The sequence below is a fragment of the Sceloporus occidentalis genome, unplaced genomic scaffold, assembly GCF_023333645.1.
Source record: "Sceloporus occidentalis isolate IW3139 unplaced genomic scaffold, rSceOcc1.0.p SCAF_14, whole genome shotgun sequence".
NCBI lineage: Eukaryota > Metazoa > Chordata > Lepidosauria > Squamata > Phrynosomatidae > Sceloporus > Sceloporus occidentalis.
In genome coordinates this window covers 14695834-14840012 of record NW_028316994.1, presented here as the reverse complement: position 1 = coordinate 14840012, position 144179 = coordinate 14695834, and the positions used below count along the sequence as shown (strand labels likewise).

General features: G+C 41.4%; 1 protein-coding gene, 2 long non-coding RNA genes and 3 gene segments (V, D, J or C); 1 reads left to right on the top strand and 5 right to left on the bottom strand.

The window, feature by feature from the left end:
* Window positions 1–3544: 3544 nt before the first annotated feature.
* Window positions 3545–9160, top strand: LOC149304185 (uncharacterized). Its single transcript, XR_016271944.1, has 3 exons — window positions 3545–3637; window positions 7932–8076; window positions 9086–9160. It is a non-coding gene; the product is annotated as an uncharacterized LOC149304185 (long non-coding RNA).
* A 26286-nt stretch (window positions 9161–35446) lies between these two features.
* Window positions 35447–41120, bottom strand: LOC149304184 (Ig gamma-2C chain C region-like). The segment is given in 4 exon segments: window positions 35447–35903; window positions 36744–37058; window positions 38212–38538; window positions 40476–41120. Coding segments are annotated over 4 exon segments (1338 nt in total).
* A 20817-nt stretch (window positions 41121–61937) lies between these two features.
* On the bottom strand, window positions 61938–129335 carry LOC149304180 (Ig gamma chain C region-like). The segment is given in 5 exon segments: window positions 61938–62404; window positions 63714–64043; window positions 66386–66718; window positions 67963–68262; window positions 129296–129335. Coding segments are annotated over 5 exon segments (1326 nt in total).
* Window positions 84518–128698, bottom strand: LOC149304181 (uncharacterized). The gene is made up of 14 exons (XM_089479941.1): window positions 128659–128698; window positions 101661–101969; window positions 100088–100414; window positions 99027–99350; window positions 98106–98426; window positions 95193–95495; window positions 93488–93814; window positions 92792–93121; window positions 92130–92465; window positions 90964–91272; window positions 90119–90436; window positions 88545–88859; window positions 86557–86726; window positions 84518–85347 (listed from the first exon to the last, which is right to left on the bottom strand). Exons 1-14 carry the CDS (start codon window positions 128675–128677, stop codon window positions 85339–85341), a joined length of 3717 nt encoding a protein of 1238 aa, XP_089336067.1. The 5' UTR covers window positions 128678–128698; the 3' UTR covers window positions 84518–85338.
* On the bottom strand, window positions 107540–108886 carry LOC149304183 (uncharacterized). Its single transcript, XR_016271951.1, has 2 exons — window positions 108800–108886; window positions 107540–108018 (listed from the first exon to the last, which is right to left on the bottom strand). It is a non-coding gene; the product is annotated as an uncharacterized LOC149304183 (long non-coding RNA).
* Window positions 113552–128017, bottom strand: LOC149304182 (Ig mu chain C region secreted form-like). The segment is given in 5 exon segments: window positions 113552–114170; window positions 115045–115389; window positions 116796–117128; window positions 118078–118389; window positions 127974–128017. Coding segments are annotated over 5 exon segments (1404 nt in total).
* Window positions 129336–144179: the final 14844 nt, after the last annotated feature.

Genomic DNA, 144179 nt, shown 5'->3' with positions numbered 1-144179 from the left:
TAGGAGCTACATTTCTATACTGCTTCATACTGAACTAAGCAGTCTCTAAGTGGTTTACAATGTGTACGCTAATTGCCCCCAACAAGCTGGATATTCATTTTAGCAACGTCAGAAGGATGCCAGGCTGAGTTGACCCTGTGCCCTTGGCTGGAATTTAACTCATAACCTTGTGGCTGTGAGTGAGTGGCTGCAGTGGCATCCCTGCCTCTGGTGACACCTGGTATGGGGGGGCTTCTGCTTCTTGGGGGTGAGGCTTCGGCAAGGAGGTGGGGACAGGCTCATCCAGGCCAAGTGCGCAGCCCTTGCACCTCCTTGCCATAGCCTTGTTGTCATTTATGGAGGACGGAACTGCGGCAAGGAGGTGCGGGGCAGGGGGTGCGTACCTGGGCTGGCTCCTTTTCCTGGACATGTCCTTCATGTCAGCCTCCTGTCCTGGAAGAGTCCCAAAAGGTCATCCATTTTGAGCAGGACTAAGAACCAGGAATTTATGCTTGTATGAGTGTGTTTAGCTTTCCATTGGTCACATACTCCATTTTGTGGTGTCGTCTCTTCCTTTGCAATTAGGACACCTCTGGTCACCCTGCCCGGGTGAAAGGATAGTCCAGCCACCAAGGACCCGCCCGAACCCTGTTTATTGGCAGGTATTTTGCTGGTCGAGAATATTATTTCTATGACTGGCAAGTCCACAGCCAGATCAGCTGGGTTTCTGCTCAAAAACCCAGCTGCATACTCTCCTCATTGTTACCAGAAATCTCCCTGGGAGCTGAACTCTAAACTATATGGAAGATTGGAAATCACTGGGCTAACAGAAAATAAAAGAGAGACAAAAAAATGGGTGGGACTTCCCACATGATAATGAAATAGCTCTTTGGTTTTAGGAAAACTCTTGTGAAACTTCCCCCCCCACAACAATTATAAGTCCAGGTGGAAAAAAATTAAACAAGATCTTGTGAAATGGTCTAAATTAAATCTATCATTTTCTGGAAGAATGGCTGCAGTCAAAATGTCAGTGCTACCAAAACTCAGTTATCTTTTCACTAATATCCCAATCATCTCAAATCTAAAAATATTAGAATGGAATAAAGAAATAAGGATGTTAGTTTGGGTGGGAAAGAAACCACGTGTAAAATAGAAGGCCCTGATTGATACGCGTGTAAATGGTGGCTGTAATTTACCAGAGCTTCAGTTATACTTTCAAGCTAACTGTTTAATTTGGGTGAAAGACTGGATATATCTGAACGGCAAGTTGATTGCTTTGGAGGGATTTAACATCCGTTTCGGCTGGCTCACATACCTACGGTATGAAAAGCACAAAATTAACAGAGATTTTGAGCATCACTTTATTCGGAAAGCCATTTGGACTTCCTGGTTGAAAGTCTAGGAAAATTCCTGAATGGCTCTCTCCTCATGAGGCGTTCTTTAATAGAACACAGATCTCCAAATGGCAAAGGTATGAGGACTTATTAATAAAAAAATAATATGAACAATTACAGTTTGAAAACGATAGAAGAAATAAAGCCTATGGGGATACAAAAACACTGGTTTCTTTACTATCACCTCTCAAATAGGTTCAGATTGGATGCAGAACTTGAAAGCTTCGAATCTGAGAAAAACTATCTAGACAACACACTATTAAAAGAGAAACAGAAATTAACATCTAAATTATATAAAAATGGACTCCGGCTAAGATTGCTAAAATTCATAGAGGAAAGAATAATCTTTGCTGGAAAAGTTTGAAAGCAAAAGGAACATGGTATCATGTCTGATGAGAGTGTCCTAAGATAAAGAAATTTTGGAATCGAATCCATTCGGTAATAACTAAAATCATTGGAGTGAAGTTTGAAAAACATCTAGAGATCTATCTCTTAAATATGACAAACAAACTTCCAAAGACAAGAGAAACTCTTCCTTGGCTTAAAATTCTCTACATGACTACAGCTGGAAGGTTACCTCTGGCTCAATATTGGAAATTAAGCACGATTCCAACTACAGATGAGTGGTTTTTAAAACTTTATGATATGATAGAAATGGAGCATTTCATAAACATTATTCACGGAAAAGAGGAGGAAAAAACGAAATGGAATGGGAGACGTTAAAGATTTTTTTCTGGTAAACAATGGAAATAATTAGAATAGAGTGAAGTTAGGAATGTATACTTATAAGCAAGCTCTATTTTACAATAAGAATAATAGGGATGTGTAAATTAATAAAGTGATAAATATACTGAAGTTATCTAGATATATCAAATATATAGGGAAACAATGCAAAACGGCCGTAATAAACACATAAGACGAATGTTACACGAAAGAAGTATACCTATTTAATTTGGAACAAGAACAATAACGATAACTGAAGAAGGTTTTTGAAATTCAATTTATTTCAAATAGTTAATGATTATGGATTGACCGTTAGATTACATACAATTGGGTAGACACAGACGGTTGAATACCATACATTAGTTGACATGAAGATGTTTGTAACTGTTTGTTTTTATGCACAATAAAATTTAATTTAAAAAAAGGAAAGAAAACTCTTGTGAACCTTTTTTTGAAGACATTGTAAGAGAGTAACTGAGATACAACTCATGAGGTTAACAATCACTCTCTTACAAGTAAACCATAAACATTTCCCTCCCTGCAATATTTTAACTTTAAGACTTTGCTCCACATGTGAGTAAGTCTTTTCCCAATATCCGTATGCATAAATACAATGTCTGAAAATTATTACATTTAGTCCTTGAAACTTGCACATGCTGCATCATCAAATGTATCTTGAAGGTATTTCTGAAAGTAAGCCCAATATTTAATCAATTTACTATTTACTATTTGATGGAAGCTTTCCCTTTGTATACTGATAATGACAAATAAGGCTATGCTTCTGAATATTAAATGCATTAAAGTACTTAAATAATCCAACAATTAAATAAATAAGCAATCCAGAGTGAGTTTTGGGATGTTATTAGATCTATTTTGGACACATTTTGTTCTGGCACAACTTCCTGCAACATTGAGCTGTAAGTTAATGTAATGTTTGAGGTTCCTCTCCTTTTGGATTGTTCTGGCTTCTATGGTTCCTCTCTGTTTCACTGCAATCCTGATATAGATTGGGGCAAATGTCCCCAGCAAAAGGAAATTACTGCAAGCTATTTTTGTTGCAATGCAAAGTTTCAGGAGGTGGTGCACTATTGACCAGGGAACTCAGCCCCATTAGCTTTACCATACATAAAATCCAAGTGGAGTAGAAAACTGCTAGAAGGATTGTTGAGATGGAGCCACAAAGCTACTTGCATTTTTGGATTCTGTTTTGGTCTGTGGGTATATAGTGAGGTGGGCTGGTGTGATTCCCCCAAAGTTCTTGACTTCTAGGACTCATTACTATTGGTTATGCTGCCTAGGGCTTGTGGGAATTGTAGTCCAACAATAGCTGAAGACCACACAATTCCCACCCCTGTATTGCCAAAGGTCACCAGGCAGCAACTTGGTTCAGAACCTTGGCTAGTTCTTTCAAAGTTTGAACTCTGAGTAGATTCACTAACTAACTGACATTCGAGCCACTCTCCTTTCCACTCACCCAGTCATCACAACAACCCTGTGAAGCAGGTGAGAACGAGTCAGAGTGACTAAACCAAAGTTATCTGGTAAGTGCAGTGGCAGAGTATTATTTTTATTTATTTATTTATTTCATTTATATCCTGCCTTTCTCCTTGCAGGGAACCAAGGCGGCTCATAGATAAAACCTTTAAAATTCAAACAAACAATATATATATATATATATATATATATATATATATATATATATAAACATACATACACACAACATAAAATACACACAATATAAAACATAATATAAAATCACATAAAATATTGCTGTTGTTAGCTGCCCTTGAGCTGGTTCCAACTCATGGCAACCCTGTAGATGAGACATTTCCAATCATCCCTCTCCTCCATTGCCTTGCCCAGATACTGAAATCCTTTGCCTGTAAACCCCCTGATTGAGTCTATTCATCTAGTTTGTGGTCTTCCTCTCTTTCTTCTCCCTTCTACCTTTCCTAGCATTATTGGTTTTTCCAGTGATCCATGCCTTCTCATGATGTGGCCAAAGTACAACAGTCTCAACTTGATCATATTTGCTTCCAAGGAGAGCCCTGGTCTGGTCTGTTCAAGAACCCATTTGTTTGTCTTCTTGGCTGTCCATGGGATCCTAAATACTCTTCTCCAGCACCACATTTCAAAGGAGTTGATCTTCTTTCTGTCTGCTTCCTTCACTTTCCAGCCCTTGCATCCGTACATGGTACTTAGGAACACAATGGCCTGAACGATTCTGACTTTAGTGCTCAGTTGTATGTCTTTGCTCTTCAGTATCTTTTCCAGTTTTTTCATAGCTGCCCTTCCCATTCCTAAGTCATTTTCTTATTTCTTGACTGCAGTCTCCATTCTTGTCAAGGTTTGATCCTAGTGATGGGAATTCTTTCCCTATTTCAATTTCCTTGTTGTCTAGATTGGATTTGTGTATTTCTTCTGTCATCATTATTTTTGTTTTTTTTATGTTCAGCATCAGACCTGCCTTTGCACTTCCATCTTTGGCCTTCCTTATTAACTGTTGAAAAACAGACTAAAAACCAACCTGCTTCATAAAACTACCCTGCTATGTGTTATATACAGAAAGCCTGCTGGCATAAAAACATTTTTGTCTTGCTGGTGAAAGGCCAGCAGGGAGAGGGCCTGCCTAGCCTCCCAAGGAAAAGCCTTCTAGAGGGTGGGAGCAGCCACCAAGAAGGCCCTGTCTTGTGTCCTCATAGGGCGACCCTGTGAGCTTGGCAGGACTGAGAGAAAGCCTTCTCCTGCAGATCCTAGGGCTCTTGCAGGTTCATATGGGGAGATACAGGGGTTGCCTAACTCTACAGCAATGGTTCTCAACCTTCCTAATGCTGCGACCCTTTAATATAGTTCTTTATGTTGTGGTGACTCCCAGCCATAAAATTATTTTCATAGCTACATGCAAATATGTGTTTTCCGATGGTCTTAGGTGAGCCCTGTGAAAGGGTCGTTCGACCCCCAAAGGGGTCCTGACCCACAGGTTGGGAACCACTGCTCTACAGGCTAATACGGCTATATTTTTGAATTCTATTTAGGACCCTATCGCATGGGGTTAAAAGCCTAGTTTACCTTTCCCAAATTCAGTCCTAATTCGGGAGGCAGCCAGGTGTTATCACAAAGGAATTGCCGCCAAATGGTCACCTCGGTCCATCCCAGATGCAGCCCAGGCCCTGTAAGCTGCTTTGGCAGCCATTTTTAGAAGTTGGAAGGCAGCAATTCCTTTGCAATAACACCTGGCTGCCTTCCGAATTAGGACTGAATTCGGGAAAGGTAAGCCAGGCTTTTAACCCCATGTGATAGTGTTCTTCGTTTGAGTTGAGGATGATGCAGTTCTCAACATAACCACCCGATGGCAGCAGATGATTAGAAACACAAAATCCCTCAAGTTCCTACAGTGCAGCAATTCTTCCTATTTTGCATGATAGATGGGAAAGGAGGCAATAAAAGCGTATAGACATCTTGTGTGCTCAGCATGTCCACAGGAGGGCATCAGAGGATCAAGGAAAAAGTGTGGCTCTTTCAGGTTGGAATAGGATCAGGTGATTTGCAGAGAAAGGAATGAAGAGAATGTAATGTAGTACTGTCTGAAGGTGCACAGGTTGCATCTTAGGACACTCTGTTTAGATAGAGGTGGGAAATGTAACAGAATTAGGATTTTAATTGGATATTTAGATCTTGAGCCACTGAGATGAGCTGGGAGTTACTCAGAAATCCCAATGAGTTCACTGGGGACATTTACCTTCTCTAGGTAAATCTGTAGATGATTATAGCCTGAAACATTCTAAGAGGTCACTGAAATGAATGCATTTCTTTATGACCATCTTATTTTTTCCAATGAAATATTTCTTTGCTAACTGTGTGGTGTGTCACTAGAGGAGTGTGGGATATGTGGACTGCACTAGGTGACATCATAAGGGGTTAGATATGGACGGCCTGTAACCCAGCACAGATTTGCTGCAGATTCCCCATGCGATGATCTCCTTGGAGTGTGGCAGAGTCTCCTTCTTTGGTGGTTTCCAAACAGAGTCTGGATGTCCATCTGTTGGGAGTGCTGTGATTGTGTCTTCCTGAATGGCAGGGGGTTGGACTGGATGGCCCTTGGGGTCTCTTCCAACTCTATGATTCTATGATCAAAAAGAGAATGGGCCACAAGATGTGCAGAAATATTGGTTTACAATGGCACGAGGCATTATGTCCTTATGATTTTTGTCTCCAGGTGGTATGTATACTACAAACTTCTGTCACTTCATGTTCAGATCCTTCTGTAGAATCCCAGGGCTTGTGTTTGAGGAATGGTGTTGAACCTTGTCTCTTAGAAGCTCCCAGCCCCTTTGAGATTCCTGGGATTTTCTGACCACAAAGGATGGCTGGTAATGGTGTTTGAGTCTGTTTTTCGTGGTGATGGGGGAGTATGTCCTCAGGGAGAGAATCACAACAGTTGCATTTACCTGGGGTCAACCAAATCCTTTCCAGATGTATTTTAATCAGAACAAACTCTTGGCTAGCTTTTAACTTTTACACAAAGACAGCAAAAATAAAGGAGAATCCTTTCTGCATTATAAAAAGAACATACTGGAATCTCAAAAAAAGAAAGCCCCTTGGTTATCCTCTGCCCTCCCTCCGTCCCTCAAAGCTCTCCCTACCTCTATTCACAGTGGACCAAGGCTCTGGTTTGTATATGGGAGCCTCAACCCCATCCCCCTCTAAACCCCTTGAAACCCCGACTTTGATGGGAAAGACTGACAACCAAAGCTTTGCCAGCAGGGTAGATAACTGAGAAATGTGTAATGTGTGCAACATTTCCAGAAGAGATGAAGCAGCACCAACAAGAAAGAAGTCATGGAAAGAACCACTCAGGTTCAAGTAGGAAGGGAAAAGAAGGATGTCAAAAGAGGAGGGAAGGGAGGTGGACTTACCTGGGCTATCATGGAAAGACGTCCATAAGGAGACAAAACATTGCAGACTGGATAGTGGGATATAATGTGAATGCTTTGTGGAGCTCTGGATGTGTTTATATCCAAAGTTCTAGAAGACCTTTGGTAAGACATAAGGTATGTGTCAGCTAATTCTTATAACCTTATCAAGATAATCCGGGAAGAATCTGGTTCATTAAAATCATAGGGTGCTCCCAGAAACTCAGGGGTAATTTCAGTACATAAGCCATCATGTTCAGTTAACAAAATGCCTTCCAACTTGGTATGTTGCATTTAAGATTTTCTGTACTGATGGCTTGCATCTGTCGAAGGACACATAATTAAAAGATGCATTGATTCAGCCAGGGGTGGATAATATTTTCTTTCTGGATATTATTGAACCTCAACTCCCAAATTTTATTTTGGAGTATTTCAGGTTTCAGAATTCTGGATAAGGGATATTTATTTATTTATTTCATTTTTATGCTGCGTTTCTCCTGAAAAGAGACCCACAGTGGCTCACAAAATAAAAAGGATAGGCAATCTGTACATACAACCATACTTCAAGTTAACAAAGCTTCTGACTGTGAATCTCCTTTTTAAAATCCTTTAATCCATACCATTTCCCATCTTCCCATCATTCTCTGTATAACTAATTTTTAAAATAGTTTTTTATAGCACTGTGAGGATGGAGAAAGAGGCTTGGGAAACATAGGCTTTTGGAGTTGGGTTGCAGCAGCATGTCTGCTTTAAATAATACAAAAGAAAAGAAAAGAAAAGAAAAGAAAAGAAAAGAAAAGAAAAGAAAAGAAAAGAAAAGAAAGGCACTGTTAAAGAATGCAATTCTGCTCTGTAAAGAGCCATGTAAATTTATGGTGCTATACAAACAAAACGATAATAATAATATCTTTCCTTCCTGTAGCTATGTGTGACAACAGACAAGGTGAAGAGCAGTTGGATCCAGAATCCCATTCTGAGCATGTTTGCACAGGAAAATAGAGAGAAAGGGGGGAGCTGATAAACCTTCCTCACCAACTACCTCTAGCAAGTTAAAAAGCTATAAATCTGTAAGTTTAGCCAGCAAAATGGAAATCATAAGAAAAGTGAAGGCTGGGGAAAGAAAAAGTCATCCCGGGCTGCATTATTCAAGTGAAGGTTTAAAATGTTTTTGTTTATTCAAGCCAGGCTTACTTGATTGGGTTGTTTTATTTCAAGGGTGCATATTGTTAGTTTTGAACAAAAGGTTTGCTGAAACATGCTGAACTGTTCTTTTTTTGGTGGTGATTTCGGAACTTATTCCGACATATCACCAGCCTTGATGGCTTTAGAAAGGCTATCAAGACGGATCTCTTCCGACAGGCCTTCCTTGAATAGCTCACTCAGATACTCGCTGATACGGACCCCTTATCCAAGATGCCCATCTTCCTGTCTCCGTTTGTTTTAATGATTTAAATTGTGTTTACTGTTATGTGGGAATTATTACATGTAGGCGAGATATCGGAGAGGCGAGATATAAATATATTATTATTATTATTATTATTATTATTTCTGTGTTATTTCCACCTCTGTTGTTCTTACCCTGTTTTTCCCACTTCTGGTACCAACTTTTTGATTAAAGAGGTACTGTACAGGAACACATCTACTTTGTAACCTGGTACCAAGTCCTTGAATTTCTAGTTGTTTTAATTCGTTACTGTTATTTTCTTGTTATTATTCCAGTTATATGTTGTTCTTTAATTAGTTGGTACTCCTTGTCTGTTTTGAAGGTTTCCTGTTTTTAAGCTATATTTTCAATGACACATTTTCTATAAACATATATAAAGCTTAATAATAATAATAATAATATTGTAGGAACACCTGGTCAGTGTTTTCGTGGCAATTAATTTAATTACTCACTTGTGTCAGCAGAAGCCTGCCTGAGATTTTCCAGAATCAGCCTCTTTTGGACTATCTTGGGGATGTTGTACTGGCCAGCTGATAAGTGCTCCTAGTTCCACCCAAAGCCTTCCAGAACACTATATAAATAGACAGAGTGTGCCACAGAGGACTCACATTCAATCTCCCCATCTATTCCAGAATGCTTTGCCTCCTTATGGGACTCCTTGCCCTTGGGGCCAGCTTGCCAGGGACTTCTTCTCGGGATGTTCCAGGTGAGTCCACCTCTCTTCTCTTCCTTTTTCACTCCTTTCTTTCCCTCTCCTGTCTGAACCTCAGTGGTCCTCTTCACAACTGCTTTCTTTTTAATGCTGCTTAATCTATCCTCCTGGAGATTTTTTTTTTACACATTACAGATTTCACAATTATCTCACCTTCTGACTGCAGCCCATCTTTGCTATCAAAGGCCTTTCAAGGTATATAGGTTGAGGGTCCCCCATACTTGTGTTACTGCTGGAGCTTTATTTCATTGTAAATATGTGTTGGAGGGAGTGTTTGGAATAGGGAAGGGCAGAAGAAAATCATAGAGGGTTTTTTTTTTGGGGGGGATTATGCACATACTTTGCATAATGTAGAAAATATTAAATTTAATTTGTATGCCACCTTTCTCCCAGGAGGGACCCAAGAGGGCTCACAGATTAAATAAAAACATTTTAAAAATCTCAATAAAATTCAAAACAATTAAAATAATCTACATAGCCTCTGAGAAGGCTCTCTCTCGAATCCTTAGCAGGAGAGCCTGTGATCTTGGTGGGACCAAGGGAAAGTCTTCTCCTGAAGGTCTTAGGGCTCTGGTTGGTTTGTATGGGGAGATGCGATCTCTCAAATAGTCTGGATCTAAGCTGTGTAGGGCTTTGAATTGTGCCCAGAAATGAACCAGTAGCCAGTGAAGATGTTTCAACAAGGGAGTTATATGCTCCTTACAACTGGCCCCGGTGAGCATTCTAGTTGTGGTGTTTTGCACCCACTGCAGATACTGAACAGTTTCCAAAGGCATCCCCATGTAGAGTGCATTACAGTAGTCCAAGAGGGATGTAATCGAGGCATGTGTCACCATATCGAGGCAAGGTATAAGGTGTTGGTTATTACCTTTAGAGCCCTACATGGCTTGGGTCCAGACTACTTGCAGGAACACCTTCTTCTATACAATCCACCCCGCACTCTTAGGTCCTCTGGGAAGAACCTATTACAACCAAAAAAGACCAGACTCTCTACGGTGACCCAGAGGGCCTTCTTGCCGGCCGCTCCCAGGCTCTGGAACGACCTGCTGGATGAGATCCACCATATTATCAGAAGCCTTCAAAAAGGCCATTAAGATGGATCTCTTCCGGCAGGCCTTTCCAGACTAGCCTTGTCCAGTTTCCCTCCCTTTGCTAGTTGTCTCTGCTTTTCTTCCCTGAGATAATATACCTCACTCCCCCCCCAAATAGGAACTGTATTGAAATTCATCTTTATTTTAACCCAGTTTGTATTAGGAATCTCTTGTAACTTCTCTCACTGTTTAATCCTTTTTAACGGGTCTTTTTTTTTTTGTGCTCAATTGTTATATGACTGGCAGGAGGGTAGGGAAATGGCATTTTTAAATCTGGATTGCAATTTTTAACTGTCTTGTGTTTTCAATATCTGCTGTAATCTATCTTGATTCCCATCGAGAAAAGCGCAATAGAAATAAATTATTATTATTATTATTATTATTATTATTATTATTATTATTATCTGACATCTCAAGAAATGGCACAGCTGGTGTACTAGTTTCAATTGTGCAAATGCACTCCTGGCCACTGCTGAAACCTGGGCATCCCGGCTCAGAGTTGGGTCCAGAAAAATGCCCACACTGTGAGGCTGAGATTTCAGGGGGAATGTAACTCCATCTAACACAGGCAAAGTCCCTATTCCAGTGATGGCAAACATTTTAGAGACTGAGTGCCCAAACTGCAACCCCAAAACCCACTTATTTATCGCAGAGTGCCACGTCCCTCTGACTTTCTAGTAACAAACTCTGGCAAATTCTGTGCTGAGGTGATGGCATGTGTGGCCACTTGTGGCACTTGTGGCACTCGTGCCATAGGTTCGCCACCATGATCTGCCTTATGACTGACCAGGACTAGGAAAGAAAACAAAATAGTGGCTAGCTTGCAAGAAAACACTAAGCTATAGTTGCAGGGTGGGGGAAGTAAAGATCCAGGTTAGTAGTAATTAAATTAGTATTTACATAAATATTATCAAGCTAAACTGATGTAGCTAAAATACAGTTCAGTTGTCTGAAATCAGATAAATTTAAACTCTTTAACTTTTTAAATTAAGTATACGTTCAGGTCCTTTTCGTTGCTGTACTTCCTTCCATAGTTTTCAGGCCTAGAAAAGAGGACAGAACAGAATGAAACAGATCCACCCAGAAGCAAAAAAAGAAAGTGAAACCTTTTTTCTTCTCTTGTGAACTTGCATTGGCATTTGGCAAGTTCAGTTTGTAACCAAGGGCTTGCTTGTCCTCACTTAGTGTGCAGAAATTGGAATAATCTGATGCTGTACATAGTTTTAAGAAGTGATTTGGAGAATATATGAATACCTTGTCCGAAGTATTTTATTCATCAAGCTGAAATAAAACATTCCATAATCATTTTTTTCTCCTTTTTCTGTTTTTTCATTTTTTTCGGGGGGAAATTTGAATAACTTTTGTCTCTTCTCTCTTTCTTCTTTTTCAAAAGGCCAAAGCAACACCCCCCAGGTTTACGTCTACCCTCCTCACCCAGATCAGATGCGTCTTGACCTAGAAGACTTGACCCTCACCTGCCTGATTGAAGGTTTGGACCCAGACCTATTTGAAGGTGTCAGCTGGCTGCAAAATAGCAAAGCCATGTCCGAAGGCAATTATGTCAACACTCCAGTCGTGAAGGACAGTAATGGAGAAACACACTTCATGTACAGCAAGTTGAACATCAAAACAACTGACTGGCTTGCAAGAGAAGAATTCACCTGCATGGTTGTTAGTAGGAATGTCATCCAGGACAGTGTGAAGAAATCCCAGGAAGAAAAGTAAAGGCAAGCCTTATCCCAGATTGTCCCTCCCTTAACCTTCCTCCAGATTCTACTCTACCTTGTCAAATCAAGCCTTTCTGCAGATGTGTATTTGGGCTCTGGGTGAATAAAAAAGGGAAATAACTGGCAGATATGCTACCTTGTGGCCTTTTCTTGGTGATCTGTGTTAGAATGAAGAGGGAGTACATAGATCTATAGAACCTTAGAGCTGGAAGGTACTACAAGGACCATCTAATCCAACCCCCTGCCATGTGGTAATAAACAACTAGAGCACCCCAGAAAGATGTTCCTCCAGTCTCTAAGGTCCAAAACACACTGCAGAAATAATCCAGTTTGAAACCCTGGCTCCATGTTAGGGAATCCTGGGAGTTGTAGTTTACAGCTCTTCTGTGTATTGCTTCCATTGTTTTTTTAAATTTCACCTTGTTGTGTATTATATTTTTGTGCCGATTGAAGAGCATACCCATTCTTGGTTTAAATGTCCCTTTAATTTCCCTGATCTTACAGAATAGGTCTCTTGTTCTTTCTATTTTGTTGTCAGTTTCTATTTGTCTGCATTGATTATAGTAATTCTCTTTATCCTTGTGCACTAACTGTTGAACAGTTGCAGGCTAGGTTCTTGTTCTGTTCCTTTCTCCTTTTTCTTTTGCTTCTCTTCTTTCCTTTATAGTTTGGAGCATTTTGTCTGTCATCCATTGTTTCTTCTCTTTCTTTTTTGCCACAGTTAGTGTCATCTTGCATTCCTTTTTTGTTGTGTCCCTGGCCTTTGTCCATAGTTCTTCAAGTTCCCGGTCTATTAGTGCAAATCTATTTTTCAGTTTCTCTATCAATTCTGCTGGGATGTTGTTCAGCATGATGATCGATTTTGTCTTCTGCTTCAGCTTTATTCTTATTTTTGATATTAGTAGTTCACGGTCTGGGTGCCACAGTTTGCATCTGGTCTTGTTTTTGTGTGTGAATTTTGTTTTTTGTTTTGCTTCTCCATCTTCTGTTTCCAGTTATGTAGTCCATCTGATTTTTATATTGGCCATCTGGTGATGTCCATGTACACATTCTTTTTTCTTGTCATATGAAGGAAGTGTTTGCAACGAATAGATTGTTGACCTCACAAAACTCTTATCAGTTGTTCTCCCTGAATCTTTTGCATGTTTTAAACTATATTGTATTAATTTGTAAGCTATCCTTAGTTCCTATTTTGTGAAAAAGTCGAGTATAAACCAAGATAAGAGAATGAGGAGGAGGAGGAGGAGGAGGAGGAGGAGGAATCAGGTCAAGAGAGAGTGAATGAACCAAGATCACTTCTTGAGTGCAGTATTCCCACCTTGTTTTTCCAAGTGCCCATCCAAACTTTTAAAGCCCTAGGCTAATTTAGCTCTTTATAACTGAGTATGTTGCTTGGAAGAAATCACTTCATCCTCATCCTCCTAGAAGACTTTAACTGGCTGCCTGCCTCCAAATATTGGGTGAAAATAAAATTGCCTTGATTTTCAGAACCTGCAGTGCTCAATATATCCACTTGAGGGCAGCAAAAGATTAAGAAAAAGTGGAGCCATCCCAAAATGCCTGAAGAGAAGCAGATGATTTGCAAAGGAAGAAATAATGAGAATGTATGGTAGTGTTGTTTGCGAGTACAAACAACACCCTTCCAAAAAATCAGGCAGGATGGCACTGAAAATAGTTTAATGAAGTGAAGATTATAATTTTATATCCAGGCCTGCAGCCATTGAGGAGGAGATAGAGTCAGCCCTTCATATCCATGGATCCTTCATCCATGGATTCAAGCACCATTTGAAAATATTCACAAATAAATAAATAAATAAATTCCAAAATGCAAACCTTGATTATGACATTTAACACAAGGGACACCATTTTTACTATCCATTGTATTTAATGGGACTTGAACATCCATGGATTTTGGTATCCATGGTGTGTGTGTGTGTGTGTCTGTGTGTGCTGGAACCAAACCCCAGCAGATACCAAGGGACCACTGTACAAATACTGTAAATCTGGACTGAATTCAGAATGGTTCAGTTCTTAGTACCGACATCAGATGGTAGCAAACGATTAGACGTATAAAATCCAGCACCTTCCAGGTTGCATACAGAGGGGCAGTTCAAGGCTGCATCCACATTGGAGAAATACCCAGTTTGGCACCACTTTAATTTGTGGTCTGGCTCAAGGCTATGGAATTCTGGGAGTTGGAGTTTGTTGTGGGGTCCAGAGCGGAGCTCTGCTCCGCTCTGGACCCACAACAAACTCCAACTCCCAGAATTCCATAGTCTTGAGCTGGGACAGTTAAAGTGGTGCTAAACCAGGTTATTTCTACAGTGTGGATGCAGCCCTGGTCTCCAGGATCTGCTGTATCACACTATAGTTTCTCTTCATTGTGTTTGACTTTGTGTGTCCACATGAGGGCAGCAGAGGACTAGGAAAATAAACAGTGAGCGCTAGTTTAGTGAGGACGCCCAAGGAAGAGAAATCAGTGATGAAAGTATACATGGAAGGGAGTTGCTTTAAAGCAGTGGTTCCCATCCTTTCTGTGCCCCTTGTCCCAAGACAATACTTGATTAATGTTTGCAACCTTTGCAAAACTAATATCACAATTGAAGATGAAGAAGTCTAATTTCTAATTTTAAACTGCAAATACTGAAGGTAAATAAATTGAATTTTTTAAAAAATGCTTTTAACTCAGTGCATGAAATGCCAATCTAAGGCCTCATCCCCACTACCTTTTAAACTGGATTGCACATTGGTTTGAACTGGTTCAAATGACCCTGGTTCCCACTTAAACCGAATCACTGAAGTGATTCCAAGAGGGGAGGCCATGCAAGTGTGAACCAGATGCGGATCGGAATCGATTTAAATTTACCTTTCGGCCGGCTGGAGCAAGTCCATTTTGAATCAACTCCTGCATGAATGTGAACCCCAAGTGGATTATTTTAGAAGGAAAAAAATGTGATTGGCGCAAATAGTGGGAACCATGCTCTGCTGTCAAATCAATCCATTGATTCAGATCGCACACCCATTTATCTGTAAGTGGAAATGAGGCCTAAATTGAGCAAATATATTCTAATTTATTCAGAAAAAAATGGTAAACAGTTGTAAATCTATGCAACAGAGCCACCTAATACATCACTGGCGGAATGCTGAGTTGCGACTCAAAGACACAAATCACTCTTTGTCGCGCCCCCTAAAATTCCATCTCGCACCCTCTGGGGGTTTGGGCACTCCAGGTTGGGATCTCCTGCTTGAAAGGGTTGTTTGACTATGTATCATTTGGAGTTTATCATATGACTGAAATTGGAAGTATAATCCAGTGTCATCCTGAATGCAATCATGCGTATTCACGTTATTGTGTGAAAGGGTACCACACGCGATCGTTGGCAGTCCGAACGCACTCCAAACTCAATCACTCATCAATCCACAGTTATGTAAATTTGGTGAACTAGCGAAGTCACCAACCCTATTCCTAGGCAACTTTGCACTCAGTGCACTGTTGTTTGGTGTGATGTGCATGTCTCCTTTGATCCTGGTCCCCCCCCCGAATCCCGAAGGGGGGGTTTCCCATGAAGCCACCCTGCAGTTCCGCTTCAATTTTGCTTCCACTTGTCCTTCAGCATTGCTGAGGGGGGGCTGCTGCCTGCTAATGAAGAGGCATGGACCCAGAGCTATTGGATAACCATTATATTCACGTTTTAACGTGACAAGAGTGAATATATGCTCTTTTTAACATGAATAGAGCATGAATAGAGCATGTTCTTTCAACCATTCTTCCCGCCCCTCTTTTGTAAATTGTGGGGTTCCTTGGTTCCTCTCTCTCCCTGCCTAAATATGCTATGCTCTAGGCATCTGGAGTCTCACTGAACATGCGCAAGGGGGCCAATTCGCAACTAAGAACCCACTGATGTGATGGCTTACTTCGCACAGAATGTGGGTCGCGTTCGGGGAGGCCATTACAGTGAATTTAAGGTGTGATAAGTAATCACGTAATTGCGTGAATTTTCGGATTGACCTCACTATCTTCTCTTTCAGAATTGAGAGCCTCCTGTGCGGTGTGATATCCTCCATTTGTATTGCTTTCTAAATGAATAACATACTCTATGACAATTTGAGTACCAATGTCGAACAGCATGATGATGATGATGATGATTACGATGATGATGATGATGATGTGATCATGCAGTTATTGGTCCATTATCTCAATCTCCAACAGACAGAAAAGCTAATTATGGAAAGTGCTGATGACCCAGAGGTTCTTAAAATCTTGCCGCCTCCAATCACTGGATGCACGGTTTATCTAGTGAGTTATACCTTCTTATGATATGTCCAAAGTATGATAGTCTCAGTATAATCATCTTGGCTTCTAGGGAGAGTTCAGGCTTGATTTTCTCTATGCCATTTATTTGTCTTTTTCAGCAGCCCATAGGACTCTTCTCCAGAGTCAAAGCTATCATGGGGATTCTCTGAAGATGCCAGCCACAGCTGCTGGCGAAATGTCAGGAATAGTCTCTTCAAGAACATGGCCCCATAGCCCAAAAAACCCACAAAAACCTATCATGGGGTTTTCTTGGCAAGATTTATACAGATGGGGCTTGCCTTTGCTTTTCTATGAGCTGAGAGAATGTGATGTGCTCAAGTGGATTTCTATAGCTGAAGAGTCATAGTCCAATGCTCAAACCACTACTAATACATCTATTTTGATTTCTTCATGCTTGCAGTTGTCAAGATGGCCACCTGAGGGCAGCAGATGCTTAGAAACCTGCCATTCAGCCCTTTGAAATTTAGTATGGAGGGACAAGATATTGAGATATTCAGTCAATATGCCTAATCCAGTGCCATGGAGCCCATAAATCTCTGTGGTTTTGGGGAGATCCAAGAGGCTGGAATGGAGGAGTTGTAGGTCTCAGACTGAAGCTGACTGAAGACTTTCTGTTGTGTCTATGATGAGATGAGGCTGGCAATAAGTCCTTCTTTGCCCATTCTGTTTTTCCAACCTCAAGTTGCAACTCAGCGGAGTTATTCCAAGTTTTGGGGAGTCTGCTGAGATTCCATATTGAGAAATGGATCCATGCCAACATGTGTGAGCTTAATCCTTGCCCATTTGGGGCTGATAAAATCCTGAAGAGGAGGATTGACTGGCTGGGTCCAAGAGGTGGTACCTGCCTCACTCTCTCAGGGGAAGGTGCCTGCTGCCTTGGAGGAGGCTGAAGAAGACCTAGCTAGACCCAGGAGAAGGTGACAGTTGTGGCCACATTTCTCACATCTCTGTTTTGGACAAGTTGCTCAAGCATCTGGGCACCTTTAAATGTTCTTTCAGGGAACTGATTATTTAGAGCCATTGCAGTCTGCTTTCAGTATGCAAACAAAAACCCATCAGTGATACCTTTATTGGCCAACTGAAATTCACAATATACTTGTTGAAAGCTTTCGTGGGATGCTGTGACTTAGTGGTTAAAACGCCAGTTCTGATGATCAGAAGATCAGAAGGTTGGTAATTCAAGGCCCAAGTGCTGCATATTGGGGTGAGCTCCTGTCACTAGTCCCAGCTTCTGCCAGCCTAGCAGTTTGAAAGAATGCAAACGCAAGTAGATAGACAGGAGCCACTTCTCAGTGGGAAGGTAACAGCATTCTGTGCAGTTATGCTGGCCACATGAGCACCAGAGCAGTCCTTGGACAACGCTGGCTCTTTGGTTTTGAAATGGAGATAAGCACCGCCCCCTACAGTTGGTTACGACTAGACATTCATGTCAAGGGACTACCTTTACCTTTACCCTTTAAGGAGTTTATCACAAAGCAAAGTGCCCAAATCCCATGCATAAACAGGATTTAAATCCCGGGAAAATCCTGCAAAAGCATATTGTTTTTACCCACATCAGGTTCACTGAGCATTAATGTGATGTTAACTTGTGCAGAAAGTGGGCAAAAGCATGCTGTTTTTTACCGAAAGTAAAAAGTGGTGCGGTTTTGCAACTTTTTGCACAGGTTAATGTCATGTTAATATTCAATGTGCTCAATGTCATCTGAAAACAATCCCGCTTTTGTGGGATTTTCCTGGATTTAAACCCTGTTTTTGCAAGGGATTTGGCTGCTGCCCTCCATGTGATAACTCCAAAGAGAGTGCAGTACTCATGATGTCCACCAGAGAGCAGCAGAGGATTAGGAAAGACTCAACCGAGTTCAAGTTATTTGGGGAGAGGCAAGAAACTTGAAGATAAATGAGGAAAATAAAAAGATAATTAGTGTTTTCAATGATCATATTTTGTTTCTCTCTATTTCTTTCTCTTTGTCTCTCTCTGTCTCATCCCCAACACACTCTGGGTGTAGAACAGGATGATGGTGATAATGGTGAAGGTGATAATAAGCAATGACAATGCTTTAATAAGGAGAACAATAATAATGGTTAATAGCACTTCGTCCTGGTAAGGAAAAAAAAAATTCTGGTGTCATGTACGTTTAAATAGGATCAAGACCCCTATCATTTTGGGATTGTACAAGGCAATGAAATCTGGTTTAAGATTTTAAGTGGCTGCCTTATTCAACATGGCCACATGAGGACAGTAGAGGATTGAGAAAGACTACCAATATTCCAGAAAAGGATTATTCTCTTGTGGTTTGTGAGAATGCCTAAATACTCTAAAGGCATACGATCCCATTTCATCTTGGAAACAAAGAAGGATCAGGCCAGGTTAGAACTTGGATGGGAGACTGCCAATGAATACCTAGTTCTGCAGATTATATTTCAGAGGAAGAAAGTGGTAAAACCACCTCTGAGTATTCCCTGTATAAGAAAACACAATGAAAGATTCATAGGGTTGCTGTAAGTGAACAAGTGAATTGAAGCTACACACATACAACACACACTTGTGAGCAGAAATGTCCCTTAATATGCAGAAAGGTGGAAGAAGTCTTTAGGAGGTAAAGATTTGGAGAGACCAAGCCTGTGGAAGAGAATCGAAGGTAGGAGAATGCCTGATCCTCACTGGGTTGGCCCAGGCTAGCCCTGACCAGTGGAACTAGTAGCCCCCATGTCAGTGGGCACTGAGTTTATTGTAGCTTTTGCCTACACTGTGAAGGAATTATCCAAGACTCGGAGAGGCAAGGTTCAGCACCTTGGACATCTCCTTTAAAGTATGCAGTAAACCTCAGAGAAGATTCGTTCCCTCCCTGTTGACATCAGGGCCATTAATCACCAATGATGGCTCTGTTTCCTCCTCTATCATCGCAACACCCCATAAAGTAAAATCATAGAATCATAGAGTTGGAAGAGACCCCAAGGGCCATGCAGGAACTCTCAATCAAAGCATCCCCGACAGATGGGCCATCTAGCCTCTGTTTAAAGACCTCCGGGGAAGGAGACTCCACTACACTCTGAGGGAGTTTGGTCCACTTACTGTCAAGAGGATCCTCCTAAAGTTGAGGTGGAATCTCTTTTCCTGTAGCTTGCATCCATTGTTCCATGTTCTAGCCTCTGGAGCAGCAGAAAACAAGCTTGCTCCCTCCTCAATATGACATCCATACAGATATTTAAACAGGGCTATCATATAATCTCTTTTCTCCAGGCTAAACATCCCCAGCTCCCTAAGTCTTTCCTCATAAGGTATGGTTTTCAGATCCTTCAGCATTTTGGTGGCCCTCCTTTGGATACGCTCCGGTTTCTCAACATCCTTTTTGAATTGTGGTGCCCAGAACTGGACCCAGTATTCCAGGTGGGGTCTGACCACAGCAGAATAGAGCGGCACTATGACTTCCCTTGATCTAGACACTATACATCTATTGATGCAGCCTAGAATCACATCGGCCTTTTTAGCTGCTGCATCACTCTGTTGACCACTGTTGTTGTAGATCAGACCAAAAGAGTGACTCGACCAAGGCTACTCAGTACATGTCATGGTGAAGTGGGGTGAAGTCTCACTCCCATGTTCTAACTAGTGGACTACACTAGCTCTTCTCCCCTGGGCATGGTTGCTTGAAAGACCCACTCCATCCTCAACTAGTATTGTAATTGTATTGTTTCATCAAGCATCAAGGCCAAAGAAATCTGGCTTGATTTTCCAAAGCTGCAGTGCTCAATATGTCCACATGGGGGCAGTAGAAGACTAGGAAAGAAAGTTCTACATTGAACAGAGGTTTGCAGAGGAAGGAATGAAAAGAATGACATCAATATGGGAAAGCAGAGCAGGTTGCAATGGGGGCTATCCCCCCTCCACTTTGCAAGCTCTTTCACTTGCTTTAACCAACCTTTTATATCCAATCCCCCCCTCCCCCCATTGCTCCTTGGGAGAGAGAAAAAAACCTATATGAGGTCTGGGGCTGATACAACCCTTCCTATTTGTTGAGGGCATGTCAAAGGACAAGAAGGTTTTCAGGTCTAGGAGATTCAAAATGACTCCTGATTCTTTCCTCCTGATTCCTTGCAGCCCTTTGAAAAAGACATAGAGCCTTCTATTATTCAGGCCAGGAACTCTCTGACAGTTCACCTCTTTCCACCTAGTATAGCCCTAGAGAGAGATATCCATAAATATGCTATCTCCAAAATTTCTTTTGGACCCCTATGTACTGGAGTGTGGCATAGTACTTTGAGTGTTAGACTATGACTCTGGAGACCAGCGTTTTATTCCCAGCTTGGTGGTGAAATACACTGGGTGACCTTGGGTAAGTAACATGCTCTCAGCCTCAGGGAAAGGCAATGGCAAACCTCCTCTGAAGAAACCTTGCCAAGAAAACCCAATGATAGGCTCACTTTAGGCAAAGTAACTTGAAGGCAAAAATGACTTGAAGGAACACAACAAAACAACAAACTGGAGATCACGTATAGAAATATCAGTCAGTTGTGTCCTGGTCAAGAAGAGAACAGAGCCCTGTTGCTCACAGTGGCTGCTGTCTGGTAAATCAGGACTGGGGGAATTTTACAGTCCCTACATATTCCCCATACAGAGGGTTTTTGAATATGAATCAGTTGTAAATGTGTAACTTTAGGTTATGCATTTGTAACTACAACCAAGAATTCCAACCCATGAGTTTTCTCTCTAACTGGAGTGAGGTCCAGGCTCTGGGAGAAGCAGATGCAAAATTGTGAAGTCAAAGGTTCTCATGGCCGGCATCCATATTTTTTGTGGGCTTTTCAGGCTATGAGGCAAGTCTTCTAGAACACAGCCTCATAGTCCAAAAAAAGACAAAAAGCAATAGATGCAAAATTATTGGTGCTGGATTTTAATGTTGTGGCAATTCTTAACATGTCCACATGAGGGCAGCAGAGGATTAGGGACCTGTTTGAGAAGTTCAAAAACTGCTGGGGAGAGGCATGTCATTTGCAGAGAAATCAATGAAGCAAACACCAACAACTTCCTCTGAGTGAAAGTCTAACCACCTCAAATTCCTCAGCCATGGGAAGCATGAAGTCCTGATTCATTTAGATGTATTTTATGCTCTCTGATCCAACCAGCAGAAATTTCAGCTTTCTTGTTTTTTGCTGCTTCCTATACATTGGCCAGCAGGTGGCATTAAAAAAGGCATATTGTTTTAGACCTCACTGTTCTAAATTTGCTGAGAAGTGAAAAGCAGGGCACACACTTTCATTCCCACCAACTGTATTACACCATTTTACAATTTCAATAAAATTCTTCATGTCACCCAGTACTTAAAGGCTCCCCAAAATGACAAATCCCACAATTCCATAGGATGGAGCCATGGCAGTTCAAGGGAGATCCACCCGCTATAATTGTGTCGTGTGGATGTACCCTTGATTGTTGACAAAATTTTATGTGAACTCAGGGGCATAAAACACAGAACGCAGAAGAAACCAGACAGCTGCACAAACTCAGTAGAGCTGTCTTAAGAAGATATTCAACTATTTTCTAGCATTTACAACTTTGTACTGAGTTATTTCCTAACACTGATAATTTCACATGTTGGTAGAGTTCAGAGACACAGCTGTGTTAGCCTGATAGATCAGTCTGCACCTTGCAGCACCTTTGAGTTCTAGCATTACAACTTCTTTCTCTCTTTCATTCTCAGGAGTTTATCACATGCAGGCAAATTGCTTAAATCCCATGCAGAAACAGGATTTAAAAGTCTGAAAAACAACCTGCAAAATCAGGTTGTTTTTCAGACGTGTTTGTGTAAAGGAGAAATAATGCAAAAATAGCCAGAATGAAAAGTTGCCCAAACCCACTCCTTTTTACTTTCAGAAGTTCTCAAAACTAAAAAGGAGTGGGTTTTGGTGACTTTCCATTCGGGTTTATTTCTCTTTCACTCAAATGTTGCCTGAAAACAACCCGCATGTGCATTTTTTCCCTACTTTCTGTTCAAGTTAACTCCAAATGTCATGTGAAAAACAACCCGCTTTTTCACTTTAAATTAGTTTCTGCCTCCTTGTGATGAACTCCTCAAAGGTGCTACAAGGTCCCTTTGCATGCTAACCTCACAAGTTGTGACTGTTGTTCTGTGCTGTTCAATTTGGTGTTGCATTATGGCAAGGCATTGAAGGAGAGATCTCCAACAGCCCTGCTCAGGTCTTGTAAATCCAGGGTTGTGGCTTCCTTAAATCACAGAATAAGTTAGGAAAAAGGCCCCCTTTTCTAGAATGATTGCCATTATCCTGGAAAAAAATGATTGCAGAGCAGAGATAGGAATCATGTGAGCCTCAAGATGTTGGACTGGAATGTCTATGATTCCTGGCTAGCTGGGGATTCTGGGAATTGAAATCCATAGGCACCTGAAGGGTAGAATGATTCCCATTCCCAAGGAGCCCTGGTGGCACAGTGGTTAAATGCCTGTACTGCAGCCATTCACTCAAGACCACAAGGTTGCGAGTTCAAGACGAGCAAAAGGGCCCAAGCTCGACTCAGGCTTGCATCCTTCCAAGGAGGGAGCTAAAATGAGTACCCAGACTGTTGGGGGCTAATTAGCTTACTTGCAAAATTAGCTTACTTGCTGTTCACCGCTATGATCTTTGGAATAGCGGTATATAAATAAAACAAATTATTATTATTATTATCCCCGATGGGAGAGAGGTCTGCAGAGAGAGTTTGTGGCAAGGATAGGAGGAACCTTCCGTTGGTTTCCAAATATTGGTCTCCTAGATGTTTTCATCACCAGCTTCCAGAATTCTTGACAATTGTCCAAGTTGGCTGGGGCTTCTGGGAGTTGAAGTCAAAACCCCCTGGAGGACCAGAGTTTGGGAGCCATTGAGTTAAACTTAATCAGGGTTGGGAGTTGAAAAGAGAAAAAGAGAAAGGGTGGGTTGACCTTTTTTTCTTTTCACGTTGTTTTTTTTAACCACTAATAAATGCTAGTAGTACATCGCCTAACATAAACCAGCTTTTGCATTTCTTGAATTTTGAAAAGCATAAACGTTCTTTTAGAACTGCATGTGTTTTGTCTTGCTCGGGGAAAAAAAGGCTTGATTACGTCACAGAACAAGAGTGCATCTAGGCTGCCAAAATAATGCCATTTGACACCCCTTTAAGTGCTTTAGCTTCATCCTATGGAATGCTGGGATTTTAAGTTTTACAAAGCCTTTCGCCTTTTTAGTCAAAGAGTGCTGGTGCCTCATCACACAGCTACAGTGACTGCTGTCACAATGTAGAATTTATGCAGCTTGACACTGCTTTAACTTCCATCACTATAGAATTCTAGGATTTGTAGTTTGGTGAGAGATTTAGCCTTCCTCATCAGAGAGCTTTGGTGCCCCACTAAACTACAAATTCCAGGATTCCATAGCATTGTGCCATGGTAGTTAAAGTGATGTCAAACTTTTTTATTTCTGCAGTGTGGTTGCAGCCAGGGTCAAGAAAGAGATGGAACTGCTGCTACTTCAGGTCTATTACAATCCCTTTCTTGAGTCGTCTGCTTGTGGATGTGGTGTAATGCTGTGTGACTGTGCTGTGTGGGTGTTATCTTGCTGGTACCACAACAAGCAATGATGCAATGTGAGGAAGAATACAATGCACAGCCCCCAAATGGCATGTCACTTCATGCATTCTATTAAACTCTACAGAACAGGAGAGGCTGAAACAGAGGTGTCTCTCTCATGCTCTGGTTATTTGGGACATCAGATCTCAATAACCTTAGCCATAGCCAACATAGCGGCCAGGGTTTGTGGGAATAGAGCATGGTGTAGTGGTCTGCGTGTTGGACTATGACTCTGGAGACCAGAGTTTGAATCCCTGCTGAACCATGAAACACACTGGGTGACCCTGGGCAAGCCACACTCTCTCAGCCTCAGAGGATGGCAATGGCAAACCTCCTCTGAACAAAGCTTGTCAAGAAAATCCTGTGAAAGGTTCACCTTAGAATTGCCATAAGTCAGAAATCTTGAAGGCACACAACAACAACAAAATGGTGATCTTGGGGCGGGCGGGCGGGGGGGGGGGGTTTGAGCCAGAAGCGGTTCCTTAATTATTGGTTCATGTGCTTTACTCAGTAGTAAGTGTAGAATACCAGCTGATGTTTTAAAACAGAGGATAGATGGCCCCTTTGTAGGGGAGCTTTAGTGGTGGATTTCTGCCCTGGCAGAAGGTTGGACTATAGTGATTCCCAAACTTTAGTCCTTTAGTTGTTTTGGAATTCAGCTCCCAAAATCCATAACCAATTTGGCCAACAGTCAGGAATCCTGGGTGCTGAAGTTCAAAATTTCTGTAAGACTAATCTTTGGAAACCAATGGACTAGGTAGTCCTTGGGATTTCTTCCATGATTCTATGGAGTCAGTCAAGAGCAGGTATGGTCAGGTTGGTAGGAAGGTGAACAATTATTGTTATGTTGGAGACAGAAGAGTCCAAAAAAAGGTCACAAATGAATATTTGACAGAGCAAAAGCTTCTCCCATATATTCAGAGTTTGCAAATGTCACTCTAAAGGGAATTTTGAGGGATGCAGTATATCTGTGAAGGGGGTGCTTTGTCATCCAAGCGAGTGGGACCTTTTTGAGTGCTGTACCCAGAAGGCTTTGCTGCTTTGTGCGCCACTTGCTTTGCGCTGCATGGATGCCCTTGTCATGCAAATGCCCCTTCTCATACCTTGGAAATGTTGATCACACACTCTGCCCACCTGGTCTCCACCTAGTCTCTGGTTTTTGCTCACACCCTCAGAGTTTCTCACTTTGAGATATTTATAGACTTGGGTCGGTGGAGCTAGAAACTGAGATGTGCAAAGAATAGTAACTGAAAAACATGCAGCAAGATAGTTCCTGAGAACAGCTGCTGGCTTCTTGTGTGTGTGATCAACATTTCCAAGGTATGAGAAGGGGCATCTCATTTTCCTCTGTGGACCATGCTTGGTCCTCTTCCTTCTCCATACATCTAAAATCACAGTGCACTCTATTTCCACGACTTATCTGTTTTGTAAGCTTATCCCATTCCCATAAGCTTATCTTGGGCCCAGTCTAAATATCCAGAAGAATGACTTTTGAGGAAGGTGAGGTGGATCTAATGGACGGAATTAGACTGCACTTCAGTGATATATTTTTTTAAATGTACCACATTGCTGAATACTCAGTGGTAAGTCAAAAATTGCTCCACTCATGTGTTAGTTGTGGGGAATTTACTCATATGGAAGAGCAGACAGATATACTATCTATTCCACCACCACCACCCCAAAGATGAAAGCACACACTTTATTCTACAACCCCGTCATGCTGAAGATATAGATTCAAACACACTCTGAACCAATTCTGCCAAGAAACCCCCATGATATGGAGCCTTATGGTAACTTATAGAGCTTTAGGGTAAGCATAAGTCTGAACTAACTTGAAGGCACACAACTATCATAGGTTCAACTATCTCCTTGGCTGTTGAAACATTATGTTTACTCCTTACAATAATATAATTTATGAAATTTATGAAAATGATAGTGGTGGTGACAGGAATGTAAGTAGGGGTGGTGGTGCAAGGATTATGGACTGCACATGGCAACACATCAGAGGGGATGAACACTTGGTGGAGCGTCCATTCCAACATTCCCAGGGCATCTCCCTCCTGGCAACTCTTTCTGTGTCTGGTGGGTCTGGTGGCCAGTGAGAAAGTGAGATACTTCTCTTTCCTGCTCACCCAGCAGCTCCACCAGACCTGGAAAAGGCTATTGGATAGAAGCAGCAGCTCATCCCCATTATAATAGAGGTAGCTTGGCTGGCAGAGGGTGTGCATGGCTGGGTTGTGTGCCAGGCAGCCTGCCAGTAACAGCATGGGTTACCACACTGGGATGACAACAAATCTAGTGATGCCACTGAGTAATGGCTGGACTTGTCATCTTTCAGCACCCTACTTTCCAGAATCACATAACTCTATCCCTTGGGGCAGCTGGCAGGATTTTAAGATGTGTTTCAATGTCATATCATAGTCATGTTGTGGTTACATGTTGGGTGCAGGTTTTGGGCCAATAATTATTTACCCACCCATAAATGACTCAACTAAAGAACCTAAGAGAAACCATGGCGAATCAGACTGAAGACCATCCTACGCTTGCATTTTTTTCATACAGTGACCAACCTGTTGCCTATGATGATAGCTCTCAAAATTTGGTCCTCTAGATATTTGAGACTTCAGCTCCTAACAGATATGCTGTCTAGGAATTCTGAGAGCTGAAGTCCAAAACACCTGGAGGACCAAGATATGATAACTGTGCTCTATGGGATGTTCATAAGCAGTGCCTGAGTGCAGAATCAACCATTTCTCAATCTCAAAAAAAAGGAGACTTGGTTTTCATTTGTGTATGTGTTTATTATTGTCCACTAAAACCAGTAATGAGCACAAAATATGGAACTATTAATAAGGCAGTCATGAGGAGGAGGAGGAGAATGAAGCGGAAGAGAAGCAGAAGCAGAAGGAGAAGGAAGTAGTTGGGGGAAGACTTGAGTCAGTTGTCGGTCATTATGTTCCAATAGACAGGGGGACTAGATGTTTTCAAGCAGATGCTGGAAGATGGCCTCTTGGGTTGCTTTAGTGGTGGATTCTTGCACTGGCATGGGGTTGGACTGCATGGCCATCAGTGTTTCTTCCAACTCTATGATTCTAGGGTAGTTTCCCAATGCTGCATACAATGGAAACTTGATAGTGGCAGGAATGGTGGAGTGGAGAGAAGTCAGATCGGTAGGTACAATCAATTCATTTATCTGTTTTTAAAAAATATTTGCACCTTGCCCTGCATCACATGTTTCTAAGGTGATTAACCATAACAAATATTTAAATCTGCAACATGAGCATTAAGTTTAAAGGATAATATAATAAAAAACACAAACCAAGGGAGGTAAGAACAGAAGTAAAAGCAGAATGACAACAACAACAACAACAACAACAACAACAGCATCAAAATAATTCATCTTTGCAGGTTCAAGAGGATAATATTGTCTTCTTCACTTTGTGCCCCAAGCCAGTGAAACAGGAGTCCAAGGGAATTGTACAACTAGGGTAGCAGCACTGGAAAGGCCCCTTTTGTATCTGCCACATGATTTTTCTCTGAGTTATTAGAACAAGGCTTCTGGTACAGATCTTGGAGAATAAGGGGTTGGGTTTGGGTAGGAGCTTGCATAGCAAATGCATGGTGAATTGGGAAAGGAGATGCACGGGAGGCCAGAAGCTCAGAGAAGAGGGAAAGTGTGCTGGAAATAAGGTCAGAGGTAGTACACTTGGCTGATTTCTCCAGATCTAGTGGTATGTGTGTGTGCACCATCCATTCTTAATAGAACCACAGGCTCAATGAGAAAAGTGGGTGCTTCTGAAGCTTGGTGGAAACCAGTTCAGTTAAGAACCTTTTTGAAGGAACTGTTTTTCTTGAAGGCAGTTTTTCAGCTGATGTCAACAACTGATGAGCCCTAGTCAGGCTGTGGCATGTTTGGGCTGATGGATTCTGGGGCTGTGAGCACCTCATCACTTATTATAAAATAGACCAGAGTGCACTGGAAGAGAGAGGCATAAGGAACAGATGACCCCTTACTGAGGGAAAGGCCTGGGATATCCATACCAGAGCAGACCATGTAGCTCTGAGTAGTGACTTCCTCTGAAAATAGAGAATGAAGTTCTTAGGAAAAAGTCTGCTACGCTGTAAGAGGGATTACATTCCTATATTCTGGTCTTGCAGGTTGTTCTTTCAGGTGCATCACTGCAGAAAAAAGCCATTTGACCTTTTGGAGAGAAAACAAAGAGCAGGATAGCCATGAAACAGAACCGAGAGCAGGACAAACATCTGCTCGCAACACTGCCTTATCTTTTTGGGCCTAAATGTGTAAATCTATGTATCACATTCCTTATCCTTCTTTCTTCAAATCTCACTCTGTGTCTGACCAAACTACCAACCAGCTAACCAACTGTTGAATACTCCCATTTCATTCCATTGATCTGATTTTTAATGGAACATCTTGCTGAAACTTTTACCGTAGCAAATATTAAATAATAAATATTACAAACAACTAATCAGTTATTTCTTTAGCTTTTCTCACTGTTCTGCTCCTGACCAGTTTTTGCTTTCTCCCAAATGTTAGGATGGAAGTACTCTCCTGTCTCACACACCTTGAATAGTGTCACAGTGAGAGCCACTGCAGTGGAGTGGCTTGAGTATTTGCCTCTGTAGATCACGGTTCAGATCCCTGATCAGCCATGGAAACCCATTTTGGGCAACCTTGGGCAAGTCACACTTCCTCAGCCCCAGAGGAAAGCAACAACAACCCACCTCTGATGAAATCTTGCCAAGAAAACCCCACGATAGGTTTGCCTTAGGGCTTTCATAAGTCAGACATGACTTTGAAGGCATACATCAACAACAACAACAACAACAACAACAACAACAACAACAACAACAGCGTTGCCTCCTTTCCCACTCACCTTGAACAGTGTCACTGTAGCACTATAGCACACACTGAGGAGGAAGAGAACAAAGAAAACAAAGATGGTGGCCCATAGACTTTCTAGATCTTCTTCTGTCTCATCTCTATAATCCATTTGTAGTATTGTCATTCCTGGTGGAGGGAGGAAATAAAGAGATGTTACTTCCAGTGTCCACAGATACAAAATATCCTAATGAACCAGGCTATTCACCTGGAAATATCTCTACCTATTTCCTCATAAAGTCATTTCCCATAAAGCCGGTTGGCATTTATTAGGAATTATCAGAACTCCAGCAAAGCACTGGCAACTTTTCAAGATCCAAGGATTTCCCAAGAAAATCTACCTAGCTCAATCCAATACTATTCAAAGTGGTGGACCCTGGACCAGTCCCAAACCCCGAGCCATTGACTGCCAGTCCCTGGTATCTTTTCAGGAACAAATGAAACAATCGTACCCACTAGATACAAATATAGTGCCAGTCTCTGACACATTGACACAAATTAATTGCCAGTCCCTCAGATCAGATAGCCTGAGAAGCCGTGCTCTAGACCACCACTAATGATGACCTTTCTACAGTGCATCAGGGGACTTGGTGAAAAGTAGTCTGCAGTGATGCTACGAAAGTTTGCTTGTCCACATTCTCTTCATGGCAAAGTCTACCCTATAGTGGACAATGATGTCATGGGAATGACTGATGGAGTAATTCTGCAGAAATCTTGAAATACTTGGATAGTGAAAATGTTGTAACTCTGTGCATATCTACATGGACTATTAAAACCAGTTTTCCCTGCCTTTGTATTGCCCTATCCAGATGACATAGGGTCAAAGCCCTGATTCAGATGCATTCTGTCTTCACATGGGAGGGCCTGCACCAAATTTGGTTACCCCTGCCTTAATTTGGCTTTAAAAAACCCTATCCTTTGCTCTGGATTTTCAAGGAAAATCCAGAGCACTCTGGAGCAGTGCTGGGCAGCTATTTGCACAGCATCCTGGTGATGGCACTGCTCACATGGGCTGCTCTCTTCGAGGTTACAATGAGGTACCTAGCCATATGATTGATGCTGGGCACCTTATTTTCAACCTCAAAGGGGGCAACTTGCACAAAATATGGCGGCACCAGCTGGAACAGTGGGATGATGACCTAGCTTGGAATATACTGGCCAGTGTAGACCCACCCTCTGCCATGGATTTATTTTATGGTGGAGTGGCTTGTTTCAAAAAAGCCATTCAGAGAGCTTTAAGGCTGAGCTGAGTATGGTTTTACATCTGGGTGTCCAACCATAAAAGTGATCATTATGAGGAACATGCCACTTTTCAAGACTGGTGATTGGAATAACCAAGGATTAGGCAAGGGCAATGTGCAAAGGGGATTTGATATATTTGTGCATAGTCTGGAAGCTGCAATTTATTCAGAGTTTGGAAGTACTTTGTTACAAGTAACAGCATTATATATCCTGTTACTTTGGAGAGCAATGTGGTTGTAATGACCTTTTCTTTTGAATATGCCATAATAGGTAGCATCATTAAATGCATTGTGGAATGAATAATGTTTGCTAGCTGTGTTTAATTGTGCAATGATTAAAGCTTACTGGTTGCATTTAATGATTAATTGGGGAGAATTTTGAAGGGATGTGTTAATATTTTATGTTTTACTCTTTTTGAAGTTTTGTTAAAGGAATGGAAAGTGACATGAAGGAATAAGCAAATGAGCATCTTTAATGCTACTGTTGTTAATGAACATCTTAAATGATACCATTAAAAATCACACATATTAGTAATATCTTACTTGTAAAAAATGTAACCAGTAATTCCTTTTTAAAATGGAACTTTCTAAGATCTGATTTTATGCCTGGCTTCATGTTTGCCATCCAAGAAGCATCTTTCTTTCAATGGTGGCTGCTAAAGAACTGTCCCATAGAAAGTGGAGTTGCATTCTCTCCATATGAAAGCAGCACAATGAAGGTATGTGTATGTGCATATTTTTGGTAATTTATGTGTGTGGTCATATTTCAAGTTCTTTTTCTGTCCATTTTTCTGTTTCGTTGGGCCAAATAGTCTTTGCCTCTCCTCTTTTTCAAATGCACCCAGTGCCCACATCCTTAGACACCAAAATCAAACATGAATGTGCCTATGATGTTTCTAGCTTTGTGCATGAATGTGAACACATGTTTGCACACATTCTACTGTAGATGTGAGGTCTTCTGAACATGCATGACCAATAGGGCATGTCTGCACTACAAATCAGAATTACTTTTAAATCTGTTGGTCAGAAATGATCACTGATTATGAAAGGACAATGGATATTTCAATACCACTTAGAGCGGTCCTTTGGCAGAAAGCTATTACAGTTAAACCAGTTTCGAACCAGGTTTCAAACTGGTTTGTCTTTTTTTGTGTCAATGAAAAAACAGCAAAGGGACATTTGGTGCTTATAGTTTCCAAAAGGAGGGATGAAGCGTACTTTGAAATTCCATTTTGTTCACTCCTTCCTTTCTTCCTTCCTCTTTGTGTGGTAATTGTCATGAATAAAACCCCAAGTTTAGGTTTATTGCTTGAAATGTAGAGCTAAAAGGATATCAAGGATATCAAGGCCTGTTTCCTCTTGGCTAGTCCCAACTATAGTAGACCCATAGTATCCATTGTTCAACATGGATAAATCTCATTCCTTCAAGAGTTGGCAGTCACAATAGTATTCAGGCCCAGGATTCCTGCCTTAGGGTGCATCTACCCTATAGAAATAATGCAGTTTGACACCATTTAACTGCCATGGGTTCATCCTACAGAATCATGGGATTATTAGGTTGCTGAGGCAACCTCTTTGGTAGAGGAGGCTAAAGACCTTGTAAAACTTCAAATCCTAGGATTTCATAGGTTGGAGCTACAGCACTTAAAGTGGTGTCAAACTGCATTATTTCTCCAGTGTAGATGGATGCACAGAAAGGCATATGACAAAACCAGCTTCGTTGGAGCAGGGATCCATCCTGTTGACAACAATCAGCAGCATTAGGCACAGCAACAGTGTGTAGTCCACAAATAACAACTATTCCTATTCAAGCTGCTAATGTCATACAGTGGGCCCTTGGTTTCCAACTGGTGTTTGGTTCCAGGACCCACAGTGATGACTAAAACCCATGGATGCTCAAGTCCTATTATATGTTGTTGTTGTTGTTGTTGTTGTTGTTGTTGTTGTTGTTGTGTCTTCAAGTCATTTCCGACTTATGGAAACCCTAAGGCAAACCTATCCATATTATATATCTGTTATATAAAATGGCAAAATCGAGAATTTTTTTTGGTAATAGTTTCAAGCCATGGATGTTTGAAACTATGGATGCAGAATCCATGGATAAGGAAGGCCAACAGTATATGTATTTCATATGCAGTCTACCTTTGGATTTTGAAATGAATATGGGCCTAGAAAATTATGAATGGTTAAAAAAACCCACACGTAAAGCTATAATACCATAGTAAAACTGGGTTCCATGGCAGTGAGCAATGGAGAGGGACATTAGATATTTGGGCCAGCATAATTATTGCCATAGGTGGTGGCAGTACTGGGGCAAGCAGTGGTACAGTGGCGGGGCAACAGGATGGTGATGCTGTCGCTATGTGTGAAGAGAAGAGCAAATGATGTTCTCTTTGTCAAGAGAGAACATTGTCTTACAGTTCCTGTCCTCTACTGGAGCCAGCAGGACAACTTTATCTGCAACAAAAACAACTTTTTTATTCATCACTACTTCATGGTGCTCCAGAGAAGGATTGTTCACTGGCATAATCAAGCATTGTGCCAGCATAAGTTGCCAACAAGATTCTGCCCCCAGCTTCTATCTCACAGCTGAGGCTTGGTGGCAGTTTTGGCTAAAGCATGCAGCTGATGGTATGGGGCAGAGCAGAGACTATTTGAAAGACTGTCTAGGCAAGGGTGACCAAGATGCTCAAAGGTCTGGAAGGAATGCCCTGTGAATCATAGAATCATAGAATAGTAGAGTTGGAAGAGACCACAAGGGCCATCCAGTCCATCCCCCTGCCATGCAGGAAATCCCAATCAAAGCATACCCGAGAGATGGCCATCCAGTCTCTGCTTAAAGACTTCCAAGGAGGGAGACTCAACTACACTCTGAGGAAGGAATGTGTTCCACTGTCGAACAGCCCTTACTGTCAGGAAGTTCCTCTTAATGTTGAGCTGGAATCTCTTTTCCTGCAGCTTGCATCCATTGTTCCGGGTCCTGTTCTCTGGAGCAGCAGAAAACAAGCTTGTTCCCTCCTCAATGTGACATCCCTTCAAGTATTTAAACAGGGCTATCATATCACCTCTTAACGTTCTTTTCTCCAGGCTAAACATACCCAGCTCCCTAAGGCGTTCCTCATAGGGCATGGTTTCCAGACCCTTTACCATTTTAGTTGCCCTCCTTTGGACATGTTCCAATTTCTCAATGTCCTTTTTGAATTGTGGTGCCCAGAACTGGACACAGTATTCCAGGTGGGGCCTGACCAAAGCAGAATATAGTGGCACTATTACTTCTCTTGATCTAGACACTATACTTTTACTGATGCAGCCTAAAATCGCATTGGCCTTTTTAGATGCCACATCGCACTGTTGACTCATGTTCAACTTGTGGTCTACTTGGACTCCTAGATCCCTTTCACATGTATAAGTCTCTCATTCAGCCAGGTGTCCCCCATCCTATATCTGTGCATTTTATTTTCTGCCCTAAGTGCAGTACTTTACATTTTTTCTGTGTGGAATTTCATTTTGTTAGTTTTGCCCCAGCTTTCTAGTCTATTCAGGTCATTTTGAATTTTGATCCTGTCCTCTGGAGTATTAGCTATTCCTCCTAATTTGGTGTCATTTGCATTATGCCCCCAATTCTGTCATCCAAGTCATTGATAAAGATGTTGAATAACACTGGGCCCAGGACAGAGCCTTGTGGGACCCCACTGGTCACTTCTCTCCAGGATGAAGAGGAGCCATTGTTGAGCACCCTTTGGGTTTGGCCAGTCAACCAATTACAAATCCATGTAACAGTTACATACAGAAGAATGACTTGGGGAGCTGGATATGTTTAGCTTGGAAAAGAGAAGGCTGAGAGGTGATGTGATAGCCATCTTTCAGTATCTGATGGGCAAGATGGAAATTGCTTCTTTCCTGTTGCTCCAGAGACTGGAACATGAATCAGTGGATTTAAATGACAAGAAAATAAATTCCACTTAAACATTAGGAAGAACATTTTAATTGTGAAAGCGGTTTGGCAGAAGGTTGTGGACTCTCCATCTTTGGAGGTCTTTTAACAGGGGTTGGATGGCGAGTTTTCCAGAGTGCTGTAATTGTGTATTCCTGCATGGCAAGGGGTTCGATTAGGTGTTCTTTGTAGTCCCTCCAGCTCAAAGATTATATAATTCTACTGTATTTTCCTTGATGAGTCTTCCCAACTTCATTCAGCAATGGCTTTGTGCCCATCCCATTACCCTTGCAGGTGTGTTTGGTGCAGACACAAGAGAAGGCCTTCTCAGTGGCTGCTCCCAAATTGCTGAACTCCCTCTTACACTAGGCTTAGCATTTTTCCTGCTCTCTTTCTGCCAGCAGACTAAGACTTTTTTATTTTGGTAGGCCTAACTAAACTTAACTTACTGGGTCAGAAAGGTCTTTTAATGGGGTGCATTATGCTTTTATCCTATTGACTATGCTTCGATGTATTTAAAAAAAACTGTTTTAGTTTAGTGTTGTTAATAGAATTGTTTATTTAATGGCTGTATCAAATAGATTTTAACTGTACTTTGTTTTAATTTATTGTAAATCACCTTGGGTAACAAAACAAAGGCAGATATATATAAATAAAGTAAGTTAATAAATAAGGAAAGGAAAGGAAAGGAAAGGAAAGAAAGAAAGAAAGAAGGTAGGTAGGTAGGTGAGTGTGTGTTAGAGGTGCAACAAAAACCTTTTGGGAAGATTTGTAAATAAAGCTTAAATAAGCATGTTTGATTAATGTTGTGGCAGCCTCTTTGCTCTTGAATTTCACCCCAAAGAGTACAATTTTAAAACAAGTGGCAAGTAGTGTGGAGCAGCGGAAAGCCTATTGGACTTGGAAAAGAGAGGGGTGTGTTTGTGTGTCTGAACTGTGACCAGTTTCTGCTTAGCCATGAAGTTCATTGGATGGCATGGAACAACAACCCACTCTATTTTAGTCTTTTCTTACCATGAAAAGTTACTGGAAAGATAGGATGAAAGAACCCAAATTAAGTACAGGATAATCCAAATTAAAACCCAAGCTAAGCATAGGAAACCCAAACTAGAATTCAAACTAGGCATGGGAGAACCCAAAGTAAAACCCAAGCTAAACATGGAAGAACCAAAATTAGAACCTAAACTAAGCACAAGAGAATCCAAACTATTACCCATACAAAGTATAGTAGAACCCAAACTAGAACCCAAACTAAGCATGTGAGAACCCAAACTACAGAACTCTAAGTTGCTTGCTGAAAAATTGGAATATGGTTCTTTCTGTTGCTAACCTCAAACTGTGACATTTTGCTTTTGTAAGATGAGACCTGTGTTTGTTATAGAACCCACCAAGCAACGCCACATAAGCCATAATGCTATTAGAAGATACGGTAATAATAGACATTTCAGTTTTGAGCCATTGTATGAGTTCATTTTTATTAAGCCAATGGCCATTCATGCATGCTGAAAATTATTTACATACTGTTTCATCTAACAATGCTAGAGATAATTCTGGGATATGGTGAAAGAGATGCAACTCTAGAAGAGAATGGTCTTCATTTTTTACCCTGGGATTTCTCGATGTTCTTCTGGATGAACTTCACGCTCAGGCCCTCATGGACAACCATGCATGTGTAGGAATAACCTTGGTTCCAGTCAGTCTTGAGGACCTTCAGTTTGCTGAACAAGAAATAAGTGTCGTCGCCATCGCTGAAGACTGGGCTGGTGATGTAGTCAGCTTCATCCAAGGGCTGGCTACCCTTTAGCCATTTCAGGGAGATTTCACTGGGCTTGAACCCTTTGACCAGGGCAGTGATGGAGACGTATCTGCCATTAGAGGCGAGCTCCTCATGGTTAGGATGGAAGAGATACACACTGGGGGCGGTGCTGGCCACTTGTGTGCCGAGAAGCAAAGCAGAATAGAAAGGCAGAAAGAAAATAGTGGCTTAGCCAACACCAAAATAATGGAAACAAAAATCTTGAAAGGATGAGATGGAGAATTCTCCATTATGTATTTTAATAAAAAGAAGGCCATTATCATAGGTCTTCATGAGAGAAGGGCTATAGGAGGGTGCCCCCTAATTCTGAACTGTTCCTCACATACCTTATAAAAAGCAAGACACATATGTATTTCTTTATTTCCAGCTCACCAAACTAGATCATGTTAGCTGAAGCCTCAGCAACAAAGGTGTGAGCTGGGGTGAGGCCATATAATCTAACCTGGCTCCTGGTGTCATGTCCCATATTGGGCTGCAGATGTCTTCTGTCTCCTGGGACAGAAAGGTTAGCTCTTTTGTCAGGTGGACACAAGCAGTGGTGAGGCATCAAAGTCACTAGATCAGTAAGCAGTGAGTTCACTCCAGGGTTTAGTTCAAACTTCAAAGGAGGTATCCAAGATGCTGAAACATACCCTAATATCTTCAGTGTCTTTGAAAGTTTGTTTAAAGTCTAGATTTAATCCTGCAGTGAATTTACTACTGTACCGATATGTGACCCACCACGAAACACTAAAACACTAGAAAGCAGCAAAGCAGGCCTTACTCTGCTGACTTCTGTATTCAGAAAAAAAGGTGTAAAGCCAATTCTAAGAAGAATATTCTGAATATGAATTACATATATTACAAATTCTGCTCTGTTTGCATGCACTTTCAGTAATCTCTTCCCTGACTAGGAGGCTGATGGGAAATAAAGACCCCCAATTGCAAAGTGGAGAGCAGACTGGTTTCCCACTTACCTATCTTCTTGCTAATCCTGGTACTCTTCGGTAGAGGCAAGCCTGGGTGTTTCACTGTGCAGGTAAAAGTCTCTCCTGACAGCCATTCTCCATCAGAGAGGATCAGAGAACTGGACCCTGTCAGGGTACCATTCAGCTCTTTTTTCACATCTATGGGTTCAGGGTTCAGGCCTCCTCTTTTTTCCCGTGACCAAGCCACTTCCAATCCAATTTCACTCTCCATGTTGATGACCACACAGGTGAGCTTGGGAACCTTGTCCACATAGATGTCATTGGGGCTTGGGCGCAGGATGAAGGTTCGAATCTCTGTGGTGCCTAGGGATTCAAAAACCCATATCAAGTCCCTAATTTCTCCCCAACCTGCAACCTGTCTTCCATCTTGTGTACAGAATTTTCTCCTGAGCCACATTCTTCAACACATTCTATGTTGGCTCTAAAAGCTTACCCTCTTCAGATTGACCAGATAAATATTCTCAGATCAACAGTCACACTGAATTGAATTATTTCTCATCTATTTTAATCACTACAAAATTAATTGTTTTGTATTGACTATATTTCAATATTAAAATGTGTGTGTGTGTGTGTGTGTGTGTGTCGTGTAATAGAACTGGAGCCACAGTTGTTCGCTTTTCATCACTCCTGCCCTTAATTCCCTTTGGCTTTTTGAGAAATTCAAAATGGCTACTACCATTAAAAATGGCAGCTACCACTTAGAGAAGCATAATACTGGCAGATCAACTTGAGTTCTACTTGAATTGAACTGTGCTGAATTTGATGGGGTTTAAACTTGTTGAAGAATTTGTGCTGGGATCTGAAGCAACCAAAGCTGGGAAAAGGATTATTTCATTGAACACATTTTTCCTTGAATCACCCAGATCCAGTTAATGAAATTTTGTTTTGTTTTGTTTTTTGCTGGGAGAAAGGCATGATATAAACAATAAAATAAAATAAATAAAGTAAAATTAAAACAAATAAATAAAAAAAGTGTGTTGTAGAAGAAAGCAAAGATTCTCTTTCAATTTCCTGGACAGTAATGAATCTAAATCAATCTAATCACTACTAAGGCAGACTGCAAGCCATCCACTGCAACCCTTGAAAGGACATCTGGGGTCTCCATTTAGCTACAGCACAAGTGGGTAAAGTGAAGTCCTCAGACATCTTGTCCCAGACACCCAGTCCCCCTCGGCCAACAGGTCCTATAACATATAATGAGGCCTGCCTTCAGTTAGGTAAATGTTTCCAGGGAAATGGAAAACATGGGGATGAGCAAGTGCATTATGGCACAGTGGGCAAGAGGAAGCCATTCCAAATCCCAAGAAGCCATAATTGAAATGTTTTGGGAATATGAGACCATAAACTCTCAGCAATCTAGAATTAGCAATCTTTCCTCTTTTCTTTATACCTCCATGCACCTTTATCCCAACCCAACCCAACCCTACGTTTCAACTCAAATGAGACTTAGTATTACCTCCACAGATCTTGGCCTTGCTTTTCACCTTGGTCTGGGTAGCGTCATGAGTCACCTGGCAGGAGTAAGCATTCCCATCCAGCCAATCTGCTTGGCTGACATTGGCTGTGCTGGTGGTACTGAAGGTGTAGCTGTTCTCATCTTGTCTAGGGCTCTCTGTGACTGAGGGCAACAACCCAGTTTGCTCACCCACTAGCCAATCGACCGTCACCTCTTTGGGGTAGAAGCCCACTACACGGCATAGTAGCTGAATGGTAACATCAGCAGATTCATCGTTGCAGGAGGAGTGGAGCAGGGTGACCGCTGGTGGAACTGGCAAACTGCAGCCTGAGGGAATGAGAAGCATATAAAGGATATAAATGGACAGACAATGGTGAATGGTGGCTTCCATGTCTCTAAGATGGTGAATCTGGGCTGGGTTCCTTGGGAACCTCCCACAAGTCTGCAGAACCCCTTCCTGAATCCCAAATCCCCCCAAGAGGGCAGTCGCTTTTTGGTATAACATTAGGGGGTTTCACCCTCCTGATCTTAGGGTGCCCCTTGAGGGAATCTCTTTTAAAGGGGTGCCTTCTTAGTCTTCCTATGTTTTGAGGATTCTGAGAGTATAATGAGGGAATCCCACAAGATTTCCTTAAGGGGCAGCCCCAAATCAGGAAGAATCATATGTATTCTTCTCCCATATGAGCCTGCCATGTTTGCAGATCCACTGAGAGGAGATTTGTCTCTGTTCCACCACCCTCACAGGTATCTTTGGAGGGAGCCACAGAAGAGAGCCTTGCTCCCAGGCTCCAGAACTGAGAGATGTTAGACTGGCACCCTCCTTGCTATTTTTTTGCAGGCAGGTGAAGACATTAAAAAAGAAAAAGGCCAGGTCTTTGAAGACTGACTGCTCTAGTGGAGTGGGCCTTGCAGATTTGTGCTATACTGCCTACCTGTGTTTTGTTCATTTGCTGTTTTTAATAGCTATGTTTTTACTGATTTTAATTCTATGGATAGTTTAATGATATTTTAAACCTTTTATTTTTTTTTAAAGCTGTGTTTCGTTTAACTCTTGTAAGCTGTCCTGAATCCCAGTCAGGGAAAAAGTTGGAATAGTAGTAGTAATAGTGATGATGATGATGATGATGGAACTATCAGAAATGCTGAAGCTATTTTTGGATATGATTCAGCACTTTGGAGAGCTGCTTTGAAACCCAAGAGCTGATTCGGCACCCTATTTGCATGGAAACCACCAGCTGCTCTTGTGTGCAACATTTGGTAATGTAGTGGCCAGAAAACAACTCTCATCATCCACAAGACAAGCTCACTTTTTTTCACTGACTGGGACTCAAGCTCAATGTTATCCCCGTGGATAAATATAAATATAAATGGGGGTGTAGAAAGGAGAGGGAGACAGAGGAGATTACCAGCTTAACATCACACTGGAAAGCAACTGTTTTGACACATCTATCATTCCACCCTCCTGTTGTCTTTCTGTTCTTCTTGTCCTGCCCTTTACCACTCTGTTCCAGGGGCATGGAACACTTGCATTCCATGCTCATGCACATTACTTATTTGGCCTCTGAACCCCAGCAGAGAACCACTTCAAAAACTTCTTTTCTAAAACTCTCAAGCTTTATTTGAGGTGCATCTACACTGTAGAAATAATGCAGTTTGGCACTACTTTCACTGCCAAGGCTCCATCCAACAGAAGCCTGGGATTTGTAGTTTGATGAGGCACTAGCATTCTTTGGTAGAGACATCTAAAGATCTTGTAAACTCCAAATCCCAGGATGGAGCTTCAGCACTTAAAGTGGGGTCCAATGGGATTATTTCTCCAGTGTAGATGCACCCTTGGCCTATCTCAACTTGCTACCCATTCTATATAAAAGGCTAACCATAACTATCCAGCAAATGAGACTCAGCATGGTGCAGTGGGTTTGACTGTTGGACTAGGACTCAGAGAGAGTTCAAATCTGGAAAATCTGGATGGAAACTGAGTGGATGACCTTGGACAAGTCACATTGTGTCAAGAAGGCAAACCTCTTTAGCTCCAGAGGAAGGCAATGACAAACTTCTTATAAATAAACATTGCAAAAATAACACATGGTAAGTTCACCTTAGGCTGGCTATACATTGGAAATGACTTGAAGGTACACAACGATAACATTGCAGTGACTCCAGTTTCACCACACAGATACTGGACATTTCTTTTTGCTGGAAAGATTGCTTTTGTGAGGAGAAAATAAAAAGGAAGCAAGTGAAAAGGTTCCAAGTAGACTCACGTTCAATCTCTTGGTTGAGCGAGGAGTTGGTAGCTGTATGGACAGCTTTGCATTCGAAATTCCCAGACTTCCAGCTGGAGACTGGGACAGTGAGCTGGCTGCTGAGGGTGTAATGGCCGCTGGAGTGAGCTATTGCTGGGAAGGTCCGGATGCCTGTGGAGATGGCTCCTGAGTTCCATTGCACTGTGGCTGGCTCAGGAAAGTACCCCGTGATCAAACACCCAAGCGTGACTTTGGAGGCAGTGTAGAGATCTTGGCAACAGGGGGACAACGGAAATACAGCTGGGGCCGTGGGGGTTGCTGTGATGGAAGACACAAAACAGACAGGATGACAGCAGGTTCTGTACCAGCTGTGCATGGATCTGTATTACAGTAACGAACAGTGGGTTATGAGGCATTATTCTCTCATTATATTCAGCCAGTATTTTCCTCCTTACTGCCAGTCTCTGACTTTTGTGTTCAGATTCACCCAAGGTTGAAAGCTGTCATTCTCCCCTGGAATAATGGGTTTTAGGGGTGGCTAAGGCAGTGATGGTGAACCTATGCCACGCATGCCGGAAGTGACACTTTGGGCCATTTCCTCGGGCATGGGGAGAGGGAGAAGATGGAAGAGGCATGCGCATGCCCGTTCCTCCTCCTCCCTGCCTTTTCTTGGCTTCCAGCTATCTCTCAGAGACAGCTGGAAGCCAGAAAAGGGCGCTCCAGAGAAGGAGCCAGAGAAGTGCGCCTCTGGCTCCTCCTCGCAGCCTTCTACCGGCCTTCAGCTGCCTCTTAAAGAGAGCTATGGGTGGGGAAAAGGGCGAGGAGAGGAGGAGTGACCGGTGTGTGCCAGTTGCTCCTCCCCAGGGAGCTTTGTCGGCCTCCTACTGTCTCTCGAGAGACAGCTGGAAGCAGGGAAAGGTCAGTGAGGAGGATGCAGGGGCCCTGCCCATCTCCCTCCTTCCCCACTTACCCTTCCTGCCTTCCAAGTGCCCCAAACAGGGCACTTAGAGGGCAGGGAAAGGTCCGTGGGGAGGAAGAGAGGGGGCCCACCCATTCCTCTTCTTCCCCTTTTGCCTTTCCTCGCTGGAGACCGGGAAAAAGGCAGGGAAGGAGCCCCACCCAGAGGGTGGAAGCTCCAACCATGGAGGGTGGAAGCCACACACCCTGGGCCGGAAGCCCCGCCCCAGCACACAGCCCCATCCTGAGGGGGCAGAAGCCCCACCCCCTGGCAGGCGAATCTAAACAGGTTCGCCATCACTGCTGTAAGGTAAGAGACAACACAGACAGGACATTTTTCAGTTAAGTGCTTCACAAGTGTCCAATTTCCAAGGTGGAAGAGAGATCATAGAATCATAGAATAATAGAGTTGGAAGAGACCGCAAGGGCCATCCAGTCCAACCCCCTGCCATGCAGGAAATCCAAATCAAAGCATCCCCAACAGATGGCCATCGAGCCTCTGTTTAAAGACCACCAAGGAGGGAGATTCCACTACACTCCGAGGGAGTGTGTTTCACTGTCGGACAGCCCTTACTGTCAGGAAGTTCTTCCTAATGATCAATACACCATTTACTTACACGCCCAGGTTTATCCTCGGTTCTGACTGGGGTGTGCCCACTCTTCTCAGTTACAGCAGTTTGATACCACTTCATATGTCATGGCTCCATTCTATGGAATCCTGGGCTTTGCATTTAGTGATACACCTAGAATTCTCTGAGGGATGGTTCTAGTCCATTCCCATGACCTAGAACACTGTAGAAATAAAGCAGTTTGAAACCACTTTAATTTCCATGGCTCAATGCTATGGAATTCTGTGATTTGTACTTTTGTGAGATATTGGGCCTTCCCTAGAAGAGAGCTCTGGTGCCCCACCAAAGTGCAAATCCTAGAGTTCCATAGCTATGGAAGTTCAAGTGGCATCAAACTGCTTTCTTTCTGCAGTATGGCAGCAGCCTGGAGTTCTCCAGAATTCTAAATAGTTCATCAAACTACAAAGTCTAGAATTCCATAGGCTAGAGCCATGACAATTAAAGCGATATCGAACTGAACTCTCTCTAGAAACCAGAATCACTAAGCATAGACTGTTCTACTTTGGATATATCATGAGAAGACATGACATTAAAATAGACAATGAAGCTTGGCAAGATAGAAGGCAGCAGGAAAAGAGGAAGTGCCCAAGAAGGCCCCGGTACTAAGTCTGCAAGACCTTACCAGGGTTGTTTTTACAGACCTTTTTTGAGGAATAGTGGGGCATTACTGAGCTGTTTAATCATAAATCAGAGCTTGAACAAGTTACTTTTTGGGTTACCAGTCCAAAATCCCTAAACCAGCATGACCAGTAGCTCTGCTGGTTTGGGGATTCAGAGAGCTGTAGTCCAAAAGAAAAAGAAAAAGAAAAGTAACATCCCCAAAGACCAGAAAGAAAATTTAATAAAGTTTTAAAAATACACAGAAGGTGCAGGGCCAGTATAAAGATGGTGGTTGAATATTTGGCAGGCAACCTGGTTCTCATTGAATTCAAAACATCTGGGTTTAAAGGCACATGTCCTGGAATGTATTTGGATATAATAATAAATAATAATAATTTGGATATACTTAATCAGTGTGAGGATAAAGCAACCCTTCTAATTTTCTTGTTCTGTATTTCCCAGCAAACCTCACTATTGGCTTTGCTGTCAAATAGTGACGGGATTTGCACTCCTGCAACACAGGGAGGGCCTCATTATTCCTAGCCTTAACATTAAGGCCAACATTCAAGATCTAGATCTGTCTTGATTTTTTTTTACTGGCATTGACCACCTCTTGAAACCTTATGTTCCTTTTCAAAGCTCTCTCAGGTTTCAGTTCCTCTTATTTCAGCACCATCTGTACCTGCGGGCATCCTGCATCCTGTTTATTACTGTGTTGCATTCAGGATTGAAATACAGCTAGTGAAGGATTAAGAAAGAGAGGCATTTAAAAAGTATTTTAAAAAGAAGGCAATGCTTGTTAGAAATAGATGAATTCTTTCAGTGGAAGGAATAAAACACAACACAGCACAATAAAATAAAAAATAATGGCCCTTGTGGTCTCTTCCAACTTATGATTCTATGATTCTATGAAAATCAATTTCAATTTGTTCCATTTTGTGCTCTAAATTCAGGTAATTAATGCAGCTTGACACTGCTTTAACAGCCATGGCTCCATCCTATAGAATCCAAGGATTTGTAGTTTGTTGTGGCACCACAGCTCTCTGACAAAGAAGGCTAACTAGCTTACAAAACTGCAAGTCCCAGGACTCTATAGGGGTATGAGCATTGGATTCTGGGAGACCAGGGATCAAATCCTCACTCAGCTATAGAAAGTAATACTAAGTATGTCACACTCTCTCAGCAAACTTCCTCTGAATAAATCTTGCCAAGAAAATCCTGAGAACCTCAACTCACATCCTCCCCGACCATGGGGCATGCTGGCTCTGGACATAGGAGCTGGAGTCCAGCAATATCTGTAGGGGTTCTAAGTCACTGTAACCTTGGGACCCCACCTTAAAGCTGGACTGGCAGAGGGAAGATAGAGCTATCGCTCCTGGAAAGGGATGTCAGCAGGGAGTGCAGAGTGTACTAAGTAGCATCACGGGGGAGGGGGTGATCAACTAGTGGGGTGGTCGCTCCCATATGCCCCAAGACCCACTAGCCACCCCACTCGACCAGCCAAGGTGCATTTGACATCCATCGGCTGTGGCTACTGGTGGGGGTGAGCTACTTCTGCCATGCAGCATTGCTTTACAGGTCTGGTAGGGCTGCTGGCCAAGTGGGAAAGAAAATTGTCTTCCTTTATATCAGTGATGGTGAACCTTTTACAGACTGAGTGCCCAAACTGCAACCCAGATCCCACTTATTTGTTGCCAATTGTCATGTCCCTCTGGCTTTCTAGTAATAAACTCTGGCAAACTCTGTGCTAGAGCGACAGCATGTGTACCCACAGAGAGGGATCTGAGTGCAGCCTCTGGCACCCATGTCATAGGTTCACCATCACTGCTTTAAATAATAATAATAATAATAATAATAATAATAATTTATATCCCGTCTCTTCCATTTTGAGGATCGAGGCGAGTAACAGCAAAGCTTATACAATATACATCAATAAAAACAACAAGCCCCACAAGACCCCGGCTCAACCTTCCCTCCCAAGTATAAAATTAAACAATAAAACATAGTTAAAATACATAACAATATGACAAAATCAATAAACAAACCACGAATAAGAAAAATAATAAAAGGAGGGGGATTCAATTGGTTCTGGACATTATCAATCGAGGAAGGCCTGCCGGAAGAGAAAGGTTTTTGTCACCTTTTTAAAAGCCTAGAATGAGGATAATTGGTGAATCTCTTCCGGAGGTCATTCCAAGTTTTTGGAGTGGTGACAGAGAAGGACCTCTGGGAGGTCACTGCCAGTCTGGTCTTTCTAGATTGTTAGAGGTATTTCCTGGAGGATCGGAGTGTACGGGAAGGATTGTATGGGAGGAGGCGTTCCTTCAAGTAGACTGGACCCAGGCGATGTAGGGCTTTATAGGTGATAACCAACACCTTGTACTGTGCCCGGAAGCTAATAGGCAGCCGATGTAGTGATTTTAAAATAGGTGTAATATGGATTATTTTTATATTATAAAATAATCCAGTAAAACCTTTAGAGCTAAGGAAGTAAAGAAATATGGAGAAATATGGAGAAGAATTAAAAATAGATGTATATGTTAAATATGGATATGTATTTGTATGGAATAATGGAAGGTATATATGATTTATGTAAAACTAATAAAGAACATTTGAAACGTAAAATAGGTGTAATATGGTCAAACTTGGATTTTCCAGCGACCAATCTGGCTGCCATGTTTTGTATCAATTGGAGCTTCCGGACATGACACAAAGGTTGCCCCATTGCAGAAATCAAGATGAGAGGTTACTAGAGCATGTACAACCGTTTCTATGTCCTGCTGCTCCAGGTAGGGATGCAACTGGCGTACCAGCCCAGCAGCCCCGCCAAACCTGAAAGGCATTGCTGGGTGTCCCCAGCAGCCCACTCCCACCAGTGGCCACTGGTGGGACTGGGTTGCTTTTTGGATCTTGCAGGTCTGCTGCCTAGGTGGGAAAGTGAGTTGTCTCCCTTTTCCGCTTGACCAGAAGCTCCACCAGACCTGGAAAAGGTTGTTGGACAGCAGTAGCACTTGACCCCACCATGGCAGAGGCCATGTTGTTGGACAGCAGTAGCACCTGACCCCACCATGGCAGAGGCGGCATGCCCAATGGACAGGGCAGCTGTATGTGAATGTTCCAGGCAGCCTGAGGGTGACAGCATGAGTTCCCGCAGTAGGGTGACACCAATCCTAGTAACACCACTGCTCCCAGTACCCTCCGGTCATCATGGCCAGTGACAAGAGGGTTCTGGCCCAAAGAGTAACCTTTTCAAGATTAGAGCAGAACAACCTTGAAGGGAGCACAGGATTCCTGCTCTAATTCTTAACTCTTCATCACTCCAGCTCAGTGCTCAACATGGGAAAGCTAGCTTCCTAGAAGGTCTGCTGTGGACCTGAGACAATAGACATATTCCAGTTTAACCCCAAGTCTGGGCAATTTTTTGGGTATTCCTCAGGCTTGACAACTCTTACCTTGGAGCATGCTGTTGAGTGGGTGGCAAGAGGCTTCCAGAGAAACATCAAGCTGGGAGAAAACTTTGTGATCAGCTCCTCAGTCCCACCCGGCATCTTAGCTGAAGCCTTATGTTCTACCTAGTGGAAAGGAACCCCAGCTTGGAGCTCATTTGTAGGTAAACCCCTGGCTTTCTTCCAGCTTCCTCAAGCCTGATGCTCACCTGGGACCAGCAGAATTTCAGCTACTCCTCTTATCTAGTTCAACCCACCTGAAGCCTGATGCTAAAACAAGATGTTGAAGAGTTTCCCAGCTAAGAAGTAGAGTATGGGCAAAATATTTTTAAGATTACTCCTTCCAGAATCCTGCAGCCAACATAGTCGGCTGCTGTAATAGCTGGGGGATTTTTGCAAAAAATCCCAAAAATAACTTTCCCAGATTCTAGGCCAGGGATATATTTCCAGGTAGCTTTTCTTTCTAGCAGGTTTCTTGAATGCCCGGGCTCATCTCAGAAAGTGGGATGGGAACAACATGGATGAAGCCAAGTGCTTATTCTCTGAAAGATTCCTTCAGGCTCCTTGCTCAGTTGAGAGCAGAAAATTTTTATTGATAAGTGTCAGTATGTGAGGTTGCCGACTTTCCCCACAACTATTATGTGGGACCCTCATACACTATGGCTCCTGAGGCTTCAAGGTAGTCTGCCTGCTCCCCTCTAGGCATAGCTTACCTAGCAGAGCTGGGAGAAGTCCCCTTTTTTGGACTGTAGCTCACAGAAACCCCCTGCAGCTCCCAGAAACCCCATGCTAATAGTTATCTGGGAGCTGTAGACCAAAAAAGGGAAACTTTTTCAAGGTTACTAACTTTTTGTTGTTGTCCAGGGCTATTTATGGCTGCATCAACACTGCAAAATTAATGCAGGTTGACGCCACTTTAATTGCATGGCTCAGTGCTATGGGATCCTGGGATTTATAGTTATGTGAGATAGTTCACCCTCTCTGTCAGAGAGCTTTGGTGCCACAATAAACTACAAATCTCAGGATTTCATAGGAGGGAGACATGACAGTTAAAGCGATGTCAAACAGCTTTCATTCTGCAATGCTGCAGTAGCCTGGAAGATCAGAAATCACCCAGCTAAGGAATCATCTCCGGGAGGGCTTTCAGGAAGACTTCTTAGCCATCAGTAGCTTTTGTAAATAGCAATGCATTTCTAGGGAGAGAAGAATATCTGGACTGGGGTTATGCCAGCATGTAGCCTGATCTGGAAACTGAGCATTCTCTGAGCAGAAAGAATAAGTCAAAGTGCTCTTCTTATCATCTTGCTTTAGATCTCTTGCTCAGCCGCACCGGCAAGATGCCTTGTAGTTCTGTGGCACTCTTTGGCAGAGAAGGCTAAAGACCCTGTAAAACTAGAAATCTCATGATTCCATAGGATGGAGCTATAGCCCTTAAAGTGGTGTCAAACTGCATTATTTACACAGTGTGGATGCACCCTTAGAGTTCCGCAACAGCTGGGAGACTTGATATCCATATGAAAAACCTATATACAAATAACAAAGACTCTTGTGTCCACTCTTAAAGACTGACTTCCCTTTGAAGCTTAAACACAAATGTTTATGTTATTTACATTCCATCCAATGATGGACATTTGATGTTAAAAAATACTAGTCCTCATGTCAAGACCTATTGCCATCTCCTTTTGCAAAAAAGGGGATTGGTTCCAAACTTTTCTTATATATCTATCTTTCTATTTCCCAAGGATCCATAAAATGACATACACACTCACAGACTCATAGGCACATACCTCTTTCTTACTCACCAAACCAAAGGCCAGAGTTGACTGAAGCAAACACGCCGCTGCCGGATCTGTTTTTCTCTGGAAGCGATCTCTCTTCTAAAAGGGCCTTCAGAAAAATTACCCCCTAATATTCTCAATAACTAGTCCTCCCAAAAAAGAATATGACTGTTATGATGTCATTGGAAGTGGCCTGAAGGTCTGAGGGAAAAAAGTTTGCATGGTTGAATGAAGATGGGGGGCTATAATTGGGAGCCAGCATGGTCAACATGAAACAAGTGCCCACCCACAACTTCTCCTTTTTTCTCCTGTTGTTTGTTTGTGATGCCTTTGTTTACTTGTTTCCATACTGAAAAAAACTGTTTACTGGCATTCATATGGCATTGAAAGCACGAGTCCCTTGGGGATTTATTGGACCTACAAAACTGGCAACCTATAATCTTAAAGGTTGGAAGATACCCCAAAGGCCGTTTAGCTGAACCCCGTGACATGCAGGAATACACGACTGAAGCATTCTCAAAGATGCCCAACCAACACCTGTTTTAAAGACCTCCAAAGATGGAGTTTGCCATCCTCAAGTCAGTTTATTCCAAGGTTGAACTGCTCTTACAGTAAAAAAAAAAGTCCCTCCAAATGTTTAGGTAGAATCCTTTTTCTTCTAATTTGAACTCTTGTTGTGTGCTTTTCTGTGGTACAGCAAGAAACAAGCTTGCACTATGTTCTAAGAGACATCCCTTCAGATATTTTAAGATGGCTACCATGTCACCACTCAGTCGTCTCTTCTCCAGGCTAAACATATCCAACTCCCCAAACTGTTCTTTCCCTTACTACTACTACTACTACTACTAATAAAATTTATTTATATCCCACCTCTCTACAAAATGCAATTGGGGCAGCTTATAAGATTAAAATATACAGTCCAAACCCTCAACCCCCCCCTTAAAATACAATTAAACAATGTAGACTCGTGTATAAGCCAACCTCATGTATAAGTCAAGGGCAAGTCTTGGGGCCAAAATTTTGGATTTTGATATGACCCATGGATAAATCAAGGATGAAACTTAGCGGCATGTAACAAAGGAAAATGATACTAAAGAACTTACAAAATTCTGGCTGGTATAACTACTTGTTTTTTGTGGATTTTTTGGGCCATGTGGCCATGTTCTAAAAGAGTTTATTCCTGATGTTTCATAAGCATCTGTGGCTGGCATCTTCTGAGAATGCAGAATATGGCAGCGAGATTGGTTGCTGGTTGTTCCAGATCTGACCATATAACTCCCATCCTGAAAGATCTTCATTGGCTGCCTATTCACTTCTGAGCTCAATACAAGGTGTTGGTAATGACCTATAAAGCCTTAAATGGCTTGGGCCCAGGGTACTTGGAGGACCGCCTCTCCCCATATAATCTGCCCCTCACACTCCGGTCAACAGGGATGAAATTGTTGGAGGTCCCAGCGACACGCTATGTGAGGACCTCACAGAGGGCATTTTCTGTCATGGCCCCAAAATTCTGGAATAGTCTCCCAGACGAGCTCCGCTCCACCACATCTTTAGGTCTTTTTAAAAAGAACTTGAAGACATATTTCTTTTCCCAAGCTTTCCCACCATGAAAAATCATTCTTTCCCTTACCCCTTTTCATTGACGACCCTGGATTGTATATATTGACTTCCCCCTTTTCTATGGCCCTTTGCTGTTAGTGTTGTTGTATTGTTTTTAATATTGTTTTTAAGTGATTTTATCAGAATGTTTTTATATGCTGTTGTTCGCCGCTTTGATCAGGTTTTGGAAAAGCGGGATACAAATAAACTATATTATATATTATTATTATGGCCACATAGCACGAAAAATCCACAAAAACCTATGGATGTTGGCCAAGTGATGGGAGACTTCAACTACCCTGATATTTGTTGGAAGTCAAACTCAGCCAAATCCTCAAGGTCTAGTAAATTCCTCACTTGCCTCGAAGACAATTTCATTGTCCAAAAGGTGGACGAGGCAACAAGGGGGTCAGCTATTTTAGATCTGATCCTAACCAACAAGGATGACTTGGTTAATGAAGTTCAAGTGGTGGGATCCTTAGGTGGAAGTGACCATGTTCTCCTGGAGTTTGTTATACAGTGGAAAGGAGAAGCCAGGCATAGTCAGACACGCATTCTAGACTTTAGGAAAGCTGATTTCAGTAAACTTAAGAGAAATACTGGGGGTGATCCCATGGTCAGGAATACTAAAAGAGAAGGGAGTTCAAGACCAATAGGAGTTTCTCAAAAGGGAGATGCTGAAGGCACAAATTAAAACAGTTCCAGTGAGGAAGAAAAATGGGAGGTGTCACAAGAAACCAGGATGGATGACCAAGGAACTTTCAGCTCAGCTAAATTTTAAACGAAACATGTATAAGAAATGGAAAAATGAGGAAATCACCAAAGAGGAATTCAAACAAATAGCTAGCATGTGTAGAGATAAGGTCAGAAAAGCTAAAGCACAGAATGAACTCAGGCTTGCTAGAGAGGTTTGTCCGCAGCAAAAGGAAGAAGAAGGAAACGGTAGGGCCACTGCATGGAGAAGATGGCAAAATGCTAACAGAAGACAGAGAAAAGGCAGAATTATTCAACACCTTTTTTGCCTCAGTCTTCTCAGAAAAGGCAAAGGGTGCTCAACCTGAGGATAATGGAGCAGAATAGGGGAGTTTCAGCACAAAATAAGTAAAGAGATAGTATAGGAATACCTGTTTAACCTAAATGAATTTATGGCTTGTTACAGACTGCCAAAATAAAGCTGCTTTGGATCTCTTTGGAGGCATGCTATTTAAATGATGCATGGGTCCTAAGAGTCCAGAGGTCGCGCCAAAGCCACACTCCATTCCTAAGCACTGGAGTGCAGCTTTGGTGCAGCTTCCAGATTCTTAGGATGCATGCATCATTTAAAAAGCATGCCTCCAAAGAGACCCAAAGCAGCTTTATTTTGGCAGTCTGTAACAGGCCTATGTCTCCAGGACCAGATGAACTACATCCAAGCGTATTAAAAGAACTGGCAAATGTAATATCGGAGCCATTGGCAATCATATTTGAAAACTCCTGGAAAACAGGAGAAATCCCAGCAGACTGGAGGAGGGCAAACGTTGTTCCCATCTTCAAAAAGGGGAAAAAAGAGGATCCCAACAATTATCGTCCAGTTAGTCTGACATCAATACCAGGAAAGATTCAGGAGCAGATCATTAAAAAGAGAGTCTGTGAACATCTAGAAAGCAATGCCATAATCACAAAAAGTCAACACGGATTTCAGAGAAAGAAGTCATGCCAGACAAAACTTATCTCTTTCTTTGATAAAGTTACCAGCTTGTTAGATGAAGGGAATGCTGTGGATATAATATATCTTGATTTCAGTAAGGCCTCTGACAAAGTTCCCCATGACATTCTTGCAAACAAGCTTGTAAAATGTGGGCTAGACAAGGCAACCGTTACATGGATTTGTAATTGGTTGATGGGACGACCCAAAGGGTGCTCAACAATGGTTCCTTTTCATCCTGGAGAGAAGTGACCAGTCGGGTCCCACAGGGCTCTGTCCTGGGCCCAGTACTGTTCAACATCTTTATCATTTACTTGGATGACAGAATTGGGGGCATACTTATCAAATTTGCAGATGACACCAAATTAGGAGGAATAGCTAATACTCCAGAGGACAGGATCAAAATTCAAAATGGCCTGAATAAAGCTGGGCCACAGCTAAAAAAATGAACTTCAAAAGGGAGAAATGTAAGGTACTGCACTTAGGGTGAAAAAATGAAATGCACAGATATAGGATGGGGGACATCTGGCTTAAGGAGACAACGTGTGAAAGGGATCTAGGAGTCCAAGTAGACCACAAGTTGAACATGAGTCAACAGTGCGATGCGGCAGCTAACAAGGCCAATGCGATTTTAGGCTGCATCAATAGAAGTATAGTGTCTAGATCAAGGGAAGTAATAGTGCCACTATTTTCTACTCTGGTCAGGCCCCACCTGGAATACTGTGTCCAGTTCTGGGCACCACAATTCAAAAAGGACATTGAGAAACTGGAGCGTATCCAAAAGAGGGCGACTAAAATGGTGAAAGGTCTGGAAACCATGCCCTATGAGGAACGACTCAGGGAGCTGGGTATGTTTAGCCTGGAGAAAAGAAGGTTAAGAGGTGATATGATAGCCCTGTTTAAATATTTGAAGGGATGTCATATTGAGGAGGGAGCAAGCTTGTTTTCTGCTGCTCCAGAGACTACAACCCGGAGCAATGGAAAAGAGATTCCACTTCAACATTAGGAGGAACTTCCTGACAGTAAGGGCTGTTCGACAGTGGAACAAACTCGCTCGGAATGTAGTGGAGTCTCCCTCCTTGGAGGTCTTCAAACGGAGGCTGGATGGCCATCTATCGGGGATGCTCTGATTTGGATTTCCTGCATGGCAGGGGGTTGGACTGGATGGCCCTTGTGGTCTCTTCCCACTCTATGATTCTATGAAAGCCTTTGACTTCACATAGCAACTTGTGTTCATGCTAATGGCTGGATGGATGAGGAGGGAACTAGCGGAAATGGTGGCTGTGGGATGTGGGTAGGAGATGACCAGGCGCAGAGGGAGCTAAGAAAATGCACATATGTTAAAAAGTATGTAAAAGTAAGAGTTAAGATAACCCTTATAAAAAAGGGAACCATTCCCTTCTCTGAACAGAAGGGTGAAAGGCAAGAGCTTAGTTCATCCCAGGTGAATGTAAAAGCAGCATCGACTCCTTCAACTCTTGGTGTTACTTTGGGGGAAAGCGCCAAAGAGCTGCCACTGCTGCCATTTCCCCATCCAGGCAATCAAAAAGGCCAGACAGAAGCAACACTGTGCCAGAGAGGGTAAAGATATAGAAGTTGACCTCCAGCATCCATGAAGTTGTCCATCCTTGGTTTATGTAGACCAAAGCTTTTAGAAACCTCTCATCATACAAGATTAGCTATATCCACTCCGGCTTATAGTTTGAGCTTTAAAGAGGTTATATATGGTACTGAACCTATTTGAGAGATAGGGTTCCAAGGCTTGGATAGATCCTTTAGGGTCTGAACTAAAGTCTGTGGTGTATTCATCACCCAACTGACATGGAAGCCAACAGCTGCTGATGGAGTTGGCAGACATAGAAGTTGGTAGCTGGCAGACTTAGGATAGCATAAAAGGAGGCAGCGTATCTGAATGTACCTGCACTACACCTTATAATATTGTAGTTTCATTCCATTTTTGCGGTCAAAGCTCCATCCTACGGAATCCAGAAATTTGTAGTTTGGTGAGATTCTTGGGATTTCTCCTAAAGAGTTTTATCACATTGTCCTGGACTACAGTGCTACAGCCTGTATACTTTGCCTTTGGAGGTCTTTAAACAGAGGTTGGATGGGTATCTTTCAGGAGTGCTTTAGTAGTGTTCTCCTGTATGGCAAGGGGTTGGATGAGATGGCACTTGTGATCTCTTCTAGCTCTAGGATTCTATGAGCTAGGAATCCATGAGCCCTTCAGCAGAGAATCCTAAGTACCTCACAAAACTTCTGAAAGACAACCTATGCTAGCTGAACCAATGCCCCCCCCCAAAAAAAACCTATGCTAGCTGAATCAATGTTCCCCCGCCCCAAAAATAAATCTATCTATCTATCTATCTATCTATCTATCTATCTATCTATCTAAATTGATATAAACAGCTATTGAAGAAGTGAGGTGAAAAAATGAACCACAAAATAAACCACTATATCTTGCCACTGGATTATGTCACAATCAAATGATGGTGACTTCTTCTTTTAAATTGTGGCTAATTGTGGTGGCCTCAGTTTTAAGACTTGCATCTTTCATATGAAATGGAAAGTCCTTCAGAGCAGGGATGATTAATGTTTAGCCCTGTGGCTGCATGTGGTCCCAAGGCTGATTTTGTAACCCTTGATTCCTGAGACTTTGACTTTGACTTAAAATAAATACCAACTCAAATATCCAGGGTACAGGTCTACAATATTTATTTGTTTGTTTAGAATATTTATATACCCTCCCTTCTGCCAAAACGGCTCCCAGAGTGGTTTACAAGTTGTTAATTTGACAATTTCCTGCACTCAGGTTTACAATCTAATAACACACGACACAGGAGAAAAGAACTGCAATGTGGGGTTAAGGGTCTGTATAGACTGGCCTGTGGGTGGAGTTACGGCACAGTATTTGCACGCTGGATGCCATACCCCCACACCGAAGGGGTGTCATAAAGCTGCGCTGCTGTGGCTATGGCACCCTTTGGAGAGCGCAAAAAGGAGCTGCATTTTACGACTCCTTTTTGTATTCTCCAGAGGCCGGATCAGGGGCATGGCATGCAGTGGTTGTGGCCGAAATCCGGCCAGTACAGGGGCAGCTGTATCTGGCTGCTCTTCTCTCCTTCAGAGGCCACAGCAGTGGGATTTGGAATGGAAGGAGGGCCTCTTGCCAGTTGGTGGAACCAAGGCAAGATGGAGCTGTGCCTGGATGCTCTTCTTTCCCTCAGAGGCCATGACAGTGGGATTTGGAAACTCAAGGAGGACAAAGGATCTCTGAGGCCCCACATTGTCATAGGTAACCCCACCACATCTGGCACATGCCCAGTCTAATGTCAATTGGAAGAAATAAATGTTCTCTGAGTAGGCACATGGGTGAGCGGAGTTCTTGAGAATACCCAGCAGAGAACTGAAACCCAAGGCAGAGAGCATTTTGAGTTCAGAAAATGTTACTCACTCCTGACTTAAAATTGTTCAACAACAATTCTGTTTCTGTGTTGGCAGCCATGAACACTACTTCCTCCTCCTGAAATGCAAGCTTGCTGTGTGCACATTCACACAGCAGCCCTGCATTTTGGGGTAGGGAGGAGCAAGCCACTGTGGCTTCTGCACCAAGTGACCTGATCAAAAAAAGATTAGTTTGGCAGGAGTTCTTGATAAAAACATTTTGGCTCTTCCTTGGTGATTTGTCCTTCCTTCCATTCTATACACATACTCATTTTTTTTCACTTCCTCCTTGTGTTTGTTGTGCAGCCACTTCGGCCTTTTCAGATGTTTTCCATTTTGCTTCTTCCATGGGATTGTTTGTGATTATGTTTTCTGAAACTCATTCAAGAACTCCCACCCTTGCTGGGTATCTTTTCCCATTAGCATATCTAGGCATGGGATTTCACCCAGTAATTCTCCGAACTTGTTGAAACCAGCTTTTCTGAAATCCAAGGCTCATGTTTGACTATATTCTTCTTTGCCCACAATTCTGAATACTAGCATTACATGGCTACTTTTCCTAAAGCACTGACTACCTTAATTCCTGTGATCAACTCCTTCCTATTGGTTAGGATCAAATCCAGAGTTGCTGGTCCCCTTGTTCCTTCCTCTCCCTTTTGAAATAAGAAATTATCTGTGACCTGGAACAGATGGGCTAAATGAAGTACAGTGTGCCTGCATTATACACGGGTGCACTTTATGTGGTTTTCAGCATACACTGAAAGCCATGTGGGGAGGAAGGGGAGGCACGTCCCATAGGGATGAATGGGGCATGGGCCCATGGTGCGCACACACTGGTGTGTTGCTGCGCTGCCACATGCATGAACCCCATTCATTTAAATGGGGCTCGAGCATAGACATTTTTTGTTTTACGCAGATCCCCTGCATAAACAGAGGGTGCACTGTAGCTTCTGGTCACTTTGGAGGTGTGGTGTTCAAGTGATGCATGCCTTCAAAGTGGCTGGAAGCTGCAGCAAAGCTGCATTTTAGTTCTTTGGACTGGAGCAAAAAATAGCCAGGTTTAATCTGGTTCTTGGTCGCATGAATTGAGCCCTACATCCGTGGCCCATTTTGGGAGCAGGCCGTGTGGTCAATGGGGTCCTGACCCACTTAGTGTAGCTTCTTGGCCACTAAGCTTCTTTCTTCAGGGCTGCATGGAAAGATTCACTCTAAAAAAAATTCTTATTTATTTTATTTCTTACATTCTAAAACTGTCCCATAATCCAAGGGCTCTGGTTGATGCCCAAAACAGAAAAAAACATTAAAATAAAATAAAATACAAAACAGCAGTCACACCAATCACATACAAACAAATATAAAATCACTATCAGCACACACTAAAACCAAAGGTCAAAGAATCAACAGGGATAATGCAGTATGAAAATTGAAAAAGACGTTAAATGAGTGCCAAAGAGAACATAATGTAGGCACCAGGTGAATCCCAGGTTGGGTGGCAGAACTAGTTGTTTTTAAGATTGACTTTAGGAAACTCTAAGATAGAGAGCCATACAGATTTTCTTCTTGAGAGTTCTGTTTCAACTGATAAAATTATGAGATTATATGAGAAGTCTTGGTCCAGGTTATAGCAAAATACAGGAGTCCTTGAGTTGACAGGATTTAATTTCTACCTGTAAAGGAAGAGAAGAGGATGACAGGAGAGGGTCCTGGGTAGTCACATTGGAGAGGCAACTCTGGCCAGTGACTTCAGCTTTGCACCTCAGAAGAAATAGCGTAGGCATCCCAGGAGATGATTTTATATCATGCGCTGGAGTACATTCTTATAATCAGGGCCTGCTGGTTGCTTCTTCATGTTCACCACAGTGGAGAAAAGCCATTTCACCTATGGAAAGGAGTGAGGATGAGGATAAAGAGAGGTGTTTTTTAAAGATAGGAAAGAAAAAAGAAGAAGAAAAAGGTTTCATTTCAGTTACTAAACCCCGGATTCCTTCCCACTTGCAGACTGAAATCCAGCATCCCCCCAGCATAGCGGGAATATCCACATGTAAAGATATGCTGCAGCAACTCAATGCCGCCTCTCTGGAGAATGGCAACATTGCACAACATTGAAATCTGTGCAATGAGCAATGCATAACTGCAATAGGAATTACAATATGTAACACACAGTGCATAAACACAACACACAACTCAGCTTTTGCCACTGTCAGGAAAATAAATCTGCTGCACTATGATGAATGATTCGCCTCTCATGCGTAGTGCAACTTATACATGTGCATGTCACAAGTATAAGAATGGCAGCCAACCCATTTCTATCTCCTGCTACTCTTCCTCCTCCCCATCACCATCCCCCCAGCCAACCTTCAGGTTACAAAAATTAGTAGAATGCTGTAGAAAATGCTTCCTGCTTATGTAGAAGTATATGCTCATTTTGAGATTTGCTCACTTGTTTTACAATGAATAATGCAAATATTTCAGTATTGATAAGATCATAAGATATGATCTAGATATGAGAGCAACAGCACCTTTCCATTCATGTCCCCTAGGAACTGGGTTTCAGAGTGTGGTGCCTAAGATACACTTTAGCTGTCATTATTAGTAGTGTTTGATAATTTTATCCTTTTCTAGTCTTTTTCACATTTCTTTGCTTCCATCAGTCAAATGCAGATGTGCAGTAACCCATACTGTCCCTTATGTCACAGATAAAACCCAGGTGTGGCCAACCCAATGTGTGGTCAAGATGGCAAAAGTTATTAATGAAGAAGAACACACAAGCTAGGAGAGGATGTGGAGGTTTGCTTTTGCCTGAGCCTACTGGGAAGGGCAAGATTTTGCCCACTTATTTCCATTCCTCTCTGCAGACTTGAGTGCAAACCATTTTTGCACTTTGAACTCAGTTGGCAGAAAATGACGTAAGCTGAAGACAAAGGGTAAAGTAGAAGTTGGAGAGAGAAACTGGGGCATATAAAAAGTATCTGAAAAAGTGGGACAACAGAGGATTAATTAGGACTGTCCCTTGCAAATCGGGACAGTTGGGGAATATGGTAAACCTTCCCTTCTCCTTACTTTGAACAATGTCACTGTTGCACTATAGCACACACTGAGAAGGAAAAGGATGAAGAAAACAAAGATGGTTGTCCACAAATGCTCCAGCTCTTCCTCATTCTCATCACTATAACCATTCTCGGTTGACACGGTTATCTCTTCCATCTCTGAAAAAGAAAGAAAGAAAGAGGTCTCATCCCCATTGTTCACCTCATAAAACAGTCAAATATTTCCCCATCCACCCACCCCCTATATCTGTTCATTTCCTCATCTACTTGTTCTACACATATTTGAAATTTATTTCTGTCTAGAAATATGACTGAAATATATTCAGAGATGCACAAAACTCACATCAGAGCAATTGTTCCATAATGGAATCCTAGGGTTTCATATAAGTGTCAGGTATTAGCATGTATGCTTCCTTCCTTTAGAGTAATGCTGTTATGGGGCCTGCATTATTATTATTATTATTATTATTATTATTATTATTATTATTATTATTATTTCTCTCTAATATAGACCAGAAACCCATAATATAGATAATTATAAATTAACCATACACCTAAGCATCATCTAAGGGATGAATAGGAATGGACTGGATCTAGACTTTGTCACACTTAGAAATCAATGGGTGCCTAATTTAAATTGCAAAGATTTCAATGAGTGTACTCTAGGTATACTCTGTCACCCTAACCCTACAAATATTGTCAATCTTTCTTTAGTGATTTGTTTTTTTCTGTGGAGGGAGGTTAATCTTTCAGAAGTTCTGTTCACTCCAAATGATCTTTATGCCAAGTCCTACAGCGAAACTTTACAACACTGAGAAAACTCTGTTTCTACTGTCCCTCTCCTAAGATCTTGTTCACCCATCCTTTGTTTGATTCCAAGGGGGTAAAAATGTGGTGCAGTTGGTATTCATCAATTCATCTCCAGATCACTACTTGTCATAATCTTGGCTGAAGATCTAATGAATCTCACATTGCAGAAGTATTGAAAGCAGTTGCTTGACAGGTTTGCAACACAGAAATGTCCATCTGAAGCAACATTGAAACATCCACCTCAATGTCAACAAGACACTGAAAAATGCCAAGATTGGAGGGTGGCAAAAGATGGGCCTCTTGTCTTGGACTTTTATGTCCAATGGAACATTCCCACTCCCCAGTGCCATTTTTTTTGGCCCTAATTGATTTCCTCCCAAAGGCTTTCTACTAGAGGGGACACCATTCATGAAAGATCACAATATTTCTGCATGAGTATTCTATCTAAACTAGAAGGAGGCCACTTTATAAGCCTCCAGCTGCAGTCATTTTCAGAATGGAAGTGCTTGCAGAACTCCCAAGTTCAACCCTCTCATCAGATCAGGGTCTTATGTGGATGTGTAAACTCCGCCAGGTGCTGGGAGTAAATATATGGCCCTTGGGGCCATCAGAATTGACCATCTCTGTCTTAGATGGAATAATCCATCTGAAATGCTGTGATACTTGGGAAGAGTGAATGCATTAACTCAAGCTTCACTAGCCTATTTTATTAAGGATTTGCCTAGAAAGATCACTCATGCAGCTTCATGTTTGAGGGATTTGAACCTATGTGTCCAACCACCAAACTGGACATTTATAAATACACTAACAAGCAAACAGATAACTTCAAAGTACAGGATATCATGGATTAAGCATTGGTGAGGAGTTGATAATCCTGTGTTTGTAACAAAGGATCATAACTATGGATCGTGTGTGTGTGTTTAAAAAGTGCATATTTATGCGTATTGCCACATGTTCTATGTGAAAACTTGCATATTCTGGAACATTTTCATTTGTTTTTCTCTCTTCATTTTTCCATTGGAACATGTTTCTGTAATATGTTCCCCTTGTTTGTATTTCTTGGTCTCCAAATAGACAAAGGTGGAAAATAATGTAAATTCCTAGAAGTTTGGAATCCAATCATGAGTTATTGCATGAAAGATGCCCGCATTCTCCACCAAATGTAAAATGTGCCAGAAATATTAGGGAATCACTGTCAAACTTTGATGGGTCTGTGATGTTTCTAGACTTTTATCTGAATATGGCCACATGTTTAAATCTTTCTTTCCATGAGGTATTGTGTTCATTGTCTTCAGTAATTATGTCTTCCAGATATTCTATTGCAGGTTCAGGGAACCTGGTGCCCTGTGGACTATGATTTCTATCAGTTCCAGCAAGGGTAGCCAATATTATCAGATGATGTAGTGAAACACATCTGGATAACACCAGATAATCTATTACTGTTCTATTGAAAATTTCGCCTCCTTTCAACGAAAGGAGTACTTTTAGGCACAGCTAATGCAGCCATGTTTCATTGTTATGAATTCTAATGGGGATCCTTGTGTAGCGACTAGAAAAGACCAATAGAGCATTGAGACTAGTTTCCAAAAGGAGAGCCACTTGTGAACTTGGAAATCTCATTTTCTCAATCTCTGGCTTTGAAGTCATTATTCAAAATGGTGGAACTGTCACAACAATTTCCTAATTTGTGTGAATATGTGTCTTGATTTTGTGGATGTGAGTAAATCCTTGATTATCTCTCTAGTGAACATCCCCTCCTCACCCAGTGTTGCACTCTGTACATATGTTTCTTCTTGATTGGGCCAAAATCTCATCCATAATGTATTGTCTTCATTCCCTGACCCTCTGTTTGTGTGATTGATGCTTTTGCATATGAAGGTTCCAAACAGTTTTCATAGTTAATATCTGCATGTTATAGTGGTTTGAGTGTTAGATTACGACTCTGGAGACCAGGATTTGATTCCCAGCTCAGCCATGAAACCCACTGGGTGATCCTGAGCAAGTCACATGCTCTGGCACACAACAACAACAACAAATCTGCAGACAGGTCTGCCTTTTATAAGGAATTTATATATAGCTGCCTGAATGAGCATGAGAAAAACATTAAGAGCTCCAACTAGAGTGGCCAGTGCTGGAATATATGGACTCAGTAAAACATCTTTTATTCCATGTCAGTATTTGAGACAGGAGTCTAGGGAGGGAGATATGATAACACTAAACAGTGTTTTCACTGATCAGGCAGGTATGTGTGTATTAGAGATGTTAATCTTTGTTAATGTCATTCCTACAGGCAAGCATGAATAATTTAATATGTTTTCTCTCCACTGTGAGAGGGTCGCTCAAGAACTATTTGGAGTCTAACGTGTATTCTGTAGATGTTTTTTTAAAAATGCATGTTTTTATTTTGTGTGTTTGCACATGGTTTTCCTTGCAAGAAGCAGAATATAAGCACCCCTTCAGTGTTTCAGAGTGGCTGAATTTCATGCAGAAAAAGTTCTGAACAGTGAAACCACTTGCAGCATTTAGATTTCCTTGGTGGGGAATCCTAATGGTCAGGAAAACGCTTTTCCATTGAATATTTTTTCCAACCCTAGGGTGTATGTATGCCAAGAAAGGTTGGATTTTGATTTTATGTGGCAGGAAGTTTTAAAATGTTCTTCGCTTTGTTGTTTAATTGTTACATTGGACTATTTATAGTTTATGTACCTGCATTATCATGCATAATGTTATATGTATCCAAATGTGTTTGATCTGAGACATCTTAGCAACCTCTCTGTCCCATTCTGTCCTTTTTTTGGCTTGAGTTATCATTGGGATTACCTCTGTTGTTCTACTATGTATGATATATCAACATCTGATATGAAAATACAGAATAATAGTTCTATTGTGGACTTGTGGTGAGCACTACAGCTTTTCCCACACTGTCCTACTTGAACAGCAAAATTCCACAGGAAACAGAGGTTTGGTGGCAGAAAGATCAGAAGAAGGATGGGACAGTGTAGGATTTAGGATGAATGGGAGAGGGAACCAAACCATTGTGGGGAGAGTTGGAAGGAACTACAATTTAGCATTCCTAATCAGTGGCACAATGGGGTTTTTGTTGTTCTTAAATTCAGTGTCTAACAACTAAAGGGTCACATGGAGAATGAAAGCTACATAGAATAGCTACTTTGACTCAGGTGGTGGAGGCTGACATGGGTTCAAACCACTACTTAATGTGAAGCTTATTGGGTAGATTTGAACAAATTGCCTTCACTTCTGATTCAGCTTACTGGGCAGACCAAGGATAAAATAAGACGAGCAGTCATTTCCACTTCAGGCTTTTGATCAGATGTGGTGCAGATAACATAGTGCGAAATACATCTTGCTTCCACTATTAACGATGCGTCTTAAGAGCCCTAGTAATTTCCCCTACATTCTTGGGGCCCCCCTACAACCCCACGCAAGTCACCAGTTCTCTTGTCAGAAACTACAAGGAGGAAGATCTGAGAGTTGGTTCTCTTTTATTCAGCCATAGGCCAAGCATGCATGCATGGAAATTATTTACAAACACTTGAGTAAAATCTGAGATATGGTGAAGAGAGTTATGATGCTGGATAAGGATGGCCTTCACTTTTTACCCTGGGATTTCTCGACACTCCTCTGGGTGAACTTCATGCTCAAGCCTTCATGGATAACCATGCAGGTGTAGGTACTGCCCATGTTCCAGTCAGCTCTGGGAATCGTCAGCATGCTGTAGAAAAAATAACCATCCTCGGTGCTATCCTTCAAGACTGGGGTATTGATGTGGTTGTCTTCAGTCAGAGCATTGTGGTTCTTCAGCCACTGCACAGAAATATCTGCCGGCTTGAAATTTTTGACTAGGCAAGTGATGGTCAGGTGTTCTTGTGAGCGAAGGGTCACCTCCTCATGGTGAGGGCGGAAGAGATACACACTGGGTGCAGTGGTCTTGCCTTTTGAAATTTAAACAGGAAAAATATGAGAGAAGGGAAGTAAGCAAAGGTTATTCAGTTTAGGTCAAATTAGTGACGCACTATGAGCAAGTGTGGCTTTAGAGGAAGGAGATGGAGGTTTGTCTGCGAAGGCATATGTCATGTTCTTATGAACAAATTACAACTACCATAGGTGCTCTTGACAAGGTCATTCAGGAGGGTGTCCCTCATTTATTGATTGTCCATGGACCCTACATGTAATTCTACATCCTTTCTTCATGTGGCAGGCCATATTGTCTTAAGCTACAGGAGGATTCTCCCGAGTCCTTCTATATTTGTCTTTTAGGACACAAAATTACATACCTCTCTGAGAAGCGGTAGAGAAGGCCTTACTTACATCTGCATCCATAAACAGTGGCTTTAAAAGGAATCTGTAACGCTAACCATCACTTTAATTCCTGTGCCTAAGTTAGGGCCCAAACAGACAGGCCAAAATAAAGCTGCTTTGGATCACTTTGGAGGTATGCTGTTTAAATGACACATGCATCTTAAGAAGCCAGAAGCTGTGCCAAAGCTGCACTCCAGTTCTTAGGACTGGAGCATGGCTTTGGCATGGTTCTGGCCTCTTAGAACACATGCATCATTTAAACAGCACACCTCCAAAGTGACCCAACACAGCTTTATTTTGGCCTGTCTGTTCGGACCCTTAGTAACAACCCTACAAGAATTCGAGCGTATGTAGCTGAACCCATTGTTGGTGTAGATAAGAGTAAGATGCTATGTGTCTTGAAGGGACTGGGAGATCTGCAATGTATGGTGGTTTTTGAATGGCTGGGTAAGAGGTTGGGATAACAGAGTTTTAGGGTACATCCACATACTCCAGTTTCCTAGTGCATAGGTAAATTGCCTAGTTGCTACTGAATCAATTGCTGCTGCTTAAATTTGTGAGATGGGCTATGGGTACAAAGACCTCAGCAACTGCCTTACGCAGAATAGGACTAAGAATCTAGACCACCGTATCCAGAATGAAGCCTATCAATAGACACACAGAGGATTAGAACATGGAGGCATCTTTGGCTTCCAGACACTGTCTCCTGAGATGTATACACTCCTTTCTTTGATTCTGTTGTGCCCATCTCACAAAAACACTTGAGAATGCAGGGGATAGGTGTGCAAATCCCATGGCCTTCATCAGACTGTGGGAGGCACTGTGTTTCTAGGTGCCTATAGTGTATTGCAGATGTTCTTTTTCTTCTTTTCCTTTCCAGGAGGTTGCTAGAAAATGAAGTCAACAATTTTAGTATAGAGGTTAACTTTATTTCCTCCTTACCTTCAATCTTGGAAATTTTCTTAATGATGGGAGCAGCCAATCCTGGATATTCCACTGTACAGGTAAAAGTCTCTCCTGATGCCCAATCTCTGCCAGAGATGGGCAGATCACTTACAACGGTGTAGGTGCCATTAAGTTCTTCTGACACATCTGAAGGTTCAGGGTTCAGAGATGCTGCCTTTTCTCGTGACCATCTCAATTTCAGACCCTCTGAACTTTCCAGATTACCCACCACACAGGAAACTTTGGCATCTCTGTTTATGTACAGATCATTTGGTGTTGGGGGTCGGAGATATACGTTAATGCCAATGGACTGGCAGGGACTCTCACCTGGGGACAAAAAACTCACGTCAAGCCCCTCAGCACCCCACTGCTTTTTTCCTCATCTTTTAAACAGACATGTGGTTTAGTCTACCTTCTTTTCAGATTAGTTTTATAGAGTATTCAATTGAAATTCACCAGTCCTGCCTTTTATATCCCCTTCATTTCCAGCCCCATTCACTTGCAAAATTGGCAACAGTGTACATTATTATTTTAGGGGAATACAAAAATGTTCATTGCTGGACTTAAAACTATATATCTGATGACATACATTGAAAGAAGGAGGCATTAAGTAAGCAGGTACTGAGTACAAACAGGGGCTTCATTGTAAATAATAATAATAATAATAATAATAATAATAATAGTAATTTTATTTTTTACCCACCTCTCCCCAAGGTTTGAGGTGGGGTACAATATAGATTAAAACACCTAAAACCATTTCAACACATAAGTTAGAACACATAATCCACTTCCCCCAGGCCACCATGACTGGAGACGTGCGTTTGCTGCCCTCTTGAATAAGGCCAGCAGCCAATGAGATGTAGGGTTTCTACCCCACATCAGGGAAGGATTGGGGTGGAGCTGAGGCTATTTAAGCCAGCACCACCCTTCCTTATACCTCTTTGCAATTGTTGTCCCACCCTCCAGCCTTGACTTCAGTGTGGCTGTGTTGGTCGCGTTAAGGGCCGGGTAGGAATTTCCTCCCCTTTCTAAGGGTTTTTCGCCTACCTCACATTGTTGTTTGGGGACTTGGAAAATTGGCTTCGGTGTGGACTTAAATAGGCAGCCACTGGCTGTTGATGGGGGAGAATTAGTTGTCAAGTGAACATCTATGGCACCCACTTGGGGTGAAGGTTAGGCCTCTTAAACTTTCTCTTTAGGTCTTGCGAGTAAGGAGAGAGGGAAAGAGACCTGCCTTAGGGCTGACCTGGGATATAACCCTCAATCAAGTCCTGTGAGTTGAGTGAGGAAATCTCAGGTTGGTGTTCCAGATGTGAACTGGCCGGGGAGCAACCCAGTTGTGGGTTTTTCCACGGAGCTCAGGTGTTTCACCCAGGAGAAGCTGAGGAGGCGGTCTGAGGAATAGACCACCTGCCACAGCTGCTCCCACACCAGGTTGCTCCCTTACATTTTTACAGGTTTTCAAGAAGACAGTTAAATAGGTTAATTCAATAAAGTGGCCCATTTTACAACCCATATATGTCTCTGGTCTCTTATTTAAAGTTGGACAGCAAACATAGGAAATATCAAAGTCATCCAACATAAAATTTAAAAAATGTACCAATTTAAAATCCATAGTTTAGAATCAACAGGGCAGGCCTGCTGGAAGAGATAGGTATTTAATATTGTTTTAAATTCAAACAGTATGTTTAGCTGTCAAATCTCTCCCAGCAAGTCATTCCACAGTCTAGGGGCGGCTGATGAAAATGTCCTCTGGGTGACAATTGCTAGTTTAGTTTTAGCTGGTTAAAGTAAATGTCCCCCAAAGGATCTGAGTTTACAGGGTGGATTATACAACCTAATAAAACCTTTTTATTATTTTATTATTAACTGGACAGTAAAAAACAGTCTGTCAACAGCTCAACTACTTATTCTATCAAAAGGTGGTGTTCAGTTGGGCACAGGCCTAGGGCAGGTGATTGAGATAATTGTCAAGTGGCACATTAAACAGGAAGGGAAATATGTTACTGTATCCCCTCAACAGTATTTGATATACACTGGGGAAACCTAATGATGATAATCCTTTAGCTTTTGAGGATAGAGGAAAATATTTTCCAACACTTTCCTAAGGAGATGTGAAAATCCTCTGTGTCAGTTTCGTACTTGCATTTGTGCCAGTCTCTGAAAAAGCATCAATATCAGGTGAGTGTGAAATAGGGTTGCCAGATGTCTTTTATTATAAGGGCTTATTTGCCGTTATTATAAGCCCTTACTTGAGGGCTGGAAAACTTGTCCCTTACAGGACATGTCTCATATATGAGGTCTTGAAAGCTTTTCCTTTTATACAGCCTGAATGAAAAGATGCCAATCCCTTCCTCACAAAAAACAAGCCCATATCTTTAAGCGTAGCCCTAAAATGTGTGTACATCATATAATTGCATATCATGAACTTTAACTGTCCCTTATTACTATTTTGAAAATGTGGCAGCACTAGGGTGAAAGCAGGCGATAACAGCCTTTCTTCCATGGGAAATAACTCAGAGTAGTTACACATCCTTAATAATGAGTGAAGAATACATTGTGAAATGATTAGCACCTGAAATGACTCTGAGCAACCTTGCTTTTCATTTTCTGTTCACATCTGTTTACATACAGAGACAAATAAGCCCCAGTTAGTCAATAAGTCTTACCTTCACATCTCTTGGCTCGGCTTTTCACAGTAGTTTGGCTGGCGGCATGGGTCACCTGGCAGGAATAGGCATTCCCTTCCAGCCAGTCTGCCTGGCTAATATTGGCAGTGCTGGTGGTACTGAAGGTGTGCCCAGTGGTATCTTCCCTGGGAGGTTCAGTGTGTGAGGAGAGCAACCCAGATTTCCCACCTACCAACCATTCTACTGTCACTTCGCTTGGGTAGAAACCTGAGATAATGCAGAGCAGCTCAATGGTTGCATCGCTGGATCTGGGGTTGCAGGAGGAATGGAGCAAACGGACCTCTGGAGACACAGGATCGCGTGACACATAGCCTGGAGGGGACAGGAATTACATGGTGGAGGATGGGACATGTGTACAACTTGCAGCGTACCCTAGCAATTGTCCATCACTGAACTCATCCTACCTTCTTAAAGACAGCTATAGATAGGTAATGAAGAAGACAAAGAACCAGGCACCCTGAGGGTGAAGTTATCCACTTGATTAACAACATCCTCAAAGGCAAGTGGCCCTAATTCATCCACCCATACCTTTCCTTTTTTCTTCTACAACTGTTTCTCCTGCCTTTTACCATGCTGATTCTAAGGCTTTGAAGCACAGCCTCACCATTTCATTAAAGTTGCTCCTCCTTTCTCTCCACCCCCCCTTTAAACTTGCTTTTTTTTGCAGCTATCAATTTCACCTTGCCTTTTCCTTCACAAAAACGGGTAGGGTGACCTTCCTCCTCTAATCATCTCACACAATTAAATACCAGGATCCCTTCTCCAATCTTTGTTCACATTGGTACATGCTGGAGAATTTGCTACACATGGGCATATGATGAAAACCATTCAAATAGGCTCATGCATGCCAAACTCACCAACCACTGCTATCTTACTTATGCTGGTAACAATATTACAAGAGTAATGAAGCAACCAAAAGCACTTATATGTGTGTCTGGATGTGTATGTGCCTACAAGTCACATGTCAACTCATGGTGACCCCATGGATTTTATACGGCTTTCTTAGGTAAGGAATACTCAGAGGTGGTCTTGCCAGTTCCTTCCTCTGAAATATAACCTAAAGCACCTGGTATTTATTGGTGGTCTCCCATTGAAGTACTAATCTGGGTTGACCCCACTTGGTGTCCAAGATCAGACAGGATCTGGTGCCTTTAGGGCATTTAGAATATATATCACAACAAATACTCCCTTAAAAATCAAAATTTCAAAACAAAACAAACAATCAAAAGTGATGCATTGAATGTTTTAAAAAAGGTGAAACTGGATGTTGTTGAATCAGGCCCCCATGCCTTTCATATTTGAAGAAGGATGTCCTTATTGTCCCATACCTTTTTTTGCTACTGTTCCCATTCTCCCATCTCATGTGGGTTGTGTTCCACTCTGGACAAGGACAATGATTTTGTGTTGTCTACCAAGCTTTACATGGTATTGGTACTAGACAAAGAACAGATAATACTACCCAACATACTTTCACTATTCTCCATCACTCCACCCTAATATGACATTTCTTTTCTTTTCCCCAGGTTAATATGAAGGGATGGCCCAGTCAGACTCACGTTCAATCTCTTGGTTGAGCGAGGAGCTGGTAGCTGTATGGACAACGTTGCATCGGAAATTCCCAGACTCCCAGCTGGAGACTGGGACAGTGAGCTGGCTGCTGAGGGTGTAATGGCCGCTGGAGTGAGCTATTGCTGGGAAGGTCCGGATGCCTGTGGAGATGGCTCCTGAGTTCCATTGCACTGTGACTGGCTCAGGAAAGTAGCCCGTGATCAAACATCCAAATGTGACTTTGGAGGCGGTGGAGAGATCTTGGAAACAGGGGGACAACGGAAATACAGCTGGGGCTGTGGGGGTTGCTGTGATGGAAGACACAAAACAGACAGGATGATGTGCATGGTTCTGTATTACAGTAACTAACAGTCGGTCATGAGGTATCATTCTGTCATTATATTTAGCCAGTATATTCTCTATATACTCACTGCCAGTCTCTGATGTAGCCAGTTATGATTTTTGAGCTCAGATGGTTGAAAGCTGCCATACTCACGTGGAATAAAGGTGTTTTTTCTCCAGAAAAAGCTTTTATAGTACAATTGCTCTGACACATACACAGTTTATGGAAATCTTGGTAGGATTGTCTCCTAGATATAACTGCATCTCCCCCAGGGATTTTATATTGCTTCTGCTGTTTATTTTCCCTACACACAACAGATTAAGGCAAAAAAAGATGGGAAGAATTGTACAGGGCCTTTGGAACAGAAAGTCTAAGTGCATTACTGGAAATTCAGGTAACGCCTAATGAAGCAATCTTTTCCCCCCATTGCAGGGGGGAAGACAAAATGGTGTAATGGTTTGACTAGGGCTGCATCAACAGACACCTCTAGGAGCAGCCCATTGAGGACCGTCACAAGTTCAACCTAGACAAAGAAGAAATAGAAGTTGTGAAAGAATGCCCATACCTGGGATCAAACATTGATAGAAATGGGGACTGCAGTCAGGAAATCAGAAGAAGATTAAAAATGGAGATGGTGGTTTTGAAAGAACTAGAAAAGATTCTAAAATGCAAACATATACAACTAAGCACAAAAGTTAGAATCATACAAGCCATTGTATTCCCTGTTACCATGTATGGATGTGAGAGCTAGAAGGTTAAGAAAATACATAGGAGGAAAATCCATTCATTTCAGATGTGGTGCTGGAGAAGAGTGCCGAGGATTCCATGGACAGCCAAAAGGACAAACAAATGGGTCCTAGAGCAGACCAAGCCAGAAACCTCCCTGGAAGTTAAGATGACCAAACTAAGGCTGTTGTACTTCAGATGCATCTGAGAAGGAAGGACTCATTGGAAAAGACAATAATGCTGGGAAAGGTGGAGGGAAGTAGGAAGAGAGGAAGGCCACATGCTAGATGGATGGACTCTATTAAGGAGGTCACAGGTATGGGGTTGCAAGAATTCAGCAGAGCAATGGAGGACAGAGGGTCTTGGAGATGTCTCATCCATAGAATCGCCATGAGTTGAGATGGACTCAAGGGCAGTTAACAATAACAACAAGCCCAGAGTACTCTTGACAAAAGCTGACCTGAATTTTCTTCATTACCTGGGCACTTTGGCTGCTGTGTGGCTGTTCACATGTGCATCCCACTATACCTCTTGACATTCGTGCCAATCATGCCTTCTGATGCTGAAAACCAGGGGCCCAGTGTCAATCACATAGCTGGGCAATTCATGCTGATCTCAGGGGGAGTAACTTTGTGGCAGGCAGCACAGTGGGATGCACATGTCAACAGCTACTAAGAATTGCTCCAGAGGATTGCAGATTTTTTGAGACGATTTGGAACCAAAGGTAAGATTTAAAAATCTATTTTAAGGGTGTTATAATGTGAGTTTGGTGCTGAACTGTCCATATGTCATTAGGACAGTTCACACCAGAAACGGGGTTTGAGTCTTGCGTTGTCTGGACTGATTGCTCCAGAGACTAGAACCCCGAACAATGGATGCAAACTCCAGTAAAAGAGATTCCAGCTCAACATTAGGAAGAACTTCCTGACAGTAAGGGCTGTTCGACAGTGGAACACACTCCTTCCTCAGAGTGTAGTGGAATCTCCCTCCTTGGAGGTCTTTAAGCAGAGGCTGGATGGCCATCTGTCAATGGGGATGCTTTGATTTGGATTTCCTGCATGGCAGGGGCTTGGACTGGATGGCCCTTGCGGTCTCTTCCAACTCTATTATTCTATGACATGAAGAGAAGAGGACACGTTATTCGGTCCATGCAGAAACAGTCTAGGACTCTGGGATACCAGAATCAAAATCCCTGCTCATGGAAACCCATTGGGTGATCTTGAGCAAGTTACATTTTCTCAGCCTCAGCAAAAGACAATGGAAACCAACATCTGAAAAAATCTTGCCTGAAAACACCATGATACCTTTTCCATAGAGTTGCCATTTGTCAGAAATGACTGGAAGACACACCACCCTGGCTAGAATCGTGCTAAAAACACCAGTTAATACTTGATATTTGTAGAATGCTAAATGCTATGCCAAAAAACCCACCAAGCTTTACAGAGTGGTTCTCCTGAAATTACCTAACTCTGTACAGCTGCCATTAAACTGTAAATGCACCAAATACCATATTCAAAAGGCACTATGCAACCTTCTTCCTGGCTGGGGTTGATGGGAACTGTAATCCAAAAGCATCTGGAAGGTACTGTCTCCTCCCCTAATCTCATTCCCAAAATTCCTGCTCCTGCTCTGTCCATTTTGCATTGCAGCAATGCCCTACTCTGCCTCCTTTAATTTGGCTATTCTGTAGTTGCTAAAAAGTAAGATTAAGAGATGATGCAAGAGCATAAGTGTGCAAATAATACATTATAAAAATTGAAAATATGGTTCATCAGTTAGTGACATCAGAAGGGACACACCTGCTGCAGCTCCAAGTTACAGTCCTGGCCTCTCTATCTCATGTTTCCTGTTGCTCACCTGAATTCCTGATGTTTTTGGTCTCTTATTGTCTAGCCATGCCATATTCTGAAGTTGCTGGAGCTTTAGTATTCTCTTAAGGTTTTCTGTCTTGCCTTCTACTGTGGTCTTCAAATGCTAATGCTCCCTGACCTGAAACCTCACCCCCTTCTTGGACCTTAAACCTCAGCTATAACTGGTCAAATTAAAACGGAAGGTGATACTTTCTCCCATAAAGGTGAACATGCCCGGGAGTGGGATCTTGCAATTCTCCCTATGTTGCTGGATTGCAGTTTCTAGCAGGTCTACTGAGCATAGCCGATGGTGAAAAATGCTGGGAGTTACAATCCAACAACATCTGAAAGTCTGGATGATTCCCACCCCTACCTTCAACACTGAGGGGTGATAACTGTGAGAATCAGTGGAGCAGATACCAGGGGAAAATAGAGTTGATAAGTTTAAACTTTGAGCCAGTGTTATGTGATTGTTTGAGTACTGGACCAGGAGATGAGAGTTCAAATTCCTGCTTGGACAAGGAAACCCACTGGGTAAGTCACATGCTCTCTGTCCCAAATCCCCTCTGAACAAATCTTGCCAAGAAAATCCTGTGATAATTTTGCTTTAAGATCTTTTAAAGTCAGAAATGACATGGAGGCACAAAACAAGAACAACTAACTACAATAATTAAGAATGACCTTCCTTTCTACTGTCCTCATTCATGTTTCTTCCAAACCATCCTAGTCATGTGCTTTGATCCACTATTTTGAATTATAGGCTACCTCCCTGCCTGAGCTAGCTCCCAGGTTAATAACTCACTGAAGTTTGTTATTGGAAGAGTTTGAGGGCTATTGTTTCCCCGAAAAAGGGAAAAAGTTAATCTATTTATGCGCAATTTAAATTAATCCAGAAGACAAAGTGTGTTTGTTCTTAATCCAAGGCAGAGAAAACCAACAATTCTCTTATTACATCAGTCCAAATAAGGATTTACTCTCAGCCAGGGTATTAATGACTGGACTCTACAATCTGCAGAGTCTTTCTCCACATAATGAATTTTCTCCCCTGCTGTATCTTCATTGCCATGGATGGTGGGGTCCCATACTGGCAAGCTTATTTTTAATCTCCTATGGTCTGTCTCTCCATCATTCATTGCAGTCTAACAAGCATAACCATTTAGGAGGGATGTTTCCATTTCTTTCTATGTCAGAAATACCTCCTCCTGCCAAAGCTCAAATCCTGTTAATGATGCACAATCAAGAGCAAAAAAAGAAGTTACAACCCTCTAATTTATGCACTCCATTTCTCTAACAGTAAGAAATGTAGTCTGCTGAGTGGTTCTTCCATATTTGTTATGCCTCCTCTACCCCTGACAGACCAAAATGCAGAAAGTTTAGCTTTCTAGATTAGTGGCTGACAGACTTTGTCCCTCTGGTTGTTTTGAACTTCAGTGCCCAGAAGCCCCAGAAAGCTTTGACAATGCACTGGGATTCTGGGAAATGAGGTCCAGACATTTAGAGGACAAAAGATTGAAAACCACTAGTCTATAGCATATTTTCAGCCTACTAGACTTCTATTAATGGCACAAAAGATGACGAATCTTATCCAGATCCCTCCAAGCGCTGGATTTAATCTCCAGATGTTCTGTTTATAAAACCAACCTGCCTAGCATCCCTGATAGCATGTATCACAAAGGTGATCTCCCTGCTTATAATTTGTTATACTGATTCTGCAGGTACTTTCAAAACTAGCATTTCTTTTTAAGGAGCCCTTCTCCTGTGATGTAACAGTGGCTTGATCTATTAGTAACTGATAATGCTTATTTCAGCTACAGCATCTTGTATTTCTGTAACACCTGATGATGAAAGATGATTTGCTAATCATAGCAGCACCAGATTATTCTGCAGATCAAGGTTGTTTGAAAGGCACAAGAGCAAGCCAAACTGGTTTCTATCCTTGGTCAGTTAGCTAGACAGAATATGTGACTACCAACCCAGTCCAGTCCAGTCATCCTTCTGTTCTAAACCCCTTGAAAGCTAGAGACAAGCCCCCCTACATCCTAGTTGCATGTGCTTTCTCTCCTGTAATCCAACTTCCCCCATTAGAATAGGATGGGAACGTGAAAATTCTAGAGCTGTAACCTCCTGTCTCCACCCAGAGCTTAAGAACAGCTGAGGAGCCTTAGCTCTCAAGCTTCTCAAGTTTAAAATCATAAGACCTCACCCTCTTTCTAATGCTAAGGATTTCTAAGGGGAATCCATGTCCACTCTCATCTTCCAAGAGACTGAAACTGGAATCCTGCTGACCTACCAAGCTAGCACTGCACATATTCCAGGATCATATTGCAATGGTAGCAGATTCTGCTGGTTCCAAGCAGCCTGTTTATCCAATACCTTACTTCTTCCATGGGTGCAGTGCTTAGAGCTGCCAAAGTGAAAACTGGCAAGAGGCCCTCTGCTTTTAATGGTTGTGTAGAAGAGAGAATTTCTGCAAGGGGCTGCTTGTTACCTAGTTGTGCGACATGCAACACCTGATGAAATTCCCTCTTGTTTAAAGCTACAAGTGCCTTTTCTAGTTTTCAGTTTGGCTACCCTAGCAGTGCTTATGGCTTTTTTGTTCTCACAGCCACTGCCTAGGTTAGCATAGTTACAATAAGATTCTGCCCTATGTTTTCCTGCTCCCTTTCTGAAGCCCACCAGATCCCACTTTTCTAATTCTCTAAACCATTAAATGACACAAACTTCTCAAGTTTGCAAAGAGAACCCAGAAAATTGGGTTCCATGACCTTGTGAGTTTTGCTGTGAATGACAAAAAAATAAAAATAAATAAAAAATAAAATAACAAGAACAATCCCTTGGTAAGAAACCTATCTAACATGCCCAGCCCCATTTGACTCTAGAGAGAATCTGAAAGTCCTGGCTGTCCTTCCAAGAAGCCTTTGCTCTCTGACAGAGTTTGGAAAGCTTCCTGCTCTCCAGCAAGGGTGGGCAGCTGCAGCTCTTGAAATGTTGCTTTGCTATAATTTGGGCCAACCATGGGCAACATGACCAGTGGTGAGGCTTTATGGAGGTCCTAGTCCCACATGAAGGAACTAGAAGGCTACTGCTGCCCAATCTTATTTTACAGAATAGACTTTTAGAGCAGGATTCAAGAGCCCAGTTTTTCTAAAGCCAATTGTTCTAGCCCTCTCATGTCTTCCTCTGGACTCAAATTGGACACCACAACTCTGCTCTCAAAGCCTTTGGAAATACTATCAGCAAGTTCCCAGCTGTGCATTAGGCTGACATAAGTTAGGTATTCTGTCCTGGAAAAATCCTCCCCCTCAGCTCAACTTTCTTCAATCTTGGTGCTGCATTAGATAGGGAAGAGTTTCCCAGCTGAGCTACAAGCTTGAAGCCAGCTTTGATCTAGTATTCCTGCCTGTTCGTCCACAGCTCCCACTGTGTCCACCCCTCATTCAGGACATTGGAAATCTTCCAGTTGAGCAGAAGCTTGGGGAGGTAATCCTTTGATAGATCCTTTGCTCCCCATCTGTCTGTTTGAAGCTTATTCCTCAACTAGATTGTAAGATATCTTCTAGTGAAGCATCAAGCATTCATGTAGCCTATCCTTCTAGTGTCCTCTAGCTGTGTTGAACTACAGCCCTTACAATCTCCAGCCAGCCATGACCAGACAGGTATTTCCATGGCCATGCTATCTAATGAGGGTTACAGTCCAACATAGCAATAAAGCACCAGGTTGAGGAAGGTTGATGTTTCTTTTTATCCACCTCTAGATTTTCTAAAACGTCTATGGGGTAGACTTTCAGAAAACAGTCCTAGCTTCCGGCCAGCTCTGTTCAAGTTTGTTGTTCTGGGCAGCCAGGAAGCTCACATTTGACCCTGGCTCTCTGCTTGCTTCCCCACGTTCTTTGCCAGCTTTCTCGCAGGATGCTGCAGCTTTGGAATGTTAGGGAAGTTCTCACTTTACCATCTGGCTACGTGCAGCACTGAAGGTACTCCCCTGGATACCAGGCAGCATTTCTGGAACCTGCAGCTAATCTAGGACATCAGGAATCTCAGAGTGGAGCATTAGATAGGGGAAAAGCTTGTAGATATGCCCCTAGCTCCATCACCTTCCTGAAACCCACTGATCCTCTGGGAGGTTGGGAAACTCCCAGATAAATGCCATGCTTAATTCAGACTTTCGGAAGCTTTTCATCAGCTTATTTGTAAGCTTTGGGAAGCGTGATATCTTTAGCGCAATCCGCTTCAAGCTTGGTACACGCTTTCAGATAGCCCTTATATATCTACCACCTATGTTCAAGGTTGCTGCTCAGACGAGATGTCAGAAATCTCCTGGCTAAGCAATGGTGTCTCTGGGGTTGGTATCACCCGGTGCAGGGGAGACAGTGGGGGGACAGACTGCTGCAGCCTATGGAGGGTCATTTCGGCTCTGCCATGGCTGCAGCTGTGCCAGAGCCCAAACAGAAGTCACTACCCACCCAGAAACCTTCATTACTGGCAGAGGCAGTGCTATAGCTTCTAGAGGGCTGTTTGGGTTGTGGCATGACTACAGCCATGCCAGAGCCCAAACAAAAGGCCCTGACCCCCCCAGCAACACCTGCTGCTGGAGGGGAAGTGCTATGGCCTCTGGAGGTCTGTTTGGCATCTGGCATGGTTGCTGACCAACCAAGCAAGGGGCACAATGCCTTTTTTGGTCACCCAGCAGACACATCAGTCCCACTAGATGTACTACCCCATCAAATGTACTCTCCTCTCTGGGGTGTCACCAGGGGAAGGCTGCATCCCTTGTAGCCCCTTGTAACATCACTGCAGCCCATCCATCCCCCTGGGATAGAAATAAGGGCTCTCTTCTGCTCCTTTTTGAAGCATAACATTCATCTGGGAAGTCAGGAATCTCCCAAATGAGCTTTATGCTTAAAGGAAGGCTTCCAGGTAGCCACCCTGCTCCCTAGCACCTCCCTTTACATATTGTGCTTAGGAGGCGAGGAAAAAGCTGGCAGGATGCACAGATGGTAAATAAGGATTCTCCCATATAAATGCCAACCTTCAGGCAAGGTTTTGGTCTGCAAACAACTTGTTTTAGGTTTAACATCCAGTTGGGAGAGTTAGGAATCTACCATTTGAGCATTAGGCTTGGTGTAAGCTTTCAGATAGCTCTCCTATGACCCACTATCTCTCTTGAAATCTCCTGCTCACCTGGTAGGTCAATGGCTTCCAGCTGAACAGTAGATTAGGAGCAGGAATCCAGACAGATCCTCTGGTCCTATCCTAGCTTACTTTAAGTCTAACCCTTAGCTGGATTGCTGAGTATAGCAATAGCAAGTAAATTTCTATACCACTTATCAATGCTACTCTCCTCTAGCTTCCTTGAGCTCAGATGCTCTCCTGAGTGAGCAGACAGCTCCTCAGTGAGCATCAGCTTAGGATAGAAAGACAGACACTCCCTCTGTTCTCCTCTAGCTTAGCATAACACTGAACTAGAAGGGTAAGAAGAGGTTAGCTATTGGACTATTTGGAAGAAGAAATAATCTCTCAGGTGATTGTTGGATGTGGGAGAAGTGAAAGGGAACCCTGTGATCTTCTCACCACATTTCTTAAGGCTTCCCTCTCAGCCGAGTAGTAGGGAGCTTCCCATCTGAGTGTGGGACCTAGAGGAGTGCCCATACACCACTTGGTTCCTGCTAGCTTCCACATTAATCTGAGATTCAGATGGGCTAGGAAGATCCTAACCAGAGCTACTGGTGAGCTGGCTAGGTGTCCAGCTCACCAGCCTCTTGCCCCTCTTGCTGAAGTTCTCAACAAGAAGGATTAGCTGAATGCTAGACTTAAGAGAATCAGTGGTATAGAACTATATTATCTCATGGCCAAATCCAGTCCTTATATTTAGCAGTCCCACACCATTTGGGTAACTATTGACTCCCCACTTATACCAAGATATCAGCTAGGAGATGGTGGCAAGCATGACATGAAGATCACCATCACCTGAGAAGTCTGAATATTGATATAGCTGAATGCAAACAGAAATACAAGTTCTCCTATCCAGATATATTTCTATCTTGTCAGACAGAATCAGGGTAGATTCCCCCAAAGTCACCTTTCTTCAACTTGCCTATATCACAATCTTCCTAAGATCCAGAAAATAAATAGAAATGTCTCTTTCACTCACCCAAACCAAAGGCCAAAGTTGAATGAAGCAACGAAACAGGTACTGCCAACCAGCTGTCCACACTTCTTCAGGAGTCATCTGCACAGTAATGAGGCCTTCTGAGTTTTTCCTTCACTTTGGTTTTAAAACTGGCCTTAAAAAAAGAACATTTACAGTTAGTGACGCAGTCAGAGCTGGCGTGAAGGTGTGAAAGAAAGTGGGAAAAAAACAGTCATCATGGAGGTACACAAGATATATTTGAGGCCTAAAAGGTGCTACATGAAACACATTCATCAACATCAAACTTCCCCTTTTCTCCCACCTTGTTTACTACTCTTCAAAATGCAAAATCTGTAGTTGAGAAAAACAAGACTATTAAACACCAGACGTGGGGTTAAAATGGCCAACAAAAAATTATGAACCATTTATTACCATTTCTCACACAATTAATGTATTAATTAAATTTACCATTTTTTTTGTATATCCAAGGGTGATGTGTGATACAAAGACATCAAGCATTCCACAGCATTGAACAAACTAAGTCTGTACTCTTGTATTCATTTAGAATTGGAATAAATCCCACTGAATTCAGTAGGAGTTGTTTTTGAGTAAAAATGGATTGTACAGTCGACCCACCATATCTTAGCCACATATTCAAACATTGATGGCTTGAATATATATCTATATCTATATATTCCAAAAATCAAACCTTTATTTTGCTGTTTTGTATAAGGGACACCATTTTACTATGTCATTGCACTTAACAGGACTTGAGCATCATTGGTTTTGGTATTCACAGTTGGTCCTGATACCAGACCTCAATGGATACCATGGGACCGCTGTATAGCACTGTCAAAGCAGCTAATTCAGGATTCAGAGGAGGACTGGGGGCTGAACACATAATAATAATAATAATAATAATAATAATAATAATAATAAATAATTATTTATATCCCACCTCTTCCATTTTGAGGATCAAGGCGGGTAACAGCAGAGGTAATACAATAAACAACAATAAAAACAACAAGCCCCACAAGACCCCAGCCCAACCCTCCCTCCTAACTATAAAATTAAACAGTAAAACATGGTTAAAAAGTACATAACAATACATCAAAATAAAAAAACAAACCGCAAATAAGAAAAATAAAAAAAGGAGGGGGATTCAAGTGGTTCTGGGCATTATCAATTGGGGAAGGCCTGCCAGAAGAGAAAGATTTCTGTCGCCTTTTTAAAAGCCTCAAGTGAGGATAATTGGCAAATCTCTTCCGGAGGTCATTCCAGGTTTTTGGAGCGGTGACAGAGAAGGACTTCTGGGAGGTCACTGCCAGTCTGGTCTTTCTAGATTGTAAGAGGTTTTTCCTGGAGGATCGGAGTGTACGGGAAGGATTGTATGGGAGGAGGCGTTCCTTCAAGTAGACTGGACCCAGGCCACGTAGGGCTTTATAGGTGATAACCAACACCTTGTACTGTGCCCGGAAGCTAATAGGCAGCCAATGTAGTGATTTTAAAATAGGTGTAATATGGTCGAACTTGGATTTTCTGGCGACCAGTCTGGCGGCCATGTTTTGTATCAATTGGAGCTTCTGGACGTGGCATAAAGGTTGCCCTGTGTAGAGCGCATTGCAGAAATCAAGGCGAGAGGTTACTAGAGCATGTATGACTGTTTCTAGGTCCCGCTGCTCCAGGTAGGGGCGCAACTGGCGTATCAGCCGAAGCTGATAACAGGCACTCCTGGCTGTCGCATCAATCTGAGAAGACAGTTGAAGTGATGAATCCAGGAGCATCCCCAAGCTGCGGACGCAGTCTTTCAGGGGAAGTGTAACCCCATCTAGAACTGGCGAACTTATCTCCATACCTGGATTGGAGTTACCTGTCATGAGTACCTCCGTTTTATTTGGATTCAGCTTAAGTCTATTTTCCCTCATCCAATCCATTACTGACCTCATGCAGTCATTCAGGGGGGAGATGCCCTCCTTGGTCACTGAAGCAGTCCAAGACATAGAGAAATAAATTTGGGTGTCATCAGTGTACTGATAACACCCCGCCCCATGTCTCCAGATGATCTCACCCAGCGGCTTCATGTAAGGGCCTTCTCTACTACTGCTCCTAAACTATGGAATGACCTGCCGGAGGAGATCCATCACATTTTCACTGTGACAGCTTTTAAGAAAGCACTCAAGATGGATCTCTTCTGGCAGGCCTTTCCAACTTAGTTACCCTCCCCAGATATAGAGATATTGTCCCCTCATTTGTCTATTCTTCCCCACCTATGTTTCTGCCTTTTTAAATGCTTTTAATGTTTTCAATGTTTTTTATACTATTATTGTTTAATTCTGTTTTAGTACTGGGTATGGGGGGGGGCGGTAGGTCTAGGGTTTGATTTTTAACTTCATTGTAATTGATATATTTTATTGTTGTAACCTGCCCGGATTCTTTGTGATTGGGCGGGCTATAAATAAATTATTATTATTATTATTATTATTATTATTATTATTATTATTAATGTTAAACAGCATGGGGGACAGAATGGCACCCCGAGGGACACCAGATGTCTGCTCTCTCATAAAGGAGCAGCTATCCCCCAGCATCACCATCTGGAATCTGCCTGAAAGATAGGAACGTAGCCACTGCAAAGCAGAGCCAGCGATTCCCCATTCTCTCAGGCGTTCCAGAAGGATACCTTGGTCCAAGAGCACCAATAGGGCCATACTTCCCCTGTCAATGCACAGACAGAGATCATCGACGAAGGCGACCAGGGCAGTCTCCACTCTGTATCCCGACCTGAAGCCAGTTTGAAATGGATCGAGATAATCGGTGTCATCCAAGACTGCTTGGAGCTGGTTTGCAACCGCCCTCTCAATCACCTTACCCAAAAAGGGGAGAAGAGATACTGGCCAATAATTGTTTTCGTCCAGGGGATCAAGGGAAGGTTTCTTTAGAATGGGTTTCACCACTGCTAATTTCAGACTTGATGGAAAACAACCTTCCCTGAGGGAGGCATTGATTATGGATTGTAGTAACTTCAAAGTTGCCTCACCACCCTGGATGGCCAGCCAAGATGGACAGGGATTGAGAGGGCATGTGGTCTTTTTGACCTTAGCAAGCAGCTTGTCTACGTCATCAATACTCATAGACTGAAATTGATCCAAGATAACCTCATTAATGGAGTCACTAGAGGCCTCTCTTGTTGACTCTGTACTAATGCCAGCGTCTAAGTCGGCCCTTATCTGAGAGATTTTATCTGCAAAGTGTTGTTAAAGGCGTCACAGCAGGCTCTCGTAGATTGAAAAAGAGGATTCAAGGTGGAAGGAGTTTGAGTCAACCTCTTAACCACCTTGAATAGCTCTGCTGGACAGGACTTCGCAGACACAATAGATGCAGAGTAGAAAGACTTCTTCGCTGCAGCTATTGCCACTCGATAGGCTTTGAATGGCAAGGTCCCTGTTTATGCCCTTACAAGCCTCAGAGCAGACATGAAGATGGTAGCAAGTAAGAGGCACACAGCAGCGGTGTCAGATCCATGGTAGGTAGGTGAACACTGGGGACCAAACTGGATCAGAGTCAGAGGCTGGATACCACAGGGCTTGCCTGTCTGCTTAGGCCCTAGCTCTCATTTTCTGCTGCCCCTCAGTAATTTGGGGCACTTCTATATCACTATTATTCCTCCAAATGCCTTGAAATTCTTATTTCATTGAGCTCTCCCACAGATAGGAGACAACCTAAATCAGAGATGGGAAAAATTAAGCATTGGGGTCAAATGTACCTCTTCAAACTATTTTGTGGTGCTTTCCAATATCTTTTTTCTGGCTTTTATATGGAGAGGATTCCTGTAACTTTAATGGTTGGTCAGAAGAGGAGTTTCAGCAAGTGTTGCTTCTTGCGCAACTAGGTAACAAGCAATAAGAAACACCTGCTGAAGTGTCCTCTTCTAATAATCATTAAAGGTGCAGGAGGCCTCTCCATTTTTAACTCTGGTAAAGCCAACAAATTGTCTATTTTGGAAGGGTTCAGAAGTGTCAATTGACCATTTAAGGGGCTCCTCTCCACTATTTAATGTTTTAAACAAACTTCTGACTGTTTCAATTTTTGTTTTGTTTTGTTGGTCTTTTTATAAATCTGTGTGGCTCAGATTTACAGCATAGTCAATGCCAAGAACTGCTGGGAGTGGTATTCCAAAACATTCGGAAGACCAAATAATTCCCACCTCTATTCTACCATATTTCACAGATGTGCCTACTATTTTCCCAGTAAAAATAACTACTTCAGATGCTTTTATTGTTGTTGTTAGCCACCCTCAAGTTGACCCTGACTCATGGTGGCCCTGTGAATGAGACATCTCCATCCTCCACTGCTCTCCTTAGTTCTGGCAAATTCATGTCTGTGACTTCCTTGATTGAGTTTGTCCATCTGGCATGCGGTCCTCCTCTCTTTCTACCTTTCTTAGCATTATTGTCTTTTCTAGTGATCTGTGCCTTCTCATTATGTGGCCAAAGTATGAGAGCTTCAAATTGGCTTCTTGGCTTCCAGGGTGATTTCAGGTGAGTTCAGGGACTCAATTTTTTCTTCTTTTTTTTGGCTATCAACAGTATGCTAAGCACTTTTCCCCAGCAACTCATGTCTAATGAGTTGATTTTCTTTCTGTTTTCTTTACTGTCTTGCTCTTGCATTTAGTGCTGATGGTGATCAGGAATACAATGGCTTGGACAATTCTAACATGAGTGCTTAGATGTATATCTTTATTCTTAATGATCTTTTCTACTTCTTTCATAGCTGCCTTTCCCACTCCTAGTCTTCCTCTGAGATGCCCTACAATCAAATATTGTCAATGATTCTGCCTGCCTGAAGATTCTTGGTTTCATTTATCCTAAGCTTGTCTTCTGAAACAAGGTGAGTTATGGAAGAGAAATGGGAAACCATGTGCTAGCATTGTCTATGTCGGTGGTGGCGAACCTATGGCACGCATGCTAGAGATTTTTCGCACCATTTTTCGTGGTGCGTGGATGGCGGGGAAGAGGAGGAACAGGTGCACACCTATTCCTTCTTCTTCCTGACCATCCTGGCCCATCAGCTGCTTCCGGAGAGGTAGTTCAAGGCAGGGGAGAGCAGGGGGAAGAAGTCTTATCCCAGAAGTCCCAACTTAGAAGGCCTATTCCCCCCAGAAGTCCCACCCCTGGCACCGGGTTTGGGCACTCGGTCTCTAAAAGATAAATGTGTATACATTTACATACATGTGTCATCGTCCTAGTTATTATTCCTGGGGACCATTCACAGTACAGAAATATAACACTATTATCCACTTTAATTGCCATGTTTTCATCCTATAGCATCCTGGGACTGGGATTTAGGCGTTTAAAATGGTCAGTCAGAGTGCTCTAGTGCTTCACCAAACTACAAACTGTGAATATTCCATAGGATGAAACCATGGCAGTTAAAGTGGAATAATATAACTATAATTGTGGAGTCTGAATAGGTAGAAAATCCTACTTCACCTTTGAGCTTGGAGAGAAGTTGTTACATTAATATCACTAGCTAAATGTTCTTGAATCAGGCTCCTGTTAAAATTATAGGAGCAAAGTGTGTGTGTATATATATATGTATGTGTGTGACTAACCTTAGTGGATGGATATAAAGTTTGGGGACTTGAGATGATTCTTGGATAATGTAGACATTTGCTGATAAATGGTGGTAATTCTGATTTTTGCAAACCAATAAAAATAATAATTCTTAGCTCTTGTACTTTATATTTATTCCACATTATTTTTTAGGGCAGGAATCATTGAATTAATTGTAACATGCCTGAAAACCTTGGCACTCATTTCAACTGATTTTTTTTAGTGCCAAGAAGGCAAGGGCTACACCAACAGTTTGGTAAGTCATTCTGAGACCAGATGTACCCTGTTTACAGCAAGAACTGTGGTCAGATGTTTCCACTTTGAGCCTAAGGTTAGTGCTGATAGTCAGGAGGAGATAGGCAGTTGTGATACATAGAGCTTTGAATAGAAACTCATTTCCGTATTGTGTTTTGAGTATGACTAAGCTTTATGCAACAAATAGTGAGGTTTTCTGAATAAAACTAAAGTAAACAACACGTTGGTAAAATATTTCCCACCTTTTCATACAAAACAGTAAGAACAGTGTTGTGGGGAAAAACAATTTCTTATTAATGTTTGTATAGGCACCACAAAATGGCTTAAACTCCATGGTTAGTCCCAAGTAGAGTAGCTCCATTGAATCAAGAGGAATTTGGTAAATCACCACTTATGTAAATATCATTGATTCAGTTGGTCTATTCTACTTGGGAGTAGCAGTTGAATTTAGGCCAATATGAATGCAACAGGGGTCAACACAGAACCCACTTTCAACCCCCCACAACTAAAGTACATGTCGAACTGGGTTGGGGTGATTTTATGCATTGTATAGTGTGACACTGTTCCCTGCAGAGTGGGTTTCCCCAGCCTCCAATACATTGGTAAGAGGCTAATGTTGGACTGGGGACACGTGCTGAAGAGTCTGCTAACAGATGCCCCCATTAGCACATTGCCTCCTTGTCTAACTGCTATAGCACTCTCTTAAATTCTGGCTTGCCATTCTGAGAAGCATCAGACTTTGCAGTTCAAATGTGCCTTGATCTAGCATGGCTGATCTAACAGTATGAGACATTTAGATTCTATATATGTCCTATGTTGGATTCAGAAAACATATTGGTTTATTAGTTCTCTAATATAGAGCCTTGTTAGTATACCTTTTATAACCTACATCATAACATACCTGTGTTTTGTTTGGTAGTGTCTAGGTTAGTAGGGGTATGGTGGTCTTTTTTCTTCTGAATACTTGCAGACTCATGGCCATGGCCTCTATCTGGTATGAGGTTTTCCTCTTTTCTGATCGCCCTCCATTTTACCAAACAACATCACCTTTTCTAGTGTGTCCTTCCTTCTCATGGTATGCCCAAAATACAACAACCACAGTTTAGTCATCTTTGCTTCCAGGGAGAATTTGGGCCTGATCTGCTCTAAACAGAACTGGATTACAATCTGTAAAGGGTGCTTTAGTGTGTTTTCCTGCATGGCAGAATGGAGTTGGACAGAATGGTCCTTGTGGTTGCTTCCAACTCTATGATTCTATGATCTGTTTTTTTTAACCATACTTCCTTTTTTCCCTGTTTTTGTTGCATTTTCTGACCTCAGCATTTAGCCTGTAAATTATATTTTTGATTTATGATCTTTGCAAAGTGCAAGAAACACTCTTGGGGTTGCATTCACAATATTTCTCTTTATAATCAGTTTGACTCTTTAAGATTTTAAAAAGATCCCTATGGATGCAGCACCAACATCTATCATAACCTACCAGTGCTTTGCAGAAAAAATGAGACCAGCAACAATACATATGTGGGGAAAATGTTTATGGAGCAGTAGGGTGTGATACAGTACTCCTAGTCAGGGCAAACAATTATATAATGGGGAGCAATGAACTGCAAAGGAAAAGAATATGGCAATAATCATGAATGTGAAAATAACATGCAAACTAAGGAATGAATTTAAGGATGATATATAAATTTGTGCAACTTAATATAATATAATGCTATGCAATGCAATAAAATCCACTCTATTGTTATATAGTTTATATACCAACAAAAACATAAGAGAAAACAGGAGTCTCATTTCAGTATAAAAAACTGGACTTGAAATACCTAGGCAGTGCTATCCAGTTTAGTATAGTACAATCTTTTACAAAAGATCTTAATGCTGATATGTGCTAAAGTATGTTAAAATATACATAAGAATTTTAGCTAATGAACAAACAATACATATTTGTGGTTTACCATAGTTTCAGGAGAACAGTTGTTTAATGCTATGAGTTTTACAGTTGATTGGCTCTGAGAACGTTAGGAAGATGATTGTTTAATCTATTTTACTTCTCTATTTACCCATCTGGTATTAAGTTAGCCATTTATGGTAAATGGCTAGCTACCATTTACCAGATTATCTACCAGGCTAACCATGTAGTTAGCATTGAAAGCACCAATTTACCACCAAAGTGGTTGATTCATGGTAAATTCTCTTGTTTTGCTGTCCTTCAAAGTGTTGGAAAACTCAAACTTTAATTTAACTTGGACTAAAAGCAACAACAGAATAGGCATGATAAAACAAGTGCTAATGATAACGTGAGTCCCACTGATGTTAATGTTAGTTGCCACTAATGCTCTTTTGGTGACTTCCCTTCTGAGTTGTGACACATGTAGCAGACAAAATGGAGGAAGTCTGAGGAAATGTCAAGTGGAGATAAAATGGGGAGTTTATTCTGCATACACTTCATTGTGTGGAATGAATGATGGTTATTTCACCTGTAGAAACAGAATTGGTGGGGGAGAAACAAAAAGAACCAAATTAGCCATCCATATATTTGTTTCAATGAACATGAGTGAGATTCCTGTCTAGGGAAAGAGAGATCGTTAGAAATAGGAAACTGGAGATGGCTCCTGTACCGTTAATGGCTGAGTAGGAGAGGTTGCATGGCAAGCAAGACCTGCTGAAATTCCCCTTTCTACACAGTCATTAAAATTATAGAAGCCCTCTGCAATTTTCAATATGGCAGCTCTCATTACTGGAGAACATGCCATCCGTGAGAATTTTTATGCTGTTGTGATTGTCAGATAGTAGGCAAACATTCAATAATAACCAGGAAGGCAGATACATACATACATACATACATGGACATTAGGGAAAAAATTCATAATGACGACGGACCACATTGTGCACTGGCAAATCTAATACACAACTGAAGGTACAAACAACAGAGGATCCCTAGCAATATGAGGCATGGGAACCAGGTGTCCTGATTTACCAGCCATTGGGAGCAAGTTGACCAGAGCCTTTCTCTTCTATAGTGGCCTGATCTACTTCTGAGGGACCATTGTCTTGGTGGTTCCAAGCCTGAGGGTGACAGCATGAGTTACTCCACTAGGGTAACACCAACCCTAGTGATGCAACTGGTCCCTACTATAAATGCTGTATCCATGGATACAATGTCAGCTGTGGAGATTTCCCATAATTCTTGCAAAGCCTCCCTAGTCCCCTCTAATCATCACCTCCTTGATCAAATGAGAAACCTGTTGGACTCAGCCCTGAAAAATACATAGAAAGGAGAGAAGGAGTGGGAAAAGTATTGCTTTGTTTCTCACTTTAGAAGGATCTATGAATGTAGGGTTTACATTACATTCTAAAATATCTCTTCAAGGATCTTATGGCTATATATATAGTCTTCCTCTCCCATTTTATCCTTTCAGCAATCCTGGCTGCATCCTGCAGCTGGTCCTCCTTGGATGAAAATTGGTTCCCAGGCCCACCGAAATTGTCTACCCTGACTTAGATGATCCATCTGCCTTGGCATTTCCCTTGAATGATGGTGTGATTTTTATGATGTGATGGTTATGTGTTCATTCACTAAGAGGGCAAGGAAGAGAAAGCAAGGAAAGATGATAGTCAGAAGGAACTTATGGGTGAATTATTAGCAGACCAGTGTTTTCTATTATGGTGCAGTACTCCTACATTACCTTGATGAAAGTGACAAGCCCTCCGTAGAAGAGTGCAACAACAAAGAGAACCATGAAAGTGGAAACTTTGTTCCAGACATTGTTGGCCTCTTCCAGTTCACTGTACTCATCTTCGTTTTCATTGCGGACATCACACAGTGCAGCACCCATAACAGCACAATCCCAAGAATCTGCAGAATGATAGTAAAAGAGAAGGTTACTCCATGGAGCAGAGAAGCAAAGAACAACATCTCCAAAGAAACAACAAGAATAACTGACAGGAAAAATAAAACGTGATGTCAAATAAGATCTAACGAAATCTTCTCATATAAGTATATAGTTGGAAAGGGCCTTATGGACCATTAGGTCCAATTCCCTGCTCGATGCAGGTTCATTTGCTAGAGCAGTGGTTCCCAAACTTTGGTCCTCCAGATGTTTTGGACTTAAGCTCCCAGAATTCCTGACTGTTGTTCAAGGTGGCTGGGGCTGCTGGGAGTTGAAGACCAAACCTGGAGGACCAAAGTTTGGGAATCACTGTGCTATAACATCCCCAGCAGGTAGCTGTCCTGGGCATTTATCTATTTTGATTGCTCTGTTTTGGAGCAGCACTCTGAAGGTATTTATTTGTTTCTACCATCTGGTTATTAAGATGTGCAGAAGAGGATGCCTATGATTACAAATGTCTACTTGATGGGTGTATGTTACCAGACCTTCTTCTGTGTCACTCCCAAAATGCACTTTTCTCAGATTCTCATTCTCTCTCTCTCTCTTACACACACACACACACACACACACACACACACACACACACACACTTTACAAAGCAGTTCTCTCAGTCTAAGATTCTTCTCCCTCACATAGAGGCTAGGCCGTGACATTTGGGGAATTTAGTCATCTTATGTATCTTTTTTGGGGGGCCTGTGAAGTTGGTTTTTTTTAGTAGTAGTGGTGTTTGAATGTTTGAATGATGCTTTATTGCTGTTTTCATTAAAAAACAACAACAGAGGGACCAGTTTTTATTCCTTTTCATTCATTCTACATCTTACAAGCGGCTTTTACGGAATGAGGATAAAAATGCCAAGAAAAAATTAAATGTCTGGTGAAGATGTGTCTATTTATTATATCCATTTGTGGAGATTTTGTGCTGTCTAACAACAAAGCCTCCTGGGCTTATACAGTGTGCATACGTTATACACAATTTGAGCATATGTGCTCAAGCCGTGCGGGACGCAAGGGGCAGTGTGTCCCATTGAGATGAATGTGGCATGTGCCCATGGCGCCCTCTGCCGCCGCACGCACGAGCCCCATTCAAATGAATGGGGCTCCAGCATAGGTGGAATTCGCCTTATGAGGGGGTGTGTGGAATGAATCTCCTGCGTTAGACGAGGTTCCACTGTATATTAATAAAATAAAATACCAAATCACATAGCTCAGCATAGTCAGGTAAATTCAGGAATAGCAATAGCAGCTTCATTTATATACCATTTCATACTGCCTAAGCAGTCTCTAAGTGGTTTACAATAAACTATTTGCTTATAGGGTACTCATTTTAGCAACCTCAGAAGGATACAAGCCTGAGTTGAGCCTGAGCCCCTGGCTGGTATTGAACTTGCAATCTTGTGGTTTGTGAGTGAGTGGCTGCAGTAACCACTGTGCCACCAGGGCTCATAAATTCAGGAAACCATGCCCTCTTCAAAATCAGCAAAGGTCCCAGAGAATATTTGGTGCATTTCATCAATATAAAGTGCAGTTTTTCATTGTGCAAATATTCTGTCCATTTATTGTATCGTAGGCGTAAGAGTCCAACCGGAAAAGAACGAAAGAAACATCTAATTGATTATCAATTTAATTTAAATGTGTAGGATACATGAAAAATGAAAGAAAGTAAATTAAAATATTAGAACAGCAGACTGGGTAAATCAAGAGGCCAAGAAAATTGGATTTTTTTTGGTAGCACTATGCATTTAGCTGATGGTAAGTAGAAACAATGCAACTAAGGTGTGTTTTACCAGAAAGGGAACTGGCTCTTCTGACTGTGAAGTTTTCAGAGGAAATGTGGGCTACCAGGCATGTGTAGGAGACTCCCATCATCCACTTGGTTGCAGGAACTTCAAGGATGCTCATTAGTGAGCACTTTTGTTTATTATGATCACATTTCAAACCATGGACATCATAACCCTTCAGTGACATCCCTTTGTTCTCCTCCTTCCACTCCAGAAAGATTTCTCCTGGGTAGAAATCTTTGGCCATGCACAGCAGGGTTATATTTAGGTCTTCACTGGAGGACTGGTGCTGAAGGTAGACCTTTGGAGGCTTCATAGTGCCTGCATTAGTAAGGTCAGAAAAATGTTCATGAACAAAAACAAACATATGCAGGAACATATAGCATGATAGTGATTTCACCACAGGACTCTGGAGATTGGGGTTCAATTCCCCACTCAGCCATGGAAGTCCACTGGGTGACCTTGGATTAGCCATACCCTCTAAGTCCCCCCAAAACCCCATGATATGTTCACCCTAGAGGTGCCATAAGTCAGAGATGACTTGAAGGCACACAAAAACAACACAAAATTTAGGAGTATAACTATGTACAATATTCATGTAACTCATCATCAAGCATCACTCCTTCCCAGGTAAACCTTGAAACTATAGGTTTCTTTGGGATGGGGTTGGTGTTAGGGTTTATGAGGGCTGGAACTCCTCAACACTATTCTTAGCACCTCCATCAAGCTATATCTCCCACAAATCTCAGTGGAAATGATGAGACTTAGGCCGGTTACAGACCGGCACTTTAGTGCGTGATGAGCACGCACTAGGGTTACAAAAGGGTGGTGCTTCCGCACCGCCCTAACCCTAGTGCGTCCTGGTCACGCACTAAACGGCGGCGGCCCTTCCATATGGCCACCGCCATGAGGACGTCACGGCTGTGCTGCCTCTAGACGGGGCGGTGCGGACGTGACGTCCTTGCTCCGCGCCAGGGCGCTTAGTGCGCCCTGAACACGGAGCAGGAAGGAGCTCTGTTTCGGAGCTCCTTCCTGGTTTAGTCTGCTGGGCACAGCCTTCAGATGGCTGCGCCCAGCGGACTAAAAGAGAAAGGGGCCAAGCGGCCCCTTTCTCTTCTCCCCGCCGCCGCGGGGAGTCCTTGGGGCTTGAAGCCCCAGGGACACCCCTTTTCAGGCTGCGGGGAAGCGGCGTTTTGCTGCTTCCCCGTAGCCTGAAAAGCGGCGGATTGGGGCCTCAGCGGCTGCCACTCTGCACACTGAGGCCCCGATACACCGGGGAAAGGGGCGGGTGCAGCCCGCCCCAAATGGGCGGTCTATAACCCGCCATAGTGGCATTAAAGAGGCATACATTTCCTAAGATCAGTGATTGCAGTCCTGTACTCAAGCAACTTTCAGTTTGTTTGGGGAAAATTCATGGGTTTGCTCAGTTTTATCTTGTATTACCCACAGTCTGAGCATTCTGAATAAGATGGGCCAACACTTCACTTTCCATTTTTAGTTACTTGTTTTTAGCCAAATCACTCTATTATGATTACAGTGCTTTCTCAGCTCAATCTCTTGCCCACCCTATAAAGTCTCACCATTCCATCTGGACTTGGTTTCTGTTAGACCACCAGGGATGCTACAGGTGAACTCTGTAGTGTTTCTCCATTCAGTTAGATTCACCCACAGTTGGCCATAGATCCAAGAAGTGCTGTTGCTTTCTTCCAAGTCTGCAATAATTGTAGTGCTTGCATTGACAGGCTCTCCATCCATTGCCCAGATGAATGTTGCATTGGTGGTTGTGTTTTTGTTGGGTGCCATGCATGTCAGAGCTGCACTTTTGTTTTTGAAGAGCTCTTCAAAGCTTGGCAATTGCATCTTGATAGCTGTCTTATTACTGAGAGTCAAAACCATTCCTTCAAAAACAAATCAAATTCAGATCACTGAACTGTTCTGAGAAATGCTTCCAGTAATCACCACATCTGCTGAATAAGGGAAGCATATATTAATTCCTAATTCCAACCCAACGTATCTTGTTTTGGACTAGTCCCTAAGGCTTATGCAAAGGAAGTTTAAGCTTTTAAATCATGCCCACTGGTTGGATTCTTCAGCATCCTAAAAGGAATTTAGGTAATGGCCATTTATTAGTGGTGAGGAAAACTCAGGGTTTCTATAGATCCTCAGAAACCCTAGAATCATAGAATCGTAGAGTTGGAAGAGACCACTAGGGCCATCCAGTCCAACCCCCTGCCATGCAGGAAATCCAAATCAAAGCATCCCTGACAGATGGCCATCCAGCCTCTGTTTAAAGACCTCCAAGGAAGGAGACTCTATCACCTTCCGAGGAAGTGCATTCCACTGCCGAACAGCCCTATTTCTATTAATACTGGCTTCTTTCTGTTTAGCATTTAAACATATGGTTTACTTAGATAATATGACTTACCAGAAGAATGCAAGTCCTTCTTAATCAAAGCGTTGGTTGAGCTGTGATTGACAATGCATGTGTATTTTTCTGGCTTGCTCCATTCTTCTTCACTGCGTACCAAATGGCAACTCTTCTGGAACTTCCCGTTAGCAAGCAAAACCAGACTGGAAGTGTCTGAACTACAATTGAAGTGATGTCCTTTCACATGCCACTGAATGTCAATATTTTTTGGATAGAAGTTGGTAGCAAAACAAACAAGTTTCTGGCCTTCTCTGTCTTCTGAGGTGTGAAATGCCATCACTTGCGGAGAAGATGGTTCCAGAAAATCTGAAATGTAATGATTAACCTTTGTTTGCAAACAGAACTCATGAGGTTGAGGGCAGTTTTTCCTGTTAAATGCATATCACAAAACAATGGGGATGATAACCAGTTAAACTTACACCTACAATTACTTTCAAGTACACATACTTTGTTTGAAGCAGAGTCAGGGAAAGTACTGTTTATGAACTGTATGTGTCTCCCAAAATTATTTTTGAGTCCTCCAGATCCCTCTCCAGCATCCATATTTTTTCCCAATAAAGGGTCTTTTTTGGAGCAAGAAGTCAACCAAAAGTCAACTTTCTGTTGCAGAAAAAGTCTCTCCTGGGTCTAAATGGCCCCAGTGGGGTAAATATGTGATCAAATTGATGCCCTACATCTCCTAATGTGTGTGGGGTAATTTTGGGCACAAATATGGGGTTGGCCTCTAGAATCTCATGGAGGTCCCATATCTTGGCAGTTGTCCACTCCTCTTTAAAGCGATGGCTATGGCTCTTACTGATTTCAATGCAAATAAGTTTTGGAGGTTTACTTCTCAATGCCAAACAAACTATTGCATGTTCATCACCTGAAACTGCTATGTGTAAATAGTTATCCTTGCTCAAAGACCACAGACAGAGCCATCATACCACCATAGGAAATACCAAAAGCAGTAATTTACAAGACAAAAAGTTCAACATTCATCAGAGGATATGTGTATTGTGATCTCTGACTTCATGTGTGCATGTACCCATAATCATATGAGAATCTCAGCCAAATGACCTGATCCAAGAAATCATGTTTAAGTGTTGTGCACCAAACATAAAGTTGTGCAGTGCAAGTCTAAACCTCATCCTGTGGATAATAAGCAGAGCACTCAGACTTACCATATAAATGCCTACTGGTATTCTTCCAGCCACTTAAGGATTCATGCCCCACCAGACAGGTGTATAGAGCCCTGCTTTCCCATTCAGATGCTGGGACTTTCAGGATGCTTTGGATGGTAAAGGTTGGATTTCCAGTTTCAGCCACTGGGGGCCCAGTGATATATTCTGAGGTATCAATATTTCTGTTGTTCTTCTTCCACCTGACAAGTATTTCAGCTGGAGAAAACCCAGAGATCATGCAAGCCAGCCAAGCTACAGCTTGGTTGGTAGGTTGCATCAATTGTGTTGCCGACGGGATGACCAAGGAGAGAGATGGCTCTTTAATGTGATTGGAATCTATATGTAAGGAGATGAAAATAGAAATATTGGGAAGGAGGATCTTCAGAGAGAGGTTAGAAGAAAGATGGCGAAGTTGGGATGAGGAATTAGTTATGCTATTTACATATAATGGGCAAACTTTAATTTTTGTACAATAAAAGTTTGAGAGATTCTATCTCTGTCTGAGGTCCAACTACTTCATATATGTGTAATTTGTTGAAGGGTAAGGGAAAGGTGTTCCATATATTCTCTTTATTGGCATGGAGAAAAACCTTTATCTGAATTTTGATCCTTTGGTCATAACCATTAGTTTTTCACCCATAGCTTCTGAAATCTTCCCTCACCTTTACATTTTTGGATGCTGATGTTCATGTCAGGGAAGAGTGCACAAGGATGAGAAATGACACATTGAATTTTGCTTCCAGAATCCCAGACTTGACTGGTGATGTTCAAATGGCTTTCTAAACTCTGGGTCTGGTTTGGGTGGTTCTTGACATTTCCTGTTCTAGCATCCTTGGTATGGTTGAGATCATTGACCATCCAGGTGAGCATAGCATGGTCCAGTTCATAACCTACCACCAGACAAGTCAGGAGAGCTTTCCTTTGTGTGACTAACATCTCAAGAGGTGGTTTCAAGAGGTAGAGGTTGGGAGGCAGGATGCTGTCTTTACATACTAGAGAGAAACAGAAGTCAGATTGTGATCTTTATGATGAGCATAATAAAGCATTTTGAAGAAAAAGATGGAAAAACAGAGTTTACAAAAGAAACTAAGGTATAGTGGTGTGGAAAGTGACAATGCTACTTTCCAATGGAATTTGGACGATCTTGCCTACGTTATCAGAAACACAGAAATTGATAATGCAATCCAGTCTGAGATTGTGTACTCATGTAGTTGCATTTCCTGGCAGACTGGATAGTTTAGGTCCAACAGCAACCAAGGATAGTAGGCCTGGGCAAGAATATGAACTTATGTTCTGGGGAGAAATGAGTTAAGAAGAGAAATTCAAGAAGAGAGAAAATGAATGCAGTGGAAAGTCACCTGTGCACTTGCTGATCTTGGCTGTCTGGATGTTATTTGCTTCAGGCTGGGTCACCTTGCAGGTGTATTCTTGTAGTTTGTTCCACTCCTTGAGGGGCACAGTCAGGTTGCTTCCAGTGTAGAAGTGATTTCCATTCTGCTGATATATTTCTGGCTTTGGTTTTTGTAGGGCCTTCCCACCAACCTCCCAGGTGACTTGTATTTTCTCAAGGGAGAAGCCATAGATGGAACAAAGTAAAGTGACACTACTTCTGTTTCCTAGGCCTGTGCTAGGGCAGAGCGTTGTGGTGTTGAGAGATAGTGTGAGGGCTGTGGGCATAATCCAGTCTAAAGAAAGAAGTATAGAAAGAGGTGGGGTGTTAGATAGGGTCAGATTCCTCCTGAAAATTCAGGTGCATAGTTTGGGAGTACTCCTGGATGCAGCACTGGATGCAGTGACCATGTGTGCTGTTGCACAGTTAAAGCTAGTGCACCAACTGTGTCCATTCCTGAAGAAGTCAGAATCTGGTACATGCTTTAATAACCTCCCATTTGGACTACTGTAATGCACTCTATATGCTGCTGCATTTGAAAAGTGCTCAGAAACTTCAGTTCAGTCAAAGAGCTGCAGCCAGTGTGAAGTCAAAGGCTTTCATGGCTGACATCCATACATTTTTGTGTTTTTTTCAGGCTATGTGGCCATGTTCTAGAAGAGTTTATTCCTGCTGGTGAAACGTCAGGAATAAACACTTCTAGACCATGGCCAAATAATCCATAAAAATCTGTAGCTGCAGCCAGATTGTTAACTGGAGGTGGCTACAGGGAGAACGCAACTCCCTTGTTGCAACAGCTGCATTAGCTGCTGGTCTGTTTCCAGGCACAATTCAAAGTTTTGCTCTAGAAAGCCATATTTGGCTTGGGTCCAGGTTCTCTGAAGGATCGTATCTCTCTTTATGAGCCCACTAGAGCATTGAGATGATATGGTGAAACCCCTTTCTCTTTCCCACCACTGTCCCAGGCTCCTTTGGTGGGAACAACGGAGAAGGTCTTCTCTGTGGCTGATCCCTGACTTTGGTACTTTTTCCCCAGAGAGGCCAAGATGGCCCCATCCCAGGTCTCCTTTCAGCAGCAGGTCAAAACATTTTTGTGCTGTCAGGCTTTTTCAAGCTGATGAGGCCTCGGCTTCTAAATGCAGTGCATAGTTTTTAATATATTTTAATATTTTATGCATACTCATTTTAACTTTAAATTTTTCTTATTGTTTTTTTATAATTTCTGAAAGCTTTTGTACTGTTTTAAGTTTGTTATTTGCCACCTTGAGTCCTTATATTTGGAGAAAGGCAGGATATAAATAAAATAAATAATAAAGAGACATCTCAGGTTTATTTTGTCAGACTGGTAGAAGTAGGAGCCTTAAGAATAGTGACTTTATAATGAAATCACTGACCCTCCCCCGGTATACCATGGCTTCCCCCCTTCCCTCGTATCCCAGTATTTCACGATTGCTTCTGACAAACCCATATCTTTCTCTCTTAAACTCCTTACCCATAATTCAAATCTAAAATATTTATTTATTGCTAAGTCAGTTTTAACACTGGATGTCCAATTGTTCCTGGTCTTACTGCTTTCCTTAATTTTTAAATGAAGATCTGATTCAGTAGCAGAGACATACAGTCTACACATTCTGGCAAGCTGATGTTTATTGGGTCTTATTGACCTGCTTTACCTTTTCTGGAAGTCTTCTTGACCACAGAAAAATTTGTTTCCTTATGCACCACCTCACAAGTGTTGCTTTCCACATCTTGCCACTGAGAAAGGGAGATTTTGAACTGACTGCTGGCCCAGTATGTTCCATCTGCCATATTTTGTTCTACAAAAGTTTCATTCTTATTCTGTGGCCCTCCTTTCCATTGGATGCTAACTTTTTGAGGTCTGTAGTTAGAGGCAATACATTTCAGCACCATTGTTTTCTTCTTTCGATCTACTGACTGCAGGAGTTCAACGGTAGGTGCTTTAGGCTCAAATAACTCTGCAAAGAGATCCAAGTTTTCAGTAGCCATAGTGAAATCCAAAACAGAATAACATCATACGTTGTACTAGGAAGACATCAAATTACCTGGGTTAAGTAAAAGGAATCCCTCGGGTGCATTAGCAAAAGAAATGCTTCATGAGTCAAGCAAGGTGAACAGCAAACCAGGATCTTGTATATCTTCCTGGAGTATGCAGTAGAAGGTATAGCTGCCGTGTGTTAGGTGTAAGAAAAGAATAGAATAGAATTCTCTGCATCTGCACAGAGTATAACTGGGGCCCTTGAGATGGACATATGTCCCCAGCAATTAATGGTCTAGAACTGGAGTTCCTTGGTCAATGAACATAGACTTGGGCTAGAGTTATAAAATTTCTGGGAATTGTTTCTAGCCATGGGGAAAAACACAGTATTATTTTTTTCCTTCTGGGGTGAAAAATCCCCAGAAATTTCAGGCCAAATAGCAATGTATGCAATACTTACCCTTCTAGCCAACTATATGACTGCTTTAATGGTATGAATAAAAGCATTTACATGTTATCAAATCATACTATTAGGCATATATATATCCCAGAGCAATAATCCTAGACATCTTCATTGAGGTACAAGACCTACTCTGTTTAGTGGAGTTGGCTCATAGGCAGCATTCGGAAAACTGTAGGTTCAAAAGTATGAGTTTTGTAGTAGGGTAGAGTTGTTTGAGGAAAGTGGTAAAAACAAGCACAAGGGAGGGATGCAGGTCAATAGATATAGGATACTTGTATCTGCTGTCCTATGCATCTCCACACAAGCTCAAAGATTGTTAGAAGAGGACAACCAGCAATTCAGAAGCAAGGAAAGCCTTGTATAATCTTCTCATGAAGGTGGTAGCACCTTCCAGCTGCCACAGTACATTCTGAGTTTCAGTCCTTAATATCCAATAATAATTTTCTAACACTGAGGATTGTTATAGACAAAATCTCCATGCCACATGCTGTGACTGAGTAAAATATTATTTTACAAAGCATTTGACTCATTCCATGTGAGAAAATAATTCACAGCAGTTTTTTTAATTGTTCCCAGAATAATCACCCCTCCCACTGGAAAAGAAAAAAAGAGAGGAAAAACTGAATCCCCCCTCTCCAGATTTTCTCATCCCACCTCACAAGACATCTAGGTTGTGTTGGCATTTTCTTTAACATATTTAGGACATTTTGATTATTCCATCTGCAACCTGAATTTAGTGCATTCTCTGTGGCTGTGCACTTTGTTCTCCTAGAGATCCATTAAAGCCCATGATTGGTTCATATGTGTATTTATCACTGAATGTCTTGCTAGCTGATGCTCATTTGGCTAATGTATGAACTTTTTCCTATTGAAAAGGACATAAACGAGGCAACGTGGTATGAACACTCTGTCTGTGGTGTTTAATTTTGATGGCTTTTCTGCACATTCAGGTTTACACCAGAATTGTCTGAAGGTTGAATATTCACCTGCGAACTTCTCCAGAGGCTCTCCTGAAAGTGGCAGAGGTTATTTTTTTTATCTGTAGTGGTTTTTAGAAACTAAGGTCCAATGCTAGACTGATGGCTAAATAGGCATCTCACTGAACCTACAAATATAGTCTAATTTCAGAATGGTTGTATTTTAGAGTCATCTGAGTGAATACGGAAGGGTTGGTGTGCTATCCTTTGCTCAGACCCAAATAGAATTCAGAGACATAGCTTTGTTAGTCTGGATTATCAGTATGCAAAGGGAATTTGTACTATCGTTGAAATTGATCATGCAAAAAACCTTGTAGTACTGTATAAGCTTTTGTAAACTTGGTCTGCTTCCTCAGATGTCTGCTTCCTCCATGCAGCTGAGGAAGTAGACCAAGTCTACAAAAGCTTCTGCTACAACTTCTTTCACATAATTAGCATCAAACCCAAGTAGGTTTTCATGCTAAACTGCTTTGGGTACTCACCTTCTTCCTCTCCTTCTCCCTCTTCTAGGTTAATACTCATGTATTGTATTTATTGTAATGTCACATCAGTGCAAGGTAAGAATATAAATATTCACTTTTTTCATTCTTGCAGGGAAGAACAAAATAATTTCAAAAGTTTTCTTCCCAACAGCCAAGATTATGAACATCGTTCAACCCTTTTTCACATGTTAGGATTTATTTTGTGAAAAATCAATTTTTATGAAAATCTGTATAAAATACATTGTTTCTGAACAAATGGATTTTCCCTATAGTAAACAAGTTTGGCAATTATATATATATCACAATGATTGACCATTTTTTTGATATGTGTATAAAGTGTCTTAATGTTTTGTGACAAGAATATTTGTGAGTACTCTTAACATACCTAGTATAAGTCAGGGACATCCAGGGGTTACCAGGATGCAGTAGTGATGTTTCTCTTTGTTCCTTTTCCATCTTCCTTGCCTATACTGCTATGAAACATTCCAAAATGTGCATGGTGCAATTTGGGTTTCCTAGTGTGACATTATAGTATGGAACATTGTACCAATGTAAGAAATGTTGAACTGAATCCTATGCACTTTTTGATTTCTATCATAGCTTTCATCTTGCAACTGGTCTCTTCCAATCTTTACACTCTCAGCACCCACCTCAGAAGATCCACTTACCAATGGGTACATTTTCACTGGCTGTGATTGGCTCATCGGAGGAGGAATGGTAGACCACACAGCTGTAGCTGCCACCCTTGCCCCCTGGTTCATCTCTCCCAATTTTCAGGATGCTGTAAGTGGTGTAGATATCCCCAGTTGCTGTTGCTATTGCATTGTCATACAGTTTCTCATTCAGGGGGATGTCATTTTTCTTCCATGAGATACTAATTTCCTCCGGGGAAAACCCACTCACATCACAGATAAGAATCAGGGCCATGGCACTCTTGAGAGAGATGTCAAGGGAGGCTCTTGAAATGACAACAGAGGGCTTCGTAGTATCTAAATAAAACCAAGAAAAAGACATATTTTTTGGTGCGTAAGTATTATTTTAAAAAGCTATGCACAGGTCCCTCCCAATAGTTTATAATCTGAACAGTCAAGACTGGGATGGGAACATGGACAAGAAAGAGATATCCTTTCAAATCCTATAATTTTAGTAGTGTTTGGGGCTGCCTGAAATATTCACAAATCTACCTTTTTGTTGGCTGATCAATGCCATGGTTTCTCCTCTCCACTGCTAATTTAATTGCCATGTTCCCTTCTCCATCTTTCACTTTTCTCATACATATCCAGCCAAGAAGCCATTCCATAGTGAATGTGATGATGCCATGATTCTATGAAGCTATGATATTTATGTAGCCAATCGAGTCTGGCTGTGTGGTAATGCCACAGATACCAAAAGGAGCCAAGTGAAATGGTCAGCAATGCTTCATTCATGACATTGTTTAGTCTGAATGAATGAAATCTTTTGCCTCCCCTTTGAACTTACTAAAAAAAATCACTATAAAGAGAGACTGGTTATTTCTGCTCTGCAAAATGATGTCTCTCAAAAACATCCCCCTCATAGTCCAGCAACTAGACCCAGACACCTGTACTCACGTGCATCCTTTTTGACTGTCACTTCTTTGATGCCATCTTCATAGCAATATCCAGTTACTTTGCAAGTGAATGTGGTGCCCTTTCTCCATTGCTCAAGAGATATGGGGTGGGTACTGATCACATGCTGACTTCCACTAGGGTCTGTCTTTACCGTGTTCCTCTGACTTAGAGGGCTGGGCTTGCCATCACCATCTACCTGCCAGATTATTTGGGTGTTTTCAAGGTTGGATCCAACCACAGAACATGTGACACTTGCTGTCCCCTCAAGCAGATTTCTATAGGATGGCTTTGTGATGGAGATGATAGGCTGTGTCATTGAACAGGCTGGGGAGCATGCCAAGAGAGAAAGAGGGTGGGGAAGAGTTCATTGTTATTTGAAAGCTACAGAATATTCAGAAGTTATTTTTGGTCAAAACTCTGTGCACAATTACTTGGGCATCAAGTAATGTAACCCTCCACCCCAAATCCTAAGTACTAAGTGGGGTTTTGGACAACTGAAGATTTAGATCTCATTAAAGAATTTAAGAATCAAGTAGTGGGTTTTTTTTGTGATTGTCACTTTAATTTTTATAACGTTCCTAGGCCATCTTTGTTCATTAGAATTATGTTCATAACTACTTCTGCTTTTACTTACTCTAGAATAAATGCAGGCTTAGAAAAAAGATTTCTTGGTGTTGTGTGCCTTCAAGTCATTTCTGACTTATGGAGACACTACTAAGGCACCATATCGCAGGGTGGCGCAGTGATTAAATGCCTGTACTGCAGCCTCTCACTCAAAACCATAAGGTCGCGAGTTCAAGACCAGCAAAAGGGCTCAAGCTCGACTCAGGCTTGCATCCTTCCGAGGAGGTTGCTAAAATGAGTACCCAGATTGTTGGGGGCAAATTAGCTTACACTTTGTAAACCGCTTAGACACTGCTTAGGCAGTATAAAGCAGTATATAAATGAAGCTTGTTTGTTTTGTTTTCTTCACAAGATAACCCACCCTTGTTATATTGGTTGCCACTTTGTTTATCTCCAGACACCTATCACCCCATATCCTTATTGCTGGCAACTCTCACCTTGGCACTTGCTGGTATTGTACATTGTCACATTCTGGCTGTTGGGTGGGCGAGTCACTTTACATGTGTACAAGTCCCCCTTATCCCAACTCTGTTTGCTGATGTTCCAACGGACAAAGCTGGAGTAACTGCCCTGGTCTTCATCGGTAATCAGTTCTACTTCTATGCTCTTTGGCTCCACGTCTCCATTCCTCAACCATTCCACGCTGGCTTTTCCAGGGCCAAGGCTCCGAAGGAGGCATACTAGTTCCAAGCTGATCTCCTGTACACCACAGTTGGGAGTTAAGATGTGAACTTGGACTGGCTTTGGGTTTTCCCAATTGCAATCTGAGAACAAAGGGTAGAAAAAATGTTTACAGTTGCAACACTGGTCATCAATACATTTAATACTGTCTTCTAATAAAGAAGTATCTAATAATACCAAGGACTGAAGTGTTGCAATCCTGAAACAGGTTTTAGGTGACCAGAAATTTTATCCAGATGCTGAAACAGTAGTTTGTTGTTGTTTTGGAATCACACCCGACAGTATTTAAAGAGCCGTTGGAATTCAAGACAGATCTGGTAAAAAGCATTCTTAGCCATAGCTTTTACCTGCACCTGAGAGTATATCCAGGAAACTGGTCCTCTAGTACAGTGATTCTCAATCTTAGGCCTTTGAAATATGTTTGGACTTCATCTCCCAGAATGCCTGACCACTGGACTAAGCTGACTGAGGTTTCTGGGAGTCAAAGGCTCAAACACCTGGAGGACCAACATTTGTGAAACACTGCTCTAGTAGAACCCCATTGGATCAAGCTGACTGGGTGGTAAAGGCTAAAAGGCCAGAATCCATTGTTCACCATTCCTGACAGCTGTAGCTGATCAATTCATACATAACAAGAATACCTTAGAATGCATTAGAAATGGGATTCACTTTTCTTTTAAAAAAAATGTCAGTTGTCTAATTTGGAAATGCATGATTTCCACATAATGAGATTCTGGAGCAAACTCTGGAATTTTGTATGTGTTCAGGCATAGTTTGGCATTATGAGTATATTTGATAAACTGCACATAGCAACTTTCATGGGGAAATGATAAGTCCAGAGAGATTAAAGGTGGCTTTGATTACTTCACCTCCCCCCACCCCAAAAAATACTGACAAAAACAATCCTTATCCTACCCTTCTGAAGCTGCTACTTGGCATGTGATGGAGATGTCGCTGGGGCTATTGCCAACTTTCCCCTCATGCCAAATAATAGCTTCAAAATGGTGTAATTTTGTTCAGGACCACAATGTTGGAGGAGAAGGAGCTTAACTCTTTCTATCATATTATGGCTCAAGTTATTATCTCTCCATCCATCTATCCATTCTCCACTCCATATAGTATCTACAGATGAGTAAAAGATGCATAGTACTAAACTACACATACAACATCACATTTAATTTGTCCCCCAATAGCTTCAGGTTTAAATGCTGAACACGTTCCACCTTTTTTTTTTGCCTTAGATTTTACACTTGTATGACTTCACTGTATTTGAGGTTTCTGTAACCATTTTGCTATATGAATGTTGAGGATGCAGGGGAATTGTCTTACCTTTGTACCTGATGACTACCGAGGGGCTGCTTACTTGCGAATCAGTATCACGCTCTACACGGCATCTATAAGATTTTGCTGAAAACTCAGAGAAAGGGACTGTGACCTTGCTGGTACTGTATGATGGTTTCCCATTCTGCATGGATGGGAAGAACATTTTGTTAGCACTGTCAGGTTCCCATGTGATTTGGGGAGGTTTTGGCAGAAATCCAGAAAGCAGGCAGCCAAAAGTTACACTTCCTTGGGCTTCCCTGTTGTCAGAGTTGCAGCAGGACAGCAGAGGGAACAGAACAGGTGTGTCTGTGGTAACTGTAGGAAAAGAGAAAACAGATGAGAGGTACTGAAGAAAACACAAGCCAAAAGATAAAGCTTGAAAAGTCTTAAATTTATCCTAAATTAGTCATTCCAACTAAAGGAAAGATAGTCCCACATGTGAGATAGCTTAAGCATCACTAGTCTATAGCAGTGCTACTCAAAGTGGTGGTTTCTGGATTGGTGCTGGTCCCTAAGTCATTGGCTGTCAGTCCTTGACAAATTTCCAGGAAAGAAACAATAGTATTAAATAGTCAGAAATTTAGGGCTGGACACTGTCACATTGGGAAGAAAAAGCCTCCATATCAGATAAAGAAGCATTTGTCCATAGCACATGGCTGTCAGATTGAGAAGCATTGGTCTATAGCACATGGCTGGACTTGAATTAGATCTAAAGTGAACCTGAAAGATGTGTCAGGTAGCAAATGGAAACATTTACATCGCAAATTGCCCATATAAGCTCCAATCTGCTCTGCTGTTCTGTTCCCCATTAGCTTTGTGATAGAAACTGGGATGCAGGTTGAGACTCCCTTATCCAAAACATTATCCAAGGTGTTTTTGGATTTCAAAATTTATTTTGGATTTTGGAATTCCCTGATTTGAATGTATGTACCTAATGAGATATCTTGGAGATGGGACCCACATCTAAACACAAAATTCATTTATGTTTCATATACATAATATATGAACTTTAGGCATATAGCCTGAAGGTAATTTTATACAATATTTTAAAGAATTTTGTGCATGAAACAAAGTTTGTGTACATGGAACCATCAAAAGGTAAAGGTGTCATTATGTCAGCCACCAATTAAAAAAGCTTTTTTTTTTTTAAGTATTTCAGGTTTTGGAATTCTGGATAAGGGAGATTCAATCTATTTATCTATATCTATATCTCTATCTATTAGTCCAGTGAGATCTTTAGGATATTTTCTCTAAATATGTTTACCTGATGAGAAAGTCATACGCTTTGGCCACAAAATCCCTGTGTCTTTCCAGAGGACAATTGGACATGCCTTTCCAGTTATCATAGAGTGATGTCTGGATCTATTAAGCCAGTGCATTAATCCGAATTAACTGAGAGTGTGCTGTGGGAAACACTCAGTGGCCTAAATCCAATGTTACAGTCGGCCCACCCCATATGCAGGCTTCTCATATGCAGACTTGTGATCATGCAGACGAGAAGCCCCATTTAGATGAATGATACATGTGCCTCTCCGCACATAGCAGTGCACCCCATTCATCCAAATGGGGCTTGAGTGTGCATGGAATTAGCTTTATGCAGGGGTTTGTGTGTGTAGGTCCAGAACATATCCCCAGCATAAAGCAAGGATCCACTGTATATCCTAGTGCTTCCACTTTCTTTCCCAGATACCCAACCTGCAGATGTTGGTTCCACCAAAAGCCTACAGCAGAAGGTTCACAGACTTCTGGAAGAGGTTCTTTTTTTGGTGGGTGGCTATAGTGGGGAGAAGAAATCACCCTTCTGATTTTGTTGATGGAAGCAGGTTCATTAGGGAGGTTCCCCAATGAATTTAATCCAATGCCTTTTGAAGAGCTGCACATCCCAGAGAAAAAGTATAGTCAGCCCTCTGTATTAACAGATTCTGCATCCACAAATTCAGCCCTCCACAGCTTGAAAATATTGTCAGTTCCCTGCCCCACCCAAGCAAACTTTGATTTTACCATTTTATATAAATGGCACCATTTTACTAAGTCATTGTATACAACGGGACTTGGGCATTCCTGGATTTTTGTATCTATTGGGCCGTGGGGGGGGGGGGGGGGGTTCCTAGAACAAACTCCAGTGGGTACAAGGGCCCATTATAGTCATGCGGGGGAAAATGTTTTTCAGAGATCATGTCCATTATTGTTTACCTTCTGATTAAGAAATCTCTGACAAATATTTGAGAAAAACCCCAGTTTCTAGGAATCTCATATGAAAAACCATTCGATAAATAATGAAGTTTATCACACTAGGGAAATCCCAAAGAGAAACAGGATTTAAATAAGATTTAAATTTTTAAAAAAACCTGCAAATGTGGGAAGTTTATCAAACAAAATGGCTGCCAAAGTAAAATAATGTGAAGTTAAAGCGAACATTAAATGGAAAAAGGGCAGCTTTTTACTGTCAGAACTTCTCAAAAGTAAAAAGCTGCCCTTTCCCTCCATTTTACATTTGCTTTAAACTTCGTGTTACTTCACATTAACAGTGATGTCATGTAAGAATCTTCCCACATTTGTGGTTTCCCCCCCCCCCTGATTTAAATCTCATTTAAATCCTTTTTCTCTTTGGGATTTTCCTAATGTGATAAACTCTAATGATAGGTAGAAATTTGGATGCACCCTTTTGCCCACATACATTATCTCACAGATAATGTCAACAATGGCCATAAGGCCCTCTACAGTGTTGGTAAATGCCTCCAGTTGGAGTTTGCAGATTTGGGATTCATACCTCATTTGCTTAATGTAGGGAATTACTCCAGAGGAACCAAGGAGAAAGTAGTTGGGCATCAAGATGCCTGATAGATGAGGTAAAAGATTTCCAGTTAAGATCAGGGTGTCAGTTTCTACGTTAGACAAAACCTGAACTTCTCTCAGTCATCCTGACAGAGATGAGACTGAGTTGAGACAGAAATTTTACATTTCTATAAGGCACAATCCTAAACACAGTTTTTCACAAATACATCAAAATGCAGGTACTTACAACCACATAGGCAAATCAAAGCATTGTTTAAAGTTGCATTCTGTATTGAGTTTTTCAAGTGGGAGAGAGCTGGGTGTTTGGAGGTGGCTGTTTGGGTCTCTTTGGCTGTGTGGGTTCAGGATGTTTTGATAGCTTTACCCATAGAGGGGCCAGGGATGCTCAGGAAAATACTTTTTGGTATTTCAATGCCAGTTGAAGGTGTTAAACTATAGTAGCAGCCTTTAGCTACGAGCTGTGCTTGTATATTGCAGATGGAGCTTGAGGTTAAATGTGAAATACAAGGGTCTTGGACAGATGTATTTATCCATAGAGATACCAGCAGGTGTTTTATAAAGGGAAATGGTTCCTTATTCAAAATGGAACCCTGACCCAAACTGTATCTGCATTGCAGAATTGAATCAGTTCGATATCCTGCAGATTCCTGGGATCTGTAGTTTGGTGAAGCACCAGAGCTCTCTGACAGACCAGGCTGAATACCTCACCAAGCTATAAACCTCAGGGTTCTTTAGAACAGAGTTATGGCAGTTAAAGTGGTGTCCAATTTCATAGAAGGAATCAGCCATGAGATTAGTCAACAGACATGGCATGTTGGAAAGTCTCTTGGCTACTATGTTTCACTCACTTTCATCAGAATTTCCTAAACTTTTATGGCTATTAACCCCAAACACGTTCTACTTTGCCCAACATTATTATGCTTTTCGTGCCTTGCTAATATTTCCTCCCCACCACTAGACATTTGAAATGATGACATTGGCTGATTTTGCATACTTTATTAATAGTTGAAAAATGCCTCGAGTCTCTCTCTCTCTCTCTCTCTTTTTAAAAAAACATATAAGAAATAATGGTGATTGACAAATAGAAGCTGGAAGTAAAAATGTTAGAAAATTAAACAATTAGTGAATGATAATCTAATTCCTTTCCTGATACTGAAGCTATAGCTACATATCTTTAAATTTATACTGAAAGAAAACTTAACTTGAGGGTTGGACTACGACTCTGAAGACCAGGGTTCAATTCCTGCTCAGGCAATAAAACCCACTGGGTGATCTTGGGCAAGTCACATGCCGCCAACCCCAGAGGACCTTCCTCTGAACAAACCTTGCCAAGAAAACCCCATGACAGGTTTGCCTTAGGATTGTCAAAAGTCAGAAATGACTTGAAGGCACACAACACATGCACACAAGACAGCAGTTTTAGGTTAATTTTTTACTTATTTTAACAGTTAAGGGGATGGCTTTACTTATGGTGATGGAGGAATATCACATAGTTCAAGCACTGACATATGCTGCTGTGTTGTGGGTGTTGAAGTGACAATGAGATAGATAAGAGGAGAGGTTAACCATAACCCTGTTGGAAACTTACATCTCCAAGGTATGTAGGTATGTAGACTTAGGTATGTAGGAATGAGTCTCAGACAGTTCCATAACATCTGTATTCAGCAAGGGTCTGCTGTTACGTTACTATGCAGGGGAACCAGTGAAGTGACTGGTGTACAATGGGTTCGATGGGCATTGCAACACTGGATAAGGAGTGCTGATGTGCATTAATAGAGCCTGATACACATTGGGCCAGTCTTTTTAGTATCCTGTTATGCATTTTCACAATCCACTAACAGTGGCCGGTTACACACGCTTCGCTGGGTGCAGCCTTCAGATGGCTGCGCCCAGCGAAGCAAGGGAGAAAGGGGCCAAGCGGCCCCTTTCTCCCCCTCCCCGCCGCCGCAGGGTGTCCTTGGGGCTTGAAGCCCCAAGGACACCCCTTTTCAGGCTGCGGGGAAGCGGCGTTTTGCTGCTTCCCCGCAGCCTGAAAAGCGGCGGATCGGGGCCTCAGCGGCTGCCGGTGTAACTGCTGAAGCCCCGATACACCAGGGAAAGGGGCGGGTCCAGACCGCCCCAAATGGGCGGTCTATAACCCGCCAGAGTTTCTTAGTGCCCCTGCTAAATAGCTAAGTGTGTGTAAAGTTATGTAACATAGTCTGTGATAGAGGATTACAGACTACTCTTTTTTAAACCTTGCAGCAGCTTGTAATATTCAGATGGAATACTACAGAAGAAAACAATTGAAGGAGCCTTTCAACTACAAGTTGAGTCCCCCTTATCTGGAATTCCAAAATCCAGAATTATGCACATGGATGGCTGAAAATTGACACCTTTGCTTTCGGATGGATCAATGGATCCAAACTTTGTTTCACGCATAAAATTATTTAAGAAATATTATGTATAAAATTATCTTTGGGCCATGCATATAAGGTTATATTATACATGCATTCCATGTTTAAATGTGGGTCTCATCACCAAGATATCTCATTATGCATATCATTATTCTAAAATCCGAAAAACAAAAAACACCCCAGAATTCAAAACACTTCTGGTTCCAAGAATTTTTGATAAGAGAGACTCAACCTGGATAATGAGATATTTGGGGGAACTTGGAGCTACAACTGTAACTGACTACTATTTAAAAGTAACACTCCAAATTCTCCTTGTAAGACCAATTTACCAGTATGGGGTGACTATAAAATACTTATAATTTTGCAACATCTGTAGAGAGAACAACCCCATTGTCTAAAAATCTAGTAACTTTTCTTTATGGTGTAACTATATAACTATGCTTAAATACCTGTGTCTTGACTGTTGCACTCCATCAGCGCATCTGAAGAAGTGGATTGAAATCTGTGAAAGCTCATGCTAAAATAAATTAATTAGATTTAAAAGTGTCATCCAATTATTTCCCACTGTGCTTCATTTTTTACCCAAATAAGTAGCAATATTCCTCTCCCTCTTGTGAAACAGCACTTGGGAATTAATTACAATTATAGGTAACAACCATAGTAACAATAACAACTGACAAGGAAGGCAACGTGTTAATGAAGAATATACATTTATTGGAGTATTGTATAGCAACCAGAATAGAAATTACAAACATTATACTTGGTACATATTGTGCAATAATTCTTTGTCTATTGCACTTGAAGTTAAAAGTGCAAGCTCTTCTTTATAGTTTTAGATTAAGCAAGAAACTTTAAGTAGAACAAAATAAGACTACAACTGAGTCAACAACAACAACAACAAAATAATTTTGCACATACACAAACACAGAAAAATGAAGCAAAATTGCACCATGGATTTAAAATGTAAACAGCTGGCCCAAATCTTGTCCAAATGCAATGGAATTTAAAGGCCAGGATACAAAGGAAAATTACAATGGAATAAATCTTTCTTAAAATAGGATGGAGAGATAAAGTCTTTGCTTATGATGGTGTTGAAAGAAAGTGAAAGAAAATAGACATTTTAAGGCAGTTTGTTGTTCATTGTTAGATGACTCCTTTCATTGCTATTTCACCTGGAATTGGAGAAGAAGAGAATTAATGTTGCTGTGCAGATAGGATATTACCCAGCTATTTACTCCTTTGCAGCTTTATTGTCTTTAAGCATTAATAACAAACAACAAACAAGCTTCATTTATATACCGCTTCATACCGCCTAAGCAGTGTCTAAGCGGTTTACAATTGTAAGCTAATTTGCCCCCAACAATCTGGGTACTCATTTTAGTGACCTCCTCGGAAGGATGCAAGCCTGAGTCTAGCTTGGGTCCTTTTGCTGGTCTTGAACTCGCAACCTTATGGTTTTGAGTGAGTAGTTGCATTTAACCCCTGCGCCACCAGGGCTCCGTGAGTAATACCTACTTCTGTGAGATTATAGAATGTGGGCTAAAGAACTGAGGAGCAGGGAATGTGAGAAAAGTGCAAAGGAGAAACACTGATTAAAAGAATGGATGGAGAAGTCAAAGTAGAAGAGAAGTCTATGGAGCAAAGACAGGGAGAAATAACTGAGGAGAGAACAGATGAGAAGGAAGTATGTTTTAGAAGGAAGGAGAGGAAAAGGTAAGAGCAGTAACTGGGGGACTAGTAAAGATAAGATGGAAAACAATGATTTCCAAAATGTTGTCTATTCTCAGAGCTTGGGCTAGCCTACTCTGTGGATACCATTGCTGGTTTAGTTCTCTTCTACAGTTGTTAGTTCTTCTGCTTGCTATAGGTGATATAGAACTGGTCCTGAGTCCAGAAAGCACGATCGAGAACATTGCATGTCAGTGCCCTCCTTCCCAGTCCCATTTATCTTACCTTGATGACAGTCACAGTGGCACTGTAGAAGAGGCTCACAAGGAAGAGGATGATGAAAGTGGAAAGGATAGATGAGATGTTTTGGAGTTCCTCATCTTCTTCAGTGTCCACAATTCCATCTAGGTAAGCTTTGGACAATACATGGGGATCAGATTTTTCTGGAGTTCAGAAAGAAGGTGAAGTTCCAATCAAGACACATAACAAAAGAAAGTAGTATAGAGAGGGTGAGGACTGAAAGCAAGAAAGGAATGGGGGGGAAAGGCAGTTCAGGAGGCGACAAACTTCTGGATTTCAGACAAGCAACAAATAGGGATGGTAGCTTCCAATTGATATGAGAGGCTGGAAAGAGAAAGAGGAGATGAGCTGATTTAGTGAAGCCTTGGAATAGTGGCAGATGATGGCACTTCTGAACTCTGTCTCAAGGAAGGAACCTTCCATCAACTCAAGACAGGTAGATGGTAACTAATTATATCAAGAAAGTGATGAATTGTTGTTTGGCAAGTTGTTGCTGATTCAGAATCATTCGACAACTTGGTGTGAATAAGGAATGAATTCATTAGAATGAAGCTGCAGAGAACTTCGTGGTGTAGTGAGGGGCAAACCTGCAGAGTGGCGATGGGTTAAATGTTACTGTATGTGTTGTGTTGGCAATGTGATGGAGCATTAGCTATATCTCATGGGCAAGTGTCCCAACAGGTTTAGTTCACGTTGTGCAAGCCATGTTAGAAATCCTGCATGGAAGAGATTTAGGGGATCTAGAAGCTCTCATTCAACCATGCACAATGATCAAGAACACTGTAATAAGCTCCTTTTGCTTCAGTGACTTTGCCAATTCCTTTGTGAAATTGTATAAATGCCTTTCAACTTGCAGAAATTTTCTGATACAATGTAGTATCATCATTTTTGGCCTGATTGAATCTTTGGAACCAAATAGTGGTGTAACACTCTGTGCCACAAGAGAAAGAAGAGATGTCTCATCCTTGGACCATTGTGGTCTTAAGTGTGGATTTCTTTTATGCGTCACTCATGGGTTTCATGTGAAATTATCCAGGAAGTTAGCTTCCATAGAATGTAGATGTTTATATCCTAGAAATGTTGAGAATTCACCATTGCAGTTATTATTTTTGTGCCTAGAAAGAGCCTCACAAACTGTGGGCTGGGTACAATGAGAAGGTAGTTTGTCCAAAACCACTACTGAAAACTGTGGTTCAATAAAACTTAATGAATGGCCTACTGTACTTCAGGAGAGTATTATGTCCTTTCCATCATACTGGTACATTCTTTTGGGACCATATGAATGTGCGAATGTCTGTGACGTAGTCGTACCATTCCATCTTCCTCCTTTCCTCCTTTTATCTTCTCTTTGGATTATATTATATATACAGTCAGCCCTTCTTATACACAGATTTTTTATACACGGATTCAAGCATACATGGTTTGAAAATGTTCCAAAAAAGTATAAATTTACCTTGATTATCCATTTTTCATAAGGGACACCATTTTGCTATGTCATATTAAATGGGACTTGAGCATACACGGATTTTGTTATACACGGAGGATCTTGGAACCAAACCCCAGCGTATAACAAGGGTCCACTGTACATATATAATATATATGTTTATATATAAACATATGTAATCTAAACATTGTTTTAAAATGAGCCGGAAGTTGATAGTTTATTAAGATTTGTACAAAACAAATTAGTTTATGCGAGTGAGTAAAGCCCTCTACTGCAGATGACAGCAATGTCCATTCTACAGTCAATCTAACCAGACTAACAGCCATGAAGAATGGCATGAATAGAAACCAACCACAAAGAAAGAAGTTGAGTATGAGTAGAACTTAATATAGTATTGGGTTCTTGTTGTTGTGTGCCTTCAAGTCATCTTCCACTGGAGGCAACCGTAACGTGAACTTTAAGGTGACCAAAATGGTGAAGGGTCTGGAAACCATGTCTTATGAGGAGAGAATTAGGGAGCTGGGTATGTTTAGTCTGGAGACAAGACAGTTAAAAGGTGACATGATAGCCTTGTATAAGTATTTGAAGGGATGTCATATTGAGGATGAAGCCAGCTTGTTTTTGCTGCTCCAGATGATAGGACCTGGAACAATGGATGTAAGCTGTAGGAAAAGTGATTTCACCTCAACATTAGGAGGAATTTCCTAACAGTAAGACTGTTTGACAGTGGAACATACGCCCTCAGAGACCGGTGGAGTCTCCTTCTTTGGAGGTCTTTAAAAAGAGGCTGGATAGCCATCTGTTGGGGTGCTTTGATTGTAAATTCCTGCATGGCAGGGGGTTGGATTGGATGGCCCTAGGGGTCTCTTCCAACTCTATGAGTCTATGATATCACAGGGTTTTCTGAAGCAGAGAGAGTGTGACTTGTTCAAGGTCACCCATTGGGTTTCCAAGACTGAGCAAGGATTTGAACTCTGGTCTCCAGGGTCATAGTTCAACACTCAAATTACTATGCCACATTGGTTCTTGATTCCTAGCTTGACAATAATCCAGTTCTAAAATAATCTATCTAGAATCCTTGAAGTAGATGGTAACTATATCAAGAAAGTGATGAACTGTTGTTTGGCAAGTTGTTGCTGATTCGGAATCATTTGACAACTTGGTGTGAATAAGGAATGAATTCATTTACTATCAGAAGGAGTCCAGGGTGTGATCAGGGGTTAGGGTTTATTAAAATATTTATAAAACAAAACAAAACAAACAAGCTTCATTTATATACCGCTTCATACCGCCTAAGCAGTGTCTGAGAAGTTTACAACTGTAAGCTAATTTGTCCCTAACAATCTGGGTACTCATTTTAGCGACCTCCTCGGAAGGATGCAAGCCTGAGTCGAGTTTGAGCTCTTTTGCTGGTCTTGAACTCACAACCTTATGGTTTTGAGTGAGTGGCTGCAGTACAGGCATTTAACCACTGCGCCACCAGGGCTCCTTTCACAACAGAATATAATAAAAGGAGTTTGGGATTATGCATAATCTCAGTTGCTTTGCTCTATGTTTCACATTTAGCAGATGTATCAGAGGGCCATACTAGCTTGCCATTCCCTGGGAGGAAACTGGAAATAGCATGGTGAGAAAGGACAACACTTGTATATTGAAGACTGTTTCTTGGGTTATCTAATCAAACATGATTTAAGATATTCTTAGTGTCATCACTGTCAACCTTTCCTCTCTATGGGCTGGAGAGAAATAACACTACAAGAGATGCGCAATGCCTCTAAATGCACCTCCATCGCCAGTCTCCATCTGTCTACTTTGGCTCCTACTAGAGTAGAGACAACTGAAGCATATGTTTCCTAGGTCTTTCCTTTATATTGTCACTTATATGCATGAATATTGGGAATAAATTCTTGGATAAACATTGCTTCAGGGATGTTTTTGGACTCAGGCATTTAGAGCAGAGGGCCACAGCAGTAGTAATTCTCTCAGTCTTTCCTGTGTTTCTGTGAATGACAAATAGCTTTTGTAAAGTTTGTAGAAGAGTTGATCTGATCAGCGAGATCAAATGACATTGATGCAGTGTGCGAGTGTTTGTGTGTGCGTGTATGTGAATGGTTTCTACCAATGAATAGTTTTTTTTAAAAAAATAAAAATATAAAGGTCAGTCATATGGATTTCCCCCTCTTTAAAGGTAACAACCATTATTTTTTTTACCATGTACTAATGAGTGAGTTTACCCTTTCTGTTAATTGGCATCTAGGGTGTTGTTGTTTTTTTTTAATTAATAAGAGCTTTGATGATGGGCAAAAATGATTTGTTTTTTCAAAGCTAGATTTCTCGAGTTATATAGTAAGAAAACTGCTCTGGAGAATTGTTCTGCTGTCGTCAAGATAAACCATTATTGGAGACTATGTTTTATTGCTGTGTATTGTCTTGGCTTTGTCTGGAAAATAACAAGTTAAGTCAAGTTGGATCAGCTTGTTAAGTGATAATAGTCCTGTGTGTTAATGGAGAGTTAGTGAAGTCTACAATATGTTGCAAATACCCTTGGATATTTATTGATTTGTGTGGCCATGCAATAATAGAAGAATAATTTGGCTCCCCACACTTTCATACACCATTTTGAATGTGTTCCAGATTCCCACAGAAATATCTCTTAGCGCCATCCTGAACATTTGAAAGATTGTTCCTTGTGACCATCCAATGAATGAGACATCTCCTCAATCATAAAGTGGTTTAAACTGATGCCACAGAATGTTTCATAAAGCCAGGCCCTGTATGTATAGAATGTCTTTCAAAGGGTTACGTGGATATATTGGTTTCAGAATATGTTTTGATAACTCCTAAAATTATAGAAGATGTTAAGCAGAAGGTCCAGATGATTGTGTCAAATGAAAAGTGTCAACTAGCTTTCTAAAACAACTCTTTTCTATTCTAGAAGTAGAGACAGAACAGTGTAGAACAAGGATTGCTGTGTTGTGTGTGTAGAATGATGAGAAATGGAAAGAAAGTCCTGAAAGAAATGGTCAAGGAAGGGAGAGGAAGAAGTGTGCAATAACCAAGTCAGCACTTGATGTGCAAACTCTCTCACATTAACCCTGGGCATTTCATGTTTTAAGCATTGTTTAAAAATCCCAGGTAATAACAGACAAAATGTGCTTATTGGGATTTTCAAAGAAGCTTTGTTTCTCTTTGAATTGGAATGAGAGGTGGGTGTCTCATTTGATGTAGGTGCAATGGACAATTAATGCCAACTCTCATATCGATATTATTCTCACAACAAGCCAGAATTTCTTTTTTGATTTGTTTGGAAAAACAGACTTTATTGCAAACTATTTGGTTTCTTCGAAAAGATGTGGTTAGTTGAAGGCTTTAACATTCGACACATCTTTCTTTCATATTTGCCACCACCTTCCAACTTTCCACAGGGGGAAAAATCAACAATAAAGCAGGAAGAGACAAAACAAGGACAACAGATGCTGGTGGAAGTAGAGGTTGGGTAGAGAAATTATGGCGATGGTTAGTAGCAGGTGTTGCCAGCATCGGAGAGCACTAAGGAGACGTTGACAATGCTCGGTTTACCCGTGTTCCTGTCTACGGTCTTCTGCGTATTGTTGTAGGGCAGTGCCTCGTGTCCCACCACGCAAGTATAAGTGTCTCCAGCACTCCAGTCTTGCTCATTGATGTTCAGCATACTATAGGCAAAGTACTTCTCAGGTTGCTTGGACTCCTGAGAGGGTTGGCTGGTGAAGTATTGTAGAGTGTTCACTGGCTGATTGTTATGGAGCCATTTCACAAATATTCCTTTGGGGTAGAAACCTTTCACCAGGCAAGTAAGGGTGGCTAATTCCCGCAATGCTAGTTGGTCTGATGGTGGAGAAAGGACGTAGACCGATGGGGTGTACAAGGTGCCACCTGGATGGTAAAAGAAAGACGATAAGTAGAATATCAGATAAACATTCCATATAATTCTAAAGCATAATTTGTAATCTGCTCGATATATGGACTACCATAAATTTAAAGACAGGCAGGCAGATTTCATACCACAGTAGAAATATTCTAGTAACTGTACTGGGCAATTACAAACCGGTGAGTTAGCGATATCGAATATACCCTGACAGCTTCAGTGCTGCCATGACATAATATTCTCTAAGGGATAGATGGCATGTCTAGAATAAAAAAAGATATTACTGGTGACATGGTTTCACCTGTAAATGAGCCATTTCTGTCTCAAAGCACAGGAGCATGGGTTGGAAGGAACATGCTTCTGGACTGGTGTGAACTCACACAAAGGTGTCCAGAAACCAGTGATTCAGTGATGAAAATTAAGGTGGTTGGTTTGGAGATAGGAAAACTACGCTCATATTCATTGAAGCTCAGTGGTTGCCCTTCATGATGCCATAATTTCTTAGTGTGGTCTACACATATCTTATGTTCCAAAGCAGTTATCAAATGTTAAGTAAGAATGAAAGAGTTGTTGTTGTACTCCTGTCCTTCTGGTGACATAAAAAGGCATCTGTTGGGCCATTGTGGGAAGAACATGCTTCAGTCTAACTGAACATGGATCTCATTATGTTTTCAGATATTCATTAAGATATCACGACTGAAGCTCATTTGTCTTATCAGCTATTGATGTAATGGTACATGGAAAGAATTTTTTGAATCAAAGCACTTTGAATTCAGGTGAGATTCATTATGCTGAGGGGAGATTAAAATAACTGCGGAGCCTGTCAGATTTAGAGACCCCAATGCTGAATTATTTTAGAGGATGGTGTAAGCAGGCACTTACCATTCTCCTTTTTCAGTTGTTTTTCCACAGGTTTGGGCAATAGGCCTGGGAAAGAAACTTTGCAACTGAAAGTCTGACCACTGTTCCAGTCTGCTACACATATGGTGGCTGTAGCATCAATGGACTGCATGCCATTTTCTTGTTCGATAGGTTGATCAAATACAGTTTCCAGTGTTTTGTGATTCGATCCCTGTGTCCAGGTGACATTCAGTTCTGAAAGATCCTGCTCATAAGGTACGTTGGAGATTCTGCAGGTCAGTTTAGCTGAACCGGTCTGGTAAATATCAGCATAGGTTGGAGCAATAGTATCCACATAGGGTTCTGAATCCAGACAGCCAGAAACATCTGAATAATAAAAGAGGTTATATAAATATTCAGATCATTAATAAATAAGAAAATAGCACACACTGGCTCATCACATTCTACTGATGCTTAATATCCAACTTATTTTATGTTGGTTTCCAGCATCTAACATACAGTACTTAAGAATCTCCTGGCTTATAGACAACCAAAGCCTCTTAGTAGTTACTGCATGTTTGCTAAGTACTTACTCAATGTTATGTGTAATGTTGCTCTTAGATCAATGGGGAATCTCTGAACTTTATGTTCAGGAGTGAAGAGGCTCTAGAAGGAGGCACTTGAGAGTTTCTTAACAATTATGTAAGTTCCTTCTTTGGAGACCTATTGAAGTCTCAGCTTGTTAATCTTTCTAAAAAGCTGTTTGTTATGTGTGTGTGTTTTGAAAGGTACTAGGACAGAGTTTTTAGAACATACAATTGTGCTTTTTGTGTTTGTTTGATACATGTTTGAGGCAGAAAATTAGCACACAATGCAGACATGAATGTTCATATTTGGTTTAGAAGGATTTCTTTTTGAATGATAGATTTCACAAGAGTTATGCTATGCAGTAGTTTGTTGAATTCAACATTTTTGAAACTATGGTGTTTGTAAAACCTCGTATTAGGCTTTTTATTCCCCTTTTTCAAATTTGTTCTGTTAAAATATAATAATCTGAATCTCATTGTTGGTTCCAAATATAAGGGAACCATTGAATCAAATTCTAAATAACAGGTCATCACTTATATAAATCCCATTGATTAAATGGATCTACAGTCACCCCTCTGTTTTTGCAGGGGATCTGTTCCAGACCCCCCCCCCATGAAAATGGAGAATTGCCAATACTCAAGATCCATTGCCTTCAATGGTGGCGCACACACCTTTTTGTCCTCCTCCATTTGCCACCCACAAACGGAAGAAGGATGCATCTCCAAGTCCTTAAAAACAGAGGGGTGACGGTATTCTAGTTTAGAAAAGCAATTGGATTCAGGGCAGTAAAGCTATTTTAAACACAATAAGATTTTAGTGTGTAGTGGATCAGAACTGAAATAATAAGACTACTTGGTTACTCAGCAGGAAATTTCATCTTTCAGCGTGGTACTCCTGAAGACCTTCAGCAAGCACACACACACATATGATCTCTTGAAGTATCATAGGGTGCATCTACACTAGAAAAATGCAGTTAGACGTCATTTTATCTGCCATGGCTCCATCCTGGATAATCCTGGGACTGGTAGTTTTGTGAGGCACCAGCTGTCTTTAGACAAGTAAGGCTGAAAACTTTGTAAAACTACAAATTCCACGAGTCCATAGGATGGTGCTACAGCACTTAAAGTAGTGTCAAACTGCATTATTCCTACAGTGCAGATGCACCCATAATTTCTCTTACAGTCTGAAATAATATTTCACCTTACCTCCACAGCAAGCCCTCTTGCTGATATTCAAAATGTTGTCGTAGTTTGCATTTTGTACATGGCAGGAAAATTCCACGTCAGCCAGCCAATCCCTCCTAGTGACTACCAGTTCGCTTCTCATGCTGTAGCAGCTGTCCTGGCTGTTGGAGACTGGTTTGGTGGTGGTGACACCAGAGTCCCATGGCTTTCCATTCCTCAACCACCGGAGTGTGGTTTGCTGATTGCTAAGCCCAACAGCATCGCAGGTGATGGTGGCATTTAAGTAGCTGCTTGAGAATGCTTTAACGGGTGGTGCACGGATGGCCATGTCAGTTGGACAGATCTTAGGGGATCCTAGAGTTGGAATGAAAAATGCAAAAAGAAAAAAATATGGCAAGCAGGTTCAACACTTTGAAGGCAAAATGTAAATGTAGGAATTGAACTTATATTTATGTAGAGAGTTCAGCATGCTCAGATCTGTCTAGAAATCTACACTAACCAGTCTCACAAGATTACCCTCTAGCAGTTTGTGTGTCTGGTTCCAACTGGAGAAATAATTTTGCAGTCATGAAGCAAGGCATCTTTTGAGCTAAGACTAAGCAGGCTACAGATGCCAGAGCTGAGGCTCAGGCTCAGAATAAATGAAAGAGCCTTACTAAGCATGTGCAAAGTATATTTTCCCACACCACAGGAAAAGCAAATCCAATTTTTCCATTGATTGGAGTGGATTCCAGGGTACAGGATGTGGCTTCTAATAGGTTGAACTCCTATTTCTTTTTCTTTCAGAAATTTCGTGCCATCCTGTGCAGGAAAATGTTTAGGTCTGAACCAGAGTTCAGTAATAGTTCATTGTGTTAAGAAGATACAATTAAGCCTAGAACTTTAGTAAGTAATTAGTTATTGTGTGGAGTGTAGGTAGTCCATCTTGAAGGATGGTGTTTTGTATAGTAGTTCATATCATAATAAACCAGTTAGTTACTTAATTCTATCACAACAGTCAATATGCAAAGGGATCTTGTAGCACCTTTGACAGTAACTGTAAGAAAGAAACTGGTAGTATGAGCTTTTGTAGACATGAATCTACTTCCTCAAGTCTACAGACTCTCATGCTATCCATTTCTTTCTTTCAGTTAGTCTCAAAAGTGCTTCAAGAACCCTTTGCATATTGACTTTCCAGACTATTATGGCTATATCTTTGAATTCTACCACAACAGTGTTTGCCTACTTGTTTCTGAAATGTATCTTTGTTGGTATGGTCTTTTGGGAATGTTTCTGATTGAATGAGACAAATCAATTCACTTACGTGCAATGACTTGGATGACTTTGTTTCCAGACACATGGTCAGCCTTACAATAGAACGGGGAACGTCTCTTCCAGACATCGACTGGGACATTGGCCTGGGAGCTTGCTGTGAAGGTCCCAGAAGTGCCAGAAATGGAAGGGAATTTCTTGTGCTTGGAGGCTTCAATGCTGACATTGTTCTGATTGTCCCACGAGAATGTGATAGAGTCAGGCAGGAAATCCTTGGCCAAGCATCCGATTGCGATGTCTCCGCTGTCTGGGAAGCTCCCACAGAGAGGAATGAGGGGGAAAAGAGTAGGGGCAGTTGGGGATGCTGGGAGAGAAGAAAAACAAGAGGATGGAGGGTGTCTGGATGGGTTGGTTTTTTTCAAGAAGATGTTAAAATAATCAGCTGTGGCGGAACAACTGAAAGGAACTGAACCATGGCTTTGGTGAGTAAGAAAGACAAGACTATCGAAATGCAAATATGTATTTTTCCTTGTAATGAGTTAGCTTAATGCCATAGGAACAAACTCTTCTAGAACATGGCACATAACCTGAAAAAACACACACACTTAGTGCCAGTTTTCAAAGCATCATAGTACAATTTCAAAGTACAATTTTCAAAGAATCGTTGAATCACACAATCACAGGATTAGAAGGGACACCAAAGACCATATAGTTCTCAGCTAAAGCATCCCTGTGCAGTAGCCACCTAATCTGTTTCAGTCTTATGTTCTACATTTATGTGTAACCCTGCGGTTCTGTTTTTCATTTTATGTGTCAAAACTGATCTCCTGGGAACAAGTATAGCATGTCAAATGAGTTATGTCTTGTATAGGAGTCTGAACAATAACCTCTGGGCTTTGCAGCCTGGAACATAATTTGGTCTTGGCATCTTCTTTCTCAGTCTTGTACCTCTAATATAGGGATTTAAAAATAGTGGTCTCCATTATAAATAGCTATAAGAATTTTTCAGGAAATTCAAGTAAATTACTTAAGGAAAGTGCTGTCTAAATAGTTAAAATATGAGAATCTCAACCAGAGGAATTCAGTGACAAAGCTTTGGAATACTGGGATTTTTAGTTTTGTGAGATGTTTTGCCTTCTTTGTCAGAGAGCTCTGGTGCCACAACAAATTAAAAATCCCATGATTCCATAGGATGGAGCCATAGCAGCCATAGCGGTGACAACAATATTATTTCTGCAGTGCAGATTCGACCTTTTTCACAGTGTTTTTGTACCATTGCTGCTGAATATGATCTGTCAAATTTCTGAAAGAACTTTAGGTCAAATTTCCTAGAATATCTATTGAGGAAAGGATTGATTTACCCTCAATGAAGAAGAGGCAAAGACCACCCGAGAAGCAGTTTTATTGTATCATTTACCCAAAGGTTTTTTGGGTCAGAATCCATTGAGGGGATGACAGACAAAAGTTATACTTTTGAAAGAGAGTTGTTTTTCTGAACTAATAATATTTTATGTGTGTGTGCAGCAAAGATATACATCAGATACTGATGTACACATGCATCCACACTTTTGTCATGCAACAGTTTCTCACTCAATTCTGCTTAAATCATCCTAAAGCAGATGAAAGAACCCAAATTGCCTTTTTTAAAACTTAAAACTATTTTTAACAAGTCAGAAAAACAAACTTCAGAGATGTTTGAATGTCCAGCATCTTTCACCAGACTATCTTTCTCAGAGCATAAAAACTTCTTTGCTATTCCCACCCAAAGTTCTTTTTAAAGAAAAATAAAATCCTTTAAAAGCTTTAAAAACTACCAAAGTTCTCCTGTACTAGGTTGCCAGTTTAATATTTCTGGTATCAAAACTGGCAATTCCACATAATGGATACAATGGCATGGTTCAGAGGGGAACAGTAGAACTCCCCCTTGCCAGCTGAGCATTCTGTTTTAGAGCATCTCTAGCTTCTCTCTCACTGTGCTGTATACATTTATAGAACTCAATGCTGTTTTAAATAGATTGGGGCTGCTTCCTACTCATAGCTGTTGGTCTTACAGACTTGAAAAACACTTTACAGCACTGGGCTTCAAAACTTTCCTCTTAATTGTCAAAGCCACCAGTGAAGAAGACATCGATTTCTTCCCCAACTGAGTACTTGGATCCATAGAAACTGAAAACTTCCCTCATGCCCACACAAGCTAAAACACCAAATGAAACAATGGGCCCGAACAGGCAGGCCAAAACATAGCTGCTTCGGGCCACTTTGGAGGTATGCTGTTTGAATGACACATGTGTCTTAAAAGGCCAGAAGCTGTGAAAAAAACGTGCTCCAGTCCTTAGGACTGGAGTGTGGCTTTGACACAGTTTCTGGCCTCTTAGGACGCATGCAGCATTTAAATAGCATACTTCCAAAGTGACCCAAAGCAGCTTTATTTTGGCCTGTCTGTTTGGACCCAATAGAATTTTTCCCAAGCTAAGCATCAGGTTTTAGCAAGATCCAAGAGTTTTTCCACCACAGCTGTATGTGCTATAGATCTAAAACTTTTGCATGCATCTCAGCACAAAGATGGGCTTCCAAGTGATTTGGGAGTTGACAGTAGTTCCCCACATAATCCCCCAAATAATCACGGAGGGTGAAGCCATCTCGTTCTTCTCCCGCTAAGCGTCAAACTTTGGAAACACCCTAGTTGCTTTTCCACCTCACCGACTGATTTTAGGTCTTAAAAGACTACTTCTCTCCTACGTGCATAGAGTGATTTCACACAATCTAGTGCTCTTCTTTCCCCCTTCATTTCCAGGGGAAAGTCCGCCAGCTCATCCCTGCTCAGCAACCTTCCCTGTTGTTTCCAAAGCTGGAGCATCCCTTTAGCTGAGTTGCAGGCTGAGCAAGGCTCCAGCTAATCTCCTCGCCTTAGGTGTTGCTGCTACAGAGCTACAACAGGGACAGTTTGGTGAGGCTATGATTACCACTTACTCTCATGCTCTGGGTGAGCCAGAGGATACTTCAGAATTTATCTCTGTTCTTCCAATAACCACAGTGCATCAGAGAATAATCTGGATTTTCCACAGATGAGCCCTGGCTACTGAGATGCTGAGGTTGCTTGCTGGGCCCAGCTGTAGCTACTCTAAACTTGAAAGATTTGTAGTTCTAACAATTGAGCTGCTAGTTCCTGAGAAGCTAAAAATATGCCAGAAAACTTTCCCTGTTATTTTTGAAGCCAGCAACTCATCAGGGAGCCCTTTGAGCTGAGAAGCAGGCTTTAGGTCTGGATGCTCTCTCTTTGCCTCACCTATCATTGCTAGGAAGGGGAATAAACTCAGGATGGCAAAGCTCACATCCATCTCTGCTTACCTTAGGTCTCTGAGTAAGTCAGAGAGATGTCAAAAGCATGTCCCCTTTCTCCCTCAAGCCACAGGTCACCAGGGAACCCTCCAGCTTTTCCTTAGCTCAGTACCAGCTATGAGAAGCTCAAATTTCCTACAGACCCTCAGCTACAGCTGCTATACCTTCAATGCTAACTGAAGGGATTGCACATCCCAGCTGAGCGATGGGCCTTTGAATAGGTAGGAAGAGGCTAGGAACTCCTCTACCCCATGGCTCTCAAAGCCCAAGCTCCACAGGGAACCCTCTAGCAGTGATAACTGAAGGTTTTTGAGGTCCCACAGCTGAGTAGCTTGAGAGGCTTGGAACATATCTCCCCATGCCTCCCAGAGCTCCAGCTTGGCAGGGAACCCTCTAGCCTTCCCCTAACTCAGTACCAGCTATGAGAAGCTCAGGTTACCTGCTATCCCCCAGCTATAACTGCTATAGAACTGAAGGGTTTGCAGGTCCCACAGCTGAGTGGTGAGCTTCTGAGAAGCTAGGGAGAGACTGAGAACTCATCTCCCCACAGCTTGGCAGGGAAACCTTTAGAATTAAGATTCAATACCAGCTATGAGACTCTCAGTTGTCTGATGACCCTCAGCTATCGCTGCTATATCTTCAGTGCTAACGGAAAGGTTTGCAGGTCCCACAGTTGAGTGATGGGCTTCTGGGAAGCTAGGGAGAGGCTGAGAACTCCCTTTTTCATGGCTCCCAGAACACCAACTCATCAGGGAATCCACTAGCTTTTCCTTAACTCATTATCAGCTATGAGAAGTTCAGGTTGCCTGCAGACCCTCAGCTACAGTTGCTATACCTTCCATGCTAATGGAAGGGTTTCCAAATCCCACAGCTGAGCGGTGGGCATTTGAGAAGCTAGGGGGCGGCTGAAAACTCCTCTCTACATGACTCCCAAACCCCCAATTTGGCAGGGACTCCTCCAGCTTTTACTCAGCTCAGTACCAGCTATGAGAACCTCAAATTTCCTACAGACCTTCAGCTATAGCTGCTATACCTTCAATGCTAACTGAAGGGATTGCACTTCCCAGCTGAGCAATGGGCCTTTGAATAGCTAGGAACTCCTCTACCCCATGGCTCTCAAAGCCCAAGCTCCACAGGGAACTCTCTAGTAATGATAACTGAAGGTTTTTTAGGTCCCCCAGCTGATAACCTTGAGAGGCTGGGAACATATTTCCCCATGCCTCCCAAAGCCTCAGCTCGGCAGAGTATCCTCTAACCTTTCCTTAACTCATTACCAGCTATGAGAAGCCCAGGTTACCTGCTGGCCCCCAGCTATAGCTGCTATAGAACTGAAAGGTTTGCAGGTCCCACAGCTGAGTGGTGAGCTTGTGACAAGCTAGGGAAAGACCGAGAACTCCTCTCCGCACAGCCTGGCAGGGAACCCTTTAGCTGATACGTAGCTTTGGACCAGCTATGAGACTCTCAGTTGACTGATGACCCTCAGCTATAGCTGTTATATCTTCAGTGCTAATGAAGGGTTTGCAGGTCCCACAGCTGAGCGATGGGCTTTTGGGAAGCTAGGGAGAGGCTGAGAACACCCCTCTTCATGGCTCCCAGACCCCCAACTCAGCAGGGAACCCTCTAGCTTTTCCTTAACTCAGTATCAGCTATGGGAAGCTCAGGTTGCTTACAGACCCTCAGCTATATCTCACGGGTTTGCAGATCCCACAGCTGAGCAGTAGACTTCTGAGAGCTAGGGAGAGGCCAAGAATTCCCTTCCCATGGCTCTGACAGCCCTAGCTCAGCAGGGAACTCTCTAGCTTTTCCTTAGCTCAGTGTCAGCTATGAGAAGCTCAGGTTGCCTGCAGACCCTCAGCTACAGTTGCTATACCTTCCATGCTAATGGAAGGGTTTCCAAATCCCACAGCTGAGCGGTGGGCATCTGAGAAGCTAGGGGAAGGCTGGAAACTCCTCTCTACATGACCCCCAAACTCCCAATTTGGCAGGGAATCCTCCAGTTTTTTCTCAGCTCAGTATCAGCTATGAGAAGCTTAGGTTGCCTGCTGAACCTCAGCTATAGCTGCTATACCTTCTGTGCTAACTGAACAGTTTGCACACCCCACAGCTGAGTATGGGCCTTTGCATAGCTAGGGAGAGGCTAGGAACTCATCTACCCCATGGCTCTCAAAGCCCCAGCTCCACAGGGAACCCTCTAGCAGTGATAACTGAAGGTTTTTGAGGTCCTACAGCTGAGTAGCTTGAGAGGCTGGGAACATATCTCCCCATGCCTCCCACAGATCCAGCTCGGCAGGGAGCCCTCTAGCCTTTCCTTAACCCAGTACCAGCTATGAGAAGCTCAGGTTACCTGCTGGCCCCCAGCTATTACTGGTATAGAAGCGGTGGGCTTCTGAGAAGCTAGGAGAGACTGAGAACTCACCTCCCCACAGCTTAGTAGGGAATCCTCTAGCTGTTCCTCAGCTTAGTACCAGCTACGAGACTTTCAGTTGCCTGATCCCCCTCAGCTATAGCTGCAATATCTTCAGTCCTAATGGAGGGGTTTTCATTTTCCACAGCTGAGCGATGGGCTTCTGAGAAGCTAGGGGAAGGCCAAGAATTCCCTCCCCATGGCTCTGACAGCCCTAGCTTGGCAGGGAACTCTCTAGCTCTTCCTTAGCTCAGTACCAGCTATGAGAAGCTCAGGTTGCCTGCTGACCCTCAGCTATCGCTGCTATACATTCAGTGCTAATAGAAGGGTTTGCAGGTCCCACAGCTGAGTGATGGACTTCTGAGAAGCTAGGAAGAGGCTGAAAATTCCCTTCCCATGGCTTCCAAAGCCCAGCTTGGCAAGAATCCCTCCAGCCTTTCCTTAGCTCAGCACCAGCTATGAGAAGCTCAGGTTGATTGCTGATTCCCAGCTATAGCTGCTATAGAACTGAAGATTTTGCAGGTCCCACAGCTAAGCGGTGAGCCTCCAAGGAGTTAAGGAGAGACTTACAACTCTCCTTCTCATGGCCCCCAAAGCCCCAGCTTGGAAGATAACCCTCCCGTTTTGACTTAGTTCAGTGCCTGCTAGGAGAAGCTCAAGTTGCTTGCTGACACCCAGCTATAGCTGTTATACCTTCAGTATTATCTTTAGAGTTTCCAGGTCCCACATCTGAGTGATGGGCTTCTGAGAAGCTAGGGAGAGGCTGAGAACTCCTCTCCCCATGGCTGTTAAAGCCTAGCCCAGCAGGAACTCTCTTAGCTCAGTACCAGCTATGAGAAGCTCAGGTTGCTTGCTAACCCCCAGCTATAGCTGCTATACCTTCAGTGCTATCGCTAGGGTTTGAAGGTCCCAGCTGAGCAACGGGCTTCTGTATAGCTTGAGAGAAGCTGGGAACTCCCTTCTCCATGGCTTCCAGGGCCCCAGGTTAGCAGGGAGCCATCTAGCTTTTCCCTAGCTTTGGCTGCTTACTGACCTCTGCTGTAGTTACTACAGATGCTGGTGGGCTTCTGAGAAGCTGGGAAGATGCCAGATCAACCCCCTCCATCCATTTACTGTGGTAAAAGGCAGGGATAGGTAAGGCTGATGACGGCCTGAAGCTCTCCAAAGCTGAACCTTCATCTAGGGGCAATGGATCATCGGGGATCTCTCCAGCTTCTCCTAGATGAAAGTCCAGCTTTTGAGTGCTTTGGGCTATCTCCAACTTTGGCTGCCACTGCTATGGATCTGAAAGGCATGGATGCACCCCAGCTCTGTGCAAGGCTTTAGAAAAGCTAGAGGAGGATCAAGAGCTTCCTACATCAAGCTGAAAGCTGAAACTGAGCAAACTGACCCTCCACTCCCAAGGATGCTATGCTCCTAAATGAAGTGTTTAATGGGGAAGCTTGCTTTTTGCCAGGCTACTGATTCTAAGTAGGTCTAATTAACTACTCTGACACCTTAGAGTGGTCAGGCTTACATCTATCTATCTATCTATCTATCTATCTATCTATCTATCTATCTATCTAGCCATCCCTGCTAAATAACTGATCACTAGGCATCACATTCAGAGATAACCATAATATCAAACACATTAAAACAATTCCTTATATATTTAATTGTTCAACTAATTAATCAACACGGAGAAATCCAACACAACTGTTGCTTTCCTGGGCCTACTTAACATAAATTCAGATAATTCCTTTATTTCCCTGTCAAAATTCTTGAAACCTATCTGAATCTGAAACAACCAATCCAATTAAACCACAGAGAAAGAGAGACAATTCAGTGAAAAGCATGAAAAACTCACTAGAGAGAATTAAAAAAAAAATCTACCCCATGAAATAAAAAGATTAAAAGGCAAAGTTAAAATGGAAAAAGAAAGCATGTCATTTTGCCCACTGAGGACACTTAAAAATAGTTACCTAGGGCAAACTCCTTTACAGTTAATCAAAACCTGCCACCACAAATCCATATGATTTAAAGATTTATGCCTCTTTAATTCAAAAATCACTAGAATAGTGCAATAGTGGAAAACATTACTAAAATAAGACCATCTAATTTAATGTAATATATTCAAGATGTGTAATAATACAGTTGTCATTTTCTAAATTGCAGTAAAAAATGAAGAGACACATGACTAAAGAAATAAATCATTTTTTTCCCCTTACCAGTTAAATCTATGATTTCTAGATGGAAATGTGCACAAACCTCTAGAGCTCCAGATCCAAGTGCTTAAGGAACAGAAACTAGTTTTTTTCTTCTTCTTAAAGCAAAAACATGATTAATCTGGGTTAATTTGGGAGTGAAGAAAACAGATATCTTACAAGGGCAGGTGTTACTCTGTTGTTTTCGAAACATTCAGGGGCTATTTTCAACCATGCGGAATGGCTCTAGATACTGGAAAAGCTGTCAAGCAGAACAAGAGGTCCCAGAATAAACCTGAAACCGAGAAACGAATCTACAGACACCTGTTGCCTTCGTTGCTCGAGAACAGTCATATTTTCTGATCAGCCATTTTAGTTTTAACAAAAGGGGGGGAAACTACACCCATTAGAAAACCTTTATTGATTTCTATACTATATATTTTATATTTTGATACATATTGATGAGTACTTTATCCTGTTAGATTTTTAAAAAAATGTGTTTCAGAAATGAGATACTATCACCGAAATGCTTAATCTGTGAGTTCCCAGAACTTTACTTTAATGGCAGAGTTCACCCCAAAATAATAATAATAATAATAATAATAATAATAATAATAATGATAATAATATCATTTCTCTAAACATGAAAAATATTATTCTTTCATGTCTGAGAAACCCAAAGCAAAAGGGCAAGAGGCTAAAGCAGAAAGAATCAAGAAAGGTATATTTTTCAAAGAATCCATTAAAGACTAATCTCCTAAATTTACTGTTATGCAAGTTTCCTAAAATCTACTTCATCCAATGAAGTAGGTACAAGATTCTGGGTTGTATTAATTTATAGCCATATTGTATTTCAAGCAGACTTATTTACATCATTTGGGCAAACTAAAATACTATTATTTCATTTAATTTACTTTTAAGTATGACAAATCTGGATCCAGCCGTGGATCTGCTGTTTTTGGTGACCACAAACTAACTCAGTTTTCCGACAGACTATTTAAAGATACACAGCAGTAAGAAGGAAAGGTGGAATAAATGTTCAGATTGGTAGAACTCAATGAATGGATTAAAGAAATGAAAAATTTACTGTGGATAGCAAGTCAGACAAATAGTTGATAGATGGACATTGCATTAAAAACCCCACATTTCCTGAACAGTTGATTACTGTAAAAATGCAGTTTGATTTCTGCCCATATATTTTCAATTCACGAATAACAGTTGCAACAAAGAATAAGAAATCAAGAATGGACAAAAAGACCCTTTTCTGCTCAGTAAACATATAAAATATTTTGTCCTGCAATAAATAGATTCTCAAAATGCTTTAGAGACAGAGAAAAATGAAATAGTGGGAAACTGGTTTTCTTTGTAGAAGTCCATTTCCCACCAAAACAAGACATCAAACTCAATTCCCACAGTTTCAGTTCAAATTAATTTTGAATGGGAAGATAAATGATTTACCTGAAGTAACGGTGACCTGTGTTCCTTTTCCCCAATAGTCAAAGCCATAGTAACACACTAATGCAATTGTCTGGTGATACTATACAGATACTGAGACTACAAAGTGTTCTCTAGAGTTACTAGGGACGGGAGTAATATTAAGAAAAGATCTATAACTTAGAGTATCCCCTTTCTTTGTCCCCTCCTATAAAATCACTTTATGTCCCTTTAGATTATCATAGAATCAATGTAATAAAATTGCACTTTCCTGCACTTTCCAAATCTATGTATATTTTTCTCTATGGCACTCAAATCTTTCAGTAGAACACAATACAAAGACAGTTTTGTCAATGACAATCTTTCTGGATTCTTAAAAACTGAAAACGTTAACAGACAAAAATAATGACAATGATAGGGATTACAACATGTGGATGGCAGGGTAGTTTTGAATTCTGCTTTATGAAGCTATATAGGAGATTAAATGTTTCAGTTCCAGTGAATTGAAAGAAATTTGCCTTAAGATATCAATAATTACAAAGAAAATAATTCTAAATGGCGACATTAGAGAGGAAAGATTTTTTTTACCTGTTGTAATGGTGACCATGGTGCCTTTTCCCCAGACGTCAAACCAGTTATCACATTGGACCGGTTTAATGGGGACATGCAACAAGAACCTTATAAAATCTTATTAATTCACTGGCTAAATTGAATAACTTTTTTAGGCTGCACATCTAAGCACGTTTACTTAGGAGTAAACCCCATGGAATTCAATGGCACTGACTTCCAAGTAAACAGACTCTATAAGAAAGTTGACTTTGCAGTTTAAGATTATTTCACTTCTTGGGTAAGGAAAAAAAAAGTCTACTTCAGCTTCAAATCACAATCTCAAACACACAGAATGGACATCAGCTCCACTCAATGAGAGAGAAAAGATTTTTCAAGCAAGTGAGTTTGAGTTTGCGATTTGATAATTCTTTAAGAACGTAACAGGTGCCTTTCTGGGTCAGAACAACTGTCTTTCCAATCCAGAACTCTGTTTCCTAAAAGTGGACAGTCTGTGAAACTGAAATTGGACACCAATTAAATGAAACTGAACTCTCCTGAAATAATATTGTAACCCTCCTTTAGTTCCTAGACCATGGTCCCTCCAGTCCTAGAGTCCAGAACATTCCCAATGGACAAGGCTAACTTTTCCAAAGATTTCACTTAAAAAATTAAATTAAAAGAGGCATGCAGTTAACAAACAGGTTTAAAGGGAATTAAAACCTACCTGAAGAAACGGTGACCATCGTCCCTTTTCCCCAGTAGTCAAAGTAGTCACATTGCCTCAGTTCCTTCAAGACCATGCACAAAAACCTTGTCTGGAATACTTTCAACTACAGCAATTGAGACTGTCCCTTATAGGATAGTTTTCAGAGCAACTAAATGTTTTATTAAAAACAACATCGCTGCTTCTGACCCTTTAAAGTTGGGAAAATATTATTGTGGCAAAAGCTTTTATAGACTTTGTGGCTTAGGCCACAATAAATGTTAACCTTTAAGTTCCCAGAAGACTCCGTTGCTTTTTGTTGCAACCAACAAATACAGCTGTTCCTTTAGAATTTGATACTTATCATTAAAATCTTGGAAACTGAGGGAAAGAAACACCTGCATTTGAAAATACATTTTTCTCAGTCGCATTCCCTGGCTGGACGCACTTAAGATACATATTTTAACTTCATATTGTCTTTTGGGGGGCTGAGTCATTATTTTGGTGGAGAAAGGCAATCTAAGGGGCCAATTTGATCTAACAAGCATCTGTTTATCTGAGAATCTCTTTGTTTCATGTTTTAAAAAATAACAGAAAATTGTTTTTTTTTTTTTTAAAAAAGCCTGTTAGACAAAATGAAGAAATAGATCCAACTTACCACTGGTCACTGTGACCATGGTTCCTTGGCCCCAGTTGTAGAAGTAACACAGTAGCATGAATTCTTGTCTCTAGGGACTAAAACATAGTGGCTTCGAACCCCAAGATGCAAGAGATCAAATTTCTTCTGTTGTCCTTCCCTTCTATATTATTCTATATTCTCTTCTGTATTTAGGAATCTGTTCTACATTTTATTTGTGCATAGGTCTACACTCTTAAATTCAAAATAATTCTGATGTCAAATGGGGAAGAAAACACCCTCTGAACTCAAAACACTAAAGGTTAGGTCCCCTGTGTTATTTTTCCATTCTATATTATGAGTTTGCACATAACTATACACTCCTCCTCTATTTATGAAGACTATATTTCTTCTTGCCGACTCCATCAAAGAGATCCAAACACCTATCTCCACTTTGGGTTTTGGACTTCTTCAACAACCACCACCACCACTTCATGGCAAATATTGGAAAAGATCGGGATTAAATCCCTGAATCAATGAAAATTAAAGAATGGGAAATCATTACCTGAGGTTACAGTCACCAACGTTCCTTGGCCCCAGTAATCGAAGGCATCATAGTAATCACATTGACTAATCTGCCATTGTCATGAGAACAAAAATGGAATGGCATTGTTCCATTGCTGAGGCTTCAGTGGGATGCCATTGGCCATCTTTTCCAAGGGATCTGTAGCTTTACAAGGTCTTTAGCCTTCTCTGCCAAAGGATGTGGGTACCTCAAAAACTACAGATCCCAGGATAATGTAGGATGGAGCCATGGCAGTTAAAGTGGTGCCAAACTGCATTATTTCTACAGCCTAGATGCAGCCCAGGTTGGTTTAAATCCAAGCACCTGGATGGATTGCTTTTGCTTTTTTATTTCTCAATTTTGCACCGAATCATAGCTTTTAAAAATATGAGATGGCACATTCAGTAACACTGGAGCCCTTTTTATTCCACAAACTTCATTTTTCCTAGAATCTATAAATGTTTTCAGTGAAATTCTATCTAAACATTTAAAAACAAAACAAAACACTAGAATGGTTTAATATGACCCAAAGCCACGGTGGTACAAAAGCCTTTGTATAGGGATGGCTTTTAGGACAAAAAACCCTCAACTTTTAAAAGAATGAGCATTTCAAACAATATTTCTACAGATAGAAAGAAATAGTAATGTATTATATATTTTTTTACCTGAACTGACGGTCACTTGGGTCCCTTTCCCCCAAAGATCGAAGTAAGCGTAGTAGCACACCACTCAATTCACTACTGAGTGATGTGCAAAATCTTAATTAGAAATGGATAAAGGATCTATCTCTTTACACTACAAAGTAAGATAGATATTTTTTCTTCCTTTACATGTTCTGACTGTGAAAAGAATTCCTGGGCCCAGAAACTAAAATAAGTAAAGCAAAAGATTGATTATTAGCCTTCCACTAAGTGTCTGATCCACTGTTACCTTGAACTGGGAAGTGTTGATGAAAGATTGTGCAAAGGAAAATAGAGTTTGCCACTAAACCAAGGAGGTTTATGGTAACATTTAACTTCTTCTTAAGAGTACATGATAAAATCGTGAGTCGTGAGAGTACATGTCAAAGGCAGCGATCAATGCTCTGTGTGCTCTCTTGAGAGAATTAAATGTGAAAAGAAAACATCAGCAGAAGACTGGGCCAAATCTGATAGTTAGGAATCAAAATTTGAAACAACCTTTTTAGAGAGAGAAATAATCAAGAACATATATATATTTATATTTATATTTTACCTGAACTGACAAGGACTTGGGTGCCCTTTCCCCAATAGTCGAAGCTCCAGTAATCACACTGGTTGAATCTATTGTTGAAGATGCACAAAATGTGGCCCGCAGTTTTTGTAGGCAATTGGGGTATTTTCAAGATGAAATGAGTTCCCATTATCATGAAAAATATCTGCATGGCTTTTGGAGAATTTACTTAGGAGTAACAGTGATGAGCCTTGAGGCTCATGTTTCTACATTCCAAAAATACATTTAAACTAGACTTCTTGTACTTATTGGATCCAGTGGCACTCCAATTCTCATAAATAAATTATCTGACTTTACCCAATTTGGTCTGCAGTCTACTATCCAGTTACTCTGGTACAGACTCATTAACATGAATTAGCTACTCTAGAGTAAATAAATTGCGAATCGTAGCTGCTGACCAAAGTTCTATTTCTATATATAGTATTATCCTTGTAGATCTTGAAAACTGGTTTTAGATCCTAAGCCAACAATCTTTCTAAGCATCAGGCAGCAACAAGTGAATAACAACAGACCTGCTTATTCAGAATGTAGACGATACTGAACAAATCACATTTGCTAGTTTGATTAAGGACAAATGTTTGCAACATCTGCAGAATAAAAATTATTACCTGACGTGACGGTCACCTTGGTTCCTTTTCCCCAGTAGTCAAAGTACCAGCTGCACAGAGATACTTTGGACTAAGAATATGGCACAAAAACCTTATTCTGTGTACAGTATCCATTTTTCGTAACCAATCTACCATTGGATTACTGACTACCATCTCAAAAAGCTCACATGTGGCACAGAATCATGAGACAAAATGTTCCAAAATTAATCAGCTTAGATTAAGAAATCTTACCTGATGTTACAGTCACCAGGGTCCCATCGCCCCAGTGATCAAATCGGTTGCACACTAGTCTAGTTGTAGATTTCTTCTGTACAAAATCCCCTTTCTTCATGCTGATGTTCCTATCTATCTATCTATCTATCTATCTATCTATCTATCTATCTATCCAATCTATCATCTGCCTTGCATTATTAACTGAAGTCATCTGAGAGTGCAGTTTTTCTTCAGAGTTCTACTCTAAACTTTATAAAATTTCTGAAGTGAATTAATTGACTTTAGTAAGCAGGTGGAATAATCATATATATATATATATATATTAGAACAGTATGGTATTTATCTAATGTGTGTATGTATGTGTCTTTAAGTCCGCTGACAACTTATGGCAACCCCATACATTTCAGAGGGTTTTCTTAGACAAAGAGTCCTCAGAGGTGGTTTTGCCACTTGCTTCCTCTGAAATATAACTTTCAGCACATGGGATTCACTGGTGGTTTCCCATCCAAGCACTAACCAGAGATGATCCTAATTAGCTTCTAAAATGTTCATTGTCTCTTTCTATTTCAACATTTTTTGTGAACTGATGAATTGTGTTTTGCTCTCAGTCTATTTATGAACTACTTTAAATCATAGAATCATAGAATCATAGAATCGTAGAGTTGGAAGAGACCACTAGGGCCATCCAGTCCAACCCCTTGCCATGCAGGAAATCCAATTCAAAGCATCCCTGACAGATGGCCATCCAGCCTCTGTTTAAAGACCTCCAAGGAAGGAGACTCTTCCTTGGATGATGCTAAGTGTTAAGTCTAGATGCTAAGTGTTAAGTCATGGATAGGTTCAGAAAAACTCTCTCTCACACACACATACAGGCTTCACATACTATGAACCAAAGGTGGAGGTACATAAGTTTCTGCTAAGCTGTTTTTTAAATGAAATTAACATGAAAACTCATGCTAAAATGCCCCAGATCCAGATCTTAAGAGCTATAACAATGAAAAATTCTACTCTTTCTCTTTTATATCCTAAGAGGTTTAAAAAATACATCCTGGTCAGTCTAGGCTTTATATTCCTCTTTGAGCACTTCTATTTATTCTAGTGGGAATAAAGATTAGAGATTGAGCTGATACTCAACAAGAAGATCTCTCAAGAAAAATAACCAAATACCTGATTTTTTTAAACACAAGAATATAACATTTTAGTCATCATTTAGTAGTTTGAGGAACACACTTTTAAAGGAATCACCACCAACAATGACAATGACTGTCTCCCTAACTGAAAATCCATATAAATGTTTCTCGAAAATTCCATGGTTATATAAAACAAATTCTGTAAATCTGCATTAACTACAACCACAAATTGAAGTGTAGAGTTTTACCTGATGAGACAGTAACCAGTGTGCCTGGTCCCCAGTGATCGAATGCATCCCAGCTGTATCAGTCATCTATTTCCCAAACTACTCTATTCAAATACCTTTGAATATATAATACATAACGACATTTCTAGAATTCTTGATAGAAACAGATAGAAAAGCTGGATATTTACCTGATGAGACGGTCACTTGGGTGCCTCGTCCCCAGTAACCCAAAGCTGCAACACATTAATCTATTGCCCAGATCTCTCTGTTCAAATTCTCATGGAAGAGTTCTCCTCAGAATTTAACATTTCAAAATACTTAACATAGTAGAAATAAATAAATTCATGAAAAATGAAGATATTTACCTGCTGTGACAGTAACCAGGGTGCCTTGTCCCCAGTAATCAAACACACCCCAGCTACACAGTAAATCTCTTCCTTTAATGGCTTGCACAAATATATCTATGGATACCAGGGCCAAATCTTTGGTTGCATTATGCTCAGTCCTCTGCCTGGATCCAGCCATCATGCTATGAGACTTGAGCACAAGGCTGCAGTTTTTCCTACAGTATCTGATCTTTCCCTGAATAGCTGAAATGAATCTTCCAGGGTGTAACGGCATCTAAATCATATTACGTGTGGATAAGTGCAGTAATATTAAAAGTGCTAAAGACAAGATCGGCACAAACATAGATGGGGGTGAAGAGTCCCTGAAAGATCCCCATCTGTCTAGGAATATGCACAGAATCATATTTTTTGGCAAACAATTAATCTGCAGGAACCAAATCGCCTACTATGAGGAAAAGGAAATAAAGAAATGTTTACCTGATGTAACAGTGACCGGTGTCCCTTTACCCCAGTAATCGAAAGCATAGCCGTAGTAGCACAGCTGTATCTCTCCTACTTTGTTCTCTACAAATACTTTGTTTCCTATGGTCCGTTACAGACTGCCAAGAAGCGGCGGTCTGCCGCCGCCGCTGGTTGCAGCATCCGGGAACCGCAGCAGCCAAACGGCACGGTTCTCGGACACTGCAGAGAAGGAGCACGAAAATCGTGCTCCTTCCTGGGCCCCAGAAGAGACACCGTGAGGCGCTAGTCATGCACTTGCGGCATCACTTCTGGGGTGCAATGTGTGGACGCAGAGCGTCCACTACGTCAAGATGGTGGCGGCCGTGTAGAATGGCCGCCACCATTTGTTATGGACTCCGTCTGTGGTAGGGTTAGGGGTGTCTGAAAGAGACGCCCCTTTCTAACCCTAGCACGGACTGAGTCAGTCCTAGGGTGCCCGTGTGTAACAGGCCTATGTTGGAATTCATGTAAGATCTTAGCGCAAATGTGGAGAGTTATCATGAGTGGGTGATGGATGAGAATGGTCTTCTGATCCATTTCCCCCCTTATTTAATTGATTATTAAAATTCCAAAACATACCAGGTATTTTTATTTTAATGAGCCAAATTTGGTTAGTGTAATAGGGTACAGCCTTTAAGACAGCAGCCCGGTAAAGGGTTCTGGATAGCCAAATGGCTTATGCGTCTTTAACCAACAGAATTTGCTCCACAAAATTATATATTTACTAGACTAACGGCATTGCATGTCTGCTTCAAAGTCTTCTTGAGTTTAATAGAGCTTACTTGAAGGAAATGGGATATAGGGTTACTGCTCAAAGTCTATTTTGTTATGTTTTTCAATCCATGGTTAAAGCAGATGCTGGGAAGAATCTAAATGCTTCTTTCCAGAATGGAAATAGAAGATCCTTAAGAGGGACAACCCTGGAGTTTATCACACGGGAAGAATTTCTCTTAATTTCAAATAAAAAGAAAGTGGGGCCAGAACGCATTCACATGAGTTTGCTAGTTCAGCGAATTGCGTCCGAACTGACTTCCCATTGCCCGAAAATAGCTTGCCATTGCCCGAAATTGTGTGTGATTGCATTCGGCTTGCCATTGGATTATACTTCTAATTTCCCTTGTCTGATAAACTCTCCTCAGAGGGTTAACCAGTTATGATAGGCTGGCCTTAGGTCAGTCTCATTAACTCCAGTTCTCAATGAAGTTAAATTGGAAGAAGGTAGTTATTCAATCAAACCAGGAATTAAAAACAAGATACATTTACCTGATGTAACGGTGACCAGGGTCCCTTCTCCCCAGTAGCCAAAGTAGGCGTAGCACATTGTTAACCTCTCTTCCAACATACATGCAAAATCCCATATCGTGCTGTTGGATAGACCTGGCCTTACAGTTGAACTCTCATTGAAAAACAACATTCTTGCTGTTTAAATGATTTTGTCCTATTTGGTCTCACATCTATTCAACCTTTCAACTGAGATCAAAAATACTATTTTCTTGCATTTGGGTGATTTCTTATGAAAGTTATGACTAGTAAACTGGATTATTACATGAGATCTACTCAATCAAAGATGCTTAATTTGATCTCATATTAATCTGGTGTTCAGGTTCAGGTTTCTTGTGCCCTTTCTGAAATTTTGGATGTTAAAGGCAATCATCACTGCAGTTCTAGGATAGTTGCACCTGCAAAAAATGCCCTTTCCTCTTTAAGGGTCAGGAGCCTAGATTGAACAGCCTCTTGACTGGTAATGGAGGCTGAGAAACCAAGCTTAGATATTCAAAGGGATGGAAACAACTCTTAGCATTTGAGAAGCCTACTTGATCCCTTCTATATGTCTTTAATTCCTTTCACCAGCACAGAAAAAACCCTGCCCACATTATTATCAAAACACTGGTTTTTCATTTGCACAGAGGGTTTGGAAAACTGAAAATTGTTCATAAATCTGAAAGGCCTCAAATGTAGATCAGAATCCAATCAACTAATACTGTTTACTAATTGTGAATTGGGCATCTTGGTTGGTGATGAAAGGAACCGTAGCCCTTTTGGAGGACATTAGTTTTGAAAATCTACCATATACCCACTGGACCTGAATTCTTCAACTAGCAAGCACATTCTGCAAGCAGGAACACTGATTTTTGAAATGCATATCTCAAAAAGTGATATGCCACGTTTTGTGGCATTTTATGCATGTGGGTTAGTTAGCTGAGTACACAAGCCTACAGCATATATCTTTGGATTGTAGACATTGTATATGTACAACACTTGTGATTTCAAACTGAGTAGGTAAAGGATAAGGCAAGTGTTCCTTTGCCATAATGCTGACATATAGTACCTTGGCAGCAAACTGGCAATGGCAGGAGTGCCAAGATATCTGTGTGGGTGTGGGTGTGCTACCCACTTTACTTCTGAGCATGGATGTTCAGGAACATGTATGTGAATGCTTTCAGTAAGGACAATCCACCAGCAAAAAAAGGTGACTGTAACTTGTGCAACTTATTTACTTTTTTAAAAAAAGTTTGCATTTGCAGCTACAAATTCAGTGGAAGTGTTAAAATCAGAAGGCATGTTTACATAAAAACAAGGCTTATGGAATGTGGACAGCTTGTTTTTCAATTGGGTTCCTTTCCTAGATGCTTTTAGGAAGTGCCTTGTTTACATGAGGTGAACTGCTCACTTTGGCTGCATCTGCACTGCAGAAATAATACAGTTTGACATTGCTTCAACTTCCATGGCACCATGCTATGGAATCCTGGGATTTGTAGTTTGTTGAGGCACCAGAACTCTTTGACAGAAAAGGCTAAATATCTCACTAAACTACAAATCCCAGGATTCCATAGCATTGACCCATGGCAGTTGAAGTGGTGTCAAACTGCATTCTCTTTCCAGTATAGATGCATCCTTTACTGCCAGTGCAGTTCATTCAGTGGAAACATTGGGATTAGGATGGCCCTTAGCATGTTACAGGATGTTCAGTGCATTCCTCCAACCCCAGGTATTGCTCTTCTTGCCTTAGAGATCATCAAATGGTGTAGGCAAACAAGCTTATCCTCCCTGTGAAGCTACAGAAGGTACTTGTGACTGTGCTTGGCAAGAGGATGCAGGAATGTTTGGCGCTGCAATAAGATTGGCATTCATTCAGTGACGAGGCTTTAAAATTTGGGTGCATGTGCAGTTAAAAGAGTAAATCTGGAGATTTCCTGTTGTCTCGAAAAGGGTTTTTGTGTGGGAATGTATCACTGTGCTGCTACCCCCCCCATCCACACTGAGTAAAGCCTTAACAAAAACTCTTTCCTTTCTCTTTGTGATGATTCTTTACTATAAATACAATAGGAACACCCAGCTCTACTGATAGGAACTAGCTCGGATAGCAGCTGAGGTAGATTGTGCCAACTTGCTACACTCCATTTCATAATGATCTTCCTTGTACAGTTTGAATGCAGTCCATTAGCTGTGACTTGCAATACTTTTTTTAGTCTCTGAAGATTTTTCAGACGTTTTTGTACTACAGCTTATCACTATATATTGGCAAGCATTGACTGTGATGGCTGGTATAGCAAAAACCCACTTGGAACATTGCAAAAGTGTCTTAGCAACAGTTTTAGGATTCAGCATAAATAGGAGATAAATGAGTAATAGATTCTCTTATTATTTTCCCTCTGTTTTTCTCCAACCTTGCAATAGAGATGGCCTTGTGGGTTACTGTATCATATCTAGTAACATGATGATATGGGAGCCCTACCTCTGTTGTGGTCCACATAGTATCTCTTTGTTGAAATGAGTTTTTGGTAAGGTTCCTATCAATGTTTATGGTAGTTCTATAGTAAAGTATCTAAATTCTGAGATGCAGCCTTTTCTAAAATAAGTAACATCACTAACCAGCATCTAAGAAAGACTCCACAACTGGCCCTTTTGGGCTTTTTTTCAAGGACACAATGCAAAGGCTTTTCACAAACTGTTAACTGGCTGTTTATTTGTTGTTGTCTTCTCTTGATTCTGGAAACATTTAAAGAGGAAATCTGTGACAATTGGGGATAGTAAGATATAGCATCAACTAATACTGATTGAAACAGTAACTATCAAATGTCAAAGAATTAAAGGAAAGGAAAGAAAAAAAAAACACAATTTTAATGGGATTTGGAGTTGTTTTGTTGAATATATGGGAAAAAAATAATGTTGGTCTTCCAAAGGCATTCAGATCTTCAAGAAAGAGACACCTTCTTTGGAAGTTTTTAAACAGAGGCTGGATGGTCATCTGTTGGGAGTGCTTTGATTGTGAGTTCCTGCATGGCAGAATGGGGTTGGACTGAGTGGCCCTTGGGGTCTCTTCCAACTCTATGATTCTATGATTCTTCAGAACCTCCTGGGCTGAAACTAGTCCTGAGGAGATACTGTACATGCATGCAATGTCTTTGACTTACCAGGATGTGCTAAAGGAAAACATGGTTGCTGCACCTATTAGCTGGAATAAGGCAATTTTCACACTTCTTCTTTCCCTTGTCTGCTCAGCTCTTGCAGTCAGTGTGTTGTGTCTGTGACAGTTTGGCGTTTGTCAAAGTAGTGAATATTCAAGCATTTCAGCATTAGCAAATGTCTTGCTAACTTTCCAAAACAAATGCCCCCTCTTAACATTTGGTTCCAGAAGACAGTATAGTGAGAAAGGGGTTCTGCTTAACTTCATGACATTTACCCTGTGTGTATGATTCCATCATATTAGAATGTTTCATTCTAATATGAATCTATTCAGGGAGGTCTCTTGGGGAGCTGGAGGAGGTGTCATTTATGAGGCATGATACCTTCATCCCTGTTATATTCTCTTTGCCATTTGACACAGGCAGGTCTCTGGAGATGCTGCTACACCAATGCCTCAGTGGGCTGGATGAAAACCATTACATTGAAAATGAATAATTACATGGTGGTGGTACCATAGGTGGATGGTTCCAGAGTTCAGGAACTCTGTATTCCAATTGCTTGGTGCACTCTCCTTGAAGGAGCAAGTGTGTGATTCAAGAACATTCCTAGATCCAGCTTTATTTCTAGGGGCCTGACATGGATTCACAATGGGTATCCTAACAATTGTAGCTTTTCCTAGTCAGGAATAGTTTTGTCTTGGAGATCCATGTTGTGGTTGGTTTATTGCTGTGGCTGGACTATTGTTGTGGTTAGTTTATGCTGTTGTTGGTCCACTGTAATGCCTCATATATAGGACTGATATTGAAGTGCCGAGCTATATGCCTTGAATCCCATTTGGAAGAAAGGTGTGATATAAATTCAATAAATAAATAAAATAAAATAAATTAAAATAAAATATTCACCAGATGGATCTTTGATCTGATTCACTGGTAAATGCATTCATTTTCTTACTCTAGGTTGCACAAGATGTAGTTACACATACTCTTCTCCCTTGCCAGCCTCAGCATGCTCTTTTGATATTGTATGATAAATTTCACTGAGCTTGGGGAGGATGGCAACCAAAAGCCTGGATTTGGCAAACTATTCTGAAAAGGAAGACTTGTCTGTTTCAAAAAAGAAGGCCTCCTTCACCAGCGGATATCCCAGTAAGCAGTTTTTGTACTGTGCTATAACACTGTGGCTGCTATATCTTCCCACAACGAAATCTACTAGTGCTAAAACCTTTTGCATCATGTAATCCTTCTGTCCCAAAATGATAGTTTCGATCATGGATTGATATGAATTGAAAGTACAGCCAAATCTTTATCTTTCACACAGAATTTTTTTTTGGCTTGTAAAATGCTATTTTGCCATCCATGATGTTATGTAAGATGGCATGTTTGCAGTGGATTCAGCATTCAGCTCATCCCAGTTCTCAGCTTCTTTAAAAAAGACAGATTTCCAGCCCTTATGACACTGACAGTAATATTGAAAACGTGTCAAAGACAGCATACAGAGTGGGACTTGGAAAGGTGGATTGTTAAGCTGGATCCCTCCTGTTGAGCATTTGGGGTTGAGTTTTCTGAATAACTCTTGTGATGGTTGATGAGCAGCTAATGAATGATGCAGAATTTGCATGGTTGCATTTGGTGATGACCAGGGGCTAAGTCTCTTTCACATTACACAATTATAGTTCTTTGATGGTACTTTAACTGTTATGGTTGCATCCTATGGAACCCTGGGACCTATAGTTTGTTGAGACTCTAGAACTCTCCGTCACAGAATTCTAGATACCAGATAAAACTACAAACCACAATTTTCCATTGGATGATGCCATATCAAAATGCTACAGTTGTGTAGTGTGAATGAGAACTATGAAAAAAATTGAGATTGGGATGGGAAAAAGAAATAGTTGACTCTCTTCTCAGCCTCTGTCTTGCTCTGATTGGACCTACTTCTCACATTATGATGCATTCATCATATGAAAAAGGAGAAAAAAGAAAAAAAGCTGACTTTTCCATCTGAAATGTGATTGGATTAATTTATTTTATTAATAATAATAATAATAATAATAATAATAATAATAATAATAATAATATTCAGGATGAATTGTTCCTGCTTCCAATCTTCAAACCCCAGTGTCCCACAACATTTAGTTAATTTTGAAGATAGCACAGACTCGGTTTTCTAGTTGGTTTTATTTCTGTCACCCCCTCCCCCAACACTATTTTCATTCTTTATTTTCTTCATTTCATCTCAGTTGACTTTAGCTCAGGAACTTTTGCTGGCTTCCTGCTTAAACTATATGCTTCAACAGAAATAGAACTGGCTTCCTGTCCAAGATGAGTTTTGGATGTCCCAAGAGAAGAGGGGAAGGGGGAAAGATGGTGGTTTTATTCCCTGGTGTTTTCTTCTAGGGAAGCCAGGCTTCACTTAAATAAAATAACTAAGAGAGAAGTGAGATATTTTGAGATGAAACATTCGAATTCAGAGAGGGAAAAAACTGATTGTTTTGGAGTCACATAGGAAGTTATTTATTGAAGGGTATGCAACTTGACTCACTGGGAAGGCAATAATGCTTGGCAAAGTGGAAAGTGGTAAAAAGAAGAAGAAGGACACATTATAGGTAAATTGATTCAATCAAGAAAACTATATTCTAAGTTGGGAAGACCTGAGCCATGGCAATTGATGACTGGGGCTCTTGGAGGTCTCTCATTCATATGATCTCCATACATTGAAGTTGGCTTGATGGCAAATAACAACAAAGGCAGAGATGCAAAGATAACTGACTAGAAAGAGGTAAAGATGTGTGGACTTCTTACTGAAAGAAAAAGAAAGCGTAATTATTTGGATGTATGGAAAAGCACATCATTTTTCCAGTCTACCATTTTACAAAATGGTAACCCAGTGTGGATCTGCACTCTGATGGTCTAAAAAAGAAAAAGAAAAAAAAAAGATTATATCTACATCTAAAAGCTTTTTTGCTTTGTGGAAAGAGAGGACATCCAGCTCTGCTTACATTTGGAGGACAGCATCAGGTGAATGTACTTTTACTACCCTTCTACTGCCTGTTTGAGCCCCACTAACTTTTCATATGTAGCTTCCTCCATCTTAGATGCTAGTATGAAATACATTTTTAAAGTGAGAATGAAAGAGCTGGTTTACAGTCAGGTTTAAATTATTTAAACAGAGCTAGGCTTGTATTGCTAAATTATTTATATTGTCATCTAGACTTGGGCAGCATCCCTCTCTGTCTCTTTCTCTCTGTGATCTCCATATTTTATGTCAATACACAGTGATATGAGTGTGGATATCGAAATATACTTTCCATGTAACACTGTCAGCTGTGTCCATGACCCATTAAACTGCAGTGATCACCCAAGTCCTAAACATGTTATTTAGTAGCAAGCCTGACTGATGTGAATGAATCTTCCTTCAAATAATGGGTTGAAACCAGATGTTGGTCAGATTTTGACCTAATTGGATTCACTAGAAGAAAATAGTCATAAATAGAGTCCCACTGAATTATCTGACTAAAACATGACTTCCTACCTCTGGATGCAACTCTAGAACAAATTTAGGACTGCAGTATGCATTGCCTTAAATTTGCATAAATGTTATTAGTTTGACTAGTTTATGAGAGTCTTAGGCTTAACTGATTGTGTGGGACTATTTTGAGGAAAAAAGGAGATAGCCTTGTGTGAGTGTGTGCCTTCCTTGGAGAAGGACGGGTGGGGCGCTATTGCAATCTATCAATACATTATTGGTTCCCAAAGGATGATGTTTAACTTCATTATGCACTGTCCAACATTCTCAGTTTAGGTCTTCTTCAAGATGCTTTTCCGTGATCCATTTTCTAGATGACAATGGTCTGAGCTTTCTCTTGGGTATTTGTTTGGCTACAAATCACTGTGGCCCGGATACCCACAATGACACAGACTCTGACAAAAAAAGTAACAACACACAACTCTGCTCTGGACCACAGCCTGTAATGCCCATTAAGACCCTAAGAAGGGACTGGTTAAGTTGAAGCAGAGTGCCTTATTTAGGTCAGAAAGCAGGTGAAAGCATGGTAGATGGTAGATGCCAGCAGGTTCTATGAAATCAGTGGGACTAATCTTCAGCTGAACATGTTTGGGGATTGAAAGCTGGCTATACTTATTTTTCTCTTGTTTTAATAGTTGTAGCAGATGAGAAATTTGTAAAAGTTTCCACCATCAAGGTCCATAATGCCCTAAAGATGAGGATTCATTGGTAAATAGATACCTCAATATATCATTTAAGGAGCATATGATTATACATTGATTTCTATATGTAGGCTTCTATACTATCATTCATGACATTTAGAAAAATGGCAAATGCTTTTTCTAAGAGGGCTTTGGGAACCCCATTTTCCTTTTCAGTGTTGTTGCTCTTTTGATAATGATGTGATCCTTTCAATGCTGATATATATATATATATATATATATATATATATATATATATGAATTTTGAATCAATGCGCTTTCAGCTTGATCTTCACTTTGGCCCCCTTTCAACTTGAACCCTATTGTCTATGCATAAATCTTTCTGTGTGATATATGTGTCCCTTGAAGATGCCCATTTATTGTGTGATGCCCAGGGGGCAGTGCTGACAGGGAGGGCATGGTGTGTGATATATGAGGGTACGGCCAGGTGCTTTGCATCAGGGGAGGAAATTTTAAAAAATCTTTTATGGACCATTTGAATCCCAAAACGGACATTTGCTTCACGTGTTCTTAAGTGATTTTCTAGCCTTGAGGTACATGATGTAGCCTGTTATGGTTCTCTTCTCCATTGGCATTCTTTTTTGATGAGCGCAGATTTTAAATTGAAAGGCAGGTGCTGTTCCAGGTGCCACAGTGATGCAATCCTATACAAAAACCTTATGATGGTTTTCTAGATTGTATCTTCTGATATGAACTGGTTCAAGTTTCATGTCATGCTCCCTTTCCAGGCCTCCAGTCTGGAATATGATACAGACAGAGAGGCAGATGAAGATGGTGGCAGACCTAGCTCTCAAGACCCAGGGGCTGTGCAGAGGGATGTGCCCAATGCAGGGGACAAGCTGGATTTTTTTTTTTTAACTGGAAAACCACATACAAAAACCCCAAACCCCATGCCAATGTAGAGTTTTGCTCTCCTGTTCCTTCATAATCCCTTCCCCTGAAGCACTCTGTCTTTAGCCAAAACACAAGCAACATCACTCCAAATGTTCTGGAAAGCACACATATGATTCTCCTGGGTGTGTATATGTGAATGTCAGCCTGAAAATAGTTTTACCCTGTCCAGTAGCCAACCTCTGCTCTATCAAACAATCTCTGCACCATCATGGAAGACACACCCAAATTTGGAGGAACTCCAGGAATGATCTTTGATGCAGCATACAGAACTGTTGGTTAGAAAAGGGTGAGACGTACTAGTTTATATATATGGTATCATGCATACAGGACTATTTTTCATTGGTGCACCAGAGAAAAATGCCATAAGGCCCACACAGACATGCCAAAATAAAGCTGCTTCGGGTCACTTTGGAAGTATGCTGTTTAAGTGCTGCATGCATCCTAAGAGGTCAGAAGCCGTGCCAAAGCCATGCTCCTGTCCTAAGAATTGTGCACAGTTTTGGCACAGCTTCTGGCCTCTTAAGATGCGTGTGTCATGTAAACAGCATACCTCCAAA

Coding starts and splice junctions, on each gene's coding strand:
- LOC149304181 (XM_089479941.1), bottom strand. Junction 100,415..101,660: donor GGTAGTCATCAGGTACAAAG/GTAAGACAATTC, acceptor CTTTGTTCTCAG/ATTGCAATTGGGAAAACCCA. Junction 98,427..99,026: donor GACAGTCAAAAAGGATGCAC/GTGAGTACAGGT, acceptor GGTTTTATTTAG/ATACTACGAAGCCCTCTGTT.